At 44.4% G+C, this 144,179-nt stretch overlaps 4 protein-coding genes across 4 annotated transcripts in view; 3 read left to right on the top strand and 1 right to left on the bottom strand.

The window, feature by feature from the left end:
- LOC142214649 (low affinity immunoglobulin gamma Fc region receptor III-B-like) overlaps positions 1–16,408 on the top strand; it is a 27,706-nt gene extending 11,298 nt beyond the window's left edge. The window contains exons 2-5 of the mRNA XM_075283588.1: positions 14,498–14,758; positions 14,843–15,133; positions 15,453–15,596; positions 16,332–16,408. Coding sequence (XP_075139689.1) covers positions 14,498–14,758; positions 14,843–15,133; positions 15,453–15,596; positions 16,332–16,408 — 773 coding nt within the window. The remainder of the gene's footprint in view (positions 1–14,497; positions 14,759–14,842; positions 15,134–15,452; positions 15,597–16,331) is intronic.
- Positions 16,409–26,648: 10,240 nt separating this feature from the next.
- On the bottom strand, positions 26,649–52,587 carry LOC142214648 (Fc receptor-like protein 5). Its single transcript, XM_075283587.1, has 19 exons — positions 52,500–52,587; positions 45,535–45,590; positions 44,886–44,919; positions 43,668–43,682; positions 43,292–43,549; positions 41,176–41,442; positions 40,768–41,049; positions 39,285–39,530; positions 38,117–38,377; positions 37,565–37,846; positions 35,584–35,835; positions 34,931–35,194; positions 32,679–32,972; positions 32,117–32,389; positions 30,613–30,900; positions 30,172–30,474; positions 29,950–30,090; positions 29,209–29,269; positions 26,649–26,709 (listed from the first exon to the last, which is right to left on the bottom strand). Exons 1-19 carry the CDS (start codon positions 52,585–52,587, stop codon positions 26,688–26,690), a joined length of 3,687 nt encoding a protein of 1,228 aa, XP_075139688.1. The 3' UTR covers positions 26,649–26,687.
- Positions 52,588–68,901: 16,314 nt separating this feature from the next.
- LOC142214647 (Fc receptor-like protein 3) lies at positions 68,902–79,113 on the top strand. Its single transcript, XM_075283586.1, has 12 exons — positions 68,902–69,166; positions 72,254–72,484; positions 72,579–72,857; positions 73,022–73,294; positions 75,537–75,818; positions 76,347–76,664; positions 76,986–77,114; positions 77,232–77,253; positions 77,366–77,436; positions 78,146–78,217; positions 78,654–78,751; positions 78,967–79,113. Exons 1-12 carry the CDS (start codon positions 68,902–68,904, stop codon positions 79,111–79,113), a joined length of 2,187 nt encoding a protein of 728 aa, XP_075139687.1.
- Positions 79,114–91,028: 11,915 nt separating this feature from the next.
- LOC142214646 (Fc receptor-like protein 5) lies at positions 91,029–143,556 on the top strand. Its single transcript, XM_075283585.1, has 17 exons — positions 91,029–91,059; positions 91,738–91,785; positions 112,202–112,471; positions 117,548–117,805; positions 122,829–123,116; positions 127,700–127,981; positions 128,636–128,953; positions 129,549–129,674; positions 130,688–130,759; positions 132,268–132,336; positions 133,277–133,314; positions 133,474–133,531; positions 139,684–139,821; positions 139,944–139,964; positions 140,543–140,812; positions 142,831–143,079; positions 143,165–143,556. Exons 1-17 carry the CDS (start codon positions 91,029–91,031, stop codon positions 143,554–143,556), a joined length of 2,928 nt encoding a protein of 975 aa, XP_075139686.1.
- The last annotated feature ends 623 nt before the right edge of the window (positions 143,557–144,179 follow it).

Raw genomic sequence — 144,179 nt, 5'->3', positions numbered from 1 at the left:
TCTTAGAGCAGGCGGATCATCGACACCAACAACATGCTCATTAAATGGTGTCTCTGTGAGCTGCTGAGATGCCGGAACAATCACAGGCACGGCATGGGGAACAAGTTCAGCGGCAGGCCAGCTTGAGAGCTGCCGAAACACCATTGATGCCAACAACACGTAGACAAAGTTGTGGGCAGAAGCTTATATATATATATATATATATATATATATATATATATATATATATATATATATATATATATACCCCTAAGGACTGAACCAAGAGCAACAACAAAAGCAAGATACAGACATCATAGCACAGGGTGGACCTGATGGACTTGTGTCTTCATCCAACCTTATGTACTATGTTACTATGATTGGGTAAAAAAAACCCAACAAAGACAGATAAAACTCATTTAGTTACTGCAGTGCCCCCAATAATATTAATAATTGGACCCCCAGACTCCCAATAACCCATTTTGAGTGGATGCCATTACTTCCCCACTAGTCACATCACAGTCTTCTCCCTACTTCCCAGTAGTCAGAGCAGAATACTGACCATCCAACTAAGGGTCCAGCGCAGGATTGGCACCAGAATCCGCGCTGTAAAAAAGCCTCCCCATAGAACTCCTGAAAAAGAGGCAAAAATCATTTGAAAAACCTTCTACACCAAGAAACGTGAACATTAGAGATGAGCGAACAGTGTTCTATCGAACACATGTTCGATCGGATATCAGGGTGTTCGCCATGTTCGAATCGAATCGAACACCACGTGGTAAAGTGCGCCAAAATTCGATTCCCCTCCCACCTTCCCTGGCGCCTTTTTTGCACCAATAACAGCGCAGGGGAGGTGGGACAGGAACTACGACACTGGGGGCATTGAAAAAAATTGGAAAAAGTCATTGGCTGCCGAAATCAGGTGACCTCCATTTTAGACGAATAGTGGATTTCAAATCCGGGTCATATGAGAATGTGAACTTTGTGACTATGAGACAGGGATAGCTGTACAGGCAGGGATAGCTAGGGATAACCTTTATTTAGGGGGGAATGTTATTAAAAATAACTTTTTGGGGCTCTATCGGGTGTGTAATTGTGATTTTTGTGAGATAAACTTTTTCCCATAGGGATGCATTGGCCAGCGCTGATTGGCCGAATTCCGTACTCTGGCCAATCAGTGCTGGCCAATGCATTCTATTAGCTTGATGAAGCAGAGTGTGCACAAGGGTTCAAGCGCACCCTCGGCTCTGATGTAGCAGAGCCGAGGCTGCACAAGGGTTCAAGCGCACCCTCGGCTCTGATGTAGGAGAGCCGAGGGTGCACTTGAACCCTTGTGCACCCTCAGCTCTGCTACATCAGAGCCGAGGGTGCGCTTGAACCCTTGTGCACACTCTGCTTCATCAAGCTAATAGAATGCATTGGCCAGCGCTGATTGGCCAATGTATTCTATTAGCCTGATGAAGTAGAGCTGAATGTGTGTGCTAAGCACACACATTCAGCTCTACTTCATCGGGCTAATAGAATGCATTGGCCAGCGCTGATTGGCCAGAGTACGGAACTCGACCAATCAGCGCTGGCTCTGCTGGAGGAGGCGGAGTCTAAGATCGCTCCACACCAGTCTCCATTCAGGTCCGACCTTAGACTCCGCCTCCTCCGGCAGAGCCAGCGCTGATTGGCCGAAGGCTGGCCAATGCATTCCTATGCGAATGCAGAGACTTAGCAGTGCTGAGTCAGTTTTGCTCAACTACACATCTGATGCACACTCGGCACTGCTACATCAGATGTAGCAATCTGATGTAGCAGAGCCGAGGGTGCACTAGAACCCCTGTGCAAACTCAGTTCACGCTAATAGAATGCATTGGCCAGCGCTGATTGGCCAATGCATTCTATTAGCCCGATGAAGTAGAGCTGAATGTGTGTGCTAAGCACACACATTCAGCACTGCTTCATCACGCCAATACAATGCATTAGCCAGTGCTGATTGGCCAGAGTACGGAATTCGGCCAATCAGCGCTGGCTCTGCTGGAGGAGGCGGAGTCTAAGGTCGGACCTGAATGGAGACTGGTGTGGAGCGATCTTAGACTCCGCCTCCTCCAGCAGAGCCAGCGCTGATTGGTCGAGTTCCGTACTCTGGCCAATCAGCGCTGGCCAATGCATTCTATTAGCCCGATGAAGTAGAGCTGAATGTGTGTGCTTAGCACACACATTCAGCTCTACTTCATCAGGCTAATAGAATACATTGGCCAATCAGCGCTGGCCAATGCATTCTATTAGCTTGATGAAGCAGAGTGTGCACAAGGGTTCAAGCGCACCCTCGGCTCTGATGTAGCAGAGCTGAGGGTGCACAAGGGTTCAAGTGCACCCTCGGCTCTCCTACATCAGAGCCGAGGGTGCGCTTGAACCCTTGTGCAGCCTCGGCTCTGCTACATCAGAGCCGAGGGTGCGCTTGAACCCTTGTGCACACTCTGCTTCATCAAGCTAATAGAATGCATTGGCCAGCACTGATTGGCCAGAGTACGGAATTCGGCCAATCAGCGCTGGCCAATGCATTCTATTAGCCCGATGAAGTAGAGCTGAATGTGTGTGCTAAGCACACACATTCAGCACTGCTTCATCACGCCAATACAATGCATTAGCCAGTGCTGATTGGCCAGAGTACGGAATTCGGCCAATCAGCGCTGGCTCTGCTGGAGGAGGCGGAGTCTAAGATCGCTCCACACCAGTCTCCATTCAGGTCCGACCTTAGACTCCGCCTCCTCCAGCAGAGCCAGCGCTGATTGGCCGAATTCCGTACTCTGGCCAATCAGCACTGGCTAATGCATTGTATTGGCTTGATGAAGCAGTGCTGAATGTGTGTGCTTAGCACACACATTCAGCTCTACTTCATCGGGCTAATAGAATGCATTGGCCAATCAGCGCTGGCCAATGCATTCTATTAGCGTGAACTGAGTTTGCACAGGGGTTCTAGTGCACCCTCGGCTCTGCTACATCAGATTGCTACATCTGATGTAGCAGTGCCGAGTGTGCATCAGATGTGTAGTTGAGCAAAACTGACTCAGCACTGCTAAGTCTGCATTCGCATAGGAATGCATTGGCCAGCCTTCGGCCAATCAGCGCTGGCTCTGCCGGAGGAGGCGGAGTCTAAGGTCGGACCTGAATGGAGACTGGTGTGGAGCGACCTTAGACTCCGCCTCCTCCAGCAGAGCCAGCGCTGATTGGCCGAATTCCGTACTCTGGCCAATCAGCACTGGCTAATGCATTGTATTGGCGTGATGAAGCAGTGCTGAATGTGTGTGCTTAGCACACACATTCAGCTCTACTTCATCGGGCTAATAGAATGCATTGGCCAATCAGCGCTGGCCAATGCATTCTATTAGCGTGAACTGAGTTTGCACAGGGGTTCTAGTGCACCCTCGGCTCTGCTACATCAGATTGCTACATCTGATGTAGCAGTGCCGAGTGTGCATCAGATGTGTAGTTGAGCAAAACTGACTCAGCACTGCTAAGTCTGCATTCGCATAGGAATGCATTGGCCAGCCTTCGGCCAATCAGCGCTGGCTCTGCCGGAGGAGGCGGAGTCTAAGGTCGGACCTGAATGGAGACTGGTGTGGAGCTATCTTAGACTCCGCCTCCTCCAGCAGAGCCAGCGCTGATTGGTCGAGTTCCGTACTCTGGCCAATCAGCACTGGCCAATGCATTTCTATGGGGAAAAGTTAGCTTGCGAAAATCGCAAACTGACAGGGATTTCCATGAAATAAAGTGACTTTTATGCCCCCAGACATGCTTCCCCTGCTGTCCCAGTGTCATTCCAGGGTGTTGGTATCATTTCCTGGGGTGTCATAGTGGACTTGGTGACCCTCCAGACACGAATTTGGGTTTCCCCCTTAACGAGTTTATGTTCCCCATAGACTATAATGGGGTTCGAAACCCATTCGAACACTCGAACAGTGAGCGGCTGTTCGAATCGAATTTCGAACCTCGAACATTTTAGTGTTCGCTCATCTCTAGTGAACATGTGCCCAATTGAGAAACGGAAAAGATGGCCCCATCATGAAGGGGTTAACTTACCTACTAAGACGAGGAGCGCTCGGAGGGCCATAGTGCGGACGCTTATACTTTCTAATACTTCCCTATAGCTCATACAGGAGAAGTTGGAGCTGATTCCACTTCCTTTTTTGCGCTAAGTGGATGATAGTTGTGGTTTCTATGTAACAACACAATCTACCATTTCCAAGTATAACAGAAATGAAGAGCCCTGACGTATCACCGCCAACAGTACGGTAAAAAGTTACAGCCATCAGGATACGGCGACCCCAGGAAAATCCTCCATTTTGCAGCAATAAGCGATGGGGTGGTGTATAACTGCCATATGGGTAGGGAAGCTATACACCACCTCCACGCCCAGTGAGTGGCAGTCACCACCAATTCCCCAGGGATGATATATAGAAGTGTTAATAAACATTCATTAGGGTTTCTATACAGTAACAGCCCTAACATTGGCTGCCCATTAGGGACTCAGGGAGGTGTATGGGGACTCCAGGAGCTCCAGCACCATGTAGAGGCATTATACCCAAAACCAATCCCAAAAAGTGAGGTCGTATTTGGTTTGTTACAGGCCAATGTGCCCATCTCTAGTTAGGCTGAACGGGGGGATCCACCAGCCTTACTAATATAAGCCCCCCTTATTAATAATAGTTCCTTTAGTTGCTTTTTACTGCCCTAGACCACCAATGTTGTCACCATTGAGCTCTTCACCACCCTACACCACCAAGGATGCCACCATTAAATGCTTTACTGCTCTAGACCACCAATCAAGTCAGCATTAAGCTCTTCACCACCCTAGACCACGACTGATGTCACCATTAAATGCTTTACTGCTCTAGACCACCAATCAAGTCAGCATTAAGCTCTTCACCACCCTAGACCACGACTGATGTCACCATTAAATGCTTTACTGCTCTAGACCACCAATCAAGTCAGCATTAAGCTCTTCACCACCCTAGACCACGACTGATGCCACCATTAAATGCTTTACTGCTCTAGACCACCAATCAAGTCAGCATTAAGCTCTTCACCACCCTAGACCACCAATGATATCACCATTTAACTCTTCCCCATCCTAGACCACCAAGGATGTCACCCTTAAGCTCTTTCCCCCCCTAGACCACCAATGGTGTGAGCATTAGGCTCCTCATTGTTCTAGATTGACGTTAACCCTTTTGTACCAGTATTTTACAGTGGCCAAGAGCTGTATGGTGAAGACATTACAGTGTTTGCATAATGTGGCCAGTATATTGTACTATGATGTGGGCACTATATGGTAGCATCACTTGGGTACCGTACAGAAGTATATTGTGGGTATGGTGTGGCAGTATTATTTGGACACTCTATAGAAACATTAATTTGGGATTTAGCATGCTGATATTAATATTTGGGACAAATAACATGGAAGATACAAGCAAATAGTCTCTAACACAGGGATTGTCCATAGTAATAGATGAGACCAGTTGAAGTAACGCGGCCAAAGCCTGCCACCGATTCCGATTCTGAGGACATCACCTCCCATCTTATTTCTGTTGCAGTATCATCACAAGGGAAACATCTTTACTTACGGTTTTCATATACTCCCTCTTATAGCATGTCTAATTTAAGACACATAGTTAGGGAAGGAAGCGTACGTCTACAAGTTCTGGTTTATGACACTGCAGATAAGACAACCACATTTCAATGTGACGGCACCATGTTCGTTTCGGCTCTGGTCATATTACTAGGTAGGTACAGTATAAGGTAGAGGTTCGGACAATGGGGCATGTGAAGGGGTGGTGAACATGCCAGGCAAGTGTAGGGGTGCTGACTGAGTATCTGGGAGAACAAAAATATAACAGTGCCATATCTGGGATACAATGGACAAAGATGTCTCCAACGTTTGTACTAAGCAGCCAATTGACTCCTCTTGTTAGCCATACTGTAAGGGAGCTTGGCCAATGCCAGAGCCGCCATTGGCATTGGCTATGTGGTGCCTGGAGGTAAGCTATTGGCCTACGTGTCTGTATGTAAATATATAGTATTTGTATATGTATACAGTGTGACTCCTAAAGAGATCCAGAGTAAGAGCTCAGAAAGAACCGGCAAATTCATGGAAACCAATGTCTCAAACCCCAAAACCTAACACGTCAACCTTAACCACGTCACTACTGGGTATATTCTCTGGTTCAGGACCGGACACATGTTCTGTTCTTTTCATACATGCGGTTTTGAGTGGGGGAGTTTTCGTTACATTTATACCTATGGGGAAATCGCCAGTGTTTTCCGTAGGTATAATGGACATGTGGCGATTTCCATTGTATATGCGGTGGGATATGTCACCCATAATGTCCAATTGTAAAAAGTGTAGTGTAGACAACTGTATCTTCCATGTTATACACATGTTCCTATGGATATGCTCAGCTTGTATATCAGGAGGTTTTCCTGGTCTACACTAGGCATATACCTCCATGTAACATGAGCGGAGCCTTAGACTGTTTTGATATTGTGTGTAGAATATTTGCTAAAAGTTTTTTATTTTGGTTGACTCACAGACGAAATTTATAGAGAGGTGAAATGTCAAATGTCATGTAGAATCACCTTTACAATTATGTGATATTAATATTGTTTTATTAATACATGGTGGTATTATTTGGGTATGATGTTATTTGAGCAATGCAGGGTGATTATGTTTGGGGGTATTAATATATTATTATTTGAGCAGTGTATGTTGTATTATTACAATACAGTATATTAGTATTATTTATCAGTGTGAGAGATAGCAGGATTAATGCCCGCATTCTCCACCGGTAATGGAATTTATCAAAACTATCACTCTAAGGCCCTGTTCACATCTGCATTCAGGGATTTCTGTTCAGGGTGCCTCCAAGCGGACCCCCAAGTGTTAACCTATGCGCAGATGTGAAATGGGACTAAGAAGTGGCTAAAAACAGATGAACGTTTATTTAGAAATGAGGATACAGCATGAGTCAGAACAGCAAGGTTTGCAGAAAGAGGTAGAGAAACCTGGCTCCTATCCGCAAAACAGGGGCTCTTAGCCAAATTTCTGGCAACCAGTCATCAGAACTTCCCCTTACTATCAATGTCACTTAATATCAGGAGAATTAACCTGTTTATATTCCCTTCAAGGAAGGGCTTATCTAATAATTTTGGATAATATTTCCCAAACTAGTCTTCCCATAAGGTTTCTGGACTTAGTAGGTTAGAAGTAATTTGATTGTAGGTGAACGTTCTTGAAAGGAACATAGGAAAAAGACCATATGTGACGATATTAGAGATGAGCGAACGGTAAAATGTTCGAGGTTTGATATTCGTTTCGAGTAGCCCCTCAATATTCAACTACTCGAGTCGAATATCGAACCCCATTATAGTCTATGGGGGGAAAATGCTCGTTTCAGGGGTAGGCAACGTTCGATCAAATTATACTTACCAAGTCCACGAGTGAGGGTCGGGCTGGATCCTCCGAGAAGTCTTCTCCGTGCAGCGTCCCCGCGGCATCTTCTGGCTCTTCATTCACTCTGCCAGGCATCGGGCCTGGGACGAGCCGACTGCGCATGTCCGCACTACAAACAGACATGCGCAGTCAGCTCTGCCCAGGCCCGATGCCTGGCAGAGTGAATGAAGGGCCAGAAGATGCCGCGGGAAGCTGCACGGAGAAGACTTCTAAAGGTAGGAGAAGAACCAGCGTTGATTGGCCGACTGTATAGCATTCAGCCAATCAATGCTGGTTCTGCATTGAACTTTTACATTTGAATAGCGAGTGGTACTCGATCGAGTACGAGTATTTCGAATACCGTAGTATTCGATCGAATACCTACTCAATTGAATACTACTCGCTCATCTCTAGACAATATCAGTAATCTAGGAATTAGAAGATAGCATAGAATATAATATTAGTAAAGATTATAAAATGATAATATTTAGGCAATACACTGTGTAGCGGTTTTATTAGTGCAGTATATGGTGCAGTAATGGTGTGTATATATGTGTATGTGTGTATATGGGAGAGGAGCGGTACAAAGACCATCAGCTTATGGCTTAGAACTATATACCAAATACTTAGATGAATCCAATTGTAATCCCAGTAATACTAATAGTACTAAAGCACTAAGATCTCTCGGTGTCCAGAGGAATCTGGGAGGACGTTTAACACTGAACTAAAAATTCAAAAAATCTGAAAAAAAAAGCCAGAAAATACAAATATGTAATGTGAGTGTATAGGATAATAAGATCTTCTTGTTTTGTCTTCTTATTTCAGCAATAAATCTCAGAAGACTGGGTGAGTAACACTGGAGCAGATTTACCAAGAATATCCTCAACTTCAACAATTTCTTGTTACATTTTTTCTTCCTCATTTACTGCTATGGCTTATTCTTAAAACTTTGCACCAAAAATGGCTCCAATACCAAATTGTACATCTGCATTTTACCAAATCTCTCTTGCTGTAAATTTTTAAGAATTGTCAGTGAGGCATAGAAGGGGCGCAAGCGAATATTAGATTTCATGAATGGCATGGACGCAAGTTATTCTGGAAAGAAAGAAAGAGAGACAGGGAACGAAAGAGAATGGGGGAGAAAGAGGATAGAAGGAAGGATAGAGATGGGGAAAGAAGGGTGAAGTGGGAAGTAGTGGGAGAAATAGACAATAGGAGAGGGAAGGGAGAGAAGAATGGAAAGGAGGAACAAGGAAAGAGGTAGAGACAGAGAAAGAGAAAACGAGTGATTATGAAGATAATCTTGTTTCCCTTAGTCCTAACAGCGGCACAATGTGGGGTATTTCTGCCCCTGTGTGCTGGTAGGACAGGCGGATATTTAATTAGCCAATAAGATGCGTGGCAGGCCCTATAAGAGGGCACAAGAACCTCCCCTCTGCGTGTAAATACAAAAGTACCTCCATAATATTTATATACAGCTTTTAGACATAAGATATGATTCCCAGGGTGGGAAATCTTGTGCCGCTGTTAGGACTTAGGGAAACAAGATTATCTTCATAATCACTCGTTCCCTGTCGTCCTCAACAGCGGCACAATGTGGGGATATAGCAAGCAGGTCCCCAGGATGGGTGGGATTAACTCATAACCGAACTTAAAACGGTATGGGCAAAAGCAGTGGAACCTGCCACTTGGTCCTTCAGGCGATAATGCCGGATGAAGGTAGATTCCGACGCCCAGGAGGCCGCTGCACAGATTTGATCCACCGGCAAGGCACTCTTCTCTGCCTGAGAGGTAGACACTGCCCTGGTTGAGTGGGCATGAAGAAATGCTAGAGCCGACAAACCTTGGGTGGTATAGGCGATTTTAATAGTCTCGGTCACCCACCGGGATATTGTGGCTTTAGCGGCTTTGGCGCCCTTGTTTCTCCCCGTGTAGCTGACCAACAAGTTTTCAGTTCGCCTAAAAGGGCGAGTGCGCTGTAAGTAAATCTGTAGGCATCTGACCACGTCCAGTTTATGCCATCTCTCTTCTTCAGCAGAAGAAGGGAAAGGAAAAAATACCGGAAGGGAGATTATCTGGTTTCTGTTTACAGCGGATGGAACCTTGGGACGAAAACCCGGGAGGAACCTAAGCTGCACATGGTCAGAGAAAAAGGTGGTATATGGCTCCTCAGCGGACAAGGCTTGTAGTTCACTAACGCGTTTGGCAGTTGTTACTGCCAATAGTAGCGCCATCTTGCCGGTTAATGACTTGAGGGAGCTTTCCTCCAAAGGTTCAAATGGATGAACACATAAAGCGTTTAGGACCGGAATAAGGTCCCATTGGTGGACAGGGGTGTTTACCACCGGTCTCAGCCTAGTTGCCCCTTTAATAAAGGTGCTCACTAAGGAATCTTGAGACAAACGCCTCCCCAGATAGGCGGACAGGGCCGCAACGTGTACTTTGAGTGTGGCCACAGCGAGACCTCTGTCTAGTCTGTCTTGAAGGAAGTCCAGGATCGCCTCCGTAGGGGGATCGGTGGAGTCCACTTGATGCTGTAGACACCAGGCATTAAAGATGTTACTTATTCGACGGTAGTTCTTGTTAGTCGAATCTGCTCTGGCGCTGGATAGGGTCTTCAAGACGGCTTGTGACAGTCCTCTATTCCTCAATAGGGACTGGTCAACCTCCAGGCTGTCAGGTTGAGTCTCCTCAGATCCTGGCATCTCAGCTCTCCTTCGGTTACCAGGTCTGGGAGTGGGGGAAGCCTCCAATATATGCCCTGACTCATTTGTATGAGCTGAGCAAACCAAGCCCTTTTTGGCCAGAACGGGATTATGGCTATTCCCGAGGCTTGGTCCTGTCTTATTTTTATCAATACCTTCGGTATGATTGGAATTGGAGGGAAAATGTAAAACAGCCTGAACCTCCATGGGATGGACAGGGCATCCACTGCCAAAGGATTGTCCTCCTGGTACAGGGAGCAGAAGGTCCCTACCTTGGCGTTGAGTCGGGTAGCCATAAGATCGACCTCCGGGAGACCCCATCTCTGGACGATCTGTTGAAATACGTCTGGATTGAGAGACCATTCTCCTGATACGGTAATACCCCGACTCAGCTGATCCGCTACTATGTTCAGGGAGCCCTTTATGTGAACAGCGGACAACTGGACCAAATTCTTCTCTGCCCAGGTGAATATGAGATTCGTCTCTCTCAGCAAGGTTGGTGACCTGGTGCCCCCTTGTTTGTTTATATAAACAACCACCGTCGTATTGTCTGACCGGATCTTGACTGACTTGCCTTTCAATTCCGGGGCAAAGTGTACTAGGGCCAGGTACACTGCTCTGAGTTCCTTGAGATTGGATGACCCCAGCTCCGGACATCTCCATCGTCCTTGTACAGTTTTGTCTTGACAATGGGCTCCCCATCCCCACTGGGATGCATCTGTTGTCAACAGGGTCCACACTGTCGGGACCGTGGACCTTCCGTCTTTCAGGTGTATCCACCATCTGAGGGAAAGACGGGTAGCGGGAGAAAGGCAGATCTTCTTGTGCAGTCCCCGTGGAGACCTGTTCCAGGTTCTCAACACTTCCATCTGTAGGGGACGCAAATGCCATAAAGCCCAAGGGACCGCCCTGGCCGAGGATGACATTAGGCCCAGGACTCTCATGGCGGTCCGGATGGTTACCTGCCGAGTGCGCAATAGGAATCGTGCACTGGCTTGGATCCTTTCCTTTCTTGGACGGGAGAGGAAGATCTGCATCGCTTCTGAATCCACTATAAATCCGAGGAATTTTCTTCGGGTGGATGGAACGACTTCGGACTTCTCCCAATTGATAATCCATCCTAATTCTTGTAGGAAGTTGATGGCAAGATTGAGCTGCTGGAGGAGGGCAGCAGGAGACTGAGCTTTCAATAGCCAGTTGTCTAGATAAGGGACGATGAAAAGACCCTGAAGTCTGAGGGCTGCGGCGACCGGAGCGATCACCTTGGTGAATACCAGTGGGGCGGATGTGATGCCGAAAGGCAGAGCTGTGAACTGATAGTGCTCCCTGTGGCCTGCCATAGAAACGGTAATCCTGAGGAACTTCCTGTGGGAAGGAGCAATAGGGACATGTAGATAAGCGTCCTTCAAGTCGAGGGTAACCATCACCTCTCCTGGTTGAAGAAAAACAGCTACGGAATCCACGGTCTCCATACGAAATGACCTCTTCCTGATAAACTGGTTGAGGTACCTCAGGTCTATTATCATTCTCCAGCCCCCGGTGGCTTTGGGGACCAGAAAGACGGGGGAGTAAACTCCCAGACCGTGATCTGAGGTTGGTACCTTCTCCAGGGTGCCCTTGGTAACATAATCGGCGACCGAGGCTTCCAGACTGGACTGCTGAGAAGGTGGAAGGATTCGGGTGATGACGAACCGATCTGGAGGAGGAAGGTGAAAATCGATGTGATACCCGTGCTGTATAATCTTCAACACCCAAGGGTCTTGAATGTGGGTGGACCATGCTTTGAAAAAGGAGGCGAGACGTCCTCCCACAGGAAGAGGGGCCACAGGGAGCTGCCCCACGTCAAAACTCAGGCTTCCTCTTGGCATCCTCCTTGGGAGCGCCACGTCCGGCACCCCTAGGGCGGTATCTAGAACGCCGCTGCTGAGCCGGGCGTCTATAATTAGAGGAAGAACCTCTGCCTCTAGAGGGAGCACGTCTACCCCTGGATGCTTGAGGTAGGGACCTTCCCCTACCTTCAGCTAAACCCTCCATAATAGCATCCAAACTTTGGCCAAACACTCTTCCCGGTTCAAAGGGGAGAGCGCAGAGAGCTGCCTTAGATGCAAAATCTGCACGCCAAGGCTTTAGCCACAGGGGTCTACGGGCAGCGGTGGATAATGCCATAGATTTGGCGGAGATCTTCAATTGATGGCGGGAAGCTTCCGCCAGATAATCTGCGGCCCTATGAACTCTCTTCATAGAGGACAGAATTTCGTCTCTATCCACGCCCGCATCTATATCCCGCTCCAAGGCGGCTAAACGGTTGCGCAGAAAGTCGCCAACCGTGGAGGAGGCTATGGCCACAGAGGCTTGTGCAGAGGAAGCGGAGTAGATCTTCTTTAGAGCAGAGTCCGCCCTGCGATCCAGAGGGTCTTGAAGATTGGAACCATCTTCTAGGGGCACCAGGGTTCTGCGGGACAGCTTGGCAACTGCCAAATCCACCTTCGGGGGAGGCCCCCAGGAATCCCACTGGGCAGTGTCAACAGGAAACAAGGTCTTGAAAATCCTGGAGAGAGTGTGTCCCTTCTCTGGCTGTTTCCACTGCTGTGCCATAAGGTCGGACAGCGTGGCGTCCGCATGGAAGGCAATATGTCCCCCAGAGGCAGACGTGGAGGCTTCCCCGTCAACATCTCGGCCCACTGTAGACCGGATGGACTTCAGCAGCCTGCCTGTTTGTTCATAGTGGAACACAGGTCTGCCGGAAATTACTGAGTCGTCCTCAGAAGAATCATCCTCTGCCATCCGCAACAGTTCCAAAGGTGGCAGGGAGGAGGAACGGTGCTCAGGGCATGGTCTTTTGGTAAGCTGAGACAAGGTGGCATGAATTCCTTTGAGGGAATCGTCCTGCAAAACAAAAGGAGAAAACAAGCAAGGGAAAACCTATTTACCCAAGCGATGCCCAAACTCACCATCTCCTTGACCCAGGCCATCATATCTCTGGGAGAGGGCTCCTCAGGTGGAGGACCTCTACACCCGCGACAACGGGCCCATTCATAGCCTAAAAATAATAGGCAAGTTATAGGACCACAATACATCAAAGGGACCAACCCCTTAAGCCGCTACCTACCATCAGGGAGCGGTGTGTCACAATTAAAACAGGAAAGGTGTTTCCTCTTGGCAGAGGATTTCCTCCTACCATCCCCAGGAGGGGTAGTAGAGGATGACATATCCTGCAATAAAGAGATAATAGACCATGCAAACTGTCACCATGCATCATACATTGCACCTTTTTTTTTTTTTTAAAAAAAAGGGGTAGATCTTACCAGGTTCAGAAGACCGGATGAGTAAAGGTGACAGACAATAACCAGACTCGGGTTAACAACGCAAAACGCAATGCCAGTGAGACCAATAAGCAGACTCACAATAGCACAGCCTTCCAGATGCAGCAGGAAGGTACAAGTGACACGGCCGGCCTGACCTTTAACCTGGCCGGCCGGAAATGGGAGGAGCTAAACGCTCCCATCCACTACCCCAAACAGGGGTTAATAAGGCTACTGTCTCCCCTCCCCAGCAATCCCCAAGCCAGGGGAACACTCACCCTCTCCTCCGCTGGGGCTCCGAACACTGGAGTGGAGCCTGAAGTGTAGTGAACGATAGTTCAGCTGGCCCGCCGGCCGGCCTGCTAACCCGCGCCGCGAACTTCCGGTCAAAACCGGAAGTGCGTGCAAGCAAAGTGCGGCCGCCGCGAATGCAGCCATACAGAGCGAGTTCCAGCTGCCGCACGGACCCGCCGTAACCACGCAGTGGCGTGGTGCGGCTCTGAGGATCAGCGCTCAACAGAGCTGAAAGGGTAGGGAGGAGAGGGGGGGGAGCGGGGGAGGAGAAGGAGGATTCAGGGGAAAAAGCCAACGCAGGCTAACCAGCACCCTCTCCATAGGAAAGAGGGTGCTTGACAAAAACATCAAGCTCAACAGCTGAGCCCTGTAAGAGGACACAAGTCCTCACACCTGTCCTCTGTCCACACAGGACAGAAAAAAACACGCAGAGGGGAGGTTCTTGTGCCCTCTTATAGGGCCTGCCACGCATCTTATTGGCTAATTAAATATCCGCCTGTCCTACCAGCACACAGGGGCAGAAATACCTCACATTGTGCCGCTGTTGAGGACGACAGGGAAACCAAATGAAATGGAGAATGGTAACACCTCATTGTCCCCCGGAGGTAAACCATGAAAATGACTGCAAGAAGAAATTGTGAATACATAGAGACATGGATGGCTGTAGTAAATAAGAACGTTGTAGTATTAGTAAAATTCTGGAACGGAATACCCCTTTAATTACTCCTAATGTTTTGTAGGAGCCGCAGTCAGACCTGTGGTGACCTTCACACCCAACTGGAATGAACTAATATACCAAGATCCAGTGACTATAACATGTGATGTGGGATCTGCTGTACCGGAGAACCAGAGATATTACTGGTATAAAGATGGGGAGATAATAGACACAGATGAGAAGAGCTTCAAGATTGACTATGTTAGAGAAGAAGATGTCGGTGACTACCAGTGTGGGACCAACACTAGCCACCTCAGTCCTCCTGTCACACTGAGAGCAAGACAAGGTCATTATCAGCCTCCTCCTAGTAATCTCCTAACATTGTATTTAGAGGTGATTCATTGTCATGTATTCCCTGTTATTATTGCAGAGTATCTCATCCTGCAGAGACCCCCAGTTATCTATGTAGGAGACCCCCTGACTCTCAGATGTCACAGCCCAAGCAGATATAATTCAACAAACACAACATTTTACAAGGATGATAAAGAGATAAGGTTCTCAGTCAATGACTCGGAGTTACATATAGATACAGTAGATGGGGGCTCGTCCGGGACGTACAGATGTACTAAACTGATTATACACGAAAGTGATAATAAATATCATTGTTACTCTGCAGAAACCTACATCTCAGTGTCAGGTAAGTCAATAGTTAAGAATCTCAATAAGTGACTGTTCTTGTAACTTTGCTGAATTGATTTTTTTCCCCTGCTTTGTTAAAGGGGTTAACCTCTTGTTAAAAGGGTTGACCAGACTTTTTTTCATAAACAGTACCAAGTCTATACAAGTTGCGTGGGGTGTTGCAGCTGCCTTTATCTCTACTGTTGGGTGAAGCTTTAGAGTAGTGTAACATAGATAACTGAATTAAAACTCTTTTACTTCTTAAAGCTGACATATAACAGCACACCGTGTGGTCAGGAGTGGTATTACAAGTCGAAATAGTCATTGGTTTTAATGAGGAACATTATTATTATTTGAAGATTTCCATAACATTATCATTATTGGAGACACGATTGGGACTGCAGTCATCGTCATCATCATCATCATCTTCATCATTTTCTGGAGGCGAAGAAATAAAATTTCATCGTCCACATATGAAGAGCAGGCAGAGAGCACATCAATGGCAGGTAACTATACTGAGGCATAACTAGGGGGAAAAAGTTTTTGGAAAAATGGGCTTATGTCCCAAAAAGAATTTATCAAACCAGGGACAGGTCAGCCAACACACAGTGGACATTGCTCCAAAGCCCTCATAGACCTTCATGGGGGACTAGAGACTGACTGTGGTGACATCATTAGAAAGTACCTAGGATGGAACATGTTTAAGAGAGTTAAAGTGGCCAAACACTCGCTTCCCAATTTTAGCGTGACCAGCTGTCTATCTTATGTGTATGGGGGTGTGCCACCTCTCCCCCTGACAGATGATGTGGGGAGAAACAATACTGGCCTTGCTGAATTTCAGCGCCTGATCCTTTTGCCCTCAAGGGAGACATCTGCAGCTGGTTGTCCATGTAACATAAGTCCTTCAGGAGAGCTCATTTACTGGACCTGCTTGTCCTACAGAAAAGAGGAACGGATAAGATCAAGAGGAAAAGAGGAAAGGATCATGCAGGGCATTTGGATGGTTGCACTGGGAGAGCTCCTGAAGCTTGGGTGGCTGGGAACCATGATGAGACAGGATTTTGATGGAGAAGTCTGAAATGTACTGTAGACATTTCCTCATTTCTATCGATGTTCCAGTATTTAGAAGATTTGTCTCTCGAGCGTGTAACTCCTTTAGCCATTATGATAGTTTTTTTGTATTGGCCGATGTCTTTCTTTTTGCCCGGACATCTGTGTATAACGCTCTTTGGTTCTTGTAGCTGATACACACCCTGCGTATCCCGAGGAGGACATCTGCTATACCTATCTCAGTTTGGATCGCTTGCGGTCAGGTTAGTATTTGGTTAGTATTTGGTGACATTACTAATGGGGGGACACTACATAACTATTACTGGGCACTATGGTGACATTACTAATGGGGGGACACTACATAACTATTACTGGGCACTATGGTGACATTACTAATGGGGGGACACTACATAACTATTACTGGGCACTATGGTGACATTACTAATGGGGGGACACTACATAACTATTACTGGGCACTATGGTGACATTACTAATGGGGGGACACTACATAACTATTACTGGGCACTATGGTGACATTACTAATGGGGGGACACTACATAACTATTACTGGGCACTATGGTGACATTGCTAATGGGGGACACTACATAAATATTACTGGGCACTATGGTGACATTACTAATGGGGGACACTACATAACTATTACTGGGCACTATGGTGACATTACTAATGGGGGACACTACATAACTATTACTGGGCACTATGGTGACATTACTAATGGGGGGACACTACATAACTATTACTGGGCACTATGGTGACATTACTAATGGGGGACACTACATAACTATTACTGGGCACTATGGTGACATTACTAATGGGGGACACTACATAACTATTACTGGGCACTATGGTGACATTACTAATGGGGGACACTACATAACTATTACTGGGCACTATGGTGACATTACTAATGGGGGGACACTACATAACTATTACTGGGCACTATGGTGACATTACTAATGGGGGGACACTACATAACTATTACTGGGCACTATGGTGACATTACTAATGGGGGGACACTACATAACTATTACTGGGCACTATGGTGACATTACTAATGGGGGGACACTACATAACTATTACTGGACACTATGGTGACATTACTAATGGGGGGACACTACATAACTATTACTGGGCACTATGGTGACATTACTAATGGGGGGACACTACATAACTATTACTGGGCACTATGGTGACATTACTAATGGGGGGACACTACATAACTATTACTGGGCACTATGGTGACATTACTAATGGGGGGACACTACATAACTATTACTGGGCACTATGGTGACATTACTAATGGGGGGACACTACATAACTATTACTGGGCACTATGGTGACATTACTAATGGGGGGACACTACATAACTATTACTGGGCACTATGGTGACATTACTAATGGGGGGACACTACATAACTATTACTGGGCACTATGGTGACATTACTAATGGGGGGACACTACATAACTATTACTGGGCACTATGGTGACATTACTAATGGGGGGACACTACATAACTATTACTGGGCACTATGGTGACATTACTAATGGGGGGACACTACATAACTATTACTGGGCACTATGGTGACATTACTAATGGGGGACACTACATAACTATTACTGGGCACTATGCTGACATTACTAATGGGGGGACACTACATAACTATTACTGGGCACTATGGTGACATTACTAATGGGGGGACACTACATAACTATTACTGGGCACTATGGTGACATTACTAATGGGGGGACACTACATAACTATTACTGGGCACTATGGTGACATTACTAATGGGGGGACACTACATAACTATTACTGGGCACTATGGTGACATTACTAATGGGGGGACACTACATAACTATTACTGGGCACTATGGTGACATTGCTAATGGGGGACACTACATAAATATTACTGGGCACTATGGTGACATTACTAATGGGGGACACTACATAAATATTACTGGGCACTATGGTGACATTACTAATGGGGGGACACTACATAACTATTACTGGGCACTATGGTGACATTACTAATGGGGGACACTACATAACTATTACTGGGCACTATGGTGACATTACTAATGGGGGGACACTACATAACTATTACTGGGCACTATGGTGACATTACTAATGGGGGACACTACATAACTATTACTGGGCACTATGGTGACATTACTAATGGGGGACACTACATAACTATTACTGGGCACTATGGTGACATTACTAATGGGGGGACACTACATAACTATTACTGGGCACTATGGTGACATTACTAATGGGGGACACTACATAACTATTACTGGGCACTATGGTGACATTACTAATGGGGGACACTACATAACTATTACTGGGCACTATGGTGACATTACTAATGGGGGGACACTACATAACTATTACTGGGCACTATGGTGACATTACTAATGGGGGGACACTACATAACTATTACTGGGCACTATGGTGACATTACTAATGGGGGGACACTACATAACTATTACTGGGCACTATGGTGACATTACTAATGGGGGGACACTACATAACTATTACTGGACACTATGGTGACATTACTAATGGGGGGACACTACATAACTATTACTGGGCACTATGGTGACATTACTAATGGGGGGACACTACATAACTATTACTGGGCACTATGGTGACATTACTAATGGGGGGACACTACATAACTATTACTGGGCACTATGGTGACATTACTAATGGGGGGACACTACATAACTATTACTGGGCACTATGGTGACATTACTAATGGGGGGACACTACATAACTATTACTGGGCACTATGGTGACATTACTAATGGGGGACACTACATAACTATTACTGGGCACTATGCTGACATTACTAATGGGGGGACACTACATAACTATTACTGGGCACTATGGTGACATTACTAATGGGGGGACACTACATAACTATTACTGGGCACTATGGTGACATTACTAATGGGGGGACACTACATAACTATTACTGGGCACTATGGTGACATTACTAATGGGGGACACTACATAACTATTACTGGGCACTATGGTGACATTACTAATGGGGGGACACTACATAACTATTACTGGGCACTATGGTGACATTACTAATGGGGGGACACTACATAACTATTACTGGGCACTATGGTGACATTACTAATGGGGGACACTACATAACTATTACTGGGCACTATGGTGACATTACTAATGGGGGACACTACATAACTATTACTGGGCACTATGGTGACATTGCTAATGGGGGGACACTACATAACTATTACTGGGCACTATGGTGACATTGCTAATGGGGGACACTACATAAATATTACTGGGCACTATGGTGACATTACTAATGGGGGACACTACATAAATATTACTGGGCACTATGGTGACATTACTAATGGGGGACACTACATAACTATTACTGGGCACTATGGTGACATTACTAATGGGGGACACTACATAACTATTACTGGGCACTATGGTGACATTACTAATGGGGGGACACTACATAACTATTACCGGGCACTATGGTGACATTACTAATGGGGGACACTACATAACTATTACTGGGCACTATGGTGACATTACTAATGGGGGACACTACATAACTATTACTGGGCACTATGGTGACATTACTAATGGGGGGACACTACATAACTATTACTGGGCACTATGGTGACATTACTAATGGGGGGACACTACATAACTATTACTGGGCACTATGGTGACATTACTAATGGGGGGACACTACATAACTATTACTGGGCACTATGGTGACATTACTAATGGGGGGACACTACATAACTATTACTGGGCACTATGGTGACATTACTAATGGGGGGACACTACATAACTATTACTGGGCACTATGGTGACATTACTAATGGGGGGACACTACATAACTATTACTGGGCACTATGGTGACATTACTAATGGGGGGACACTACATAACTATTACTGGGCACTATGGTGACATTACTAATGGGGGGACACTACATAACTATTACTGGGCACTATGGTGACATTACTAATGGGGGGACACTACATAACTATTACTGGGCACTATGGTGACATTACTAATGGGGGGACACTACATAACTATTACTGGGCACTATGGTGACATTACTAATGGGGGGACACTACATAACTATTACTGGGCACTATGGTGACATTACTAATGGGGGGACACTACATAACTATTACTGGGCACTATGGTGACATTACTAATGGGGGGACACTACATAACTATTACTGGGCACTATGGTGACATTACTAATGGGGGGACACTACATAACTATTACTGGGCACTATGGTGACATTGCTAATGGGGGACACTACATAAATATTACTGGGCACTATGGTGACATTACTAATGGGGGACACTACATAAATATTACTGGGCACTATGGTGACATTACTAATGGGGGACACTACATAACTATTACTGGGCACTATGGTGACATTACTAATGGGGGACACTACATAACTATTACTGGGCACTATGGTGACATTACTAATGGGGGGACACTACATAACTATTACTGGGCACTATGGTGACATTGCTAATGGGGGACACTACATAACTATTACTGGGCACTATGGTGACATTACTAATGGGGGACACTACATAACTATTACTGGGCACTATGGTGACATTACTAATGGGGGGACACTACATAACTATTACTGGACACTATGGTGACATTACTAATGGGGGGACACTACATAACTATTACTGGGCACTATGGTGACATTACTAATGGGGGGACACTACATAACTATTACTGGGCACTATGGTGACATTACTAATGGGGGGACACTACATAACTATTACTGGGCACTATGGTGACATTACTAATGGGGGGACACTACATAACTATTACTGGGCACTATGGTGACATTACTAATGGGGGGACACTACATAACTATTACTGGGCACTATGGTGACATTACTAATGGGGGACACTACATAACTATTACTGGGCACTATGCTGACATTACTAATGGGGGGACACTACATAACTATTACTGGGCACTATGGTGACATTACTAATGGGGGGACACTACATAACTATTACTGGGCACTATGGTGACATTACTAATGGGGGGACACTACATAACTATTACTGGGCACTATGGTGACATTACTAATGGGGGGACACTACATAACTATTACTGGGCACTATGGTGACATTACTAATGGGGGGACACTACATAACTATTACTGGGCACTATGGTGACATTGCTAATGGGGGACACTACATAAATATTACTGGGCACTATGGTGACATTACTAATGGGGGACACTACATAAATATTACTGGGCACTATGGTGACATTACTAATGGGGGGACACTACATAACTATTACTGGGCACTATGGTGACATTACTAATGGGGGACACTACATAACTATTACTGGGCACTATGGTGACATTACTAATGGGGGACACTACATAACTATTACTGGGCACTATGGTGACATTACTAATGGGGGGACACTACATAACTATTACTGGGCACTATGGTGACATTACTAATGGGGGGACACTACATAACTATTACTGGACACTATGGTGACATTACTAATGGGGGGACACTACATAACTATTACTGGGCACTATGGTGACATTACTAATGGGGGGACACTACATAACTATTACTGGGCACTATGGTGACATTACTAATGGGGGGACACTACATAACTATTACTGGGCACTATGGTGACATTACTAATGGGGGGACACTACATAAATATTACTGGGCACTATGGTGACATTACTAATGGGGGGACACTACATAACTATTACTGGGCACTATGGTGACATTACTAATGGGGGACACTACATAACTATTACTGGGCACTATGGTGACATTACTAATGGGGGGACACTACATAACTATTACTGGGCACTATGGTGACATTACTAATGGGGGACACTACATAACTATTACTGGGCACTATGGTGACATTACTAATGGGGGACACTACATAACTATTACTGGGCACTATGGTGACATTACTAATGGGGGGACACTACATAACTATTACTGGGCACTATGGTGACATTACTAATGGGGGGACACTACATAACTATTACTGGGCACTATGGTGACATTACTAATGGGGGGACACTACATAACTATTACTGGGCACTATGGTGACATTACTAATGGGGGGACACTACATAACTATTACTGGGCACTATGGTGACATTACTAATGGGGGGACACTACATAACTATTACTGGGCACTATGGTGACATTACTAATGGGGGGACACTACATAACTATTACTGGGCACTATGGTGACATTACTAATGGGGGGACACTACATAACTATTACTGGGCACTATGGTGACATTACTAATGGGGGGACACTACATAACTATTACTGGGCACTATGGTGACATTACTAATGGGGGGACACTACATAACTATTACTGGGCACTATGGTGACATTACTAATGGGGGGACACTACATAACTATTACTGGGCACTATGGTGACATTACTAATGGGATGACACTACATAACTATTACTGTGGCTACTACCAGGGTACTACAATAATGTTATTAATGGGGGCCATTTGGGTAAAACAAGTAAATAACAACCAATTTCTTAATAGCTTTATTACACTGAATCTTGAGACTCTCGGGTATTATTCTAGTAGGTCTCTCCCTCTCCAGTCTTGTGTTCTCCGGCCCCCGGTACGGCCAACAATAGTTGAAGGGGAATTCACACAGTTTTGTATTATATCATTAATGGGCCATTTTCTTTACTTTTTTTTTTTAGCCCCATCTAAACCTGCCAGTAGTAATGTGAGTATCATTTCCCCAAGTGGGACTATTAAAGGTTTATCTTATCTTATCTTATCTTATACAATATGAGACATTTACAGATAATGGGCGGATTTGATGTTTTTTATGCCACATTTATGTTGTAAAAAAAGTCATAAAATCTAGGTTTTTGACTTTTTAAATGCTGGTTATGGCATACAGTCTTATGAAAAAGTTTGTGCCCCCCTATTAATCTTAATCATTTTTAGTTCTAAATATTTTGGTGTTTGCAACAGCCATTTCAGTTTGATATATCTAATAACTGATGGACACAGTAATATTTCAGGATTGAAATGAGGTTTATTGTACTAACAGAAAATGTGCAATATGCATTAAACCAAAATTTGACCGGTGCAAAAGTATGGGCACCTCAACAGAAAAGTGACATTAATATTTAGTAGATCCTCCTTTTGCAAAGATAACAGCCTCTAGTCGCTTCCTGTAGCTTTTAATCAGTTCCTGGATCCTGGATGAAGGTATTTTGGACAAACAATTCAAGTTCAGTTAAGTTAGATGGTCGCCGAGCATGGACAGCCCGCTTCAAATCATCCCACAGATGTTCAATGATATTCAGGTCTGGGGACTGGGATGGCCATTCCAGAACATTGTAATTGTTCCTCTGCATGAATGCCTGAGGATTTGGAGCGGTGTTTTGGATCATTGTCTTGCTGAAATATCCATCCCCGGCGTAACTTCAACTTCGTCACTGATTCTTGAACATTATTCTCAAGAATCTGCTGATACTGAGTGGAATCCATGCGACTCTCAACTTTAACAAGATTCCCGATGCCGGCATTGGCCACACAGTCCCAAAGCATGATGGAACCTCCACCAAATTTTACAGTGGGTAGCATGTGTTTTTCTTGGAATGCTGTTTCTTTTTGGACGCCATGCATAACGCCTTTTTTTTACAACCAAACAACTCAATTTTTGTTTCCAAAATGAAGCTGCCTTGTCCAAATGTGCTTTTTCATACCTCAGGCAACTCTATTTGTGGCGTACGTGCAGAAACGGCTTCTTTCTCATCACTCTCCCATACAGCTTCTATTTGTGCAAAGTGCACTGTATAGTTGACCGATGCACAGTGACACCATCTGCAGCAAGATGATGCTGCAGCTCTTTGGAGGTGGTCTGTGGATTGTCCTTGACTGTTCTCACCATTCTTCTTCTCTGCCTTTCTGATATTTTTCTTGGCCTGCCACTTCTGGGCTTAACAAGAACTGTCCCTGTGGTCTACCATTTCCTTACTATGTTCCTCACAGTGGAAACTGACAGGTTAAATCTCTGAGACAACTTTTTGTATCCTTCCCCTGAACAACTATGTTGAACAATCTTTGTTTTCAGATCATTTGAGAGTGGGCTGTCCATGTTCGGAGACCATCAAACTTACCTGAACTTGAATTGTTTTGTAGAAAGAAATGGTCCAAAATCCCTTTATCCAGGATCCAGGAACTGATTAAAAGCTACAGGAAGCGACTAGAGGCTGTTATCTTTGCAAAAGGAGGATGTACTAAATATTAATGTCACTTTTCTGTTGAGGTGCCCATATTTTTGCACCGGTCAAATTTTGGTTTAATGCATATTGCACATTTTCTGTTAGTACAATAAACCTCATTTCAATCCTGAAATATTACTGTGTCCATCAGTTATTAGATATATCAAACTGAAATGGCTGTTGCAAATACCAAAATATTTAGAACTAAAAATGATTAAGATTAATAGGGGTGCCCAAACTTTTTCATAGGACTGTAGATGTAGTGTCAGGCAAAATCTCACAAGGTTTGCCCACCTCTATTTGTAGATGTTATAGAGATAAGGAAGAACCTTGATGTATCACAGTAGACCTGATGAAGGTGGAGTAAGGGTTGTCCCATCACAATCTATGGGCCCTTGGGTGTAAGGGTGACCCCACGTGGCTTAACAAGCGTTGTGATATTACTATGGTCCCCTCAGATCCAGCAGGCCCTTGCAAGTTTCTCTATTTGGAGGACCTGACACATTTACGTCAGTCGTTGCGGTGCTCTGTGTCTTATAAAGGAGAAACGTGTAGGACGTTTCGATGGCCTGTTCACCACCACAGAGCCTTATGGATTAGTGTTTAGAATGCTTTATATATGATCTTATACTGTAGAGAAATATATATAAACAAGTAATAAAAAACAAGTTAGCTAAATTTTTTAATTTTTTTTCTTTATGTAAATCTGACAGGTTGATCAGTCCATCATATACGCTGTGGTGAAGAAGAGATAGCACTGAATGTAATATACCAATCACACTGGATCTGGAAAAGATGAATGTCATTGTAACCATTGCCTTTGCTTTAAAATAATAAAATATTTCCATAGCCCCGCCCCCGAGGATCTGGTATTAAACATAAATTTGTAATGTTATCCTTCTAGGCATTTTTAAAGAACCACTGAACCTCTAAACTCAACTGGACCATAGAGAAGCCTTTTAGATGCCTACAGCCCCAGAAAGGCATTGTGTGTAGGGTAGGACCTACGGAGGTCCATTGTGTGTAACCACGTGGGGGATAAATGTGGCTGGACACAAGTCAATGTCCAGGCATTACTTCCATAGTTTCTTGCTGAAATTGGAAATTCTGAAAATTAGAACCAAAAAATGTGAATGAGAAATGGGACACATACCCATTGTATTCATTGACTGGCGTACATCTGTTTTGCTTGAAAAGTCCCCCAACAATAAGCTAATTCCCCAACGTCCTGCTGCTCTGATCCGAAGTGATCGGTTTTGAGGAGAGCCTAAAAACAAGTGTCAAAGTATGCTGCAGCACCCCTACAGGAGAAATGAAGCATTACACAGTTCACATTGAACTCAATGGGCTGTCTATGTAATGCAATGTGTTCAGTCCTCCTTGCAGCCTAGCATCATCACTGGTCTGTGAGGAACGCCCCTCTGACAGTACAAGGCTATGGAATGAGTGATGACACTAGGCTGTAAGGCCTACCTTTATGACCAGTGAGATACTGTATCATAGGTTCTCTGGTTTGGTCCTTAGTCTATTTTCCGGGACCTTGTTCTGGGGTTGCTACCTGGGTTCCGAGCAGTGAAGTTCATCCAACCTTGTAGCCGCTGCAGTCAATCACTGGCCACACTAGTAACCTCATGTATGTTATCAGATCACTACTGTGGTCAGAGATGTCCTTGCCATCAACAGAGACCCAGATACAGAGAGTGGGAAATCCTATTTTTATTTCACATTTTTAGAATCCTTACAAAAAACTTCAGGTCCAGACAATAGAGAACACATAAGATCCACAGCAAATTTTTGTAGTGACACATTTAGAACATGACCAACACAAGAAGGTCCATGTATAGTCCACAGAAGAGGCATCAAGGCCCCATTTGGGCCATAATAAAGACCTTATCATAATCAGGGATACAGTAACAGCATGAAGGCCACGAGGCCCACAAGGCAGATATAGCAAGAACCTGTAAGTGATAGTAAAGATGTAGAGGGAAGACTCAGGAATACAGGGAACGTATATGGTGACAGTGAAGACCACAAGGACCCTATGCAGACATAGACTTATTGTCTAGGACAGTAGTTACACAGAGGGACACAATAAAATGACTGAGAACCGTATTGTGTCCATAGTATAGACCCCGAGGACACTTGGCTGTAACCAGGTCTGTATCCAGGCTTTGCCTTCATAGTTTCTGGCTTTTTTTTTAGTGGCAGGAATTGGAAATCCTAAAAACAAGAACCAAAAATTAGGAACGAGAGATGTGAAACTTACCCTGACAATAAGCTTTACTCTAGACACCATGCTGCTCTGAACCCCAGGGATCGGCTCCATAATGTTCATTTACTCTACAGCACTACTACAGGAGAAAGGAGGAATTACACAATTCACACTGAAATCGCTACATTGTCCTTGTGTAAGATACCAAATCAATTCTCTCTAGGCTGCGCTGATGAAGTCCAACCAGACAGAAACGGTGCCGTCCGTAGCTGAGAAATTGATTTGGTTATAACCTCGCATCATGCAGTAAAGGCTTCTGGGAAGTCGGGCATATTGTTCAGGGTGCTTCCCATAGAGGGCAGCATAACTTACTTTTGGTAGAGTTGGAAGGGACCCAGGGGTGAGCCTGCTCCTTTCTCCGCCCGAAGCTAACTGCAGAAAGCCGCCCCCCCCCCCCTGCTGGGAGGAGGGGGCGGATCGGGGGCATGGCCGGTAGGATTGGGGCATGGCCGGACGGATCGAGGGCGTGGCCGAGTGAAGGGGGCGGGACTTATCCCCGTTCCCCGGCAGAGAGTAGGCCCGGAGACTGCCTGCTCTCTGCCTGAGCGTGAGGGGAGGCTGCTGGAGCAGCGCTGCTCCAGTGGCCTCCCCAAACCACCGCTCGGTGATAAGCCAGTCCAGGACAGCTTGTCCTGGACTGGCTTAGGTTAGCAAAAAATGCCGCCCTCCCTGAGGCCCTGGCATAGTGCCGCCTGAAGCGCTCGCTTCAGGTCGCCTCATGGGAGGTGCGGCACTGAAGGGACCTCATAACAGAGGCACTGTCTCCCTGTTTACATCTTGGGAGACAGATTTGCATATTCTTCCCTTGTGTAAGATAGTGAAACAGCCCTTGTGTGGTGAATGTGCCTGTTTCTGTAAATAAGTTAGTTTTTTTCATAATCTGACATTTTGTTGTTTGACCACAAGAGGTCACTGTTTCAAGATCACAAGACAAAGGGAAAAGGCTGTATGCCCCTGCAGTACTGATGTGGAGACCCTGTTCGGGAGAGGTGGGATCAGGAGCAAGAGGGTGTGTGTGCGCAGCAGCCATTTTGGGACAGTGTGTGCTTTGATCTGAAGCAGAGGGAAGGGCTGCTATACTACTATGGATATAAGGTATATAAGGCCTTATTCACACAAAAGGGAAAATGGATGCTAAAATGGGGCAATATATACATTTTTCACTTTTTGTATGACATTTGTATTGTGAAAAATGAAACAGTATTGTGAATAAGTGTTAGGATGGGTCGGGCCTCCGCTGCGCTGCACGGAGGCCCCCAACCTGATCCCTGTCCAGCGCCGGAGTCACTGCTGGTTCCGGTGCTGGGGTAGGTCGGAGGCCTCCGCTTGAGTGTGCGGAGGGTCTGGTTTCTCCCTAGAGCCGGGATCAGCACTTCTGGGGTCAGCGGCGGGCCTGAGGCTATTTAGGCCTCATTCTGGTCGCGGCCCACCGCTGATTATTTGTTTTTCATTCGGTATCAGCTCTCTGCCTCTCCTGCTTCCTTCCTACCTCCTGGCCCTGTATTTAGATTCCCTGGATTGTTGACCCATCATGCTTTACAGACCTCCTCTCCGTGATCTCGATTTGGCTCCTTCCTGACCTCCTGTGTATGACCTTTTGGCTTTGCCCTGACCTTTTGGATTCTGATTTGGCTATCCCACTGCTCTCCTGACTTTGCTGCTGCCCCTTCCTTCTGCTACCTTGTAACGCAGGGGTGAACCTACCCCTTTTGCCACCCGAGGCGAACTTCAGAAAGCCGCTCCCCCCCCCTGGGAGGAGGGGGCGGAGCGAAGGGGCGTGGTCGAGTGAAGGGGACGTGGTGGAGTGAAGGGTGCGGGACTTAGTGCCGTTCGCAGGCAGAGAGCAGGCACGGAGATGACCTGCTCTCTGCCTGAGCGTGAGGGGAGGCTGCTGGAGCAGTGCTGCTCCAGTGGCCTCCCCAAACCACCGCTTGGTGCTAAGCCAGTCCAGGACAGCTTGTCCTGGACTGGCTTAGGTAATCAAAAATGCCGCCCTCCCTGGGGTCCTGACTCGGCTTGCCTGACTATGACTTTGCTTCCTTGGCTTCTGCGTGTCTTCCCTGGATTACCTTCCTACACTCCTGCCATCCTGAACCTTCCTGCTCTTTACTCCAAGGTTAGTGTCTGGGCACTTCTGGGTCCTCTTCCTTGGGGTTCGCTGGGTGTGTGTCGCTCCCTGGGCGGTTGCGGATTTGGGTCCCAGACTTTTACCAAGTCCAACTCCACCATCAGGAGCTCTGGTGAAGAACTCCAGGGCCTGGTTAGGGAAGCGTAGCACATGCAAGACCGTTTTTGCCTCAGCGCTTGGGGATTCTAGTTGCCCTAGACCTTACAGAGTCGTTTGTTGCATCAGATTTCTAACAATAAGGCTGCAGACAAACAACCCCCATATCTGGACTAAAGTTACCCTTTAAGTAGCAAAGAGTCATCCCACTATAAGGACTGACCTCTCATTAGTCTCCATATTGTCCATTAGCAGATCCTTATCATCGATGGATTTCGCAGACACTGGAGATAAATCATAAGATATCAGAGTAGTAGGAGTATATTATATACAGATATACCAAGAAATAAGCTGTTTACACAGGAGCCTGGGGTTGGTTCTGTTACCATTTATAACCCATGTGCTGTATGCTACGGTAAAGCCACTGGACATGTGTATGGGGTCAACAGTAGGGATGGGAGAACCTCACAAATATTCATCTGTCCTTCAGTTGAACTCAGAGTATAATAAGTGGAGGACCATGGAAGGTGCGGAAACATAACAGACACTGATTCTTGCCTTCTCTTACCACTCCTGGGCACCCTGGTAGCATCCAGTGCTCCGTCAGAGTGGGACATGCTGACATCACGGTGCTTTAACATGGCCCACCCAGGAGGTCAGAAGAAGCTAGAAGAGGACTGTAAAGGAGCTTAGAAGAGGTTATGAAACCTAAGTATCAGTGTTTATTTTGTTTCCTCCTCGGCCTCCACTAACCATGTAGTATAATGGTGGTTTTTGTGTGGTGGACCCGAAAATTTTACACCTACGGGGGCAGTTATTTTAGCATGTCATGTAGTATGACCCAGCACTGGGACGTTCATGTTATAACGGGGTGAGGGATTTTTGTATAAGAAAGAATATTTCTTATAAGTAGATGGCGGGTGGTCTTCTGGAGAGACTTGTCTTGGTACTTTTTCCTACTTACCTCTGAATGTTTGTGGCTTTCCTTGAAGAAACTGAGGCTTATATAATTTGTCCTGATACTTGTACACGATAATACCGATGAGGAGGATAGACGCCACCACCATGACAATGATCAATGTCTTCAGGCACGAGTCACCTTTACCTATGAAATAAATCAGGATTAAGAGCGTTGAGATCTCCTGTGTCGTCTACTCTGTCTTATGAACAGCTAAGGGAGACTTACTCGAGACTTTTAAGGTCAGAGTGCCACTTTTGGAAACCAATGTTCTTCCCGAGGAGATGTCCTTTTCAACCCTACATTGGTACGATCCTTCATGTTGTGGTTGTGCGGACTTTATATGGAGCACCTTTCCTCCTTCCCTGAACTCGTATGTAGATGTGCCTGGTTTTAGTGGATTCTCGTTGTGTAGCCAAAGGAAATTGGAACCATTACCTTGGGTCAAAGAGCAAGTGAACGTAAAACTGTCTTCAGGCAACAGGTCAATGATTTTCTTGTCGGTGCTGAGGAAGGCGCCACCTATTGGTTCTGTAGGAGAAAAAAAGTTTAGGGAAAGTTATAAAAGTGAGATTTCTTCATTGAGGATCTGACGTAAGCTAAACTTGTTGCAACGATATACGAGACGTCTGAGCAATGTCTTAGATTGTCGGCCTTCACGACTCTTACCTATGACAGTGACCTTCACCTCATTGCTCTCGCTAGATGAAAAGTGGTTGTTGGCTTTGCACTGATAGACTCCGGAGTGAAACTTCTGGAGAGATTCTATGAAGAGCACTCTACCATCTTGTCGGACTTGATATATTGACGACGTCTGGTCTATGACCTTCAGGTTGTGCATCCATGTGAATACAAGAGAGGTTCCCTCTTTCACGGAGCATGTGAACGTTATGTTGCCTCCAGCCAAGATCTTGGTGTCCTGTTGGTCAGCACTGATTTTTGCACCAAACACTTGTTCTGTAAGAAAACATATTTTACCCACTTATTATCTTCTGTTCTGTCTGATATTGCATAAAGACCATGAAAAATACTATATATATATATATATATATATATATATATATATATATATAAGAGAGAGAGAGAGGTCTATATATATATATATATATATATATATAGAAACCTGTCTCTCGTAGACACCTTTTTTATGGTCTATGGTTTGGAGACATCGAAATACACAATTCCCAATTTCTTGTTCTTTCAATGTGTACAGAGAGGTGACGGTTACATCTCCCTGATGGAGACTTCCATGGCCTGAATGATTCCATCAGGACATGAGTCGGTCCCTGTATAGTGTGGTAGGATGTGAGAAGATGCAGCTGATATGAAAGCACTTTTTGCACCGGAGAAAAGCCCGGGCCTGGCCTCCGTATTGCGGTAGAAGATAGTGACAGTGTTGCAGCCTAATCCTTGACTGGCCATTGCAAGAGTCAGCAAAAAGACTGGGGACTGCAAAAGAAGGGGAAGGTGGCCGGTTTGGAAACAATGGGCTACTAAGTGGGATATGGGATGTGAAGGACCTGTGTGAGTCATACCAGGATGGCCGGGGAAGCCAAGGATGGAGTTATCCTGGGGTGCAAGCACTGTTTGTCATAAGGCAGTCAATTGGAGCACGAGGCAACCAAAGTAGTGACCACGTCTCGGGTTGTTGGCAAGCATCATATAAACAAGCCGAATCTAAGGCCTAAGCCTAATGTAATGTAAGCCTAAGCATGGATTAGAATGGTCTGTCAGGGGTACAGACTTATCCCGGAGTAGCCATTAGTATCTATTAGTAAAGGGCGCCTCTCTGGCTGTTGCTGTCTTGTAATTGGTATGCATGCATTAACCATTGTACGAAGGAGCAATAAGACTCGCGTTTACTGGCCCCGACACCATAGACTGTTGATACATTAAGTAAGTACCTTTGGTATTAGCTGTTATAGTCATCCTATACATTGGCTGCTTCCGGTTCTGTTTCCTGTGGAACATTATAAGGTTAACCCTGAAAGTATACCTGATGGAGGAGAAGGAGTCTCCCTCCCTGCAGGCACGTCGCCGAACAAGGAGATTCTTTCAGAGTTATCTACTGAACTAAGTATCAATCCTCACAACTATGCAGCCTAATAGTAATTGAGGACATTGATGTGGATGGAGCAGGAGCGACACATACAGATGAGGCTTTACAAAGTACCTTCAACCAGAACGTTAGCGGCTTTACTGTATTTGATGACGTTTCTTGTGGAATCGGCCGCCTCACACATATATTCTCCAGAATTCTGCTCCTTCGCTGAAAAAATTCTGAAGACTTTGCGTTTCTCAAACACCTTGCCATTCTTGTAGATAGTAGACTTCACAGCCGTCTCCTCTCGGTCTGGATGAACGGTGAAGTCACAGGTAAGAACCACCGAGTTCCCAAAGTAAACATTTGCGGGGGACACCGAGAAAACCGGAGTAGAAAATAGCTCTGGAAGAATACAAGAATGTATAGATTTATATGTTCCACTAAATCCTGAGGACAAAGAACTTTTTTGTAATACAGAACTTTAGATCTAATGCAAGTGAATGGATCTGATCTACATGGTGTATGGAGCCTCCCACCCCGCAGCTGGCTGCAGCAGAGAACAGCAGCTATTCTCTATTAGCTGGGCTGGCCATCAGGGCGTTTACAGATGAATAGTGAAATACAGTGAAGACCTCCTGACATCTACAAGGACATGAATCCCACCAAACTGGCCAAGTCCATTTCTTATTACCTTCCACTTTGATTTCCAGCTCCTGGCTGTTCCTCACCACATCTCGAGCCGCGTATTTAACGTTACACGTGTAATTCCCAGAATCCTTCACCATGGCTATAGTCTTCTGATATGTATTAAGTTCCCCGTAATCTTGGATTTTCTGTCCATCCTTGTAGAATGCAAATTCCAGCTTTGTGTTGCCGCGGAAAGGGTTTAAGGCCGAGTTTAGAGCGACATCACACGACAGGGTGATGGGATTGCCTTCGATTACTGGAGTCGATTTGAGTTTTAGTACCAGGTATGTAAAGATTTCTAGGACAAAATATATAATAATAATATAATAATAATAATAAATTACAATTTGTACAATTTGTAGGGTTCAAATACAGACAGAAAGATACATTACAAAGAAAGTCATTTCACACAATGGGACTGAGGGCCCTGCTCGCAAGAGCTTACAATCTATGAGGTAGAGGGGGTGACACAAGAGGTAGCAGGGGCGGCATTGCTTATACAGGGGTCAGACACTTCTGTAATAGAGGTGACTGTCATTACACAAACATAAGACTTTATGAGCCGTCAACAGTCGTGTCCTGTAACATGTGGATGGAACTTGGACAAATAAAGTTAGCCTGAGATGGCCTCATATCATGTGGGGTAATGTGAGAGCGGGGACAGAGGAGGGTTAAATTTTGGGGATTCTAATTATAGTACGGAAGGGTTTACGTTAGACATTGTGATCGGCCTGTCTGAAAAGATGTGTCTTTAGTTTGCGTTTGAAACTGTAGAAATTGGGAGTTAATCTTATTGTCCGGGGTAGAGCATTCCAGAGAAGTGGTGCAGCTCGGGAGAAGTCTTGTATACGAGCGTGGGAGGTTCTGATAATAGAGGATGCAAGTGTTAGGTCATTGAGTGAGCGGAGAACACGGGTTGGGCGGTAGACAGAGATGAGGGAGGAAATGTATGGAGGTGCGGCATTATGGAGAGCCTTGTGGATGAGTGTGATAACTTTATATTTTATTCTATAATGAATAGGCAGCCAATGTAGCGACTGGCACAGACCAGAGGCATCGCTGCAGCGTCTAGCCTGATAGATGAGCCTGGCCGCTACATTCAGAATAGATTGTAGAGGGGAGAGTTTAGTGAGGGAAAGACCGATTAGTAAGGAGTTACAGTAGTCAAGGCGAGAATGAATCAGAGAGACAGTAAGTGTCTTTAGTGTATCTCTGGTAAGGAAAGGACGTATTCTGGAGATGTTTTTGAGGTGGAGGTGACATGAACGTGCGAGTGATTCAATATGAGGGGGTGAAGGAAAGGTCTGCATCAAACATGACCCCGAGGCAGCGGGCCTGCTGCCTAGGAGTTATAGTAAGGCCTGAGACTGCAATGGATATATCAGGGACAGATGTATTAGATGGTGGAAACAGTAGTAGTTCAGTCTTAGAGATTTAGTTTCAGATAGAGCGAGGACATGATATTAGAGACAGCAGAGAGACAGTCACTGGTGTTCTGTATGAGTGCAGGGGTGATGTCACGGGAAGATGTGTATAATTGGGTGTCATCAGCATAGAGATGGTACCTGAAGCCAAATCTGGCTATGGTTTGTAGAATGGGTTCTGTGTAGAGAGAAAAGAGCAGGGGGCCTAGGACCGAGCCCTGAGGAACCCCAACAGCAAGGGAAAGAGGGGAAGAAACAGAGCCCGCAAATGGTACACTGAAAGTGCGGTCTGAGAGATAAGAGGAGAACCAGGAGAGCGCAATGTCATTGAGGCCGACTGAGCGGAGCATAGTGAGGAGGAGATGATGGTCAACAGTGTCAAAAGCTGCAGAGAGGTCCAGAAGAATAAGAAGAGAGAAGTCACCATTGGATTTAGCCGTCAGGAGATCACTTCCGGGCACACAAAGAACTTTGTCATAATCTTAGCAAGACTAATCATCACCTAAGGCAAAAGTACAACCTGATGCCCCAAATCTGTATGTAAATACCCTGGTTGGAACCCCATCTCGTACCCACTGCCCGAGGCAATGCCCTTCATACCACTGTAAATCCCCAAAAGACATTTCCAAGCAAGGATTAATTTAAAGGAGTTTTCTTAGCCTTAGATAGTCACAACCTACTTGAAGGATACTCTAAGGATAGATTATAAATATCAGATTGGTAGTGTCCGACTCGCGGCACCCCCACTGATCAGATCATAGGTCATCAATATCAAAAGCGCAGAGAACCCCTTTAAAAGACATTGCTACCGGCCAAAAACACAAGCTCTTACCTGTGACCGGGACAAATATGGCCGTGGAATAATAACTATAGATGGAAGAAGACGGGGTGAATTTTTTTGTGCATTTATATCGCCCAGATGTATTAAAGTAGGCTTTTCCCAGAGGCAGCACAGAGTCACGATCCAGACGTTTGAGGAGATCGCCATCCTTATAGAATTCAGTGCGCTCTACATTTACGCCCTGACGACTGCGGCAGGTGAGGGTCAGGTCGTCACCTTCTAATATAAATGGAGGAACCTGCACAACGATATTACCTAAAGACAAAAGACATATAGAGCTTAGAGGGTCCGTCCATCTTTCTGCACCATTTTACAGTTTTTTCCAGTTGTTGTTGGACTGGTATCTTAGTAGGACTTCTTTAATGCAGAGGGGCAGCCTGCTCATCCAAGTCTCTTCAAGGAGCTGATCGGCTGCAATGTTGGTTGTTGGTTGTCCTCACCACCATGACTTTTCCTAAAGATGGGCTATCAATATCCTAGAGCTGCAAATTCCCTTGAGTATCTAAGTTGCAATACCAGGCACAGCCCTTGGTGTACAGTGGCGCTATTTCTAATACAAATATACCTTTTGTTTTCTAACCCTTTACAATACTGTTATGATGTAGGTGACCCTAACAATCTTGCACATGTTGATGACGACTTACTGTTAGAGACATCCAACCTGAGGGGTTCACTCATATGAGTATTAGTGGAGCCGCACTGGTAATAGCCGCTGTCACCGACAAGCGCCTCCCGGATGGTGAAGCTCTGTTGAGTAATCTTCATTTTTGTACCGTCCTTGTACCAGGAATACTCCTGTTTTTCTTTGATCTTAGGATCCACGTTACATGTCAGAGTCATTGTGTCCTTTGTCAATATCTTTCCAAAATTGGGTGTGAAAGACACCACCGCCATACCTAAAGGAAAAGAACATGTCTGGGTGAAGGAACTCTTCTGAATGAGAAACTGGGAGGGTTCAATTTAGTCTGACATCTTGGGTCATGTGAATAGAATTTTGCTAGTACCTTGGTTGACAGTAGAGATAATGGGTGGTCAAACAATCCTACATTTGATGCCACCATCATCATTGAGGTAGGTCATTTTCTTTCTGTGGTGGGTTAACGGCTGGGCCACGTGAATAAAATCTGGCAAGTACCTTGGTTGACTGTAGAGGTATTTGGCGGCCAAAAAATCCTACATCTGATGCCACCATAATCATTAAGGTAGGACCTAATAGTCATGTCCATTCTGTGGGGGGTTATTCGTAATGTTGTGGCTTTTATCTCATACACTACCACACCGTATACTCTGAAGCTCACATAGAGATGAGTTTTCTGAACCCTCTAGCCAAAACTTTATTTCTATGGACAACCTAACAGGTGGAACACTCTGAAACATTTATCACATATATCTCTTATGTTCTTTATGGGCGACCAAATGACTGTACCGATCCTCACCAAATTTGGCACACAGGTACTTCAGATGTCCAGGAAGGTTTTAGACCAGGTCTTAGCTCTGTAGGACATATCATTCCTGAGATACAGTATTCCCAAAACAGTAACCTGCATTAGCCAATATAAACCTGCAAGTCTTTCACTCAAATTTCAACTGCCATACACACAGTCACGATTGTCTCTTATTAGCCGATAGAAGCTCACAGGCACTTAGTCTCCACATGCAGACAGCCAGCCAGACAGACAGCTTTACTCCAGGTTTTCATATCAAACTAACCACATTGCTTCACTGCTGTAGGTCAGCTTTAAAGGGGCAGGGCGCTGTGGATGACACTGTTACATAAGGTCACATACACACAGCTTTACTCAGATTTCCATAACAACTGATTAAAGGTTTTTGACTGATATCACATGATACATGATTTTTGAGGTACACATGATCACATGACGCTTATGGACACACTCACAAATGACATACAAAATACACCAGTGCAAAAATGGGCAATTCTCATGGGGCCACTACACACATAAAAAATAACATATATCCGTGCGAAGCCAGGTCCTTCTGCTAGTCCTTGATAAATGCAAGACTGGGGATGTGTGATATGACCTCTACTGATGGACATATTCAGAGACTCTAGACCTCCATTTGGTAAGCCACAAGACTATGGCTTTGAGTATTTTCTTTGAGCCAGCACCCTGTATCTAAAGCACTGATGGTAATGGGAGGCAGCCATCCTTAGTTTGACCCACATAGTCTGAAGGTATGACCTTATATGAAGGGTTTTGTCAAATATTCTTCTATTACAATTGATTTTTCAGGTTGGAATTTCACCTGTAGAAGACTCAACTCTTGGAACAGAACATTAAATTATGAGTTGAATTTTCTATCTCAATGCCATAGGGGCAATTTCCCGCCAGTCTCCAAGTGCAATGTAGCATGGACAAGGTAGGACTAGCCCATTTACCCAATGGTCCATTTGAAGACACTCAAATTTGGAGGGTACTATGGTCTATTTCCTAGGGATTGATGGAGAGTGGGATCCAGAATCATTTCATCTGGTGGGCCCAAGGAAGCTCAGTCTGACAATGAGCATGGATAAGCCAACAGCTAAAGTTAAATCATGTAACTTTATAAGACAAAGCAAAACCCTTGAAGAATACATTTCTTCTCCAGACATGGGTAACTCACCTTGAACATTAATAGATATAGCCTTGCTTACTTTCTTCACAGTATTGGAAGAAGATTTCACCTCACACGTATAACTCCCAGAATCCTCCAGCTGGGCTGATTGCCGCTTATATTTATTGGATTTACTGAAATTTTGCACAATTTTTCCATTTTTATAAAAGGCAAATGCCAAGATCATCGACTGTCTGAGTGCACTGATGGTAGTGTGACAGGTTAAGGTCATGTCAGCTCCTTCCACCACTGGGTGTAGATTGACTCTGATTTCTGGATCGGTAAAAAGCTCTAAAACCAAATAATACAAAGTATAAAATGAGCAAGGTAAATCAGTAAATGGGGAAAAGTACTGAAATTTTAGAACAGAGAGCCTGAAACTACTGTAATCACAGGCAACTACTCAGTGTCAGAGTCAGGTTACATACCCTGCCACAGCCCAGGATTGGACGGTGTAGCAACTCTCGGATTGGCTCTGACAAAGTTCAATCCTCTCACAAAGTTCTGACTTCTTGATTCTAAACATAACTGACTCTTCGAATATAAATCTCATACATTTACCTATTACTGATATGTATTCCTCGGCAGTATAGATTTTAGAGACCGATCCCGTGTTTATAAATCTTGTACATTTGTATTTTCCTGTAGCGTTTTTGTTAACAATTCCAAGTGATAAATCAGTTTCAGAACCCAAAAACTGGATCATTTTCTCGTCTTTGTAAAATGTTGTATTGACTGCTGATCCGGAGTTCCACTTTCTACATTTCAGTGTCACGCTGTCCCCTTCGTGGATGGACACAGGTGCTTGCAGGATAAGCCAGACTGGAATAAATAAGTAGAGCGGGAGATAATAATTTATTAATGGGACATGAAATCTATTCATAGATTTAATACAGAAAACTTTATTACTATAGGAGAGCAAAATGAAATGACTTAACACAATACAAGGACAATGCAACCTCATGAAGTCTATATAGTTGAATTCTGGGGCACCATCTTCGTAAGCAAGACGTGTAGGATTTGGAAAAAGTTTTATTGTACATTGTTGTCAGCTAAAATTTTGGCTGCAGATGGAGTTTGTTCAGCTGACCGATGGCAAAACTTATTCTGCCAAAAGCAGATCAGCCATGATGGATATTTTTGGTTGACTGTAAACTAAACAAGAGAACACCGAGCCGATCATCTTGTACTAACTGGGTGGTATGGCGGGCTAAGGTAAAGCAAAGTGGCTGCTCACCTTAGTGGGTTGTGGGCAGGGTTGAGCAATCAGGATCGGAAAAGATTGGATTCCGACCGGTGATCGAGTAAATTTCACGTTTGGAATTCCGATCCCGATCTTTTCCAGCAGGATCGAGGTCGGAGGTTATCTCACGATCGTCTCAGCCCTGAAAGCATAGAAAAGCATTGACTAGGGTTGAGCGATCGGGATCAGAAAAGATCGGATTCCGATTGGTGATCAAGCAAATTTCGCGATCGGGATCAGCTGGAAAATGATCGGAAATTGGATGTCAGAATAGATCCTGAAATCTCAAGATTGGCTCAACCCTAATTGTGGGTTTTGACTGGCTGGATTGAAATGAAATCTTTATTCAACCATATTAACTATTCAAGTATATCTCTATGCCAATGGCCTCCAACTTGTGGTTCTCCAACAATTGGAGGACTGCAGCTCTCTACGTGACCTGACAGCAACAGGCTGGAATTTTTGGATCTGAACAGCAAAACTTACCAAAAAACACATCCAGATGAATAGGGATGCTCTTTTCCCCAGATTCGCCCTGGCACTGGTAACGCCCAATATCTTTATCACCACTGGCATAAACCATTAATGTTTTTCTAGATGAAGACATCTGTACATTGTCTTTATACCAGGAAAATCTCTTGCTCTTCTGGTCATTGCATGTCATGGTTACTTGGTCGTGTCTCAATACTTTGTCCCAGTTTGGATAAATTATTAGTCCTGGTTTAACAGATTCTATGACATAGAGAGAAAAATCGGTTCAAAATTATAATTCCTTAAAATATTCATATTAATTCATGCAGACCACTCCTGAGAGCCAGATGAGTACTTATACCCTCAGAAAATGATGGGAGTAGAGAGAGAGAAGAGTAGAGAAGGAGGAGAGAAGAGCACTACATGTAACATTGTGTAACCTTGTTGGTGCTTTGGTGTCCTAAGAACCAAATCATTACAAAAATTAAATGATTGCTAATTTTACCCTCAGTCTTTATGATTCATGACCTACTCTTGGTCTTATTTATGGTCTACTCATGGTCTTGTTCATGGTTTAAGGCCTACTATTGGTTTTGTCTGTGGTTCATGATCATGGTTTTGTTCCTGGTTCATAGTTTACTCTTGGTTTTCTTCTTGGTTCATTTATGATTTTTGGACTTGTTCATAATTCAAAGTCTACTCTTGGTCTTGTTCATGTTTCATAGTCTACTCTTGGTCTTGCTCATGACTCGTGGTCTACTATTGATCTTGCTCATGGTTTACTATTGGTCTTGTCATTGTCTACAATTGGTCTTGTTCATGGTTTACTATTGGTCTTGTTCATGTTTCATGGTCTACTCTTGGTATTGGATCATGTATTGTTCACTTACCTTGTATAAGGACCAGTAGCTGTTCTACTATTGGTCTTATTCATGGTCTACTTTTGGTCTTGTTTGTGACTCATGGTCTACTATTGGTCTGGTACATGTTCTACTATTGGTCTTATTCATGGTCTACTCTTGGTCTTGTTCATGTTTCATGGTCTACTCTTGGTCTTGTTCGTGATTCATTGTCTACTATTGGTCTTGTTCATGGTCTACTATTGGTCTTGTTCATGTTCTTCTATTGGTCTTATTCATGGTCTACTCTTGGTCTTGTTTGTGACTCATGGTCTACTATTGGTCTTGTTCATGGTCTACTACTGGTCTTGTTCATGCTGTACTACTGGTCTTATTCATGGTCTACTGTTGGTCTTGTTCATGTTATACTATTGGTCTTATTCATGGTCTACTCTTGGACTTGTTCGTGACTCATGGTCTACTATTGGTCTTGTTCATGGTCTACTATTGGTCTTATTCATGTTCTACTACTGGTCTTATTCATGGTCTACTGTTGGTCTTGTTCATGTTCTACTATTGGTCTTATTCATGGTCTACCCTTTGTCTTGTTCATGTTTCATGGTCTACTTTTGGTATTGGATCATGTATTGCTCACTTACCTTGTATAAGGACCAGTAGCTGTTGACTCATCTTCCTCACACCATTCATTATTGTTCTTACTTCACAAGAGTAATCCCCAGAATCTCCAACTTGAACAGACTGAACTATGTATTGTTTAGAAGAACTGAATTCTTGGACATGCCAGCCATTTCTGTAGAAGGCAAATTGCAATTGTGTGTCTGCCCTTAAAGGATGAAGAGTTGTCACACAAGTCAGAGTCATGTCCTGCCCCACTAATATTGGATCTGAATTTATTTTTATTTCTGGTGGTGAAAAGAGCTCTGGAAGAGATAGTGAATGACAAAATATATCAGTATGCTACAATCCGAGCAGAAAGCAATACATTGGGGGTTCAATTTTAATGGTATGTTCTTTGGTAGATGGCACCAGAGGTAAAAGGCCATTACCTGTAACTTCAATTGTCTCCTCATGATCGGTCTCCTTTGCTTCATTCTTTAAGATGGCTTTCTTTGTACACTTATATTTTCCATCCAAACTTTTGTCCACCTTCCCGACAAATAAATACGGTTCCTCGTTCATAGGTTTTAGAAGTTGATAGTTTTTGGAAAATAATGCTTGAGCATTGGTTATATTCATATCAAGTCGGCTGTCACATGTCAGGTTCAGGATATCGCCCTCAAAGACGTAGCGTGAGACCCTTAATATGGTAAGATCTGGTGGAGATGGAATAAAATTAGACCCATGTTGAATGTGAGGCAATGATACAATATCTTCTACCCCGATCTTCCTTTATCACCTTATACTCCCTCAAGGAGTTGGCCTGAATTGTGCTGGAATTCTGGCAGGTAACAAATTGTATAATGGAAGTGAAATAAAGCAGAAAGAGAAGAGTCCATGGTTCAGTAGGTGCGTATAATATGGCACTGTTAAGGCGCACCTTCAATTATTAAATGACTTTTCAGAAATGAATAGTACAAGTGAATATAAGAAACTTTGTAATGTATCTTATTGATTAATAATGCTTATTTCTCCATTTATCAGGCTGCTTTACATCTTTTAGAGTTTCCTCTATCATGAAAGTCTATGGAGAGGGGAAGGGGAGGAGGAGGTACTTCTGCTAAGCTCTGCTATGCTTTGTCAGTAAGATAGATCCGTGTATAGAATCAGGCAATAAATCCCTTACTAGCTGAGAGCAGTCGCCTCCCCCCCCCCTCCTATCTCCTTTGTACGAGGTAACAGGGAAGAAGGCATTAACCTCTTCAGTAATGAAAGAAGAGCTTATTGGCACCATCCCTTTGGCTCTCTTGGACCACCAGGTAAGCTGGCACCATCCCTTTGGCTCTCCTAGGCCACCAGGTAAGGTGGCACCATCCTTTGGCTTTCCTAGATCACCAGGTAAGCTGTCACCATCCTTTTGGCTCTCTTAGACCATCAGGTAAGCTGGCACCATCCCTTTGGCTCTCCTAGACCATCAGGTAAGCTGACACCAACCCTTTGGCTCTCCTAGACCATCAGGTAAGCTGACACCAACCCTTTGGCTCTCCAGGCCTCCAAGTAAGCTGGCACCAACCCTTTGGCTCTCCTAGACCCCCGGGTAAGCTAGAACCATCCCTTTTGCTCTCCTACACCACCAGGTAAGCTAGAACCATCCCTTTGGCTCTTTTAGACCACCAGGTAAGCTGGCACTATCCCTTTGACTCTCCTAGACCACCAGGTAAGCTGGCACCATCCCTTTGACTATCCTAGACCACCAGGTAAGCTGGCACCATCCCTTTGACTCTCCTAGACCACCAGGTAAGCTGGCACTATCCCTTTGACTCTCCTAGACCACCAGGTAAGCTGGCACCATCCTTTTGGCTCTTTTAGACCACCCGGTAAGCTGACACCATCCCTTTGACTATCCTAGACCACCAGGTGAGCTGGCACCATCCCTTTGACTATCCTAGACCACCAGGTAAGCTGGCACCATCCCTTTGACTCTCCTAGACCACCAGGTAAGCTGGCACTATCCCTTTGACTCTCCTAGACCACCAGTTAAGCTGGCACCATCCTTTTGGCTCTTTTAGACCACCAGGTAAGCTGGAACCATCCCTTTGACTCTCCTAGACCACTAGGTAAACTGACACCATCCCTTTGACTATCCTAGACCACCAGGTAAGCTGGCACCATCCCTTTGACTATCCTAGACCACCAGGTAAGCTGGCACCATCCCTTTGACTCTCCTAGACCACCAGGTAAGCTGACACCATCCCTTTGACTCTCCTAGACCACCAGGTAAGCTGGCACCATCCCTTTGACTCTCCTAGGCCACTAGGTAAGCTGACACCATCCCTTTGACTATCCTAGACCACCAGGTAAGCTGACACTATCCCTTTGACTCTCCTAGACCACCAGGTAAGCTGGCACCATCCCTTTGACTATCCTAGATCACCAGGTAAGCTGACATTAATCCCTCTGCTGCTGCAGACTGGCATTACTCATATTTTCTATTGTCTTTGTCTTATGGTGCATTAAATGTCACAGACCAAATAGAAAAGTTATTTAAGTAGGCGATTGACTTACCTGTTATGACGTGTGGTCGGACAGGTTCACTTTCCACACTGTTGCGGGTCTTGCACTTGTAGTTCGCTCTATCATACAACTGAATGGAGGAGATAGTAAAGTTCTGCTGATTTATATCCATCTGAATGTCATTCCTGTACCAGGTGTATGTCTCATTCTCCTGCCCAGTGGATGGATGGAGACATGATATGGTGAGCGTCTCGTTGTAGAACATGGTTCTCCAGTCAGGCGTGAAGGACACCACTGGCCTGTCTACATCTATGATAGAGAACAAGACACCATCATCAGGGTATTCACATGCCCATATCTCATATTTCTCTATCTAGTCATTGATTCCAGACACATCCTACATAACATCTTGTATTTTTCGGCTCACCTGGGTTTTCAGTGTCTTCAGCTGTAAAATGACAAAATGAAGATAAAAATTGTCAAAAATAATCCAGAGACAAAAAAATTATTGGGTTCTTTAGGCAATTTACTCATTTATGTCCTGATTTCGGCCACCCTTGTACCCCCAACAGCACCCCTTATTAACTCTCTTTCTCCCCTCTTTCTGATGGTGGGGCCTTTGATTGTTGGGGGGGTTGAACGGCATTCTACATAAACTACAGCCAAACATGGCAACCAGTAATGGTCCACAAAGCCAATAAGCCACTTCTGGGGTTACCTTAACCCACTCCCTGGTGCCCTCGCAATTTTCTATATGAAAATGGATTTGGGCCCTTCTATCCCCCCCCACCAGGTAAGCTGACACCATCCCTTTGGCTCTCCTAGACCATCAGGTAAGCTGACACCAATCTTTTGGCTCTCCAGACCCTCAGGTAAGCTGGCACCATCCCTTTGGCTCTCCTAGACCATCAGGCAAGCTGACACCAATTTTTTGGCTCTCCAGACCTCCAAGTAAGCTGGTACCTCCCCTTTGGCTCTCCTAGACCCCCAGGTAAGCTAGCACCATCCCTTTTGCTCTCCTAGACCCCCAGGTAAGCTAGCACCATCCCTTTTGCTCTCCTAGACCACCAGGTAAGCTGTCACCATTGCTATATAACATCTATGCCATAACAAATACATGAACCTCCCTCCACCACTCCCCACATCACCCACAATACTCACCGAAACTAGGGAGAAAAGCCGCTGTGAAAAAAGTAGAGAAAGTTTCAATGAATGAATCCACTACAAAAAGATCAGGGGTCCTATGCAGACCGTTCCTATGAATAGTATCCATCCATTGGAGAGACGATAAAGAACATCTGGAAAAACGTTGGCACTTTTCTCTATCGTCAAGACTGTGGCTGGTAGGAGATGTTGGTCTGGGCCCATCTAGTTCTAGTATTTTGGGAATTGTGTCCCCAAGCTCTTCTGACAAGACTCTTATATGTCTCTACTGGTTCACTAGATCACCAATGAAGTATTCAAGAGGAAGTGGACACCCCACCACTCAATGGTGATCACCAATAATACTACCCAAGACAGAAATTTAAGTATGTTGGCTGACTCCTTGGTCTCCATGTAGAGGTCTCTTCAGAGAATGGTCAACTCACGAGTCACAGCGGCTATAAGTCAGAGGTGAGGGACCGCCCTCTAGGTCCTCCAGAACCTACATCCATTAATGGGAGAACCTCATGAGATTTCTTTCAACTACCAATATTGTTTTTGGTCAAACTTGTTAAAGTGTCAAGAAGGTTGGCATGTCTCAAATAACCCTTGAGGCCCAATCCTAGGCCTCAGCAGTCCCTTGGGGCCTGTGACATCACCCAGGAGCCCAGAAGAAGCTAGAAGACAACCGGAAATGGCCACGATACTGCTATGAAGCCCAGAATAGGTGAGTATCAGTCATTATTACTTTTCTGTACCTCCAATGGGGTCTGAAGTTATTTGTTAGTGGTGATCCCCAAAAATCTTGGGCTCAGCTGAACCCCAAGATTTTTGGAAAATTTGTATCAACAAGGCTGAATCCAAAAAGGATCAGTGATCTCCACCCTCATCTTTCTATGCCATCGGGAGATGGTGGATTTAGACAATGTGTCCAGCTATTTTATGGTTGCACCTTCAAGTTCCAAATACATATATATAGTGTTTATGTCACAAAAATTCTGGATAAGTTTTTCCCATAAGCCATTGCCTATGTTGTACTACGACAAAGCCTGATAGACAGCAGTATATACATAGGTGTGATATGATATAATATAATGGCAGTATATAAGAGCATACAGAGGGCAGGCTCATACTCACAGAGCAGCAGATACAGGACGACGGACGACATGGTGCTTGGGCTTATCTTTGGCAGAATGGATGTTTTTTTCTGCTTGGGACAAAAGTAAATGATAAAACGAAATTTTCATTTCCTGGGGGTGGAGGGAGGGGATCCGGCACTTCTGGACACAACGCTGCTTCAGCTTCTTTTCACCGGCCCTCATGTGATTCCTGGGAATAATACCTAGTATATTGCACAATAGGCTTACTACAGCCTGGACAGTACACAAGGTGTGACCATGGGTATATAGAGGCAGTGTGATGTATACAGTGCTCTGTGCTCTGGTCATAGGGATATACAATACTCTGCAGTATATAGAATGGGGTCAGTGATATACAGTGCACAGCAGTATATACAGTGGTGGCAGGAGAGTAACAAATAACTATATGGCCGCAGTGATGCATACCTCCCAACTTTTAAAGAACTGAAAGAGGGACAAAATGTGCGGCGCACGTAGCGCGCCGCAGCAAATTTAGCCCCTCCCACTTTTGTGTTGAGTCTGCCCATTCTCATTAATTTTTCATGTTGCCCGCACACAGTATAATCCTCCTACAGTCACCCGTAAATTATATGTCCCCCTCTATCTCTCCCCCAGCTTCATATACACCCTTCATCTGTCCCGAGTTTCATGTCCCCCCTCCATCTCTGCCCCCAGATTCACGTCCCCTCCATCTCTGCCCCCAGATTCATGTCCCTCCATCTCTGCCCCCAGATTCATGTCCCCTCCATCTCTGCCCCCAGATTCATGCCCCCCCATCTCTGCCCCCAGATTCATGTCCCCTATCTCTGCCCCCAGTTTCATGTCCCCTCCATCTCTGCCCCCAGATTCATGCCCCCCGATTCATGTCCCCCATCTCTGCCTCCAGTTTCATGTCCCCTCCATCTCTGCCCCAGATTCATGTCCCCTCCATCTCTGCCCCCAGATTCATGTCCCCTCCATCTCTGCCCCCAGATTCATGTCCCCTCCATCTCTGCCCCCAGATTCATGCCCCCCCATCTCTGCCCCCAGATTCATGCCCCCCAATTCATGTCCCCCATCTCTGCCCCCAGTTTCATGTCCCCTCCATCTCTGCCCCAGATTCATGTCCCTCCATCTCTGCCCCCAGATTCATGTCCCTCCATCTCTGTCCCCAGATTCATGTCCCCCCATCTCTGTCCCCAGATTCATGTCCCCTACATCTCTGCCCCCAGATTCATGTCCCCACATCTCTCCCCCCAGATTCATGTCCCTCCATCTCTGCCCCCAGATTCATGTCCCTCCATCTCTGCCCCCAGATTCATGTCCTCTCCATCTCTGCCGCCAGATTCATGTCCCCTCCATCTCTGCCCCCAGATTCATGTCCTCTCCGTCTCTGTCCCCAGATTCATGTCTCCACATCTCTGTCCCCAGATTCACGTCCTCTCCATCTCTGCCGCCAGATTCATGTCCCCTCCATCTCTGCCCCCAGATTCATGTCCTCTCCGTCTCTGTCCCCAGATTCATGTCCCCACATCTCTGCCCCCCGATTCATGTCCCTCCATCTCTGCCCCCAGATTCATGTCTCCACATCTCTGCCCCCAGATTCATGTCTCCACATCTCTGTCCCCAGATTCATGTCCTCTCCATCTCTGCCCCCAGATTCATGTCTCCACATCTCTGCCCCCAGATTCATGTCCCTCTTTCTACTCAACTCAAAAGTTGGGAGGTATGCACACAGTAATGTCACAGTACAGAGATAATACACACAGTGATGTCACAGTACAGGGATAATACACACAGTGATGTCACAGTACAGGGATAATACACACAGTGATGTCACAGTACAGGGATAATACACACAGTAATGTCACAGTACAGAGATAATACACACAGTGATGTCACAGTACAGAGATAATACACACAGTGATGTCACAGTACAAGGATAATACACACAGTGATGTCACAGTACAGAGATAATACACACAGTGATGTCACAGTACAAGGATAATACACACAGTGATGTCACAGTACAGAGATAATACACACAGTGATGTCACAGTACAGGGATAATACACACAGTGATGTCACAGTACAGGATAATACACACAGTGATGTCACAGTACAGAGATAATACACACAGTGATGTCACAGTACAGGATAATACACACAGTGATGTCACAGTACAGGATAATACACACAGTGATGTCACAGTACAGGGATAATACACACAGTGATGTCACTGTACAGGGATAATACACACAGTGATGTCACAGTACAGGGATAATACACACAGTGATGTCACAGTACAGGATAATACACACAGTGATGTCACAGTACAGGGATAATACACACAGTGATGTCACAGTACAGAGATAATACACACAGTGATGTCACAGTACAGGATAATACACACAGTGATGTCACAGTACAGAGATAATACACACAGTGATGTCACAGTACAGGGATAATACACACAGTGATGTCACAGTACAGAGATAATACACACAGTGATGTCACAGTACAGAGATAATACACACAGTGATGTCACAGTACAGAGATAATACACACAGTGATGTCACAGTACAGGGATAATACACACAGTGATGTCACAGTACAGGATAATATACACAGTGATGTCACAGTACAGGATAATACACACAGTGATGTCACAGTACAGGATAATACACACAGTGATGTCACAGTACAGGATAATACACACAGTGATGTCACAGTACAGAGATAATACACACAGTGATGTCACAGTACAGGGATAATACACACAGTGATGTCACAGTACAGGGATAATACACACAGTGATGTCACAGTACAGGGATAATACACACAGTGATGTCACAGTACAGTATAATACACACAGTGATGTCACAGTACAGGGATAATACACACAGTGATGTCACTGTACAGGGATAATACACACAGTGATGTCACAGTACAGTATAATACACACAGTGATGTCACAGTACAGGGATAATACACACAGTGATGTCACAGTACAGTATAATACACACAGTGATGTCACAGTACAGGGATAATACACACAGTGATGTCACAGTACAGGATAATACACACAGTGATGTCACAGTACAGGGATAATACACACAGTGATGTCACAGTACAGAGATAATACACACAGTGATGTCACAGTACAGGGATAATACACACAGTGATGTCACAGTACAGAGATAATACACACAGTGATGTCACAGTACAGGATAATACACACAGTGATGTCACAGTACAGGATAATACACACAGTGATGTCACAGTACAGGGATAATACACACAGTGATGTCACAGTACAGTATAATACACACAGTGATGTCACAGTACAGGGATAATACACACAGTGATGTCACAGTACAGGATAATACACACAGTGATGTCACAGTACAGGGATAATACACACAGTGATGTCACAGTACAGAGATAATACACACAGTGATGTCACAGTACAGGGATAATACACACAGTGATGTCACAGTACAGGGATAATACACACAGTGATGTCACTGTACAGGGATAATACACACAGTGATGTCACTGTACAGGGATAATACACACAGTGATGTCACAGTACAGAGATAATACACACAGTGATGTCACAGTACAGAGATAATACACACAGTGATGTCACAGTACAGGGATAATACACACAGTGATGTCACAGTACAGGGATAATACACACAGTGATGTCACTGTACAGGGATAATACACACAGTGATGTCACTGTACAGGGATAATACACACAGTGATGTCACAGTACAGAGATAATACACACAGTGATGTCACAGTACAGGATAATACACACAGTGATGTCACAGTACAGAGATAATACACACAGTGATGTCACAGTACAGGGATAATACACACAGTGATGTCACAGTACAGGGATAATACACACAGTGATGTCACAGTACAGGATAATACACACAGTGATGTCACAGTACAAGGATAATACACACAGTGATGTCACAGTACAGGATAATCCACACAGTGATGTCACAGTACAGGATAATACACACAGTGATGTCACAGTACAGGGATAATACACACAGTGATGTCACAGTACAGGGATAATACACACAGTGATGTCACAGTACAGGGATAATACACACAGTGATGTCACTGTACAGGGATAATACACACAGTGATGTCACAGTACAGGGATAATCCACACAGTGATGTCACAGTACAGGATAATACACACAGTGATGTCACAGTACAGGATAATACACACAGTGATGTCACAGTACAGGATAATACACACAGTGATGTCACAGTACAGGATAATACACACAGTGATGTCACAGTACAGGGATAATACACACAGTGATGTCACAGTACAGGGATAATACACACAGTGATGTCACAGTACAGGGATAATACACACAGTGATGTCACTGTACAGGGATAATACACACAGTGATGTCACAGTACAGGGATAATCCACACAGTGATGTCACAGTACAGGATAATACACACAGTGATGTCACAGTACAGGATAATACACACAGTGATGTCACAGTACAGGATAATACACACAGTGATGTCACAGTACAGGGATAATACACACAGTGATGTCACAGTACAGGGATAATACACACAGTGATGTCACAGTACAGAGATAATACACACAGTGATGTCACAGTACAGGATAATACACACAGTGATGTCACAGTACAGAGATAATACACACAGTGATGTCACAGTACAGAGATAATACACACAGTGATGTCACAGTACAGGATAATACACACAGTGATGTCACAGTACAGGGATAATACACACAGTGATGTCACAGTACAGGGATAATACACACAGTGATGTCACTGTACAGGGATAATACACACAGTGATGTCACAGTACAGGGATAATCCACACAGTGATGTCACAGTACAGGATAATACACACAGTGATGTCACAGTACAGGATAATACACACAGTGATGTCACAGTACAGGATAATACACACAGTGATGTCACAGTACAGGATAATACACACAGTGATGTCACAGTACAGGGATAATACACACAGTGATGTCACAGTACAGGGATAATACACACAGTGATGTCACAGTACAGGGATAATACACACAGTGATGTCACTGTACAGGGATAATACACACAGTGATGTCACAGTACAGGGATAATACATACAGTGATGTCACAGTACAGGATAATACACACAGTGATGTCACAGTACAGGGATAATACACACAGTGATGTCACAGTACAGATAATACACACAGTGATGTCACAGTACAGGATAATACACACAGTGATGTCACAGTACAGGGATAATACACACAGTGATGTCACAGTACAGGGATAATACACACAGTGATGTCACAGTACAGTATAATACACACAGTGATGTCACAGTACAGTATAATACACACAGTGATGTCACAGTACAGGGATAATACACACAGTGATGTCACAGTACAGAGATAATACACACAGTGATGTCACAGTACAGAGATAATACACACAGTGATGTCACAGTACAGAGATAATACACACAGTGATGTCACAGTACAGGATAATACACACAGTGATGTCACAGTACAGGATAATACACACAGTGATGTCACAGTACAGGATAATACACACAGTGATGTCACATACATAGATTGTATATACTTTGACATTACGGCATATCAATATAGTAATTATTATGATGTCACCTGTAGGTTATATGATGTCTTACTATAGGAGGAGCATTCAGGTTTCCCCTCCCCCTTGGCCCCTTAGTTGTTGGGCCCCAGTGACGCCCCTATGTCTGATCTGCTGGTAGTTACTCCTCTGCTATACACAATGCTCAGCAGTACATACAGTGCTGGTCTGTTACATACATGGCTGTATATATATATATCCTATCCCACACGGCCTCTCTTTGGTGATTTTGCAAATATGAGGTAAGAAAACTGCAGACTGACAACATTGTGTCCTGAGCAGTGATTTCCTCTTTCCTGTTTGTCTGATCTGCGCTCAATTCTCTGTCTTAGAAGTCATTGACTGTGGGGTGAAGAGTTTGTAGGAGAGGGAGACAACCAGATCTGCCAATCATCCTATGTTATCTGCTGGCTAGTCAGTGGCCTGATCTAATGTAATCATATATGTATAATGTATGAGGAGTCTGATCCAATAACAGGGGGCGGGGCTGTGACAACCTCTCAGACATGGTATATACAGGTGGTTGTCAGTAGTAATAGATGTATAGCTGTACTATTCATTATATGAGAGGTTTGGCTATGGTATACAGCTGTATATGTGCATGGCTTTAGAGGGCTCATTTTCGGGGGGGGGGGGGGGGGTGTTGATATATCTTCATGTCTTCTTAGTTTTCATTCTTCTTGAATTCCCCTTCCATTCCTATTACTGGTCTGTATTTCCAACCTCAGGAGACCAGTCAGTCCCTATACTGTGAATCCGAGCCGCGGTTCTTGGTATTTTACGCCCCGTGATGGGGGCTGCGGGTATTTTTGCACATTCACTGCTTCCTTTTTATGTTTCTCTTGTGTAACCCTTTCATCCTGTTATGTGGAGAAATTTCCTGTGTCTTGCCATGTCTTTTACATTGCCCACCTCCCCCCATGACACATCGCTGCTGTTCCTGCTATTATAATACATTGAGATCAAGAATTTACGTGGACATGTGACCCTGAGAAGATGGAAGCCCCTCCATGTAAATAGACCCCAGAGCAGCAATGTCCATCAAGGGGTGTCTTGGAAACCCACCAATGGACTACGAAACTATGGTTGGAAAGATCTCACAGAACTTTATCTGCATCCTTATGATGTTTTTGGTTCAGGTCCTGCAAGGAGTGCCTCAATGGGTTCCCTGAATTCTTGAGGGTAGAAGGTTCCCTGAGGGTAATGGTGGCCCAAGGGGTTCTCTGAGTCTGAGGAGGTTGCCCTAGAGTTTACTAAGTGGAGGTCCAGGAGAAGTGTAGAACAATAATGAACTCTGATACTCACCTTCCCTCACATCTCCTGGGCTCCCTTTCTGAATTCGATTCTCCTTCACGGACATCTGTGGTCCTCTCCTGGCCTCTTCCAGCCTCATGGGTGATGTTATCATCATCCTGACATTAGCGTGCCCCACGCAACCACATAGGTCCAGTCATGGGCATTAGTGATCCCCTATGGTCACTGATGTCACCCAAGAGGCCAGAAGAGGAAAAAGAGGACCATAGATGGTCCACAATGGAGCCCAGAAGAAGTAAGTAGTAAGTATCGATGCTTACTTTTTCCGCATCTCCACCGAACCTCCACTTATAGTACTCTGGTGTCTATAGAGACCCCAAAGTATAATATTGATCCATGAGAGATGAAACCCAAAAATTTCAGGGAAAATTTTTAGCCAAATTCATCGTGAACCTGCTTTGTTATGGACCAGTTTGCTCATCTCTAGATACGATTAGGGTCATGGCCTCGAGAGGTGACAATCTAGTAGAGAGTGTCCATTATCCTATTCATAAGACAGGAGACTCATTTATATTTACTGATTTTTGGGAATTACATCGCCTGGGAAAGATCTTTCCAACTCATGGTCAGTGATGACTCTTTTGTCAGGTGGTCACATCTTTCGTGTCTTCATGGAACAATTCATCATCCAGTAGTGATGACTTCTTCAGGTAGATGGTGCCAAGGAGTGGCCAATAAACGGGAAGCGACATCCCTAGGTATGATCATCAACCTGCCCATTGGTCCAGTAAATGGGTCCAGAAGCTTCTAAACCTCCCCCCTATATGACACATATTCAGAAGAAACCTTTGGCATTAGAAATGACCTGAACTCTCCTCCATCTCTGCAAGAGGATGTGAAATATATGAAGATAAAAAGTCAACTCAGGAAATATCTGTGGAAACATGAACTTTATTAGGAAACGTATGGATATTTATACTAGTCACTGGCCACAGTCCAGTTATATGGGGCGTGGTATACAGAGGTGATGTCTAATAATAAATTCAGATATGGAAGACCTCCGCCAACGTGCAGCTTTAGTGGAGAACCAAACTCTGGAGGATTCATTACCACCATTTTTAGATGATTGTTCCTTGGCTTAATCTGGTCTTGTGTGATGTCCCATCTAGAGGCATTATAGAGGTGCAGGAGTGGTGATCGTGAACCAGCTAGCCCTGATACCTTGACAAGGACATGTTACATCTAAAAATACGCACCAGGATGCCACAGAACCTTCTATCCATTAATGGTTGACAAGCTTGGTCTTTGGTTGACTTGACACTGAACTGATGTCCAAGTCAACCAACTCACGAAAAATGTGAGTTATAGAAACTTACGAGAGGTTTCTAGCTCTTGTAGACCTAACCTTTTCATTGAAGGTTGGAACTGGCTCAAACTAGGTGTTGGGTTTACTTTGGAGCCTCCATAATATAATGTATAAAAACTGTGGCTGATTATGTACGGATGTGGGGGTGGATTCTGGATATATAGAAGAAGCAGGATGTGTCTGAGGTTTGAGCTGGTGGAGTTGAGTTGCGTGATACATATTCGAGAGGGAAGTACATTTTGATAACTGCTCCTAGAAGTCCAAGATGCCACTTCAGAGTATCAAAGTAATCTCCTCGCTCTTCTGCTGGATCCTTCTTGTTTGTCCACTAAAAAGTGAGTTTTTCATTGTTTTGTATCTGATTTCGATTATTGGTGTTTGGTGTTGTAGCCTCTACTTTGGGAACCTTCCACCCGCCATCCAAGAATTTGTCATTTTGGACACATATACTCATTCTTGGAAATTTTAGCTTTTCCATATTGTTTTAGAGAGAAGTTTAGTTGATGGTCACCGTACCACATGTCGGGGTGGGGGTGGGGGGTGTAATATTAGGAAACTACTGTCTGATAAAACAATTAGGGATAGGGATCCCTAATTTAAGACCATCATCTATTATCCAGAGCAAAGCACCTCTTGTTACTGAAGAACAGTCAAATCCACATTCCATTGAGTTCAATGTTAGCTGGTGTAATACTTCAGTTTTCCTGTGGAGGCAGTGCAGGGAAATTAAATCCTTGCCCAGTTTCCAGTTTCTGTTTAGGGGTCTCAGAAGCAGGATATCCTGGGATAAGTTTGTTGCTAACAAAATTGTCAAAAATGGACATAATTTTGTGCTAAATTGTATATTTACTCTATTTTGGGGTGCATGGTGGTGATTTGGTGCTATGTTGCCTAATTTAACCCCTTCCTCTCCCCTTTGTTTTTTCCCTCCCCACTTTCCAAAAGCCACAATTTTACTATTTTTGCATGTGAAGGATTATTTTTTTGTGGGACAAATTGCATTTTTTAATGGCACCATTTTATATTCTACACGATGTAGTGGGAAGCTGGAAAAATTCTGAATGGGATGGAAATGGAAAAAACGAACAAGTTCTGGGATTTGTTTTTACGGTGTTCACGTTTCGTAATAATGACGGGTTCCTTATATATACTTTCTCGATCAGATTTTGTTATGTTTTACTTCCATTACAAAAATCTAAAACTTGCAAAGTACTGTTTACATCACTGCATTCTGACACCCATGGATTTTTATGTTTCCATACAGAGTGTGTAAGGTTTCTTTTTTTTTTGTGGGACAAGATGTAGTTTTTTTTTTATGTCATTTTGTGGAATGTCTGACTGCATTATCAGTTTTTGTTGATTTTTTGGGGGAGGACAAAGCATAAAAACAGAATAATTGTATTTGGATTTTTTTTCCCACTGCTAAAGTCTTTACCACATGGGATAAATATTTTTTTAGTTGTGGTGTTTTTGGACTCAGGGAAGCCCAATGTGTTTCTGATTATTTTCACCTGCCTGCTAGGGAATGGGAGGTGACTTACTTTATTATACTTTTATATTTTGGTATATTTTTTCAACATTTTTGGAATATGTTTAACTTTTTTTACTTTTAGACTCCCCTAGGATCTCAACCAGTAGATCACTTGTACTATAGACTGTTGTAACAGTATTGTGGCTATGGCAAGCCTGACACTTCTCTGAACATGAGCCATAATGGAAGCTGAGAGTAGGGGGCATTCACACTACCCTTGTTAATGTCCGTTGCTGTCTTCTGTCATAGGATGACAGCAATGGACATTAATCTGTTGCAGAGAACGGTCACAGACTGATTTTATGTCCATTCCCATTGACACTAATGGAAACAACATGATGGATGCTACTGTATCTTCATGATGGATGCTATTCTCTGTGACAGTTTAATGTCCGTTGCTGTCATCCTATGATGGAAGACAGCAACGGACATTAACAAGAGTAGTGTGAGAGGGATAGGGGAAAGGTAGCCATATAAAGAGTTAATTCCTGGGATCAGAGCGGGTTCTGATTGTGCGTGTAAGATGGGAGACCCCTTAGTTATGGTGCTAGCTTAGCTACACCCAACATTCACTGTACTATTATGGCAGATGCCAGAAAGGGGTTAAAGCGCTCAGCACATAAATCTCAGTTTTTCCTAAATACTTCTTCTATCTTAGATGTTTCCTGTTGTGGATCTATGAGGAATCTTACAGTTGATGAAGGAAAAGACGCCATACTACAAGTTAATCAGACTCTGCCTCAGTTGTCTTTCATTACTTGGAACTTCGTAATTCACATTATTGCAGTTACAGGACCGGGCCAACCATTACATCTGGGCGAGTATAGCTACAGATACCTCGGGAGACTCTTCAGCTTCAGTGATGGCTCTTTAGTAATTACAGGGTTAACGGCCGATGATGAAAAAATCTACAGAGTGGAGCTATTTGATGAGAAAGGGCTCTATCAGTGCGTACAGCTCTACGATGTCAGACTCGATGGTGAGTTGTAAAGATACAAAGGATACAAAGGTAGATCATTTGTAGAGATGGGAGAACCTTGTGAATATTTGTGACATTTGCCCAAAAGGTTCATTTCAGACCCCAGAGCATAATTATCGGAAACCTAGGGGAGGTGTCGATATTACACACTCACTTTCCCTCACCTCTCCTGGGCTCCCTCACGGTGTCAACTCAACTTTCCTGGCCTCTACTGACCTCTTCTGGCTTTCTGAGCGACATTGTTGGCCCACTGATGTCTGTCGTTGGGTCTCAGCGATCATGTAGGCCATGTGGATGTCATGAGGCTTGTGTCAAAGCCTCATGGCATTGAGGCACCCCATGTGACCACTGAGGCCTATTCACAGGCTACAGTGGTGACCCAGGGCCACTGATGTCACCCAGGAAGCCAGAAGAGGCCAGACGACGCCTGGGAAAGAACATTGGATGTCACAAGGGAATCTAGGAGACCTGAAGGAATGTCAGTGTGAGTGTCTAATAATTTTTCAGCACCTCCCTTGGCCAACACTGGAGTCTTAAGAGACTCCAAAATCTAGTGATGATCAATGGGTGGCCAACCCTAAAGATATACAGTGCAGCCTCACCTAAGAGTTATGGAAAATCCAAAATGAATACGACTTGGTATGAAGAAGGTCATCCATCATTCATAGAACAAGAAAATGTTCTCCTAACACATTGGGTGAGATGATGTGTCTCTTGACCTGATCCCATTGACCAGTTTGGGGGGGTGGGGGGTGATTTTGACTTATTCTAATGGGACAACTTCAAGTAAAAGAAAAAAGTTAACATATCGGGAAAACCTGCATCACTAACATTGTGATAGTCATATAATAAACCTTGTGGTATGATATGATGTGTATGATATTTTTTGGTTTCAGTTCACATACAGTTGTAAAAACATTTTTTCTTCTACTTTTAGAGAATACTGGAATTTCTCCAAATGTTGGTAAGTCGTTGACTTGAATGATTTCCGGTTGCTTTTATAGGGCCAGCAGTGTTATACAGAGATAACACTCACTGTAGAGAAAGAAGCAATAAAGCATGGCAGCCGTCTCCTCCTCCCCCTTCCCCTCTCCATCGACATGAACTGGTGGGACACACCCTTTCCATAAATCTCTCATTACCTCTGCCATTTGGGCCCTTTATTAAGATTGCCATATGGCACGACAGTCTTAATATATCTGCGCCATTGTGCATGTATACAGTTGTCGAGAAGGCAGAGACCTTATAAACCATCCCTGCCTACTCTCTAGGCTTTCTCTGGTTTTCTCCTCCCTGTTTCCATACTTTAGCTCCTCCATATCAGATCTAGATCAATTACAGATCTCCTAAGTCTCCACCACCCAAAGTAGAATAAAAGTGGAGACCATGGCCCTTATATTTCCACCCCATGACCATAGCACTAATACTAAGTCTAGCTTTAGGTCCAGGGTCTAAAAGCCCAACTCAGTTTATGACCCTAATTCTAAACCCAACATCATCCGAATCGCCTGCAGAACGTTCCACTCATTGTAGACAAAGACTTCTGTCCATAGAGCGACACCACGTCACAGTCCTGGATATTATCAGGACATATCTACATATTCCAGTCCAATCTTGTGTCGGCTGCTGTCCTACTGGGCGAAACTCCTTCGGATCTTCATGAAAGAGATAAGGACAGACTTTAGCCAAATATTCTACAAGAATCTTAGCCAACAACGTATGGCCTGACTAGAGAAAGGGGATTGGGTGATAAGAGCCCTTATGGTAGAACCTTATTCAACTATCAAAGCTTCTAAAGGCAAAGTTGTTATTTTAAGGTGTCCCATAATATTCATATGATCCCCGAATGTCCATCTCCATCTTCATTGCAGAAGAATCAGCTTTGTTACAAACTGCCAGATCAATTCTAGATATCTTATCCCTAACTAGACTTTCATACAACACAGCCTGCGTAATCTGCTCTGCCTGAAGACTTGGATGTCCTCCTTCTCCACACTCTGATATGATGTGTAAAACTTCTTCCATCTCTATTGATATCGCTAACATTGTCAAAAGATAGGAGGAGAAGAGAGAGCAGACACAGTAGGATCAGTATCTGGTGCGATTTATGGCAGAAGCAGCAGGACAACCAGTGATGTGAAGTAGTTACACTGAATCTACAGCGGAAAAATGGCACAACAAATTTTTAATAAAGATTACTTACAAAATGTAAGTAGGGTTGAGCGATCTTGTTTGGAAAAGATCGGATTCCGATCAGCGATCATGAAAATTTCACGATCGCGATCGGAATTAAAAACACGATCTTTTTAGGTGGGATCCAGATCGGTGATTATTTCCCACAAGGCTTTGCTACTGGTCAAGCGTTGTGGGAAAGCTATCAATGTTAGCCTTCACACTGAGTATATGCTCCACTCATTCTGAGCAGAGTGTATACTCAGTGTGAAGGCTCCGCTGCGGTTCCATAGGAATGAATGTAAGCAGCTGACACACAGCCTTAGCCCCCTGCGTGCTGGCTGCATCCATTCATTCTAATGGGAGACTAGCTAACATCTCTAGTAGCTACTTACCTGCAGAGATGGCTGGTTCAGTGCCCAGTGTTCTCTTTCTTCTTCGCCTCGCTGCCCCCGCCTCCCAGGTTAGTGTTAAAGAGCTAGGAAGAAGGTGGGGCTTGTGGCTTAGGAGAATGTGGGCGGGTACAGGGTGGGGAGACATGACGTATCCCCTCCCAGTACCCGCCCACACTCTCCGAACCTGCCCACACTCTCCTAACCTTGGAATCGGGGGCAGCGACACGAAGAACAACGATAACACCGGGACCGGACCAGCCATCTCTGCAGGTAAGTGGACACCCGGGGGGACTAAGTAGCCAGAGGATTTTAAAAAAAATCCTCTGGCTACTTAGTGATTAAAAAAAATCACTACACAGCGTGGATTATAACAATTAAAGCATTCAATTGTTAGATTCCATGCTGTATAGTGAATAGGATTGTTTTTAAAATCCGAGTTCCGATTAGTAAAAAAAATCCCATTGACTTGCATTGGGATCGGAATTGGGATCGAGATCGGGTTTGAATGAAAAATGATCGGAAATCGGATTTCAAAATCGATCCTGAAAAGTCAAGATCGGCTCAACTCTACTAATGAACAATACACCACCAGGGTCTTGAAATGGTACCCATAGACACTACTCTATCCAATGGACAGACCCATAGACTTTGGGAACTGCTTCCACTGTACCGTACAGTAAGTCCATATGTGAATCGTCCAGAATACATGAAATGACCCCCCTAATCTCTATGTTTCCTAGATCCCTTAGAAGCCTGCACTCCCACTCAACAATTATTTAGTCGTCTTGGAGAAAGTGTTATGCTGAAACTTCCAAATCGTCCAAACGTGACAAGAGCCTACTGGGACATTAATAACATTGATCATATAGCGATTACACGGCCAGGCGGTATTATGTATCGCCATAATTCCAGCTACCATGGTAAAGCGTCTGTCTTGGAGGATGGATCACTGAGATTATCTAATCTGACCAGCGAAGATCAGAATATCTACAGGGCGGAGCTTTTCACCAGCCAATGGGATCACCTGTGTACCCAACACTACGACGTCAGACTTAAAAGTAAGGAGTAATCCATTGTAATGACCAGAGGTGTCCGGGCACCCAATGGCAAAATCATGGTTTGCTTCATTACACATATGTATCAACATTGCTACGCTCAAGAATAGGATGTATCATGAACACAACTCATTGGCACATGGGTGTTATGGGCGATTTCTTGGCTTTTTATGTCATAGTGGTATTATTACAGCGTGTTATGTACATATCATGCTTGCTTTCCAGTTGTATGAAGGGCATCATGGTGGATTCACAAATTTAAGTGCGTTTCTTCCGACTATGGGAAAGATGGTGGTTTCCCAATGGCAAAGGGCATAATAAGATGACTATACCATGGCATGTGGGTGCTATAAACGCTTTTAAAGACATGTAAATATTGCCTTATCTTGACAACATGGTCGCTTGCCAATATCATGTACATACAATGGTTTGCCAGTCAGTAGAATGGTTGCCATCATGATTGGTTCCCAATTGTATATAGACACTAGCTATAACCCGCAACTTCGACCGCTATCCCCTCACCCTTGCGCGAACCACCTGCAGCGCCACCCGTGGCCCGCCACGGCCCTTTCCTTGCGGCCGGCGCGGGCCCCTCCCACAGCATCGTGGGCCAGGACCCCACGGCCCCGCTGCTGCACCTCCGGCCCTCCCTTTTCCCCCCACCCTCGCCCCCGGCTCTCCCCTTACCTTCCACCCGCGTCCCCGGCACCCTCGCCCCCTTTTAGAGATTACAGTCACCTCCTACATGTACCCCTCCCCTCTTTCCACATGTGCACTCTGGCTCCTCTCCCCACTACTTACCTTCTGCCCTTTGTTGCCAAACCCGCACCCCCGGCCGCCTCCGTAACCCTTAGCACTAGCACCCCCTCTCCCCTCCCCTCCCTTAAGCATCCCGCTGATCCCTGTTCCTGCAGTACTCACCATTTACATGCTGGGGAGGTGTGTGTCTTGTGGCCGCAGCTTCAGTGAGCCTGTGCGGTCCTTCCCGTGGCGTGTGTGTTCCCGACCGCACAGTTTGCGGGTACGTGCGGCTGGGCTTGTTCGGACTGGATGCGCTGCTGAGGCAATGTGTGGCCGCCCGGCATGTCAGCGGCGTTCGGAGCGATGCGGGCAGCCGCCATGTTCAGCGTCGGGTTTGCACGCGCTGGCCACGCCCACAATTCAGCGGCAATCTATGGGCCGCTGTGCTGGCTCCCTATCCCGCCCACACACCAGCATGCACCAATAGCAGCTGTGTGTAAGTCTCTGCGGTGACGTCATGCCCGGGCCGACAGCGGAGCAGGAGACAACTTTGGAGGGTCGCGGCGGCGTTTTGGGGTGAGTGAGACACTTTTAAAGTAGCCTATTACCCTTTCTTGGCCAATATGTAGGTGTGTGCAAAATTTCGAGGAAATCCATTCAGCCGTTCGGGTGTGATTGAGGAACAAACATCCAAACCCACAAACCCACAAAGTGATTGAGGAACAAACATCCAAACACACAAACCCACAAACATCCAAACACACAAACTTTCACATTTATAATATAAATAGGATTGTGTTCACTTTCCAGTGTTCTGTACATATCATATTTACATCTCCAAGTTATATATGGTGGTTGGATATAGATTTAATCTTGCTTCCCATCAAGGTGACATCACTGGTTCTTCCCAATGTACATTTTGGGGTTAGCCCACTTTGATAGGTAATCATGGTTGTGGTGATCAAGAGACATGGGTAGATTTCCATAGGAAAGTTCATCAATATCAGATTACTGGAGGTCTGACAACCGGCACCACCACTGATCAGCTATCCAAAGTGGCTTCACAGACCAGTGACAGCTTCTTTATTGGTCACATGGTACCAGGGAAGCAAATGGAGCTGTATTGTAATACCAAGCACAGCCACTATGTATGAGAACATACATGGCAAGCTTGTCCAAACAGGTCAGACCTCATTGATCTAAAATTGATGACCCATTTTTTAAAATAATTTTTAGAATTGTTTTTTCTTCTAGAACTATCTGGAGAACCATTGGGTCATTATGGACTTGAGAACCTCATCCGCCTGGGCCTCTCTGCCGCCATACTTCTTGCCATTCTCACTATACTGATTTATCATTTCAAGACAGAAAATTCCTAGACCGGCCAAAGATTTCAGACTGGACCCGAAGAGTCGCCTAAAGCCCCGATAATAGACAATGGACCGATGTCCAAGATCACGAAACACACAGGACTGACAAATAATTCTATAGATGTCACCGACCAACCCAAGATTGTGGGAAAATTGGGATTATCCATCCATTATTATCCATTATTATCCATTATTTGTTCTTCAAATTATGAAACAATTTATTAAAATTGTCAAAAATTGTTGGTAACAAAGTGCATATAAACAAGGATTTTGTGCTGCCCGGGGATGACTGGGATCAAAACCAAGTTTATATGATAAATATATTAATAAAGATTTTTTGATGATTTTAATTTGATAGATTTTTTTAAGTACTACAATTTTTCTCTAACCACTAAGCCTAATAATAGCCTAGCAATTGCCAATTCTACATGGGCTATCTTTACTGCAGTCACTTTATTTATAGCACAGTCAGGGTTACAATAGAAGGTAACACCTCTATAGAAAACCTCACGGAGACATTATTACATTCAGTCCTTACAATAGATGATGTCACAGCTTATCCCCCCCCCCACTACCTGCCCATATCATGTCTAAATGGGTTGTCTCCAGACTATTACTGACGACGGCCATGACTGTGATGTAAAACAGGTCACTAAATGCTGTCGACAGAGCAGCGGAGAAGCTCAGACAAGATGGCCGCCCCCAGAATAATAGATACTACCAGGCCCTAGTCCCATTGGTGGTCTCAGAGCCATCTGTCACATAAAATACACCACTATTGTAAGTGTCACAAGGTATATAGATTTTACAGTGAGTGTGTTGTGTGGGAGTAGACTGGAGAACGTGTAGACACAACACATATGCCTTGGTGGTCGCCTCCTCGTGTTCTGCTCCGGTTGTTCTAGGTCATGTGTGTGAGTTAGTTTCATGTATTCGGGGCAGCACCCATCACATGCTCTTTCACTTCCCCCAGCAGTGATTCCTCATATCTGCTCTGGTCTCACGCTCTTAGTCATATATTTGGGTTTTTTAATTCAAGAATTTTAAACTAAATAGTCATAGAAAGTAAAAGTAAGAAAAATCCCTAAATGTGTCCTAAGGTAACACTACATACTCGGAATCACTGGAATCTGCTGTTACATTCAGTCCCTTTGCTTCAGTGTATAAAATCAAGAACATAGTTCTGCAAACATTTGCCAATGTATAAGGGTGTATAGGGGTGTATAAGGGTGTATAGGGGTGCATAAGGGTGTATAGGGGTGTATAGGGGTGCATAAGGGTGTATAGGGGTGTATAGGGGTGCATAAGGGTGTATAGGGGTGTATAGGGGTGCATAAGGGTGTATAGGGGTGTATAAGGGTGTATAGGGGGTATAAGGGTGTATAGGGGTGTATAGGGGTGTATAAGGGTGTATAGGGGGTATAAGGGTGTATAGGGGTGTATAGGGGTGCATAAGGGTGTATAGGGGTGTATAGGGGTGCATAAGGGTGTATAGGGGTGTATAAGGGTGTATAGAGGGTATAAGGGTGTATAGGGGTGTATAGGGGTGCATAAGGGTGTATAGGGGTGCATAAGGTTGTATAGGGGTGTATAGGGGTGCATAAGGGTGTATAGGGGTGTATAAGGGTGTATAGGGGGTATAAGGGTGTATAGGGGTGTATAGGGGTGCATAAGGTTGTATAGGGGTGTATAGGGGTGCATAAGGTTGTATAGGGGTGTATAGGGGTGCATAAGGGTGTATAGGGGTGTATAAGGGTGTATAGGGGGTATAAGGGTGTATAGGGGTGTATAGGGGTGCATAAGGTTGTATTGGGGTGTATAGGGGTGCATAAGGTTGTATAGGGGTGTATAGGGGTGCATAAGGGTGTATAGGGGTGTATAAGGGTGTATAGGGGGTATAAGGGTGTATAGGGGTGCATAAGGGTGTATAGGGGTGTATAGGGGTGCATAAGGTTGTATAGGGGTGTATAGGGGTGCATAAGGGTGTATAAGGGTGTATAGGGGGTATAGGGGTGTATAGGGGTGCATAAGGTTGTATAGGGGTGCATAAGGTTGTATAGGGGTGTATAGGGGTGCATAAGGGTGTATAGGGGTGTATAAGGGTGTATAGGGGGTATAAGGGTGTATAGGGGTGTATAGGGGTGCATAAGGTTGTATAGGGGTGTATAGGGGTGCATAAGGGTGTATAGGGGTGTATAAGGGTGTATAGGGGGTATAAGGGTGGTAAAAGACTGCGATCACAACCAGATGCTCTTTGTGACGCTTTACTTGAATATCTTAAGTAACATACAGGAAATAGTTAGTCACTAGGGTTGAGCGATCGTGTTCGAGAAAATTTCACGATCGCGATCGTTTAGGTGGGATAGAGATTGGTGATTATTTCCCACAATGCTTTGTTACTGGCCAAGCACCTAAACGATCGCGATCGTGAAATTTTCTCGAACACGATCGCTCAACCCTAGTGACTAACTATTTCCTGTATGTTACTTAAGATATTCAAGTAAAGCGTCACAAAGAGCATCTGGTTGTGATCGCATGCTTTGCTACTGGCCAAGCATTGTGGGAAAAGCTAACAATGTTAGCCTTTATATACTCAGTGTGAAGGCTCCGCTGCGGTTCCATAGGAATGAATGGAAGCAGCCGGCACACAGCCTTAACCCCCTGTACGCTGGCTGTGTCCATTCATTCTAATGGGAGACTAGCTAACATCTCTAGTAGCTACTTACCTGCAGAGATGGCTGGTCCGCGGCCCGGTGTTCTCGTTTTTCTTCGCCTCGCTGCCCCCGCCTACCGAGTTAGTTTTAAAGAGCTAGGAAGAAGGCAGGGCTTGTGACTTAGGAGAGTGTGGGCGGGTACAGGGCGGGGAGACGTGACGTCTCCCCTCCCAGTACCCGCCCACACTCTTCTGACCTGGGAGGCAGGGGGCAGCGAGGCGAAGAAGAACGAGAACACCGGGCACCGGACCAGCCATCTCTGCAAGTAAGTAGCTACTAGAGATGTTAGCTAGTCTCCCATTAGAAGGAATGGACACAGCCGGCGCACAGGGGGTTAACCCTAGTGACTATTTCCTGTATGTTACTTAAGATATTCAAGTAAAACGTCACAAAGAGCATCTGGTTGTGATCGCAGTCTTTTACCACCCTTATACCCCCTATACACCCTTATACACCCCTATACACCTCTATACACCCTTATACCCCCTATACACCCTTATACCCCCTATACACCCTTATACACCCCTATACACCCTTATACACCTCTATACACCCTTATACACCCCTATACACCTCTATACACCCTTATACCCCCTATACACCCTTATACACCCCTATACACCCTTATACACCCTTATACACCCCTATACACCCTTATACCCCCTATACACCCTTATACACTCCTATACACCCTTATACACCCCTATACACCCCTATACACCCTTATACACTCCTATACACCCTTATACACCCCTATACACCCTTATGCACCACTATACACCCTTATACACCCCTATACACCCTTATACACCCCTATACACCCTTATACACTCCTATATACCCTTATACACCCCTATACACCCTTATACACTCCTATACACCCTTATACACCCCTATACACCCTTATGCACCACTATACACCCTTATATACCCTTATGCACCCCTATACACCCTTATACACCCCCATACACCCTTATACACCCTTAGTGATTAAAAAAAAATCACTACACAGCGTGGATTCTAGTAATTAAAGCGTTCAATTGTTAGATTCCATGCTGTATAGTGAATAGGATTGTTTTTAAAATCCAATCTCCGATTAGTAAAATAATCCCATTGACTTGCATTGGGATCGGAATTGGGATGGAGATCGGGTTCGAATGAAAAATGATCAGAAATCAGATTTCAAAATCGATCCTGAAAAGTCAAGATCAGCTCAACCCTATTAGTCACATGTAGTCACTTGTAATCTGTAACTTCCCTGTCTTTGGCGTCACACCTATGGGCATGGAGTCTCCATCTCCTCCCACATACATGACACATGACAGCTGTGGCTGGACATGGAGCTAAAGTTAAATACAGTATCTGATGAATAACTCTCTCAGCCATGGTAACAAGAAAAGTCTCTGTCTTAACAGAACAACATGTGTAACTCTCGTATGCACCGGAAACAGCCCGAAGTTGCTCTCCCCCACCAATCGGGTTCTACAGTAGAACATCAATCACGTGTGTGTGAATCACTGTCCTATGGAGGTATGAAGTCCTTCACCAGTGACTGACAACTCAGTAGCCTCGGTGGCAGACAAGCCACTCACCGTGCTGAAGAAAGATGGCGCCTTCCACCCGGGCTTCTAACATTCCAGTGAAGAGAAATCTGATTGGTTCTCTTAGCACATTAATAGAAGCTTGGAAAACGAGTCCTTCTTAAAGGCAATGCCTCATGGTTATAATGGATAGGCCATCGTGTGACCATCTCTAACCGATTCAGGCATTATCTGATGGCTCTCTCTGGAGTTTAGAATGTTTCACCTGTCCTTATGGTGAACCCAAGCTATCAGCGAGATGGCGTCATCTAGTAAGAGGTGCAGTGGGGTCCTTTGCCCTGCATAGGCCTACATTATTCTCTATCGCCACCCAGTGTGAAAATATCACGATGATTAATTATAACACCCGACACTCATTTCCAGACTGTGCACCCTTATATGACATTACTGCTATGGCGGGGTCTCCGGGGTGGTCTCTTCTTCCTGTTTGCTGCGATTCTGTCTTCTGACTCTTCATTTACATTCCTTATTACTGGAAAGGGGAAGTGAGATTTTTTACTCTACACCTGACTACATATCAGCGTCACGCTTACCCCATATGGCGGAGTCATGTCAGCCCTGCCGTGGATCTTCTCAGTCTGTAAGTACCGACAATATGTATTGTTCACTTATATGTCCCTTATATGAATCTATAGAACTTGTGTAAAGGTCGGCCATGTTGGCGTGAGAATTTTAATATCAGATTCTAAAACTTTTTTCTATTTTGTAAATTCTTGAGGTCGGGCAGTATTATAGTGAAATATAACCGCATGGGACTCATAGTCTCACTAGTAGGGGGTTCCTTTACTGAATTTTTAGAAGACTAAAATGATATTTATGCCGACCCCTGATATAGAAAACGGTTATATGGATGTTTTTTAACCTAAATACATTAAGAATTATTTCGAAAATTCTATAAAAAGGAAATATTTAGAATTTCTTTTCACATTCTAGACAGTTGCCTTCATACAATATGTAGATTTTTAATGAATTTTTGCAATGTCTTATATGTTTTGCTAAGCAAGAAAATCATAATGTATACGAAGATTCCTAAAAATATAATAATTGAATAAAAACTAATTTCTATAATTTACTAATTCTAAATTCTTACTTTCATGAAATCCAGCAGTGTATCCTTTATTTGTTTAATTATAATATGGATTAAAAATTTGAAATTGGTTTAGAATTTTTTCTGAATTTCCTCCAGATAAACTTAGATGATTACTTCTATATAAAATACGTGTTTTTAGTTATTTTTGAGCATCCTGTAGTCCTTGTAAAGGTCATCTGAGGTCCTAATGGCTTTCTGTCCACGTTCTTCCTGTTCCTCGGCAGTTACTTTTTGCCCGTCTGATATCTTTTCTCTTTGTTTCAGCTTTCCTCGTGGTCTCCTGCCGTAAGTCATTTTTTTTCTAAAAATATACTTTCAAAAAATTCTGAGTAGGAATAAGAAAAAACTGCACTTGAGGCATTTTTTTTACAGCCCCCACCTAATGTTTACAGTCCAGAACGAATGATTCGGCGCCTATATTCTGCAGATCGGTACAATCACAACGAGACCAATTTTTTAATAATTTTATATAATGTTTGCAAAGATCCAAAACTTTAAAAAATTTAAAAAATATTTTTTCATCGCCATAATTCAATGTATAGATCTGTGAGTCTTTTAGGAAACGAGTTGTCGTTTTTACCACCATCGTTATTTTTACCGTTTTCACCTCTTTTTATAAAAAAAAATTTTGAGAGACGATAAAATGGAGGTTCGGCAGTTCTGATTTTCACAATCTGGGACAGATATTTTTTATATGTTTACGGTTCAGACATTTTTGGAATACATTTTTTTTTTTGTTTATTTTTATAGGTGATTTAAGGAATGAGAAAGATTTCAAATTTTATATTTTTTAAAAGATTTTTTTAAACTTTTTTCAAATTTTTCTAATTTCTTTTTTTTTTTTTTAATTTTTTGCACACCTTATTAATTTTTTTGCAACCTTATTTTTCAAGACCCATACCCGTATTGTATAATATTGTATTGTATAATAGTCATATATTATTATAGCATATTATTTTTCTACAAAATTGCCTGGGTGTTTTTTTATTTGATGCCACTTTGCTGAATATAATATTTTTTGATAGCTCTTTCGAAAAAATGGCAATTTTGGAAAAAAAATTTTTAGATTATGTTGCTGTTAACCATGTTCAGGTCGTTACACTTGTGGTAATACTCAATATGTGAATTTTTATTTTATTGACTTACTTTTTATATTTATATTTTTGGCATGTGGTATTGACCTGTTATATTTTCGGCATGTGGGAGTGTACCCAGAGCAAACCCCCGCCAACATGAGGAGAATATACAAACTCCATGCAGATACAGGCCAAAAAAATCAAACTGCCTCCAGATATAGTGTCGCACACGTGTAGATAAATAGTATCACACAGATCCTTGCGGTATAATTGTCGTTTCACTTGTTTTTGTGCTATTGTGTAGTGAGGAGGTCACTGAAGTTCTCCCCATTCTGGGTAGTCATTGTTGGCCTATGGTCTCCGATGTCCGAGGCCGCACCGCTAACCTACTTGGAACTGGATCCGGACTGGAGGACCATATTCGAAGGAGATAAGATCACTATGACCTGTAAGGTCCTGCATTCTACTAAACTGGAAGACTTTTACTGGTACAAAGATGGTCGGCCATTAGATGCTCATCAGAAGACATTTACTATTCCAAGTGCCAAAAAGGAACATGACGGAGAATACCGGTGTAGAACAAGCTCCAGTAGCAGAAGTGATGGCGTCCAGGTGACAGTGAGCAACGGTGAGATAAGAGAGTCACAAGTTACACATATACCATTGGTCTTCCAATCACCGTCAATCTATAGATGGGAAGGCCATCCACCGAGTCCAGATAAATGGTGGCACACAGAGGCCAGATACAGTTATGGCCATAACTTTTGGCACCCTTGAAATTTTTCCAGAAAATTAAGTATTTCTCCCACATGTTTTGTTATACACAGGGTTATTTCCTTTGTCTGTATTGTAATAAAATAAAAGAGAAGAAAAAGCCAAAAATAATATACAGTTAGGTCTATATATATTTAGACACTGATTTGGGGTTGTGTTTTTTTTTACCTGTTTTCTGAAACATATTCAAGTTCTAGTTATATAATGGACATGGACATAAAGTCCAGACTCTCAGATTTCATTTCAGGGTATCCACATTAAAATTAGAAGAAGGGTATGTCATCGTACTATTGCTCCATCTCCCCAGGTAGCCCTCCTTTCGGTCCTTCCCGGTAAGATTTCTGAGATTAAGAAGGACCTCTTGCGGCACTTTCTTACGGCTGTCATCCCTAGGCATTGGCGCAGTACTACTCTGCCCTCAATGCTGGAATTTCTGTAGGAGCTTCTCCTTATTAGGAGGATCGAGTCTTTGGTTGCGGAGGACTCTCCGGACCCGTCCAGGCTTGACAGGACCTGGCAGCCCTGGGTCATGTTTCAAGATTCTTCCGAGTTCTCCTCCTCTTTCTCGTGATTCCCTCTGCATTGGTCATCTTTTCCCCCTCCTTTGTCTTTCCCCTCTGTGTTCCTTGTCTCTGTCCCTGTCTGTGTTGTCCCGATCCCCCTATTGCCCGCCTTTTTTTTTTCTATGCCTCCTTTTGTCTTGTCGTGTCTTACATAGTGTTGAGCGATCGTGTTTGGAAAAGATCGGATTCCGATCGGCGATTGAGAAATTCCGAACACGATCTTTTTAGGTGGGATTGAGATCGGTGATTATTTCCCACAAGGCTTTGCTACTGGCCAAGCAATGTTAGCCTTCACACGAAGTATACGCTCCTTAACCCCCTGCATGCCGGCTGCATCCATTCATTCTAATGGGAGACTAGCTAACATCTCTAGTAGCTACTTACCTGCAGAGATGGCTGGTCCAGTGCCCGGTGTTCTCGTTCTTCTTCTGAACCCGCCGCCCAGGTTAGTGTTTAAAGAGCTAGGAAGAAGGTGGGGCTTGTGGCTTAGGAGAGTGTGGGCGGGTACAGGGCGGGGAGACATGACGTGCCGCATGGACAAAGGAACACCAAGATCTCTGGAGATGGACTGTAACCTTGAGATTGCTGATATTTTCCCACAATTTTGGTTGTCAAACCTTCAGAAAGTTCTCTTCTCTTCTTTCTGTTCTCCATGCTTAGTGTGGCACACAGAGACACACAATGCAAAGATTGAGTCAACTTCTCTCCTTATCTTGTTTCAGGTGTGATTTCTATATTGCTCACACCTGTTACTTGCCACAGGTGAGTTTGAACATCACATCACGAGTTATTTACCCACACTTTTAAAAATGGGCCAACTATTTTTTCAGGTCCATTTTTGGAGTTTTGTGTGAAATTTTATCCAATTTGTTATTTTTTCTCAGTTTTCTGATCTCGTTCCACTACACACAAAGGAAATAAACATGTTTGTAACAAAATATGTGTAATTGCAATAACTTTCTGGGAGACATATTTGGGGTATGGGTGCCAACACTTATGGCCAAGACTGTAAATAGTGTCATACAGAGTCCAGGTAAATCGTGTCACAGAGAGTCCAGACATTGTAAAGAGGGTCAGAGAGAGTCCAAACACAGTAAATAGGGTCAAAGCGAATCCAGACACTGCAAATAGGGTCAAAACAAGTCCAGACACTGTAAATAGGGTCAGAGAGAGTCCAGACACAGTAAATAGGGTTACAGAGAGTCCAGACACTGTAAATAGGGTCACAGAGAGTCAAGACACTGCAATTAGGGTCACAGAGAGTCCAGACACTGCAAATAGGGTCAGAGAGAGTCCAGACACTGTAAATAGGGTCACAGAGAGCCCAGACACAGTAAATAGGGTCAGAGAGCCCAGACACAGTAAATAGGGTCACAGAGAGCCCAGACACAGTAAATAGGGTTACAGAGAGTCCAGACACTGTAAATAGGGTCACAGAGAGTCCAGACACTGTAAATAGGGTCACAGAGAGTCCAGACACAGTAAATAGGGTTACAGAGAGCCCAGACACAGTAAATAGGGTTACAGAGAGTCCAGACACTGTAAATAGGGTTACAGAGAGTCCAGACACTGTAAATAGGGTCACAGAGAGTCAAGACACTGCAATTAGGGTCACAGAGAGTCCAGACACTGCAAATAGGGTCAGAGAGAGTCCAGACACTGTAAATAGGGTCACAGAGAGCCCAGACACAGTAAATAGGGTCAGAGAACCCAGACACAGTAAATAGGGTCACAGAGAGCCCAGACACAGTAAATAGGGTTACAGAGAGTCCAGACACTGTAAATAGGGTTACAGAGAGTCCAGACACTGTAAATAGGGTCACAGAGAGTCCAGACACAGTAAATAGGGTTACAGAGAGTCCAGACACTGTAAATAGGGTTACAGAGAGTGCACACACTGTAAATAAGGTCAGAGAGAGTCCAGACATTGTAAATAGGGTCACAGAGAGTCCAGACACTGTAAATAGGGTCACGGAGAGTCCAGACACTGTAAATAGGGTCACAGAGAGTCCATACACTGTAAATAAGGTCAGAGAGAGTCCAGACACTGTAAATAGGGTCACAGAGAGTCCAGACACTGTAAATAGGGTCACAGAGAGTGCAGACACTGTAAATAGGGTCAGAGAGAGTCCAGACACTGTAAATGGGGTCACAGAGAGTGCAGACACTGTAAATGGGGTCACAGAGAGTCCAGACACTGTAAATAGGGTCAGTGAGAGTCCAGACACTGTAAATAGGGTCAGAGAGAGTCCATACACTGTAAATAGGGTCAAAGTGAGTGCACACACTGTAAATAGGGTCACAGAGAGTCCAGACACTGTAAATAGGGTCACACAGCATTCAGTACTTGATCTTAACTATCAATTCTTGTCTTTCAGACTGGGTAATTCTCCAAGTGCCCTCGTACATCTTAGAAGGAGATAAATTGACCTTAAAATGTCGTGGTTGGGACATTTTTTTTTCTAGCAAAGAAGTGATATACAAGGGCGACCATGTGATAAGAAATATTGGCTATCCTGTGGATAACACGAGAACTGGAATGTATAAATGTTCGAAGACACGATTGCTTACTGATCATACATCGATGGAAATTTACGTTCCTGTCCATGGTAAAGAATGCTGATGACATGTAAGTCTAACTCATTCTGAGGTTACACGAGACGCTCTATCATCTGTCCGTCTTTCTATCTGTCTCTATTCTAGAGCTGTTCTCGGTCCCAGCTTTAAAACAGGCCTCGCCATTACTATCAGAAGGGGATGAGCTGACTCTGACATGTGACACGACTCTTACTCCTAGAAGAAGGCCCACAGTATTACAGTTTGCATTTTATAGGAATGGACAAACAGTCCAGGAATTCAGTACAAATAATAGATACAGAGTCCAGTCCACACTGGGAGATTCGGGGAGATATACCTGTACGGTCAGAACATTACTTGGCACCGTAAGGAAGACCAGTAACGCTGTAGTCATCCAAATACAAGGTAAGTCTTATAATATACCAGTGAGCGATGTGTATTGGAAAAACGTTGTATAAGTATCATCGAGTCGCCCTCTAGTGTCTATTGCGAACCGTTAATTGCGATATTACATATTTCATTAAATATTGAATAAGTTTATACTTTTTCTCAATATTAAAATGACCTAGAGGTATTGAAGACCCCGGTGATGAACATTTTCCCGTCGTCTCCTATACGTAAAGGAGTGCCGATGGTACTGCAATGCGAGACCACTTCTAAGACTGGAGGTCTTCTTTACAGCTTCTTGAAAGACCAAAAGACTATCATTGATTATACCAAGGAAAATAATTATCTCATTCCGAAAGCTGGAGAAGACCACAGCGGAAATTATCAATGTTCTGCTAAAACCGAGAATAATAAAGTCGTGAAATACAGCGAAGTCCTCAACGTGGTAGTAAAAAGTGAGTACTACCGTAAAAAATAAGCCCCAAAAAGTAGGAAAACTCATAATAGAACATCTTGTATATATGTACATTGTGACATGGTATCTTCCAATGTCCTATACTTTAGGATCTTCTGACAATGGGGCCAACGAGAACGAGGACTCTGAGACAAGCGGTGAGTAAGAATGTTCCCCCTATAACCTGTAAATGGAGAACCCGAAAAGGGACTTCCAAAATCAAAAAACATGGATGATTTCTTACAAAAACAGCACCACCCCTGTATCTCTACAAGAGTATGGCTGGCAAACCAAGTCTACCTCTTCTATCCCATCCTAGTGCCTGACCGGTACGGCCAAATTTAAAGGCACAGTATTAAACACCCCCATTAAATGTAAGAATAGGGCGTACGCTCATATAACCCCTTACACATTCATTCCATATAACCGCCCGTTCTGAGCACCTGAGTAGCCGACCAACAAATAATGACCTAACCTTTTATGTAGTATTACCATATTTGTCAACTTTCCCGGGACCTCCAAGAAGCTCCTGAAAAGAGGGGTGACCTTCCGAAGTGGGCAGATCTCTTGGACATTGCTCCCTGTCTTTTTACCTGTAACATGGGCACTAGATGTTGGTAAACCACTTGGGATTTGATCACAGCCAATTAACTTCTTAGATGCCACATTCAATAATGATGGCGGCATCTAAGGGGTCTCTTTGTGTTTGTTTCCCCCATCAGCACCTCCACGATCAACGACACATTACCACACTGACGGGGGTCTACTGAAGGCCCCTGCGTCATCCTTTCAAGTCTCAGTATAAAACATTGCTGACGCTAATGTTTTATATGAGACACTTTCACAGAACCATTGCCGTGAATTTCAATGGCAATCCCGCCACCTAGTGTTCAAATTCCAGTAATTGTTAAAAAGGGGGAAAAAAAGTGAAATAACAGATAACATAATAAATAAATGATTGCCCATTTTCCCAAAAAAATTTTTAAAAAATATAGCCATATGTGATATTGATGTGCCCGTAACATCCCACAGAATAAAAATAGATTTTTAGATATTATGTACGGTGAACAATTCATAAAACAACAACAAAATTGCTGTTTTTTGGGTCAAATTGCCTTCAAAAAGAATTTCTAAAAATTGATCAAGAAGTTACATATAACCCAAAATGGTAGCAATAAAAAAGACAGATATTCCCACAAAAAACAAGCCCTCACATGGCACCAATGCTTAAAAAAAAGTTTTGGCTCATAATATGGAGCCCCTAAAACATTATTTGTGGCCAAAAAAGTAATTTTATTGCACAAAAGTTTTACAACATCAAACCCCAAACATAAACTTGGCATCACCATAGTCATACGGATCGGCGGAATATAGGTAACATGTCAGTGATGATGTCCAGGGCCCCACACAGAATCTAGAATAGAAAAAAATGGTAAAACTCACTTTTTTTTTGCCAATGCCATTAACAAACAGTTAATTAAATTTTATCAATAAGGTAAATATTCCCTAAATGGTGTAATAGAAAACTACAACTCATAGTGCAAAAAGCAAGCACTTATATGGCTATGTCAACATGAAAAAGTAGAATATGGCAGTGGAAAAAACAAAAAGAGACAGATACCAAAGTAACACACTAGGCCGTGGGTTATGGGTTAAGGATCAGTTAGGTTTTTTTGATTTCTCATGTCCGCTTTTCAAAAATATAACTTAAAAAAAAAAAAAAATTACGTTTTCCACTGACATAACCATATGAGAGTTTACTTTTTGCGTGATGAGTTGTATTTTTAGAGGGCACCACTTTGGGGTATATAAAATGTGATCTAGAGAGACTGAATGAAAAAAAAGTCCTTGTTTTTGGAGTTTTGTTTCAACAAAGTTCATTCCGACCCCTTATTATTCAGCGACAACATATTTTTGTAGATTTTATAATTTTTATTAAATAGAATTTAATTTTGTGAGAAAAATCGGCTTGTTGTCTTCACATGCTGATGCCCATATATTTTTTTTTGTTACTTTTTTGGGATCTTGTTCTTTAATATTTTTTTTTAATGCTATTTCTGATTCATAAGACTATTTGGTCAGTTTTTATTCCTTTTTTTGTGGAGGTGAGGTGGCCAAAAACCAACAAAAAATTGTGTGTGGGGAGAGCACATGGATTAGTTTTTCCAGCTTTAGAATATTTTTAAGACATTGAATTCCATGCCACTCTACATTATTGATCACGACTTATCTCCTCCCGATAGTCGGAGCCGGCCAGCTTCGGTTGACACTGTTACCAGATAAGGTGGTGGTTGGCGATGAGATGACCCTTCGTTGCGAGTCCTCCGAGGGCTTCTTTCCTACACAGTTCAGATTCTATCACAATGGGACGTTATTAAGAAATGTTAACAATTACCAAAAAAGATCAGTGGAAATAAGACATATCATTAAGTCGGTGACCATGACCGGACCCTACTATTGTGACTGTCCAAATTCTGTTTCATCAAAGGCCTGGAAAAGTGAGGAAGTTAGCTTGTTTATTATGGGTGAGTATGCGCTTTATTTTATGTGATTGTTGTATATGATATACATATAGTGTAAGTTATTGATAAATTAAAACACTCAATAAAAATCTAATAAAAAATTTTGACAAATGTCATGAATGTTGTACAGACAGTTTTGGCCTTATGACTGTTTTTCCCTATTTTTTCCGTAAGAGAATTAAAAAAGCCGTAACTTGTGTTTTGCAGGATTTGTCGTTTTTCAATATCATTGACATTACAAATTTCACGTTGTTCACCATAAAACATAAGTAACATTTTATTTCACTCTATGGATCAGTATGGCTACGATAATTTACTCATAGAATACTGTTCTTAAATAAAATGATTTGCTTTGTGTCGCCATGTTCTGAGAGCTGTTTTGGGCCTTGTTTTTTGTAAGATGGGCAGCATTTTTTTAATGATATCATTCTGGCATTTATATAACTTTGTATCGCTTTTTACTCTATTTCTTTGTCTTTGTTGTTTTGGCTTTATTTTTTACTTAATTTTTTGTATTTTTGGTTTAAACAGACCCGGTGGCCAACGTGTCAATTACAATGGATAAAGACGATGAGGATTTTGTATTTGGCGAGCCTTTAACTTTGACCTGCTCCCTTCAGCATGGCACCTCTCCGTCTTTTCTTTGGTTGCACGATGAGGAAGTAGTGGAACAAGACTCAACGTTCTACCAGCTAACAGACAATCAGAAACGTCTACATATAGATTCTCTTCAGATACACCACATAGGAGCTTACCGATGTAAGGCCAGCAATACACTACCACCCAACCGAGTGTTCTCCATAGTGAGTGCCCCCAAGGACATCAATGTTGTGGAGCCAATTACAGCTGGTGAGGACACTTATGTGATACACAACGGTGCTCTAAATGCAACACATTACATAAGGCCAACTGGGAAGATGTGATTGACTTTGTGCTGCGATTTATTGCTGGGAGAGGGGCAGAGAGAGCTGCCTCAGTTACTTGAATCTCATGAAGGTCTGAACAAAATTGATACAATTATCAGCAAGCTAGCAAGGCAATAGAATTTTTTATTAGGCTATTAAATTAATTTTTGACTATCCCAATTCATGGACTAGATAGATGTGATCCCAATTTTACAATAAACTCTCTAATCCGTGAATACTATTCTACATATTCTTCTTCTAGCAGAAGGAAACAACCTGTTTATTGCACTCGGGGTTGTGCTGTTGACTATTCTCATCGCTGTCCTGAGTTATATGTATAGAGACAAAATGGCTCCACTGTTCAGACTCTGTGCCTTACTACAACCCAAAACAGGTAATTCTTTTTTTAAATTTTTTTTTTTTAAATTTAGATTTTACATTTATTGTTTTTTTTAATACATTTAAATTTTTTTCATTGTGATTCCATATCGATTATTTTTGTTGATTTTAGACAGAGCTAAAGGCCAGGCCAGGTAAGTGTGTATTGTGCGCCATATACCTATACTGTACGGGATTACATAGGAGATTATTGGATGGAATCCGTCACCTGACTATATTATAACCTTCTTATTGCTGTGTATTAAGGATTACACAGACCCCAACAAGTAACACCAGAGGAAGCTTATCAGACATTGTCCAAGAAGACTACAGTAACAGTAAGTGATCTGGATATCTACTCTCCTTTAAAGGGATCCTGTCATGTTGATTTGGACACTAACCCACCCACAGGTCCTTAAGGCGTTGTGTCCCATACAGCGCTGTTGACCACAGTCCACACCTGCATTAAAGTAAAGCAAACCTTCAAATATATAAAGCAAACCCGATGAGTCTCTTGGGGTTCATCTTTAGATCTCTGGGCACCTACACAGCTCAGTGTAGCTGAGGACATATATAATGGCGTCACTGCGCATGCACCCGAGGTCCAGCGCAGACGCACTGAAGCTGAAGATTACTCTTCTTGCTTCACTGAAGAAGGACACCAGTGCCCGGGAGTACAGAAGCCAGGAAGGATAATGGGTGTATATTTTATACCCAGTAATAAGTGGTTGGTTTGGTGTCCCAAATTGTCCTGACAGGTTACCTTTAAACAAGAACATGGAGTCTAAGCAGTGGCGTAACTAGGAATGGTGGGGCCCCGTGGTGAACTTTTAACACGCACCCCCCCCCCCCCCCCGACCGGCGCCTGCTGAAGCCCCCAAGTGACCCCCTCCCCCGTATTCCTGTACTGTGGCCCCTGTACTGTGTTTTACCGATCCCTGTCCCCTGTACGGCCTCCACCTGACTCTGAGATGACGCTACTTTAGTCCTTTCATGTATATCTTACGGAATACGCACGTTATGTAAACTTATTTTATCTTCTTTTAGTTCCTTCCAGGGGCCTTGCTGTATGTGAGGACGTATGTTATGCCTATATTGATACCAATCGGACCCAAGAAGGTAAGTCACATGTTCAGCATCTACTGTATATGGTCTAATGTTCAGCTCCTCTCACCACTCCCAACTCCAACTCTTTGGATTCTCTAATAGTCTCCACCTACTCTGGCGATCTACCGAGTAAAGGGTACGGAGCATGACATGGGGGTTGTCTGTTACCCAGTCATGTACTTATTTACTGAATTTGGCCCATAAATCTTCACCACTGTGTTAGTTTTCCATTCGATGAATTGACGAGAATCCTCCTTGAATCTTCTACTTATGGGGACCATAGGACAATCTTATTCTGTACCACCCTGATACATTGTGAAGGTTTATACTGTACATGTTGGGAATTTTTGGTGTTTGCCAGGACTGGCCATTGTCCATGTCATAGTCTAACTGTAAAGAATCCTTCCACTGTAAGACTTCTTATACTCATATCTATCTTTTTTTCCAGCTTCTGCTCACCCAAGCAAAGCCAATGTGAGTATTTACAAGACCGATGATGTCCAGAGAATTTTAGACCCCGAAATAGAATCTCTTGAGGAAGAGGAAGTGTCCTCTCCTCTCAACAATTTTACATGATAAGTCTTTATTCTCAGTTCCTTATACTTTCTTACACACTATGGCCCTGTATCTGCTGTGGGTTGGGTTGTTGACCCCACTATGGGACCTCTCGTAGAACCCACAATAATAAGCTCTCCATGTAGAATAATCACAGCCATGGAGAACAGAAGGAATAATTCAGAATTCTGCTCTTAATTCCTCAGGAAGAATTGTCTGTTATATATTCTGCCGTAAAACTTTCACCGACATCAAATCCACGAACAACCCGAGAGACACCCAACGGTACCAACCTCTACCAGAACTTCGAGGCCAAGAGACCCAAAAAAGCGTGTGCTAGAAATGTGCCCTAATGTTTGGTGGGGCCAGTGACGTGCGCCATTTAGGATTTTGTATTGTGACATGTATAACAGATTCAGGAGAGGAGTCTGACCAATCTCCATCACATTTGCCCCAAATTTAGCACAATTTTTGGAAACTACATGCATCTGTAAGTAGATAGAAGGTCGAGATGGCACCAAGTTTTCCATAAATTTGGTTTTATCCTATCTATCTTTCTATAGCCTTGATTTTTCCATGATATTGATATGTTTGTATACATTTCACGTATATTCAGAATTTTTGTAAATATATCTCATGGAGCTGATATGACGTTAACAAATGTGTACATATAACACTGAAACATTGTGGCAACTTTTGTATAGAACACGTGAATATCATTCTTTTGTGTATTGACCAAATATATATACTTATACACAAACGCATTAATTCTAATGCCGTTATAGTCCGGCAGATTTCAGGAAAGTAAGTTCACTTCACATTTTAGTATTAATGGGGGAGTATCTAGACTAAAAACCAATGGGAGTATTTACAAGACCAGAAAAAAATTAGACCCCAAGATAGAAAATTCTGAGAAAGAAGAAGTTTCCTCTCCTCTTCTCCCACCGATTTTCCTTAAGTCATCATTCTCAATTCCTCACATTTTCTTACACACTATAGCCCAGTATCTGCTGTGGGATGGATTGTTGACCCCACTATGGGACCTCTCAATAATAAAATCACAGCCATGGAAAATGCATGGAATAAACTACAATTCTGCTCTTAATTCATGAAGAAGAATTTTCGCGGTAAAACTTTCTCCGTCTTCAAAAAAATCTATGAACAACCGAGAGAGACACCCAATGGTACCGAGCTCTACCAGAACTTCAAGGCTTAGAGACTGCCATCCTGATGTCCCAAAATACCTTTTACTAGTGACGTTGTTACGATACTGGTGATACAGCTGGAATCCGATAGCCAGGAAGGACGGCAGTTGCCGCGGAGTAGGAGAATTGGTTGGTGGATAGCCAGGGGTCGGTACACAAGCGGGTAGTCAGATGGAGCCAAGTTCGGTACACGAGCGGGTAAGCAGATGGAGCCAAAGTCAGTACACGAGCGGGTAGTCAGACAGAGCCAAGTTCAGTACATGAGCAGGTAGTCAGATGGAGCTAAGGTTGGTACACAAGCGGGTAGTCAGACGGAGCCAAATTCAGTACACAAGTGGGTAGTCAGATGGAGCCAAGTTTGGTACACGAGCGGGTAGTCAGACAGAACCAAGTTCAGTACACAAGCGGGTAGTAAGACAGAGCCAAGTTTGGTACACAAGCGAGTAGTCAGACAGAACCAAGTTCAGTACACAAGCGGGTAGTCAGACAGAGCCAAGTTTGGTACCCAAGCGGGTAGTCAGAAGGAGCCAAGTTCGGTACACAAGTGGGTAGTCAGACAGAGCCAAGTTCGGTACCCAAGCGGGTAGTCAGAAGGAGCCAAGTTCGGTACACAAGTGGGTAGTCAGACAGAGCCAAGTTCGGTACCCAAGTGGGTAGTAAGACAGAGCCAAGTTTGGTACACAAGCGGGTAGTCAGACTGTCAGGATACGGAGTCGCCGCGGTCTCCTTGCTGCGCGGCGTCTCCCTGGGAGACGTGCTAGGAGTTCTATTGGGTGTGCTTAGGTCATTAAGGGTTAATCTTTTCCTTGCCTTCAGTCTCCATGCCGTTAGCCATCAGGTGTGTTTCTCTGCTGCTATTTAATCCCCACCCAGGCATGGATCCTTGCCAGCCATTCACTTTGTGTTTCCTGGTCCCCCTGCTCAGTCTGATTCCCTGTCTGTTTGTTTTCCATATGTTTCTTGGTTTTTAGACCCGGCTTGTATTTTTGACTATCCCTTGTCTTTTGATTTGGTACCTTTTATTATATCTCCTGGCTTGACCTCTTGCTCGTCTGACCTCGCCTTCTCTTCTGTGTCTTGCTGGGACTTGTGGTCCTCCCTGGTTCCATGCTGTTTAGTCTTTTGTTTTGCATTGCATTTACACTGTGCTTTCTGTTTAGGTGTGACCCCGTGACTCCAGTCCCTAGGACTTTCAGGGCCTCCTCTTCCCTTATCCTAGCCGCCGGATAGAAGGTTAGGAGCCGTGGTAGGCGCACTTCAATTTGGAAGTGCATTGGTCTGCCTCATCTCAGATATTACAGCATAGTTATAGCTGCAGGGCCTGCGACCCCTTTTGTCCTCAGTTGCACAGTGTTGCTTTCCCAGCTGTGTCACTTTGCACTGCCTGACCCTGACTCCAATCCTTACACAGACAGAGCCAAGTTCGGTACACAAGTGGGTAGTCAAACGGATCCAAGGTAATCTGAGCAAGATACACCTCAGAGCTAGAGGACTGGGAATAAACACAGCTTTACATACACAGCTTCTGACAGACGTCCACCATTTGTGATATTGGGTAATATATTTAGAAAGGTATCATGGGGTCGGACTAATCAACTTCTAAAAATTGTCCCAAATTTACTGAATGAAGTCTATAAGTGGCGCCAAATGACTTACACGGGCTTAGGTCTTGTCCTACCCATCTCTGTGAAGTGTTCACGTTTCCATAGTATTGTACATTGGCTTCATGAGGGTTTTTGGGGGGTTATATGTAAATTTTATGTAAATTTAGAATATTTGTAAATGCTCTGTAAGGTATTGATGTAATGTTACCTAATAAATGTTGTTTTATAGATATTATTATATCAGTGATATATTATTGTCTCTCTACGTATGTGCATTGTATACATTTCTGTTATCGATATAGTCTGCAAGGATGAAGCCTGACGTCTATAGGGCGGTGAGGGGAACGTCTATAGATGGAAAGTGACCTGAATGTCTATGAATGATGAGTATAGCCTCATAGCATGGCTTCATGAAGTGGACGGGGGTGGTTGTGCCTTTTAGCCCCGTTCATAGAGGTCGAATGTAACCAAAAACTCTGCAGTGATGTATATAATAATATGGGGAGGTAAGTAAGTGATACAGCGGTAATACAGACACCAGCAGCAATAGCGGGCACGATCAGGAAGCCACACACACCGAGATCTATCACCCACACAATTCACAGATAAAAAGAAAGGTGAAGAGGAATAAGAAGGCGCGGTATATCATCTTATCACACAGAGCCGTAATCAGGAACCGAAAGATGTGCAAAATAACAAAAAGTGGCCAACACAATATCTCTGTAATGTGCTGTCTAAATATACTGAGGGAAATCCTCTTAGTCTGGCTAAGCTGTGAACTGCTATACAACCACAGATTACATCACCAGAACAACGACTAATGGGGTCAGATGTCTTAGTAATAGATCACCCCCAGTCAATTAGTCTGGTGACACTAACCTATCCAGGGTCGGACTGGGGTGCCTAGGGCCCACCAGTGGGATTATTTCCAGGGGCCCACCCTACTGCCATATGTAATATCGCCCCTCCAGTTTTTGCCATTATACACGTTTAAAGTGCATTTTCACGCACAATACAGTGTGCAAAACAGCTATGGCTACACTACTACTTCCTTCATGCAACCAAAGATCGCAGTGTCCCTTTGGGACTCTTTCACATTAGTGAATGGAGTCGCATTGGGTCCCTCAGGTTGCAATGTGACTCCATTCACTAACATGAGTGAAAGAATCACAGGGCGACACATCTTTGGTTGCATGACGGAAGTTATAGTGTAGAGATAGCCTTATGTTAGGTTCACAACAGCGGCAAGCTCTCCGTCATACAGGTCCACAATGGGACCAGAATGACAGAGAGGTGGACTATCAAAATGGCGGTTACACCCAGACAGTGGCAGACCTCATTAACATAATGAAGTCCGCCAGGTGTCAGCCATTGTCAGGCAGATAAGTGTATGTTCACACATCAGTATGCCATCCATCCGTTTGAATTCAGTTTGACACTTCAAAACGGACTGAGGCACATACTGATTGTATACTGACACCGGACTGAGGCACATACTGATTGTATACTGACACCTTTTTATGCTGATAGCAAACGCTCTCCGTCCCCTAGAGGACAGATAAGGGGATTAAAAGTAGCAATTGGAAACAGAGTAGAGATCAGTATGTGCCTCAGTCCGTTTTGAAGTGTCAAACTGAATTCAAACGGACGGATGGCATACTGATGTGTGAACATACCCTAAGTCCTCAGCGTTTCTGAAACTTGGATATTGTTATGCTGGAGCTCTAGAAAAGGGCACCAGCATAACAATAGAGTGGGACATCATCTATGGGGTGGGTGGACTACAACTCTCAACAGTTCCAGGGCATCTGGAGCTGCTGGGAGTTGTAGTAATTGAAAGATTTGGGGGCATCTCTCGATTGTCCACCTCAGACAGCGGGGGGATTGGGGGTGCTAGCAGTACCATTACAATAAATCACAACATTACAATAAATACAATGCAGTAATATTTTGTGCAGTAATACTCACGGAGACGTCTTCCCACATTTCCCGTCTCTTCCCTTTGGACCGCCATGACCACTTCTTCCAGCTGTGACTTGACTCTGTAAAGTTTGAAACACAGACATCTTTGACTCCTCACTTCTCCACACATCCAACCCATATATATATATATATATATATATATATATATATATATATATATATACAGTCCTATGAAAAAGTTTGGGCACCCCTATTAATCTTAATCATTTTTAGTTCTAAATATTTTGGTATTTGCAACAGCCATTTCAGTTTGATATATCTAATAACTGATGGACACAGTAATATTTCAGGATTGAAATGAGGTTTATTGTACTAACAGAAAATGTGCAATATGCATTAAACCAAAATTTGACCGGTGCAAAAGTATGGGCACCTCAACAGAAAAGTGACATTAATATTTAGTAGATCCTCCTTTTGCAAAGATAACAGCCTCTAGTCGCTTCCTGTAGCTTGTAATCAGTTCCTGGATCCTGGATGAAGGGATTTTGGACAAACAATTCGCGTTCAGTTAAGTTAGATGGTCGCCGAGCATGGACAGCCCGCTTCAAATCATCCCACAGATGTTCAATGATATTCAGGTCTGGGGACTGGGATGGCCATTCCAGAACATTGTAATTGTTCCTCTGCATGAATGCCTGAGGATTTGGAGCGGTGTTTTGGATCATTGTCTTGCTGAAATATCCATCCCCGGCGTAACTTCAACTTCGTCACTGATTCTTGAACATTATTCTCAAGAATCTGCTGATACTGAGTGGAATCCATGCGACTCTCAACTTTAACAAGATTCCCAGTGCCGGCATTGGCCACACAGCCCCAAAGCATGATGGAACCTCCACCAAATTTTACAGTGGGTAGCAAGTGTTTTTCTTGGAATGCTGTTTCTTTTTGGACGCCATGCATAACGCCTTTTTGTATGACCAAACAACTCAATCTTTGTTTCCAAAATGAAGTTGGCTTCTCCAAATGTGCTTTTGCATACCTCAGGCAACTCTATTTGTGGCGTACGTGCAGAAACGGCTTCTTTCTCATCACTCTCCCATACAGCTTCTCCTTGTGCAAAGTGCGCTGTATTGCTGACTGATACACAGTGACACCATCTGCAGCAAGATGATGCTGCAGCTCTTTGGAGGTGGTCTGTGGATTGTCCTTGACTGTTCTCACCATTCTTCTTCTCTGCCTTTCTGATATTTTTCTTGGCCTGCCACTTCTGGGCTTAACAAGAACTGTCCCTGTGGTCTTCCATTTCCTTACTATGTTCCTCACAGTGGAAACTGACAGGTTAAATCTCTGAGACGTTTTGTATCCTTCCCCTGAACAACTATGTTGAACAATCTTTGTTTTCAGATCATTTGAGAGCGGGCTGTCCATGTTCGGCGACCATCAAACTTAACTGAACTTGAATTGTTTTGTAGAAAGAAATGGTCCAAAATACCTTCATCCAGGATCCAGGAACTGATTACAAGCTACAGGAAGCGACTAGAGGCTGTTATCTTTGCAAAAGGAGGATCTACTAAATATTAATGTCACTTTTCTGTTGAGGTGCCCATATTTTTGCACCGGTCAAATTTTGGTTTAATGCATATTGCGCATTTTCTGTTAGTACAATAAACCTCATTTCAATCCTGAAATATTACTGTGTCCATCAGTTATTAGATATATCAAACTGAAATGGCTGTTGCAAACACCAATATATTTAGAACTAAAAATGATTAAGATTAATAGAGGTGCCCAAACTTTTTCATAGGACTATATATATATATATATATATATATATATATATATATATATATATATATTTTATATCACAGCAGCCCCTGCAGCCTATATTATGCCCCATAGTGGCACAATAGACTGTGGGGCATAATAGAGGTTGCAGGGGGGCCAATGTAGGGCATAATAGAGGTTACAGGGGCCACAGTGGACCTTTCAAGCTCTATTATGCCCCACAGTTGCACACCCCTGAACTATTATTATACTCGGGGGTCTTTTCAGACCCTGAGTATAATAATCGGAGCCCCAGGGGAGGTGAGAGAACATAATAAACACTGTTACTCACCTCGCCGGGATCCGATTTTACTCGTAGCAGGCTTTGGGCCTATATGGTAATGTGTCAGACGTCACGTGGTCTGGGATATTGCCATATAGGCCCAAAGCCTGTACTAGCTGTGATGTTGCTATAAGTATATTCTATATGTTCTGTTCTGCTTACTTATTCTGCTTTGTCTGCCTAGCAACAGTGAGGTAGTAATGGAAGAGGAGCGGAGCTTAGGGGGAGGAGTTGTTAGACAGGGAGCCATGATGGAGCATGGAATAAAGTGTTCTGATCTACAAGAGTAACCATCTCATAGTGGACTTATTCCAGAAGACCTGCATCCTCACTACAACACTACACTAGCAGTAACATATAGGCCCAAAGCCTGTGCTCGCAGTAACAGGTTATTACTACTACCACAGGCTTCGGGCCTATATGTTACTGCTAGAACAGGCTTCGGGCCTATATGGTAATATTCCAGACCACGTGACGTCTGGGCATTACCATATAGCCCCGATGCCAGCTAGGAGTAACACCGGATCCCGGAGAGGTGAGTAACACTGTTTATTATGTTCCCTCACCTCCCCTGGGGCCCTGATTGTTATACTCGGGGGTCTGAAAGGACCCCTGAGTATAATAATAGCGGCAGTGGGATCGCGGCCTGGCCCGGGCCTATTCACTACCGCCCGCCGCGGCCTAAAGTACAAGGGGAAGCGGGGGCGGCAGTGAGCAGGTCCGGGTTGGTAAATAGGCCACTGCCTGCTGGTAGATACTCCAGCAGGCAGCGGCCTATTATAAAACAAAAAAAAAAGTTATTATACTTACCGTCCGACCGCGCGCTGCTGCTCCCGCTGCTGCCGCATCCTCTTCTCTCAGACGTCTGTGTATCAGCGTAGGCGGCGTGATGACGCCGCCTACGCTGATACGTAGATGGCTGAACAAGCGCAAGGAGATCGGTAGCTCTCCTTGCGCTGGTTCTTAGGATTAGGGGAGGCGCCCAAAGCGCCTCCCCTAATCCTCCTCTGACATGGGCAGGGGCCCAATTGAAATCATTTTAGCATAGGCAGGGGCCCGATCATCAATGGGGTGGTTAGGGGCCCGATCGGGCCCCTGCCTATGCTAAAATGATTAGTAGTATAGTCGGGGCCCGGGGGCCCACCGGGGGATCCCCCGGTGCTCCGGCGGGCCAGTCCGACCCTGAACCTATCTATCTGCAGGGCTGAGGTGATATGCTGGTTCTGGTGACACTAACCTATCTATCTGCAGGGCTGGGGTGATATGCTGGTTCTGGTGACACTAACCTATCTATCTGTAGGACTGGGGTGATATGCTGGTTCTGGTGACACTAACCTATCTATCTGCAGGGCTGGGGTGATATAAGATAAGATAAGATAATCCTTTAATAGTCCCACAGTGGGGAAATTTCAGTATGTTTCCACTGCATAGTAATACAGATACAGGATAATACACAGTAAATATTAAGTAGTAGACACACATATGCTGAGAAAGATATACTAGGAGTCCATAGCAGCTTGGGAACAGAGAAGAAAGAAGGAGGACATTCATAATCATTAGTTCTCTGTGCGGAGTGATCTTCGCTTGGTCTGATGTAGATTATACAGCCTGGTCGCGGTTGGAAGGAAGGACTTGCGATAGCGCTCCTTCTCACACTTGGGGTGAAGCAGACGGTCACTTACAGTGCTGCCAAGTCCCATCAGGGTCCCATACATGGGGTGGGATTTGTTCCCCCGCATGGAGGTCACCACAGACAGTGTCCTTCTGTCACCCACCACCTGTACTGGGTCCAAAGGGCTCCCCAGGACAGAGCTGGCCCTCCTGATCAGCCTGTCAAGTCTATTTCTGTCCCTGGTTGATATACTGCTCCCCCAGCAGGCTACACCGAAAAAGATGTCTGAGGCAACCACAGAGTTGAAGAAGGCCCTAAGAAGTGTCCCCTGGACTCCGAAGGCCCTCAGCCTCCTGAGCAGGTAGAGTCTGCTGTGGCCCTTTCTGTGCAGCGCCTCCAGGTGATCAGCCCAGTCTAGTTTATTATTGAGGAGCACACCCAGATACTTATAGGTCCTGACTATCTCAATGCATGTCCCCTGGATCTCCACTGGGGTCGGAGCACCTCTCCGTTTACTAAAGTCCACCACCATCTCCTTGGTCTTCCCAGCATTAATCCTGAGCTGGTTCTGCTGGCACCATTCAACAAAATCCCGGTTTAAGTCTCTGTATTCCCTATCGTCGCCATCAGTGATAAGGCCGACTATAGCAGAGTCATCGGAGTACTTCTGTAAGTAACAGCTGGAGGAGTTGTGCCTAAAGTCAGCAGTGTACAGTGTGAAGAGAAATGGGGCAAGAACTGTACCTTGTGGTGCCCCCGTACTACAGATCACAGTGTCAGACACACAGTCCTGGGCTCTCACCTACTGAGGGCGGTTTGTCAGGTAGTCTAGGATCCAGTTGGACAGGTGGTGACCACTCCACCAAGGTTCAGCTTCTCCCTCAGTAGCCCTGGCTGAATGGTGTTGAATGCACTGGAGAAATCAAAGAACATTATTCTCACAGTGTTCCCGGGTTTCTCCAGGTGAGAGAGAGCTCTATGAAGAAGGTGGATGATGGCGTCATCTACCCCAATGCCCGGCCGGTAGGCAAACTGGAGGGGGTCCAGAGCGGAGCTCACTAGGGGGTGTAGGTGTGTCAGGACCAGTCTCTCTAGGACCTTCATCAAGTGGGATGTCAGTGCTACAGGTCTGTAGTCATTGTAGTCCATCGGGTTGGGTTTCTTTGGGACTGGTACCACACAAGATGTTTTCCACAGTTGAGGTACCACTCCCAGCTTTAGACTCATATTGTACATGTGCGTAATAATACCACACAGCTGGTCACTGCACATTTTAAGAACTCTTGCGCTTATCCCATCGGGTCCGCCGGCCTTGTCTGCCTTAATTCTCTTAATTTCCCGACATACCAGAGACTCCTTGAGGATCAGACATTCGGATTGCGATTTACTGCCAGTCGGTGGGGGTTGGGTCTTGGTGTGTGGGGGGAGGGGGGTTGCTTGTGAGGGGGGAGTTGGTTTGGAGTCGAATCTATTGAAGAATAGATTAAGCTCATTAAGCCACTTCCTGTCTCCTTCAATCTGATGAGCTGCCATTTGTTGTTGTTTATGTCCGGATATCACCTTCAGGCTGTCCCAGACCTTTGAGATTCTACCCTCCCGCATCTGTAGTTCCATCTTCCGCCTGTAGTTGGCTTTCCCTTCTCTGATCAGTTGTCTTAGTTGTTTCTGCACCGCCCCCAGGCCATTTTTGTCCCCAGACCTAAAAATTTGCTTTTTCTCCTTAAGAAGAGTTTTAATCTCAGAGTTGATCCATGGTTTGTTATTGGAGAAACACCTCACCTTCCTAGTTGGTACCGTGCTGTCCACACAGAAATTAATGTAGTCCGTTATGCAGTGTGTGAGTCCCTCAATGTCCTCTGGAAATGAGTCTTGAAATACTTCCCATAGAGTTATATTAAAACAGTCCTGCTGTTTTATGCTGGTTGTGGTGACAGTAACCTATCTGCAGGGCTGGGGTGATATGCTGGTTCTGGTGACAGTAACCTATCTATCTGCAGAGCCGGGGTGATATACTGGGGTCTGGTGACACTAACCTATCTATCTGCAGGGCTGGGGTGATATGCTGGGGTCTGGTGACACTAACCTATCTGTCTGCAAGGCTGGGGTGATATACTGGGTCTGGTGACACTAACCTATCTATCTGCAGGGCTGGGGTGATATGCTGGTTCTGGTGACAGTAACCTATCTATCTGTAGGGCTGGGGTGATATGCTGGTTCTGGTGACAGTAACCTATCTATCTGCAGAGCCGGGGTGATATACTGGGGTCTGGTGACACTAACCTATCTATCTGCAGGGCTGGGGTGATATGCTGGCTCTGGTGACACTAACCTATCTATCTGCAGGACTGGGGTGATATGCTGGGTCTGGTGACACTAACCTATCTATCTGCAGGGCTGGGGTGATATGCTGGTACTGGTGACAGTAACCTATCTATCTGCAGGTCTGGGGTGATATGCTGGGTCTGGTGACAGTAACCTATCTATCTGCAGGTCTGGGGTGATATGCTGGGTCTGGTGACAGTAACCTATCTATCTGCAGGACTGGGGTGATATGCTGGGGTCTGGTGACACTAACCTATCTGTCTGCAAGGCTGGGGTGATATACTGGGTCTGGTGACACTAACCTATCTATCTGCGGGGCTGGGGTGATATGCTGGGTCTGGTGACAGTAACCTATCTATCTGCAGGAATGGGGTGATATGCTGGGGTCTGGTGACACTAACCTATCTGTCTGCAAGGCTGGGGTGATATACTGGGTCTGGTGACACTAACCTATCTATCTGCAGGGCTGGGGTGATATGCTGGGTCTGGTGACAGTAACCTATCTATCTGCAGGGCTGGGGTGATATACTGGGTCTGGTGAAGCTAACCTATCTATCTGCAAAACGTAGACAATATGATGGATTCTGGTGACATTCTCTTCAACTAGTCATTAGAATTGAACCCTATAAAATGCCATCTATGGGACAGTACTGAGCCCTTCACCTGAAAATCATTTTCTAAACATTCAGGGCTGTGGGAAGTGTTGCAGGTAAGTTTCCTCGGTGCTTTGTTGTAGAAGACATAAGACGAGAGAAGACGAGAGAAGACGAGAGAAGACGGCTATAGGACTTGATGTATTTCCTGATATGGATCACTTTTGAGTTCTGTAGATCTGAAAAATAACGAAACATCTTACAATTTTCTTAAAGCACGAGAGGGTGAGGGACACACAGCAGTACTTGTCCAGCTTCACACGTGTTGTGTACTTCTCTCCTTCTTCTAGATAGATGCTGATACCAGGTAAGATGGTGGTTGGTGATGAGATGACCTCCATTGTGAGTCCTCCGAGGGCTTCTTTTCTGCAAACTAAGGGTTAGAAGTTGTAATAAACTCTGATATTTACAGTCCTGCTTCTTCTCACTTCTCAAGGGCTTTAAGAAGACCTCTTGTCACCTCCACCAACTCCAACTCTTCTCATCCTCCTATAGATGCTGCTCTACCGATTCTGGTGCAGTTGGGATTTTTTCCTCTAGCCCCCACCATTCCTGAGCAATCCTTTACATTATATTCATCACAACTACATTCTCTTCTGCTTGTCTATTACAGCCAAAGACTGGGGGGGAGGGGTAATTTTTGTATTTTTCCTATGGTGCTCTGTGAAATACTGAAGTGTGCTGACACCAAGCTAGAGTTTTATCTATTTTGGGGAAGTAATATTGAGAGCCAAAATTTTTTCCCCACCTTCAAATAAATGATATAACAATTAGAGGAAGTGAGAAGTGAAACCCAGAGAGAAGATCTACATAGAGAGCTGCAGGGCACAGAGCAGAGCACCATGGCCGTCCTGACCCTCCTCACCCTCATCTGTAAGTAAATCCTCCACTCCCTATCATAGGTTGTCAGTGACCCTATAGTGGCGCCTGGCCAGGAGGGATTGTGGGTAACTGCTGTTTTCTGGGTCACTGGGGACTGTTTAGTAGTCCTGACTCCCATAAGGACCTCTTTTCAGGAAATGTTGCAGGTTGTGGGTTGTCTGTAATATGTTACATTAGTCCCTAAGTGTGTGGAGTCCTTATACTATAAATGGTTGTCCTATATAAGCCGCCATCTCCATAGGGTATTACAGGACTCCCCTCAATGACCTAAAGAGGAAACCGGAAAATATGGGGTCACTGTGTATTATATGGAGGGGCCGTCATCTGCCAACATATCCCATATAGTGGCCACAGGACAACAGATGACCCACCATGACCTGCTGACCCCCGACCCTATAGTAGTCACACGTAGATCTTATACTGAGGAGATATCTGACTATTCCCACAGAGATCAAGGAATTTCAATTATCCTGAAAATATCTGTTATATTATAGAATTATTACTCTGTTATATATTTCTACCATAGACTTATTATTTTAATATTTCTCACTTTTTAAATTTTCTTTATATTAGATTATCTACAAATTTAGTTCTTGTTAGTTCAGATTTTTCTTTTTCCATTTTCTACTTTCCATCAGTGTTTTCTATTATTATCTTCTCACTTTTCAGCCTCACCGCCCCTTGTTATATTCACTGCAAGTAATAGTAAGAACGAAAGTCAGGAAAGAGAAGTCAAAATTATACCCAATATCACAAAATAGTCATGGAGACAATACCCCTATTTATCAGTAATGTCTAATCCTACCACATATCTATCAGTGATGTCTGATCCTACCACATATCTATCAGTAATGTCTGATCCTACCACATATCTATCAGTAATGTCTCATCCTACCACATATCTATCAGTAATGTCTGATCCTACCACATATCTATCAGTAATGTCTAATCCTATCACATATCTATCAGTAATGTCTGATCCTACCACATATCTATCAGTAATGTCTCATCCTACCACATATCTATCAGTGATGTCTGATCCTACCACATATCTATCAGTAATGTCTGATCCTACCACATATCTATCAGTAATGTCTCATCCTACCACATATCTATCAGTAATGTCTGATCCTACCACATATCTATCAGTAATGTCTAATCCTATCACATATCTATCAGTAATGTCTGATCCTACCACATATCTATCAGTAATGTCTGATCCTACCACATATCAGTGATGTCTAATCCTACCACATATCTATCAGTAATGTCTAATCCTACCACATATCAGTGATGTCTAATCCTACCACATATCTATCAGTAATGTCTAATCCTACCACATATCTATCAGTAATGTCTGATCCTATCACATATCTATCAGTAATATCTGATCCTATCACATATCTATCAGTAATGTCTGATCCTACCACATATCTATCAGTAATGTCTCATCCTACCACGTATCTATCAGTAATGTCTTTTCATACCACATATCTATCAGTAATGTCTGATCCTACCACATATCTATCAGTAATGTCTGATCCTACCACATATCTATCAGTAATGTCTGATCCTACCACATATCTATCAGTAATGTCTGATCCTACCACATATCTATCAGTAATGTCTGATCATACCACATATCTATCAGTAATGTCTGATCCTACCACATATCTATCAGTAATGTCTGATCCTACCACATATCTATCAGTAATGTCTGATCCTACCACATATCTATCAGTAATGTCTGATCCTACCACATAGCTATCAGTAATGTCTGATCCTACCACATATCTATCAGTAATGTCTGATCCTACCACATATCTATCAGTAATGTCTGAACCTACCACATATCTATCAGTGATGTCTGATCCTACCACATATCTATCAGTGATGTCTGATCCTACCACATATCTATCAGTGATGTCTGATCCTACCACATATCTATCAGTGATGTCTGATCCTACCACATATCTATCAGTGATGTCTGATCCTACCACATATCTATCAGTGATGTCTGATCCTACCACATATCTATCAGTAATGTCTCATCCTACCACATATCTATCAGTAATGTCTTTTCATACCACATATCTATCAGTAATGTCTGATCCTACCACATATCTATCAGTAATGTCTGATCCTACCACATATCTATCAGTAATGTCTGATCCTACCACATATCTATCAGTAATGTCTGATCCTACCACATATCTATCAGTAATGTCTGATCCTACCACATATCTATCAGTAATGTCTGATCCTACCACATATCTATCAGTAATGTCTGATCCTACCACATATCTATCAGTGATGTCTGAACCTACCACATATCTATCAGTGATGTCTGATCCTACCACATATCTATCAGTGATGTCTGATCCTACCACATATCTATCAGTGATGTCTGATCCTACCACATATCTATCAGTGATGTCTGATCCTACCACATATCTATCAGTAATGTCTCATCCTACCACATATCTATCAGTAATGTCTTTTCATACCACATATCTATCAGTAATGTCTGATCCTACCACATATCTATCAGTAATGTCTGATCCTACCACATATCTATCAGTAATGTCTGATCCTACCACATATCTATCAGTAATGTCTGATCCTACCACATATCTATCAGTAATGTCTGATCCTACCACATATCTATCAGTAATGTCTGATCCTACCACATATCTATCAGTAATGTCTGATCCTACCACATATCTATCAGTGATGTCTGAACCTACCACATATCTATCAGTGATGTCTGATCCTACCACATATCTATCAGTGATGTCTGATCCTACCACATATCTATCAGTGATGTCTGATCCTACCACATATCTATCAGTGATGTCTGATCCTACCACATATCTATCAGTGATGTCTGATCCTACCACATATCTATCAGTGATGTCTGATCCTACCACATATCTATCAGTAATGTCTCATCCTACCACATATCTATCAGTAATGTCTCATCCTACCACATATCTATCAGTAATGTCTTTTCATACCACATATCTATCAGTAATGTCTGATCCTACCACATATCTATCAGTGATGTCTGATCCTACCACATATCTATCAGTGATGTCTGATCCTACCACATATCTATCAGTGATGTCTGATCCTACCACATATCTATCAGTAATGTCTGATCCTACCACATATCTATCAGTAATGTCTTTTCATACCACATATCTATCAGTAATGTCTGATCCTACCACATATCTATCAGTAATGTCTGATCCTACCACATATCTATCAGTAATGTCTGATCCTACCACATATCTATCAGTAATGTCTGATCCTACCACATATCTATCAGTAATGTCTGATCCTACCACATATCTATCAGTAATGTCTGATCCTACCGCATATCTATCAGTAATGTCTGATCCTACCACATATCTATCAGTAATGTCTGATCCTACCACATAGCTATCAGTAATGTCTGATCCTACCACATAGCTATCAGTAATGTCTGATCCTACCACATAGCTATCAGTAATGTCTGATCCTACCACATATCTATCAGTGATGTCTGATCCTACCACATATCTATCAGTGATGTCTGATCCTACCACATATCTATCAGTAATGTCTAATCCTATCACATATCTATCAGTAATGTCTGATCCTACCACATATCCATCAGTAATGTCTGATCCTATCACATATCCATCAGTAATGTCTCATCCTACCACATATCTATCAGTAATGTCTCATCCTACCACATATCTATCAGTAATGTCTCATCCTACCACGTATCTATCAGTAATGTCTCATCCTACCACGTATCTATCAGTAATGTCTCATCCTACCACGTATCTATCAGTAATGTCTCATCCTACCACGTATCTATCAGTAATGTCTCATCCTACCACATATCTATCAGTAATGTCTCATCCTACCACATATCTATCAGTAATGTCTCATCCTACCACATATCTATCAGTAATGTCTCATCCTACCACATATCTATCTGTTGATATTGTGTAAAGAATCTTTTTTTTCTGGCTCATTTCTTTTATAAATATGTTGAAAATAATGTTCACCATTGTATTAGTGCGGAGATATATATATAAGAGTGTTATTAAAGTTTTCATGATTTTTCTGTATACTTAGTTGGATTTCTTAGTTTATTAAACTATATATGAACCTTCTCAGATTTTTTCAATATTACATTTAAAACTAAGGAACCTATAAAAAATCCTATAAAGCAATCTATGTATTTGGGGAGGACATCAGTTGATTATAGAAGACCTCTCACCACATCTATCAGTACAAGTTTTTAGCATCTGTTAATAGTCGCTGCCTCTCTGACTCCAGCACAGTTGGAATTCTCTCTCTAGCCCCCACCGTTTCCTAGCAAGCGCAAGTAGTTTTGGTGTCTGACGGACTATTTAAGTTCTTTAATGTCAAGTGGGCGGGGTCAGGCATGAAGCGTGACTCAGAGATCCAATCAGAGGTAGCCAGTCTCAGACCACAGAATTGTAGAATGGTGGGAGTAGAGAAAATATACAACTGTGTCAGAATCAGTGGAGAAGCAGCGATTGATATGTAACGAATGGAACTTATTAAAGGTGGTGAAAGGTTTAACCCTTTTGTTTTCTGCTGTCTCCATTACTGTTGTGTCAGGGTCATACTAATACAGCACAGAGGGTGGTCACCTTCAGTTCTGGGTTACTATTAGTTTTAGTTTAGTTCTCCTTTAAGGCCATACATAAGATCTCATATAGGATCAGACCTGTCATTTCAGCAACTGCAGTATGAGATCACTGGCACCGCCCATGAGGATCACTTTGTTCATGTTCAGTGCTGCATACTAAAAGTTACCCTGACTATCCGCTGTACAGTAGACGAGTACCTTGTCCATTGTAGATGTGACTGTGATGTCATTTCCTTCTTTACTAATCATTTCTATTTCTGGTTTTATTTCAGCTCTGATAACGGGAAATACAGGTAAATAATTCACCAATATGTATTCAGATGAAGAAAATATACTTAATAGAATAAAAACAGTATGTATACAGGAAGCTTCTCGGCTCCCTCTAGTGGCAGCTGCAGGTCTCCATCATTATGTCCTATAATTCTATGTCTATACATAGCTCAATGAGAGAAAACACACAACAGCACCGAACTGTACATAGTGAAGTACCGTCAGCTAGTAGTATATATGTATATATGTATATGTCAGGTACCACTCTCACCTTAGCTAGTTGTGGCAAATTCACTTACATATGAAACGTACTGGAAAGCTGAAAAAAATTCATAATGGGGTGGAATTAGAGAAAAACTGCATTTGTGCGACTTTCTTACTGGCCTCATTTTTACGCCGTTCGCCGTGCAGCCAAAATGACATGTCCCCTGTATTCTATGCTAAGGTATGATTCCGGGGATACCAAACTTATATGGTTTTATTTACATTTTAACCCCTTAACAAAAATGTAAATCTTTGCAAAAAATGTTTTTTTTAAAAGTCGCCATATTCTGACACCCATAACTTTTTTATACGTAAGTGTACGGGGATGTATAGGGCGTCTTTTTTTGCAGGGCTGGGTGTACTTTTTAGTTCTACCAATTTGGGGAATTGCTATTGCTTTGATCACTTTTTATTCAAGTTTTTATCAAAGGCAAAACAGTGAAAAAACTGAGATTCAGTCCTTTTGATTTATTTTTCCTGCTACAGCGTTTACCGTATAACAGAAATATTTTTATAGATTTGTATAGCGAGCGTTTTCGGGCACAGGGATACGTAATGTGTATGTGTTTCACTGTAACTTTTATATGTATCGTAGGTAAAGTGTGTTGGGGGGGGGATTTAAAATTTTAGTTCTTTTGTTTGTTTTTTTTAAATGTATTATTTTCCTTATTATCACTAATGCAATGCATTGCACAATACCTGCATATGTATGACAGGCTACATAAAGCAGCCTGCAATAGAAGGTAATGCCAGACAAGGCCAATAGGCTCTCGGTGTTACGGTTGGCAGGATACTTTAAGAAAACAGACTTGAGCATGGGGCTTTAGTGTGCCAAGCAGTCCACCCCCCGATGGACACTTGACTAGCCCTTTTTCCCGGTTAACTCGAACATTGAGGAGCAATATGCCCTGACCTGTTGCAACAGTAACAGATCGCCCCCCTAATCTTCCTACTCCTGCTGCCACCGGAAGAGGAAGCATTGGAAGTGTCCATAGGTTCCGTGGACTCCTCAACAGGTGTGGCAGTGGACTTAAAGACTCCCCTATGTGACATAAGCGTATGCTCGAGCTCTCTCTCCACTCTCCTATCAGACAACTGTGTATCAACACGAGTCGCTGAATTAATAAGGGCAGAGAGTGAAGTAGAAGGTTCCCAGCCTGCTAGTTCATCCTTTGTATGTGAGGACAAACTCTCCCAAAAAATTGACACCAGTACCCTGTCTGGCTAATCCAACTCGGATGCTACGTTCCGAAACTCAATAGCAAAGTCCACTACCAAGCTCTGGCCTTGCCATAAGCATAAGAGCTGAGAGGCGTAGATGGACTGGGGCACTGGGCCATGAAACCCAAGGTGTAGTGCTTCAAACAGTGAAGCTAGTGTAGCCAACTCCGCCGCGCCCTGTTCTTTTAACGGAGTGACCCAGGCCAAGGCTCTCCCAGTGAGCAAGGAAACCACAAAGGCCACTTTAGCCTTCTCATCTGGGAAGAGACTGGGACAGGCCTCAATGTATGTTTTTTTTCACTGGTGTATGAATCCCCTACATCCCTGCGGCTCACCCGCATACCGCTCTGGAGGCAGGAGAGGACACGGTGACGCTGCAGGGGTCGGCAGACTACCAACCAACTGAGCCATAGCCTGAACTAAGCCATAGGACAGGACAGAAATGTCAGCTGAGGCAGCTGGTGGAGATTGCTGCAAGTGTTGTTCCAGGCTGTTCATGTTAGGAGTATTTAGGTTCATTGCTTTCTATTTTTCTTACCTGGGGAGTTTTTGGCTGCGCGGTGTCTGGGGTGGCATCCTGGCGCTGCGGGGTTGTCCTGTCGTGAGTATTGGTGCACACCTTCTGACTTGCACGCGCGCACTGTTGGTAGGCAGCTTTATCTCCTAGTTGATTAGTCTGTCCTCCCATTTGCACCTGGGAGGAGTGGTCTCTACTCTGTATTTAAACCCATGCCTCCCATGGTTCTGTGCTGAGTGTCGCTTTTACAGAGCTAGGCCTTAGCAGGAGGAGTAGGTGGTGATCTGGGATAGAGGAAGTTCCGTGGTTGGTTTTTGGGAGGTTTGGGTGAACTAGTTGGTTTGTGTGTTTTCCCTTCTGTGTTCACCAATCCTCCCTCTGTGTATAATTGACTGTGTGAGTGAATTGCCTTATCCTTTGATTTCTACTCAGCTTCCCTGTGTTTGTTTCCTAGTGTAAGGTACCTTCCCATATTGGTTTGGGGGAATCCTTTCCCACATTTTTCCTGTGTGCTGCTTGTGTTGTTAGTCAGCGCACACCCTTGTCAGTCCCTGTCAGTAGCAGCTTCACTTGTTCGTTAGGGGTGACCCCCTTTAGTCTCCAGTCCCTAGAGATCTTATAGGGCACTCCTTCTCCCACTTCCCTCTAGGCCTACGGAATCAGTGAGAGAGGAGCTGTCGGGGTCAGGCTTAGCCTGAGTACAGCCGACCCACACCCGTGAGGCAGGGACCGGGATAGCTAGTGGGAGTAGTGCAGCGCGAGATTTCCTACTGCTATTCCTTAGCCCCGTTGCAGCTACCTGGACTGACATAACAGTACACTCAGCCGTAAAAAAAAAAAAAAAAAAGGTTCGTTTGCATTATGACGAACCTGAAACAGTTGTACCAGGCGGTGCAGCAGATCTCCACTGAGATGGAGGGGATCAAGCTACGAATGGATGCCATCCAAGCTTCTGGCGTATCTCAGTTACAGCAGTTGGCTCAACACACAGCCTCTCATACAGAGCATACAGAGGCAGGTAAGTGGCGCCCCTGTGGGTCGGCCTCTGGAGCCAAAAGTCAGCTTACCTGAACCCTTCCGAGGTAAGAGGTCAGATTTTTTCCGATTTCAAAAGGACTGTCTTTTGTATTTCCGGCTACAGCCGTTTTCCTCCGGTTCTGAGGTACAGAGAGTTGGGATTATTATTACTTTATTGAGAGATGATCCCCTCATCTGGGCACATTCGTTACCAGCCGACTCAGCTTGCTTACTAACTGTAGAGGCGTTTTTCTCCACAATGGGGTTACTGTATGACGACCCAGACAGGGTACGCACGGCTGAGTATAACCTACGACGTGTGGTGCAAGGGGATCACGCTATAGAGAAATATTGCACAGAGTTTCGTAGGTGGGCAGCAGAAGTACACTGGAATGACCCCGCTCTACTTAGTCAGTTTGAGACAGGACTCTCAAACCAGGTTAAAGACCATCTAGTTTCTCACCCTGTTCCGGGAGATCTAGATGAGGCCATGCAGCTGGCAATTAGAGTTGGACGGCGCCTCCGGGAGCGTGGAGACAAGAGTCCTAGGGGGGTTAGCCCTCCTCAATTCTCTGTTTTTGGAGAGGACCCGGGGGACCAACCCATGCAGATTGGGGCCACTGTGTGAAGTGCTAGACCCAAGAGTGAAGGGTCCCGCACAGTACGCTGTTTTGTGTGTGGAGGGATGGGACATGTAGCAAGGGTATGCCCCTCCAGAGAATGGTTCGCCAAGGAGAGTAATAACCCCAGGTCTTTTGAGGGTAAAGGGAGATAACCTACTAAGGAGGGAGGTGTGCATATTTCCTGTACTCAGACTGCCGGGTTGACCCTTGAAGGATGGGTAAATGGGCAGAAGTGCCGGATTTTGGTTGATTGTGGTTCGGCAGTCAACCTTATTGACTCAGAGTTTTGCGAGCAATTAAGGGTGAGTCCTTTGGTCTTGGAGTCTCAGATACCAGTGTGGGCTATTGATAAGACCCCTCTACAGCAAGCTGTCATCTCCAGACAGGTGGAGGGTTTGGAGTTTATTGTGGGTGGCCACAGGGAAGAGATTGACTTGTTCTTGTTGTCTAAGTTACCAGCACAAGTAGTTTTAGGGTGGCCCTGGCTGAAGCAGCATAACCCTATTATCAACTGGGAGACCGAGTCAGTAGTTTCTTGGGGGCAGGGGTGTAATGGTCGATGTCTGCCCATATCCGTTATGTCTTTGTCTATAGACAATTTGCCTCAAGAAATATGTGAGTTCAGGGAGGTCTTTGAGGAAAGGGCAGCCAAGACATTACCACCACATCGCACCTATGATTGCTCGATTAAATTTATACCTAATGCAGTGTTACCCAAGACAAGGTTATACAATCTCACTATTCCGGAGAGGGAGGCGCTCAAAGAGTATATTGAGGGGAGTCTAGAGGTGGGGCATATTCGCCCATCTAAGTCCCCAGTAGCAGTGGGGTTTTTCTTTGTAAAGAAGAAAGATGGAGGGTTGCGCCCTTGTTTGGATTTTAGGGAGATTAACAAGATCACGGTGCGGAATCCCTATCCCATCCCGTTGATCTCGGATCTATTCAGCCAGGTTACGGGAGCCCGCTGGTTTAGTAAAATAGATTTACGTGGGGCGTATAACTTGCTGAGAATCAAGAAGGAGGATGAGTGGAAAACAGCGTTTAACACACCCCTAGGACACTTTGAGAGTCTGGTGATGCCTTTTGGTCTAACCAATGCACCCGCGTTTTTTCAGAATTTTATTAATGATGTACTAAGTGCCGTCATAGGGAGGGGGGTTGTGGTCTATCTGGACGATATACTCATTTACACCCCGGATTTGGAGACTCATTGGGAGAGAGTGAGAGAGGTTTTAGATCTCCTGAGGGTTAACCAATTAAGTGCTAAGCTGGAGAAATGTGTGTTCGCGGTCAATAAATTATGTTTCCTTGGCTATATCCTATCGGAAAAGGGATTCGAGATGGACCCTGAGAAGGTCAGGGCAGTCTTGGAGTGGCCGTGACCCGAGAACCTAAAGGCGGTCCAACGGTTCTTGGGATTCTCCAACTATTATCGCCAGTTTATTAAGGGATTTTCTGAGGTTGTGAAACCTATCTCGGACTTGACTAAGAAGGGGGCTGACTGTGCTAAGTGGTCGCCAGAGGCGCTAGCCGCGTTTGAAGAATTGAAGAAGCGATTCTCGTCCGCTCCCATTTTGAGACAGCCGGATGAGAAGTTGGCCTTCCGAGTGGAGGTGGATGCCTCCTCGGTGGGGGTGGGAGCAGTACTTTCTCAGGAGTTCGAGGAGGGTATGCATCCCTGTGCCTTCTTTTCTAAGAAATTCTCTGCCTCTGAACAGAATTATGACATCGGAGATAGGAAACTACTAGCAATAAAACTAGCGTTCGAACATTGGCGTCATTTCCTGGAGGGGGCCAGAAGGCCAGTCCAGGTATTTACTGATCACAAGAATTTGGTTTATCTTGGATCGGCGAAGAGATTAAATGCACGGCAGGCCAGATGGTCTCTATTTTTTGCGCGGTTCCACTTTACCGTGACTTATGTGCCGGGTTCGAAGAATGTTAAGGCTGATGCTTTATCCCGGTATATGTCGACCGAGGAGGAACGAGAGGCGCCTGCCACTATTCTTGGGGAAGGAGTGGTGGTAGCAGTATTGGGCGCGAAATTGGAGAAGGCCTTGATCGAAGCGCAACCATGATTCCAACGCCACAGGTACCACACCTTTTTTTTGCTCCAGTGGTAGACATCCTGTTTTCGGAGTATTTTCTTCCATTTCTTCCCCAGTTCCGGAGGAGGAGCTATTTTCTAAAAAGCTGCAAGGGGTATGGTCCCGTATCCAAGAGAATCTGGTGTGGGCGTCGCACCAGGCTAAGGTCCAGGCGGATAGGAAGAGAGGAGAGTTGCAGTTCTTCCCTGGTGAGATGGTTTGGTTGTCCACCAAGAATATCAGGTTGAAGGTTTCTAGCAAGAAGCTGGATCCCAGGTTTGTGGGTCCTTTTAAGATCATCAAGATGGTAAATGAAGTGGCGGCGCAGCTGCAACTACCTAAAAGGTGGACGATAAACCGGGTGTTCCATGTCTCCTTGTTAAAGAAGGCCAAGAAGGGAACGCCTCCAGTTAAGGTTCCACCAGTTTCTGAGTTCGGGGAGTATGAGATATCCCGAGTTCTGGATAGCAAATATGTTCGGGGGAAGCTACGGTATCTGGTGGCATGGAAGGGATACGGTCCTGAGGATAATTCTTGGGTCCTGGAGTCGGATATGTCAGCCCCCAGACTCGTGGAGAAATTCCACAAGGAGTTCCCGAAGAAGGATGCTCCTAGAGAATCCGAAGTCTTCTCCTTGAGGGGAGGATCCTGTTAGGAGTATTTAGGTTCATTGCTTTCTATTTTTCTTACCTGGGGAGTTTTTGGCTGCGCAGTGTCTGGGGTGGCATCCTGGCGCTGCGGGGTTGTCCTGTCGTGAGTATTGGTGCACACCTTCTGACTTGCACGTGCGCACTGTTGGTAGGCAGCTTTATCTCCTGGTTGATTAGTCTGTCCTCCCATTTGCACCTGGGAGGAGTGGTCTCTACTCTGTATTTAAACCCATGCCTCCCATGGTTCTGTGCTGAGTGTCTCTTTTTACAGAGCTAGGCCTTAGCAGGAGGAGTAGGTGGTGATCTGGGATAGAGGAAGTTCCGTGGTTGGTTTTTGGGAGGTTTGGGTGAACGAGTTGGTTTGTGTGTTTTCCCTTCTGTGTTCACCAATCCTCCCTCTGTGTATAATTGACTGTGTGAGTGAATTGCCTTATCCTTTGATTTCTACTCAGTTTCCCTGTGTTTGTTTCCTAGTGTAAGGTTCCTTCCCATATTGGTTTGGTGGAATCCTTTCCCACATTTTTCCTGTGTGCTGCTTGTGTTGTTAGTCAGCGCACACCCTTGTCAGTCCCTGTCAGTAGCAGCTTCACTTGTTCGTTAGGGGTGACCCCCTTTAGTCTCCAGTCCCTAGAAATCTTATAGGGCATTCCTTCTCCCACTTCCATCTAGGCCTACGGTTTCAGTGAGAGAGGAGCTGTCGGGGTCAGGCTTAGCCTGAGAACAGCCGACCCACACCCGTGAGGCAGGGACCGGGATAGCTAGTGGGAGTAGTGCAGGGCGAGATTCCCTACTGCTATTCCTTAGCCCCGTTGCAGCTACCTGGACTGACATAACAGTTCACAAGACTCGTCAATTGCGAAGACGATTCCATTTTGCGGCAGGGCTCTGGCTCAGGCCTACTGTTACAATTGGCAGGATACTTTAAAAAAAAGCTAAATATCCTGCGGAGACCAGCTGGGCGCTGAACCGCAGGGCACAAGGTGTGAACAAGGACCGACAGTTAATGTCACTGCCGGGCTACCACACCATCTGGGTACAAACTGAAACTAAATAGATAAGATCTCTGCAGGACAGGGCAGCCACAAATGAATTATAAAGTCTTGCAGTTACTCCACTGCAAGACCAAACACAAACTAATAATGACCGTGTGCTCCCCGTAGCTTACTGCACCGCACCTACTTTGGAGCACCACAGGTAGCAGCAGGGCCGGCTCCAGGTTTTTATGGGCCCTTGGGCGACAGAGCCTCAGTGGGCCCCCTTGTAAAGGAGGCGGGGGAGTCGAGACACTGTGCATCGCAGATGAAGTGAGTGACGTCATGCAGGAGTGTGGCGTCACCAACGCCATACCTCCCAATTTTTAAAGAGAAGAAAGAGGAGAAAAATGTGCGGCGCGCTCTGCGCGCCGTGGCAAATTTGGCTCCAACCCTTTTGTTGATTCCACCCATTCTCATTCATTTATCATGTGCTCCCACACAGTACAATCCTCCTACAGTCACCCGTAAATTATATGTCCCCCCTCCATCTCTCCCCCAGTTTCATATACACCCTTCCTTTGCCCCCAGTTTCATGTCCCCCCCTCCATCTCTGTCCCCAGTTTCATCACGTTCTCCCCCTTCATCTGCCCACAGTTTCATGTCCCCCGTCTCTGCCCCAGTGTCATGCTTTTCTCCTCCCCTTCATCTGCCCCAGTGTCATGCCGTTCCCCCCTCCCCTTCATTTGCCCCCCAGTTTCATTGGGCCCCCTCCATCTTTGTCCCCAGTTTCATGCCGTTCTCTCCCCACAACCTTCATGTTCTCCAGTGTCATGCCGTTCCCCCCTCCCCTTCATTTGCCCCCCAGTTTCATGGACCCCCTTCATTATGTTCCACCTTTACATTTAATACAAAACAAACACACTCACCTTCTATCACTCACCTTCCATCGATCCCCCGACGCTCCTCTCTCCAGTCACATACGCGATTAAAGCAGGAGCTGTGAGTTCAGCTCCTGCTTAGCTGCGGCCCGGCTTGCGTGTGTAGGCGTGATGACGTCATCGCGCCTACACACGCAAGCCGAGTATAAACAAATGCTGCTGCATGCCGTAAATAGGTGAAAGGGTGGAACAGAATTTTATTCTTGGTACATTAATTTTTGGTACATAAACGCCATGGATTGATTTGACAAGCATAAAGAAAGTACTAGATCAATAAATGAACATAACGTTTCGGTCATTATGGACCTTCATCAGATCGGATCACAGGCAGAGCCAGGCTAATCACCACACGGACGTCTCCTCTCCCCTCAAGGTTTCCCGCCCGCGGTGACGTCACCGGGCTCAGCTGTCTCACACAGGATCAGCACGGTGTGAGACAGCTGAGCCCGGTGACGTCACCGCGGGCGGGAAACCTTGAGGGGAGAGGAGACGTCCGTGTGGTGATTAGCCTGGCTCTGCCTGTGATCCGATCTGATGAAGGTCCATAATGACCGAAACGTTATGTTCATTTATTGATCTAGTACTTTCTTTATGCTTGTCAAATCAATCCATGGCGTTTATGTACCAAAAATTAATGTACCAAGAATAAAATTCTGTTCCACCCTTTCACCTATTTACGGCGTGCAGCAGCATTTGTTTATACTGTGCATGAGTCGCAGGACTCTTTGACTGCTAGCACCCATATCCTTCAAGTCATTAGTGTGCGGTTCCACTGTCATCTATATACACACGCAAGCCGGGCCGGAGCTAAGCAGGAGCTGTGAGTTCAGCTCCTGCTTAGCTGCGGCCTGGCTTGCGTGTGTAGGCGTGATGACGTCATCGCGCCTACACACGCAAGCCGGGCCGGAGCTTTAAAGTAGGAGCTGAACTCACAGCTCCTGCTTTAATCGCGTATGTATTCCAGCTCATCGGCGGACGGACGCCGATGAGCTGAAATCATGACAGGCAAGTGCCGGGGGGCCCCCAGAGGCTCTGTGGGCCCCGGCACTTGCCCGACTATGCCGTGCGCTGACGCAAGCCCTGGGTAGCAGCCTGCCTAAGGTAAGAGATTTCCCCAATACTGACTAAGGGAAGTAATTCCCACAAGTTTAAGTAAAGGGTGGAGATTCTCCCTACCTGCCTAACTAAGGCAGCTCACTGCCAAACTACTGACATGCACAAAATGCAATTGAGGCTAGAGCACCGGGCTGCCCCAACCTGCCTCCTTAAATGGAGGGAAGGCGGGCCTGAACAGCCAGCCCAGGTGCCCAAGCCTGGTGTCCATAGGCTGACACCACTGTCAGTCAGCAGACCGACCACACCCATCAGCTGGACGGGAATTAACCCCAATCATGCTGGACTGAGCAGAAACAGCAGAACAGGCTGTGACCCTGATCCCTTGGCCGCACATGCCGCAGAGTCCTAACACTCTGTTATCATAACAACAGGACGCCAACCCCAGACCTTGGGGGGGAAGCAATTCCTGGCAAAATTATGTCTTGGTCAGCTTTGTTTGAGGTGCCAGGGGCCTTAGTGCATAGATCGGTGCCATATTTAAATACCCGACATCCACTGTGGTATTACAGCAGATGCTGGGATGGAAAAGGTAGGGAGTAGAGATGAGCGAACACTGTTCGGATCAGCCGTTCCGAACAGCACGCTCCCATAGAAATGAATGGAAGCACCTGGCGTGTACACTTTTGCTGGCGGCTGCTCGCCATGCCAGGTGCTTCCATTCATTTCTATGGGAGCGTGCTGTTCGGAACGGCTGATCCGAACAGTGTTCGCTCATCTCTAGTAGGGAGACTTATTCATAAGGGGTTTTACTTATAAGGAGGAACTATTACTGAAAAGAGGAACTGTTATTTACATATTATTACACGCTATTTACACTCTGGCTTGGTTTTAATCTCAGACCATGATGGTTGTCAGTAGTAATAGATGTATAGCTGTACTGTAGTATAAGGGGGCGGAGCTCATGTCTGATCACATGTCACTATATCGGTGATGTCAGTAACAGGGGGCGGGGCTGTGACAACCTCTCACACATGTCATTATTAGAGATGAGCGAACGCTAAAATGTTCAAGGTTCGAAATTCGATTCGAACAGCCGCTCACTGTTCGTGTGTTCGAACGGGTTTCGAACCCCATTATAGTCTATGGGGAACATATACTCGTTAAGGGGGAAACCCAAATCCGTGTCTGGAGGGTCACCAAGTCCACTATGACACCCCAGGAAATGATGCCAACACCTCTGGAATGACACTGGGACAGCAGGGGAAGCATGTCTGGGGGCATCTAACACACCAAAGACCCTCTATTACCCCAACATCACAGCCTAACAACTACACACTTTACACACTCAATACCACATCTCTGACAGTAGGAAAACACCTTGAAACATGTGTATTTGGCACTTGCAGTGAGGAGAGCTTGTCACCAGCAGTGAATTTGGCCCTTGTAGTAAGTTGAGGTTGGCACCAACATTTGTTTTGAAAATCAGGGTGGATTGAGCCTCTAACCAGCAGAGTTTGGGCAAATTCATGGTGGAGGGAGCCTCTAAAAACCCCAGTTTGGACCAATTCATGGTGGAGGGAGCCTCTAAAAACCCCAGTTTGGACCAATTCATGGTGGAGGGAGCCTCTAAAAACTCCAGTTTGGACCAATTCATGGTGGAGGGAGCCTCTAACCAGCCCAGTTTGGGCCAATTCATGGTGGAGGGAGCCTCTAAAAACCCCAGTTTGGACCAATTCATGGTGGAGGGAGCCTCTAAAAACCCCAGTTTGGACCAATTCATGGTGGAGGGAGCCTCTAAAAACCCCAGTTTGGACCAATTCATGGTGGAGGGAGCCTCTAACCAGCCCAGTTTGGGCCAATTCATGGTGGAGGGAGCCTCTAAAAACCCCAGTTTGGACCAATTCATGGTGGAGGGAGCCTCTAAAAACCCCAGTTTGGACCAATTCATGGTGGAGGGAGCCTCTAAAAACCCCAGTTTGGACCAATTCATGGTGGAGGGAGCCTCTAAAAACCCCAGTTTGGACCAATTCATGGTGGAGGGAGCCTCTAACCAGCAGAGTTGGGGGAAATCAGGGTGGAGGGAGCCTCTAACCAGCAGAGTTGGGGGAAATCAGGGTGGAGGGAGCCTCTAACCAGCAGAGTTGGGGGAAATCAGGGTGGAGGGAGCCTCTAACCAGCAGAGTTGTGGGAAAGCAGGGTGGAGGGAGCCTCTAACCAGCAGAGTTGGGGGAAATCAGGGTGGAGGGAGCCTCTAACCAGCAGAGTTGGGGGAAATCAGGGTGGAGGGAGCCTCTAACCAGCAGAGTTGTGGGAAAGCAGGGTGGAGGGAGCCTCTAACCAGCAGAGTTGGGGGAAATCAGGGTGGAGGGAACCTCTAACCAGCAGAGTTGGTGGAAATCATGGTGGAGGGAGCCTAGTATTAGCAGAATTGTGCAACGCTTATGGTGGATGAGTATGAGGATGCGGAGGAATTTGAGAGGTTGAGCACAGACATGGAGTTTCATGTTGGGGTGCTTTACACAGGTGGGCACAAAAATGAAGGCTCTATCCAGTGGTGGTTCATTTTTATCAAAGTGAGCCGGTCGGCACTCTCAGCTGACAGACGGGTGCGCTTGTCAGTGATGATGCCACCGGCTGCACTGAACACCCTCTCAGATAGGACGCTGGCGGCAGGACAGGACAGCACCTCCAAGGCATATAGGGCAAGTTCAAGCCACAGGTCCACACCCAATACGTGTAGGGCGCAGAGGGGTCGGAGAGGACAGGGCTGTGGTCGGAAAGGTATTCCCGCAACATGCGCCTATACTTCTCACGCCTGGTGACACTAGGACCCTCCGTGGCGGCACTTTGGCGAGGGGGTGCCATCAAGGTGTCCCAGACCTTAGACAGTGTGCCCCTCGTTTGTGTGGACCGGTGAGAACTTGGTCGCCTACTGGAGGAACTGCCCTCCCTGCCGCCAACGTCACATGCTGGAAACATCTCCATCATATTCTGCACCAATTGCTTGTGGCAAGCATTGATGCGATTGGCCCTCCCCTCTACCGGAATAAAAGACGAGATGTTGTTTTTATACCGGGGGTCAAGGATAGCAAAGATCCAGTACTGGTTGTCCTCCATGATTTTGACAATACGCTTGTCGGTTGTAAAGCACCCCAACATGAACTCAGCCATGTCTGCCACAGTGTTAGTTGGCATGACTCCTCTGGCCCCACCGGAAAGTTCAATCTCCATTTCCTCCTCATCGTCCATGTCTACCCATCCGCGCTGCAACAATGGGACGATTCGAAGTTGCCCGGAAGCCTCCTGTATCACTATCACATCATCGGACAACTCTTCTTCCTCCTCCTCCTCCTCCATTAAACGCAGTGAAGCGGACAGATGTGTGGACCTACTCTCCAGCTGTGACGGATCGGATGCTATCCCTAACTCCTCTGTGTGATCTGAGTTATCCCTGATGTCAATCAGGGATTCTCTCAGAACACACAAGAGCGGGATTGTAAGGCTCACCATCGCATCCTCAGAGCTCACCCTCTTTGTGGACTCCTCAAAGACCCGTAGGATGTCACAAAGGTCTCTCATCCATGGCCACTCATGGATGAGAAACTGAGGCAGCTGACTTTGTGGCACCCTAGGGTTTTGTAGCTGGTATTCCATCAAAGGTCTCTGCTGCTCAACCACTCTATTCAACATCTGAAACGTTGAGTTCTAGCGTGTGGGGACGTCGCACAAAAGCTGGTGTTGTGGCACATGCAGGCGTTGCTGGAGAGATTTTAAGCTAGCAGCGGCTACTGTCGACTTGCGAAAGTGGGCGCACATGCGCCGCACTTTCACCAGTAGCTCTGGAACATTGGGGTAGCTCTTTAGGAAACGTTGCACCACTAGGTTGAAGACGTGGACCAGGCATGGAACATGTTGGAGTCCGGCAAGCTCCAGAGCTGCTAGAAGGTTCCGGCCGTTATCACAAACGACCATGCCTGGGCCCAGGTGCAGCGGCTCAAACCATATTGCTGTCTCATCGAGGAGGGCATCCCTCACCTCGGAGGCAGTGTGCTGTCTGTCCCCCAAGCTGATCAGCTTCAGCACGGCCTGCTGACGTCTACCAACGCCAGTACTGCAATGTTTCCAACTCGTAGCTGGGGTCAATCTAACAGCGGAGGAGGAGGCGGTGGCGGAGGAGGAGGCGGTGGCGGAGGAGGAGGCGGTGGAGGAGGAGGGGGGTGTTCTTCTTGTGTCCCTGCCAGGAATGTTAGGCGGGGAGATGAGGTACACCGGGCCAGTTTGGGAAGCAGTCCCAGTCTCAACTACATTCACCCAGTGTGCCGTCAGTGAAATGTAGCGTCCCTGTCCGCATGCACTTGTCCACGCGTCGGTGGTCAAGTAGACCTTTGTGCAAAGCGCGGAACTAAGGGCCCGCCTGATGTTGAGTGACACGTGCTGGTGCAAGGCGGGGACGGCACACCGGGAGAAGTAGTGACGGCTAGGGACGGCATAGCGAGGTGCCGCAGTTGCCATCAGGTCCAGGAAGGCGGGAGTTTCAACAAGCCGGAATGCCAACATCTCCTGGGCCAGCAGTTTAGCGATGTTGGCGTTCAAGGCTTGCGCGTGTGGGTGGTTAGCAGTGTATTTCTGCCGCCGCTCCAATGTCTGAGAGATGGTGGGTTGTTGTAAAGAAGCGCCTGATGGTGCCCTTGATGGTGCAGGAGAAGGAGATAAGACAGAAACAGGGGAGGATGAGGGAGAAGTCAACAAAGTGGCGGAGGCAGATGAAGTGGTGTCCTGGCTCGTCCTCTGGAGTGCATCGCCAGCACAGTCAGCAGTGGCAGTGGCAGAGGCAGAGGCAGTGGCAGTGGCGTGAACGGCAGGCGGCCTTTGTCCTGCCGTTACTGCCTGCCACTGATTCCAGTGCTTGGATTCCAAATGACGGCGCATTGAAGTGGTGGACAGGTTGCTCTTCTCAGAGCCCCTAATCAATTTCGAGAGGCAAATTGTGCAGACAACACTATATCTGTCCTCGGCGCATTCCTTGAAAAAACTCCACACCTTCGAGAAACGTGCCCTCGAGGTGGGAGTTTTTCGGGGCTGGGTACGAACTGGAACATCTTGGGAGATTCCGGGTGTGGTCTGGCTTCGCCTAAGCTGCTGACCTCTGCCTCTGCCTCTAGCTACCCTTTTTGGTGCTGCACCTGCCTCAACATCCACACTACTTTCCCCACTTGACATCCCCCCTGTCCAGGTCGGGTCAGTGTCCTCATCATCCACCACTTCCTCTTCCAACTTCTGTCTCATCTCCTCCTCCCGCACAATGCGCAGGTCAACTGGATGCCCTGACGGCAACTGCGTCACATCATCGTCAATGAGGGTGGGTTGCTGGTCATCCACCACCAAATCGAACGGAGATGGAGGAGACTCTAGTGTTTGAGCATCTGGACACAGATGCTCCTCTGTTAGGTTCGTGGAATCGCGACGTGGAGGGGCAGGTTGAGGGACAATGAAAGGAGCGGAGAACAGCTCTGGGGAGCAGGGACAGTTGGGGTTATTGTTATTACTGTGAAGCTTGGGAATTTTGGGAGGAAGGAGGACAAGACTGTTGGGTAATAGGAGGAGAGGAGGCAGAGTCTGACTGGCTGCTGGACAATGTGCTGTAAGCGTTATCCGACAGCCATTGCAAGACCTGTTCCTGGTTCTCGGGCCTACTAAGGTTTGTACCCTGCAGTTTAGTTAATGTGGCAAGCAACCCTGGCACTGTGGAGTGGCGCAATGCTTGCTGCCCCACAGGAGTAGTCACGGGACGCCCTGTGGCTTCACTGCTACCTTGCTCCCCAGAACCATTCCCCCGACCTCGCCCACGGCCTCGTCCACGTCCCTTTCCGGAAGCCTTGCGCATTTTGAATTCCCAGTCAGAAACTGGCACTATATAGCAGTAGCAAGAAATGAGGGTATTTGTAACCCCAATATATTCTTTGAATTCCCAGTCAGACAATGGCACTATATGGCAGTAGCAAAAATAGTGGGTGTATATAGCCCCAATTCTATTGCTAGGGGACTTGCAGGGTATTTCTGGGGTGAAGGTGGGGGGGCACACCGTTGGAATGGGGATCGGGGGTGTATATATAGGGTATACGGGAATACACTGTCAGTGTATTCCATTCAGGATCCTGGGAAAGCTGGGTTGCAGCGATTGAGCCCGTCAGTGCCACGTTACACTGACAAGCTTCTCCCTGGAATTTAGCTCTTACAAGAGCTGTTGGTTGTCTTCTCCTTCCTATCCTAGCCTGTCCCTGCCTACCCAGAATCTAAGCCCTAGCTAGCTGGACGGAAACCTCCGTCCCCGGTGAATTGCAAGCTCAGAATGACGCGAACCTGGGCGGCGCTGTTCTTTTAAATTAGAGGTCACATGTTTTCGGCAGCCAATGGGTTTTGCCTACTTTTTTCAACGTCACCGGTGTCGTAGTTCCTGTCCCACCTACCCTGCGCTGTTATTGGAGCAAAAAAGGCGCCAGGGAAGGTGGGAGGGGAATCGAGTAATGGCGCACTTTACCACGCGGTGTTCGATTCGATTCGAACATGCCGAACAGCCTAATATCCGATCGAACATGAGTTCGATAGAACACTGTTCGCTCATCTCTAGTCATTATACCAGTGATGTCAGTAACAGGGGGCGGAGCTGTGACAACCTCTCACACATGATATATACAGGCTGGTTGTCAGTAACAGGGGGCGGAGCTCATGTCTGATCACATGTCATTATATCAGTGATGTCAGTAACAGGGGGCGGGGCTGTGACAACCTCTCAGACATGTGATATTACAGTTACATCCTCCACTTCCCTCCTCTCTTGCAGGAGATATTCTTCGCCCCACCGTCTCCTGCTCTCCCTGGAATCACATATACAGCGGTGACTCGGTGACTTTACAATGTGACATTGGGCAGAATAAGAACATTGACGGCTACTATTTCTATTGGTATAAAGACAATAAAGAGCTAAGGCAACATCAACGCAAACATAAATTTACAATCCAGAAGGCAAATTCCTATGACACAGGGGTGTATGAATGCTGGAGCGGATCTGGAGAGCGCAGTCACCCGCTCAGCTTATATGTTATATACAGAGGTAAGTGATCTGGCTTCTTGGAGAACCAACTATAGATCTTCTGTGAATGTAGGCTTGCTCCAATCCTTCTGTCTCTTCATGTCATCCCAGACAGACTGAATGATGTTGAGGTCACGGCTCTGTGGGGATTAATGAAGGTCAAATCTATTTGTATCAAGGGTTTCATCCATAAATACAAATGTCAATTCACCTTGGACAAACAAATATGGCCACCACCAGGAAATACTGAGCAGATAATGTCATGGATGCAGTGACTCACACATCACATGATAGCAATATCTGACAGCTCTCAACCAATAGACAGTGGTAGATGGACCTTACAGTCAGTGGCATAACTAGGAATGGTGGGGCCCCGTGGCGAACTTTTGACATGGCCCCTCTCCTCCAACTGACGCCGAAAACCTCGACCAACTGCCCACCCCATTCCTGTACACAGTATTATCCTCATAGTGGCCCCTGCACACAGTATTATCCTCATAGTGGCCCCTGCACACAGTATTATCCTCATAGTGGCCCCTGCACACAGTATTATCCTCATAGTGGCCCCTGCACACAGTATTATCCTCATAGTGGCCCCTGCACACAGTATTATCCTCATAGTGGCCCCTGCACACAGTATTATCCTCATAGTGGCCCCTGCACACAGTATTATCCCCATAGTGGCCCCTGCACACAGTATTATCCCCATAGTGGCCCCTGCACACAGTATTATGTCCCATAGTGGCCCCTGCACACAGTATTATCCTCATAGTGGCCCCTGCACACAGTATTATCCCCCATAGTGACCCCTGCACACAGTATTATGTCCCCATAGTGGCCCCTACACACAGTATTATGTCCCATAGTGGCCCCTGCACACAGTATTATCCTCATAGTGGCCCCTGCACACAGTATTATACCCCATAGTGGCCCCTGTACACAGTATTATCCTCATAGTGGCCCCTGCACACAGTATTATCCCCATAGTGGCCCCTGCACACAGTATTATGTCCCATAGTGGCCCCTGCACACAGTATTATCCCCATAGTGGCCCCTGCACACAGTATTATGTCCCATAGTGGCCCCTGCACACAGTATTATCCCCCATAGTGACCCCTGCACACAGTATTATGTCCCATAGTGGCCCCTGCACACAGTATTATCCCCATAGTGGCCCCTGCACACAGTATTATGTCCCATAGTGGCCCCTGCACACAGTATTATCCCCCATAGTGACCCCTGCACACAGTATTATGTCCCATAGTGGCCCCTGCACACAGTATTATCCTCATAGTGGCCCCTGCACACAGTATTATCCCCCATAGTGACCCCTGCACACAGTATTATCCCCCATAGTAGCCCCTGCACACAGTATTATACCCCATAGTGGCTCCTGTACACAGTATTATCCCCCATAGTGGCCTCTGCACACAGTACTATGCCCCATAGAGGCCCCTGCACACAGTATTATCCCCCATAGTGGCCCCTGCACACAGTATTATGCCCCATAGTGGCCCCTGCACACAGTATTATGCCCCATAGTGGCCCCTGCACAAATTATTATCCCCTATAATGGCTCCTGCACACAGTATTATGTCCCATAGTGGCCCCTGCACACAGTATTATGCCCCATAGTGGCCCCTGCACACAGTATTATGCCCCATAGTGGCCCCTGCACAAATTATTATCCCCTATAATGGCTCCTGCACACAGTATTATGCCCCATAGTGGCCCCTGCACACAGTATTATGCCCCATAGTGGCCCCTGCACAAATTATTATCCCCTATAATGGCTCCTGCACACAGTATTATGTCCCATAGTGGCCCCTGCACACAGTATTATGCCCCATAGTGGCCCCTGCACACAGTATTATCCTCATAGTGGCCCCTGCACACAGTATTATACCCCACAGTGGCCCCTGCACACAGTATTATACTCCATAGTGGCCCCTGCACACAGTATTATCCCCATAGTGGCCCCTGCACACAGTATTATCCCCCATAGTGGCCCCTGCACACAGTATTATGTCCCATAGTGGCCCCTGCACACAGTATTATGCCCCATAGTGGCCCTTGCACACAGTATTATCCCCATAGTGGCCCCTAAACACAGTATTATCCCCCATAGTGGCCCCTGCACACAGTATTATGTCCCATAGTGGCCCCTACACACAGTATTATCCCCCATAGTGGCCCCTGCACACAGTATTATCCCCATAGTGGCCCCTGCACACAGTATTATCCCCCATAGTGGCCCCTGCACACAGTATTATGCCCCATAGTGGCCCCTGCACACAGTATTATGTCCCATAGTGGCCCCTGCACACAGTATTATCCCCCATAGTGGCCCCTGCACACAGTATTATCCCCCATAGTGACCCCTGCACACAGTATTATGCCCATAGTGGCCCCTGCACACAGTATTATCCCCCTTAGTGGCCCCTGCACACAGTATTATGACCCATAGTGGCCCCTGCACACAGTATTATGTCCCATAGTGGCCCCTGCACACAGTATTATCCCCCATAATGACCCCTGCACACAGTATTATACCCATAGTGGCCCCTGCACACAGTATTATCCCCCATAGTGGCCCCTGCACACAGTATTATGACCCATAGTGGCCCCTGCACATAGTATTATACCCCATAGTGGCCCCTGCACACAGTATTATGTTCCATAGTGGCTCCTGCACACAGTATTATACCCCATAGTGGCCCGTGCACACAGTATTATGCCCCATAGTGTCCCCTGCACACAGTATTATGTCCCATAGTGGCCCCTGCACACATTATTATCCCCCATAGTGGCTCCTGCACACAGTATTATCCCCAATAGTGGCCCCTGCACACAGTATTATGTCCCATAGTGGCCCCTTCACACAGTATTATCCCCCATAGTGGCCCCTGCACACAGTATTATCCCCCATAGTGGCCCCTGCACACAGTATTATGTCCCATAGTGTCCCCTGCACACAGTATTATCCCCCATAGTGGCCCCTGCACACAGTATTATGTCCCTTAGTGGCCCCTGCACACAGTATTATGTCCCATAAGGCCCTGCACACAGTATTATGCCCCATAGTGGCTCCTGCACACAGTATTATCCCCCATAGTGGCGCCTACACACAGTGTTATACTCCATAGTGGCCCCTGCACACAGTGTTATACTCCATAGTTGCCCCTGCACACAGTATTATGTCCCATAGTGGCCCCTGCACACAGTATTATCCCCCATAGTGGCCCCTGCACACAGTATTATACCCCATAGTGGCCCCTGCACACAGTATTATGTCCCATAGTGGCCCCTGCACACAGTATTATGCACCATAGTGGCCCCAGTACACAGTATTATCCCCCATAGTGGCCCCAGTACACAGTATTATCCCCCATAGTGGCCCCTGCACACAGTATTATGTCCCATAGTGGCCTCTGCACACAGTATTATCCCCCATAGTGGCCCCTGCACACAGTATTATGCCCCATAGTGGCCCCAGTACACAGTATTATCCCCCATAGTGGCCCCAGTACACAGTATTATCCCCCATAGTGGCTCCTACACACAGTATTATGTCCCATAGTGGCCTCTGCACACAGTATTATCCCCCATAGTGGCCCCTGCACACAGTGTTATACTCCATAGTGGCGCCTGCACACAGTGTTATACTCCATAGTGGCCCCTGCACACAGTATTATGTCCCATAGTGGCCCCTGCACACAGTATTATGTCCCATAGTGGCCCCTGCACACAGTATTATGTCCCATAGTGGCCCCTGCACACAGTATTATGTCCCATAGTGGCCCCTGCACACAGTATTATCCCCCATAGTGGCCCCTGCACACAGTATTATACCCCATAGTGGCTCCTGTACACAGTATTATCCCCCATAGTGGCCTCTGCACACAGTATTATCCCCCATAGTGGCCCTTGCACACAGTATTATACCCCATAGTGGCTCCTGTACACAGTATTATCCCCCATAGTGGCTCCTGCACACAGTATTATGCCCCATAGTGGCCCCTGCACACAGTATTATCCCCCATAGTGCCCCTGTACACAGTATTATGCCCCATAGTGGCCCCTGCACACAGTATTATGCCCCATAGTGGCCCCTGCACAAATTATTATCCCCTATAATGGCTCCTGCACACAGTGTTATGTCCCATAGTGGCCCCTGCACACAGTATTATCCCCCATAGTGGCCCCTGCACACAGTATTATGCCCCATAGTGGCTCCTGCACACAGTATTATCCCCCATAGTGGCCCCTGCACACAGTATTATCCTCCATAGTGGCCCTTGCACACAGTATTATGTCCCTCAGTGGCCCCTGCACACAGTATTATGTCCCATAGTGGCCCCTACACACAGTATTATCCCCATAGTGGCCCCTGCACACAGTATTATCCCCTATAGTGGCCCCTGCACACAGTATTATGCCCCATAGTGGCCCCTACACACAATATTATGTCCCATAGTGGCCCCTGCACACAGTATTATGTCCCATAGTGGCCCCTGCATACAGTATTATGTCCCATAGTGACCCCTGCACACAGTATTATCCCCTATAGTGTCCCCTGCACACAGTATTATACCCCATAGTGGCCCCTGCACACAGTATTATACCCCATAGTGGCCCCTGCACACAGTATTATGTCCCACTTGTACATGACAAGTGGGTTTGTGTAGGATGACAAATAGATGAGCGGCCACAACCGATCCACACCCAGTGTTTTGTTCATATGTTTTCATTCTTTTGTCTTTAAGGTAATGACAGACCCTCCGTGACCTTCAGTCCTAACTACAGAAATATATTTGTCGGGGAGACGATGGAAATGTCTTGTGAGTCAGGATCTTCTACAACACGATACCAGTGGTACAAGGACAATTATAATCTGAATGGTCAAAAATCCATCATCATTGAGAGGGCAAAGATTGAAAACAAGGGGAATTATAGATGTGTAACAAGGCATGTAAGCAGTTTCCCCGTCAGACTTGAGGTCTTCTCAGGATGTGAGTATCTGATGGATGAGCAGATCTGATCTACTAGTCGTCATTCTGTATGTTCTGGAAGTATCTCCTATGTCTTCATTTTCAGACCAGCATAAAGTCATCCTGCAAACTCCCCCGGATATTGTGGAGGGCGACTCCCTGGACATGAGATGTCACAGCTCTCCGGGCCGTAATCAGGAAGAAGACACAACATTTTATAAGGACGGCGCCATTATCCAGTCATCAGGACACATCTTACATCTGCCAAATGTGAAGAAGTCCATGAGTGGGATTTACCGATGTCAGAAAACATTTCCAAATGAAGGTTTATTGAAAACAGAAGAAACATTTGTATTTGTCCAAGGTAACATAGAAATATTCTCCTTACAGGGTCCTCACACCACCAGCTCTTCAGAGGACCCTGGTAGAAGGATACAAGATTTTGTGAAGGGGGAATCTTTGAGGAGGATATTGGAGGGTACCAAGTCCAAAGTATAGTCCACGAGGTGCAGACATTGGGTCCAGATTATTAGACAGCTATGAGGCCCCTGGAGAACAGAGCTCAATGCCATGATGGTCTTGTCGCCAATGAGTGGTGAGAACCTGCACCCTATAGGAACCCATATATAACGCTCCAGTTATGGACATCTCTGTATAAATGGATAATGCCGGTGAATATAAGAAACTTTGTAATATATCTTATTAGGCTGGGGTCACACTCCTAGTATTTAATGCCCATTGCTCTTATCCACCACAAGATGAAAACAAATGACATTGGGGGTCCGTCAACATTCACCTCCATGTAAATAAATGGCCAAAGCTTTCTTCTATCATGTTTTTTACTTTCCTTTCATTACAAAAGTAAAGATACATGAGAGAAGTCATGTGTTTTACATTATAGTCAATGGGATCAGATGCAGAAGGAGGGGCCTCCATCTATGTCCATAACTCTATTAGCGTTAATGTCTGCTGCTGTCACACTATGAAGGTAGTTTCTATACACCAGCACCATCTAGAAGTCAGAGAGGTGGTGACATTAGCCAGTGACCTCCTGCCTCTAATGCTTTTTTTACCTCACCTTAGGTTTAGTAGCATTATTTTTGTTGTTAGAATAGTTTGTGTACACCAGGGGTGCTCACACTTTTTCAGCATGTGAGCTACTTTAGAAACTGACCAATGCAAAAGATCTACTACCCATTTCTTGTGGGCGGGGCCGGGACGGGCATGTGGGTGGGACAGGGCGTGTCTGTGGGTGGGGCATGTCTGTGGGCAGGGCGGGCATGTGGGCAGTGTCGCCACGGAGCGTGAGAGCAGGAGACAGCGGCGTTCCGTGGCCGCCCAGGGATCCCCAGTGTCTGCTTGTTCACAGCGCAGGCTGAGAGTTATCTCTGGACACTGGCAGGCTGGGGCAGCGGCAGCCCCGCCTGCCAGTGTCCGGAGATGACTCTCAGCCTGCGCTGTGAACAAGCAGCACCCCGGCTCCCTTCATCCCTAAGAGCGGCCTGCAAGTGTCCGGAGATGACTCTCAGCCTGCGCTGTGAACAAGCAGCACCCCGGCTCCCTCCATCCCTGAGAGTGGGGAGCGCGTCATCCCCCGGAGCTGCTGCTGCCCGGCCTGCAAGTGTCCAGAGTGCTTGTTCACAGCGCAGGCTGAGAGTTGACTCTCAGCCTGCACTGTGAACAAGCAGACACTGGGGATCCCTGGCTGCATCCCACGATTGACCCACACGTCCTTTGTGATCAATCGGTAGATCGCGATCGACGTATTGGGCACCCTTGGTGTATAGCCTTAAAAAATATTCCTTTTTCTCCATTTATAAGGGCAAGTTTCCATATGATGAGGAAAGAGGAAGGAATGGACTGCTAGAAAAGACACCCAAACAATTGCTGCTGTTATACTCTGTTACTCTGAGCTCAGCTAGGTTGTAGATAAGAAGCTGCCAGTGCACAGAATAAGGCAATAAAACAATTCACATCCTCCATTTCCTCTCCATATGCTTCTGAGTGTGGGGAGAATAGTCCTTAATCTCTATGTAAACAAACAGTCTGAGTGAAGATAAGAAGATAAGGGGGAGGAGAGCAGCCCGATAAGTGGAGAAGGAAACAGATTTGATAAATCTATATATATATATATATATATATATATATATAAAGCTCACATTCTGCTCTATACAAATCCACAGTTCTTGCCCAATTTGGCTCAAATTTGGCACACCCCCTCTCCACCCACAGGAGCAGAATATTGCGCATGTTACATCTCGCTAGCGTCCACCCGTCATGAGATTGGGGCTCCTAAATTTAGGCCCTATACATATAATGGGGAAATGTGAAAGTGCTGAGGGGAAAACAACAGTTGTGACTGACAGCGACGGATTATAGCAACAACGCCAAAGAGTCACTGCTAAAGGGGCCGCAACACCACACACAGCACACAAACATTTCACAAACACCATATAAACATCACACAGACAGCACACATACACCAACCCGCAAGCACAACACCTCACAAATGCCATGCACAGAGCACATGCGAACAGAGCACACGGACGAACAGAGCACATGCAAACTCACACACAACCATAGCACACATGGACACTTTCACTGTGCACGCAGAAACACATGGATCACATGCACGCATACATATACACAGACCGCACACATGCATACATACACATGGATCACATGTGTTCACACACACAAATACACGCACACACACGCATACATATACATGAGCTACACACATGCAAGCACACACATACACACGCACACACATATACACAGACCACACACACATGCATGCACACACGCATACATACACATGGATCACACGCGTGCACACACACACAAGTGTGCACACAGACATATATACATGGACCACACACACGTGCATGCACACTTGCATACATAGACATGGATCACGCGCACACACACTCATACACGCATACATATACACGGACCATACATATGTGCATGTACACACGCATACATACACATGGATCACACACATGTACACGTATGCATGCACTGACAAAACATGTCTGGTATCCTTAGTGGCTGTTTGCACACTGCAGTATTTTTCACAGGCCTCCAGGCCATGGATTTGGTGGTTCCATAGACTTCTTTGTGCACAAAGCTGTGAATTTTGTAGGCTCCATAGAAGTCTATGGAGATAGAGAATCCACGGCCCGGAGACTGTAATGTTACTGTAGTGTGCAAGCAGACTTACTGAGCAGAAATATTGGTCAGGGGAAAAGTGCCTGATAGTAAGATTGTCAGTATTGCTGACTGTACAGGAGCCGAATCACTGAGCCCTACAATAGATAGTTGTGTAACTGGAAACCAATTTTACTGTTTTGTCCGTGAACTACTTATAGATTACACTGGAGGGAGGGGGGAGGGCTGCACTATGTTGTCAATTGGGTGTAAATCAGTGGCATAACTAGGAATGGTGGGGCCCCGTGGCGAACTTTTGACGTGGCCCCCCCCCCCCCCCGACGCTGAAGACCCGACCGACCCGCCCCACCACATTCCTGCGCGCACTATTATACCTTATAGTGGGCCCCTGCACACAGTATTATACACCATAGGGGCCATACCGCTACCCCAGTAGTTACACCCCTGGTGTAAATGTTATATGTTTGTGTAAGGGGCATACATTTTAATTTTTGATAAAAAAAAATAGTTCAAAAAATAGCTGTAATAGTTTATACTAAATAATATGTATTGAATATGTAAAATCCATAAAAATGTTGAAATGAAAAAAAGTTGTTCACATCTCTCTTACAACAAATTAGTAAAATGCCAAAATAATAAAATTTTAAAGTATAAATTTTTTTTACTATAGCACTGAAAATGTAAATTTCAGTGTGACACTAAAAATTTTACTTTAGCATAACCAACAATTTAACATATTTTCCACGAGCGAAGCCGCCGGGTATTCTACTAGTAAGATACATTACAAAGTTTCTTATATTCACATGTACAAAGACACTTTTTCTCCAATTCTTCCGCATTCTGATTTTTTTTTCCTGCTTCCCAGTAAATTGTACAGAATAATAAATGGTACCATAATGAAGAACAATTTGCCCCGCAAACATTAAGCCCTCATATGGCTGTGTAAACTGAAAAACAAGAAAGTTATGAGGTTTGGAAGGAGAGGAGCTCTTCTCCTCCTAATCATCAGTCTGACTCCTCGTTTACATTATATTCATCTCTGTATTCAGACTCAGCCATAGGTCTCTATAGGGTGGGGGGTGGGGAATAGGAGGCTTCTGCCGCTAGTTAATTGATATATTGCCTCATTCTTATATTATCAGCCTCTTCTCTGCAACCTAGCAGTGTTAAAAGTGTCCGGAGTAATAGAGAATAAGAGAAGCAATTATTTGAGTGTCTTTTCTATCCCTCTCCCCTCTTGATAGACAACGAAAATGACTGCCGGAAAAGTGGAGAAGGAAATATATTAGTTTTTCTTATTTCCACCTGTACTATTGTGAAGGTAGACCATGTCTATTCTTATTTTTATACATTCTTTATACTGTTTAAGAAATTATATTTTTCTTTGTGCAACGTTTATACATTAAGATGGCGCCTGTATCCGGTACCGCACCCAGAGGCTGACGCACACGATCGTCATGTGGTTTACAAGAAAGACAGTATCATTTCTTTGGAAATCGAAATCTAAGAGATGTTGAAACTTAAGAGCCAATGACTGATCGCCAGTGTATTCAGATACAAGACGTATATGCTTACAGCCTGCCGTTATCTTATCTTTATTGCATTCCTGTATAAAAACTGTAACTTCCTCAATAAACCTCAGTACTGTGTGAGCAGGCATCACGCCCTATGCATGGACTGGGATTAACACTGACTTATGTGTCAGGATTCATTCTAGCCAGCGCGCACATGCATGATTGATTTGGAGCAGGTGACTGACCACTGGAAGTGACCCATTCCCTCAACACTATTCCTTTATGACAAGTTGTTTTATGACTGGAGATACATTTTACGGAGAGGGATCCTGCCCTGGCACTATATAGTAGTCATAAGTTGTATTCCTGCATGTAGCTGCTACTGTGCCACTGTATGTAGGTATGTAGTATTATCATGCGGTGTTACCTGAGTACTGTGTAGTATGTTACTTTTGCAGTGAGTTGGGGTGGCAGCACTGTCTAGTCTGGCTATTTAGGCATCCTAGGCTTTATTATGATAGTTTTAGTATTTGCTCTCCTTACTACACGGCACTAGTATTTAGCCACTGTATGATATGGGTATATATACACTGGATGACAGTGCACCATATAAGGGGAATGGGGACCATTCAAAATAAGGTCAGCCCCGAGAGTAAGTTCTGGGTCCACATTATTAAAATTATTTTTGTAATGTTGCAGATTTATTTACAAGTCCAAAAATAAAAGCACCCTCCAAAATAATAGAAGGCGACGCCATGACGGTGACGTGTGACACGAGACGTAACCCCCTGAGAGAGGACACAGAGCTGCAGTTTATCTTCTATAGAAATGGGCAGATAGTGCAGAATATCTCATCATCTACATCATCTTCTACATACCGCGTCCGACCCGCTCAGCTGGAGGATTCTGGGAATTATACCTGCGAGGTGCGGACTCCATCAGACACTGTGATGAAGATGAGCGACACATCATATATCAGTATAACAGGTTGGTATGTGTGTATATATATATATATATGATGCTACCTTTGGAAACTGTGGCAAATCCAAGGCTCCAACTTCACACGTGCACTTATGTTGGGGCGCTGTGACTTCTATGTCCACCTCTGCCCTCATGCGGGGGCCTTGTGATTTCTATGTCCATTCCTGCCCTCATGTCGGGGCCCTGTGACTTCTATGTCCACCTCCGCCCTCATGTAGGGGCCCTGTGACTTCTATGTCCACCTCTGCCCTCATGTAGGGGCCCTATGACTTCTATGTCCACCTCCGCCCTCATGTAGGGGCCCTGTGACTTCTATGTCCACCTCCGCCCTCATGTAGGGGCCCTGTGACTTCTATGTCCACCTCCGCCCTCATGTAGGGGCCCTGTGACTTCTATGTCCACCTCTGCCCTCATGTAGGGGCCCTGTGACTTCTATGTCCACCTCTGCCCTCATGTAGGGGCCCTATGACTTCTATGTCCACCTCCGCCCTCATGTAGGGGCCCTGTGACTTCTATGTCCACCTCCGCCCTCATGTAGGGGCCCTGTGACTTCTATGTCCACCTCCGCCCTCATGTAGGGGCCCTGTGACGTCTATGTCCACCTCCGCCTTCATGTAGGGGCCCTGTGACTTCTATGTCCACCTCTGCCCTCATGTAGGGGCCCTGTGACTTCTATGTCCACCTCTGCCCTCATGTAGGGGCCCTGTAACTTGTATGTCCAACCCTGCCCTCATGTAGGGGCCCTGTGACTTCTATGTCCACCCCTGCCCTCATTCCTGAATGGACAGGCCACCCTTGCCTTTGCTCCCATTTTTGCTAATTCTTGGTATTTGCAGATTTTTGCTAGATATTACAATTTTTCATTTTGTTAAAATATTTTCTAGAGTTGTTCAAGAGGCCAGAACTACAAATCCAACCAGAAATGGTTCAAGAAGGAGACAAAGTAACAATGAAGTGTGAACATTCCCTAAGATCTACAAATATAAAAATATACTCAGTTACATTCTACAAAGACTCACAATCTGTACAATCTATGAGCTACATTGATGAGTATGTGATCTATGCTGCCTCAGAGGAACATACAGGAAACTACAAATGTTCAATATTATATGGAGGTATCCGTAAGAACTGCAGCGAGATAAAGGTCCTGGTACATGGTGAGTATCAGTCTCTGTACAAGAAGCATGAAATAGTCACAGTCAGTAGTAATACATCTGGTCAGAACCTATCTATAAAACATAGTGTAGAATACTGTCAGGGCTCCTAGAATCATATCTATAAAACATAGTGTAGAATACTCTTAGGGCTCCTGGGAACCTATCTATAATACATAGTGTAGAATACTCTTAGGGCTCCTAGGAACCTATCTATAAAACATAGTGTAGAATACTCTTAGGGCTCCTAGGAACCTATCTATAAAACATAGTGTATAACACTCTTAGGACTCCTAGGAACCTATCTATAAAACATAGTGTAGAATACTCTTAGACCTCCTAGGAATCTATCTATAAAACATAGTGTATAATACTCTTAGGGCTCCAGGAACCTATCTATAAAACATAGTGTAGAATACTCTTAGGGCTCTTAGGAACCTATCTATAATACATAGTGTAGAACACTCTTAGGGCTCCTAGGAACCTATCTATAAAACATAGTGTATAATACTCTTAGGACTCCTAGGAACCTATCTATAAAACATAGTGTAGAACACTCTTAGGGCTCCTAGGAACCTATCTATAAAACATAGTGTAGAATACTCTCAGGACTCCTAGGAACCTATCTATAAAATATAGTGTAGAACACTCTTAGGGCTTCTAGGAACCTATCTATAAAACATAGTGTAGAATACTCTCAGGACTCCTAGGAACCTATCTATAAAACATAGTGTAGAATACTCTCAGGACTCCTAGGAACCTATCTATAAAACATAGTGTAGAACACTCTTAGTGCTCCTAGGAACCTATCTATAACATAGTGTAGAATACTCTTAGGGCTCCTAGGAACCTATCTATAAAACATAGTGTAGAACACTGTCAGGGCTCCTAGGAACCTATATATAATACATAGTGTAGAATACTCTTAGGGCTCCTAGGAACCTATCTATAAAACATAGTGTAGAATACTCTTAGGGCTCCTAGGAACCTATCTATAAAACATAGTGTAGAATACTCTTAGGACTCCTAGGAAATTATCTATAAAACATAGTGTAGAATACTCTTAGGACTCCTAGGAAATTATCTATAAAACATATTCTAAAAAACTTAGAATGCTTATGACCATAGTATCAATGAACCACAAAACAAGAATGGTAAGCATGGGGGTAGCAGGGTAGATGCCACTTCTTTCTAAAAATAAACTCGTGGATCATCTAAATTTTTTTAAGTACCATACTACCTAGAACCTATCTATAAAACATAGTGTAGAACACTCTTAGGCTCCATTCACACGGAGTAACGCCAGGCGTTTTTTGTGCTTATTTTGTGCTTATTTTTACAGCCGTAAAAAGACGTTTCCATTGAGTTCTATAGTAAAATGCGTCCGTAAAAAAAGGACGCAAAAAAACGGACGCAAAAAACGGACACAAAAAACGGACGTAAAAAAACGGACATATTTTTCTATAGAACTCAATGGAAACGTCTTTTTACAGCCGTTAAAATAAGCATAAAAAACGCCTGGCGTTACGCTGTGTGAATGGAGCCTTAGGGCTCCTTGGAACCTATCTATAAAACATAGTGTAGAATACTCTTAGGACTCCTAGGAACCTATCTATAAAACATAGTGTATAATACTCTTAGGACTCCTAGGAAATTATCTATAAAACATAGTGTATAATACTCTTAGACCTCCTAGGTACCTATCTATAAAACATAGTGTAGAATACTCTTAGGGCTCCTAGGAACCTATCTATAAAACATAGTGTAGAACACTCTTAGGACTCCTAGGAACTTATCTATAAAACATAGTGTAGAACACTCTTAGGGCTCCTAGGAACCTATCTATAAAACATAGTGTAGAATACTCTTAGGGCTCCTAGGAACCTATCTATAATACATAGTGTAGAATACTCTTAGGGCTCCTAGGAACCTATCTATAAAACATAGTGTAGAATACTCTTAGGGCTCCTAGGAACCTATCTATAAAACATAGTGTAGAACACTCTTAGGCTCCATTCACACGGAGTAACGCCAGGCGTTTTTTGTGCTTATTTTGTGCTTATTTTTACGGCCGTAAAAAGATGTTTCCATTGAGTTCTATAGTAAAATACGTCCGTAAAAAAACGGACCAAAAAAATGGACGCAAAAAACGGACACAAAAAACGGACGTAAAAAAAACGGACATATTTTTCTATAGAACTCAATGGAAACGTCTTTTTACAGGAGTTAAAATAAGCACAAAATAAGCATAAAAAATGCCTGGCATTACTCTGTGTGAATGGAGCCTTAGGGCTCCTTGGAACCTATCTATAAAACACAGTGTAGAATACTCTTAGGACTCCTAGGAACCTATCTATAAAACATAGTGTAGAATACTGTCAGGGCTCCTAGGAACCTATCTATAAAACATAGTGTAGGATACTGTCAGGGCTCCTAGGAACCTATCTATAAAACATAGTGTAGAATACTCTTAGCGCTCCTAGGAACCTATCTATAAAACATAGTGTAGAATACTCTTAGGGCTCCTAGGAACCTATCTATAAAACATAGTGTAGAATACTCTTAGGACTCCTAGGAACCTATCTATAAAACATAGTGTAGAATACTCTTAGCGCTCCTAGGAACCTATCTATAAAACATAGTGTAGAATACTCTTAAGACTTCTAGGAACATATCTATAAAACATGGTGTAGAATACTCTTAGGACTCCTAGTAAATTATCTATAAAACATAGTGTAGAATACTCTTAGGGCTCCTAGGAACCTATCTATAAAACATAGTGTATAATACTCTTAGGACTCCTAGGAAATTATCTATAAAACATAGTCTAAAAAACTTAGAATGCTTATGACCATAGTATCAATGAACCACAAAACAAGAATGGTAAGCATGGGGGTAGCAGGGTAGATGCCACTTCTTTCTAAAAATAATATCGTGGATCATCTAAAAAATTTTAAGTACCATACTACCTAGATGACCTAGGAAGTTATCTGGAGAAGGAGATGGACAGTTTTTTTTTTTGTTTTACATGTTATATTTGGAGGAAATATTCCGCCATAAGACCCTCATCCATGGGTTTGGGCTAGTCCTCTTTGGTCAAAGTTCAACTTTTTGAAAAAAATATTGGATATTTCAAGATGTCTGTGAGCTAAAGCTGTTAAGAAGGGAAATGACCAAAAATATATCAGCCCTAAACTGACAAATGAATCTACTAAAGGTCTAAACTGCTCAAAATATCCAAACTGCAAGCAAGATCTGGATTATATATACTCAATAGTTTACAGATATTTTTACATTTAGGCAAATTTAAATATAAATGGAAATTCAAGCCTTACTGTGGTTGTCAAAAGAAATGTTTTAATGTATTATATAAGACTATAAGGGAACATTTTATATATAAAGTTATTAGTGAAGATATATATTTCTTATCCACAGCTGCTGTAAATAATCCTCACCTGATGCCCTCACCAAACATGGCGGCCGTGGGAGATGACATTGTTCTCCGATGTGAGTCCAGTAAAGGCTCCCTTCCTATATACTACCAGTTCTATCACAGTCACACATTGTTAGGTAATATTACCGTTCACCAAAAGGAGGCAGCAGAGCTACGAGTAACCATTACATCACTGACCATGGGTGGTTCCTACTACTGTGCTTCATACAATGATCTCCAAACCCAACAACAACATAGTGATGTAGCCAGTGTGCTGGTGATGGGTAAGTAGTCACGACATGTCTATGTATAAGTGTGAGTAAAGTTTGTAGAATTTATCTTTAATATGTTATCTAGGAACATTCCAAAAACTTCAAAACAGTGATATTTTTCCTCTCCTGGGCATCCTTGAAGCCCTCTTCTGGAGTCCTGGGTAATGTCATGGGCCCCAGAGGTCTACAGAGGCCTGGTATTAGTGATACCCCCCATGTGATCACTGAGACCCAATTACAGACATCACCGCTATCCCAAGGTCTGTGACATTACCCAGATGGTTAGAAGAGGCCAAAGGATGTTTCAAGGGAGCTGACGAGCTGATGAGTAGACGTGTTTATTATGTTATTATGCACGCCCCTCCTGGCGGTCCATTTATTATACTCTAACATCTGAAGAGACCTCAGAGAAAAATAATAGCACAGAAAAGAGCTTTGGTGAACCAGCTTGTTATTTGTCCCATAAAAAGACTTAGAAGGGTTTGCCATGGAGAAAAGTCAGGACTGAGACCATGAGTGATCACCAGTCCATGGAAATCAATGGACACCTTCTGATGTTGATAAGTACTTGCGGCATGCACAGGTACCAGCTGAAGATCCCGAGACTATCTAATCCTACCTGTATATTATTAGTGATTGTCCGGTATCACATTCCCCTTCCCACAGAGCCGGTAGCCAACATTACCATTACCACAGATAAAGAAGGTGAAAATTTTGAGCTTGGAGAATCCTTGACATTTAACTGCTCCGTCCAGCGAGGAACTTCCATCTCTTTCTTCTGGCTGCACAATGAGACTATGGTGGAGCAAAGATCTGAGATCTATCATCTGCAAGATGATGGGAAAGTCTTGTACATACCTTCCCTACAATACCACCATGAAGGAACATACCAGTGTCATGCCAACAATGAACTATCGGCCAACAGGACTTTCTCTGTGCAAAGTGAGATCCGAAAGGTCCACATCTTGGAGTTGAGCTCTATTGGTAAGGCCGGTTATAGGTCAATACATGTTGTAAGAGTCTGCCTTCTTCTTGTACTTCAACTTTGCCATTTACTGCTGTATCCATTTTTTCATTTTTGTCTTCTCCTTCTCCTACTCTTCTCGCTGTTCACCACTACAACTCTTCACCTACTGTGGTCCATGTGTCCCCGAGCTGACAGATATCACTCACTCCTCTCTACCCTCTTAAAGAGTTGTGCACCTGATTCTTTATTACATTTAAGTGGTAAAGGCCTGGTCTTTACTGGTTAAATGGACTCACTCTTCCCTCCCCACTTGAGCAGCCAAATCCTTGTTTCAGATCTTCCAGAAGACCAACACTTGGGAAACAGTCCTGGTCACTGCAAATGGAAGAGCCTCACACTTTCTCCTCTGTCCAGTAACGCCCAAGATATAACATTACATAGTAGATGAGGTTGGATAAAGACATTAGTCCATCAAGTCCGGCCTAACTACACTTTTTGTCTACCATTTTGGATTGTCAGCTGTTGCTTTTGACTTTTTCCTAAAATTTCTCTTACAATTATTATCACTGCTGACTCTATTCTTCTCACCTTGTGACTTCTTTGGTTCCCCAGGCCGTAGTATTCAGTGGGTAATGCTCGGGATTCTGCTGCTTCTCATCATCCTTGCTGTCGGCCTGATCTTCACCTACTGGGACAAAATTGTGTCTGCCGGACGTTGTAAGAAGCCTCCACCTACAGGTACCACAAACCATGCAAACACGTCACCACGTACTGTGTATTCATCTATCTTCTCCACAAGACATAGCACCTAACTCTTCGTGCATAACCAATTTTTCAGCCTCCTTTCACTCACTGTAGAGTTGATTTGGGTCCTCTAGCCCCAGAAATTAAAGTAGTTTACAGTCCTTGGCCGATCACATGCCCTTGGAGCCAGAAGTGGAGTCACATCATGGTGTTCCCATAACTGTGTACACAATGATCGGGAAGACAGGAACCGTAATAAACCATCCTTATCTACCCTATGGGAGGTCTGGCTATTGTAACAGTCGCTCCCCACCTCTACAGGTGCACAATTTCATGCAGTTACTTAATCCCACAAGCATGTTTACCGAAAGTGGTTAACGGGGTTGTCCGGTGAGACACAGACTTCACTAGGATTTAGGTGGCTCATCCCCCCAGTCTGTCAGCAGATGTGGCACCCATAAATGGCTTTATCTAATGTAATTTCACGGGAACATCAATTAAGAATGAGGCATATGATTTGGTAGGGACTAGCACAAAAACTTACAGCCTCATGCACCTGGCCAAGGATGCATCCAGGGGTTATTTCAGGGGGTTTCGATACTAAGTTCAGTTCTGCCATTTATAGAGCTGCTCCGATCCTGTCCCATGAAAATGGATTGGAATGGAACTCCCCATTGGAATCAACCCATGATATCCAAATGCATTCCATTAAAAAAATCAGACCCCTTCCCCCTTTGGCCTGCAGACTCTGTCGTGAACACAAGGCCTCAGGATACTTTAGAGGTAGAAGAATGTTGAGTGGACACTCAATGAGTCATTAGCAGATGGCGGGTGAATGGATTAAAGATCATTTTCTCCAGTTTTCTTGATCTTTATAAACATTTATTATTACAGTCGCCTATTCAGTGGTGTAAACAGGTTATTGGGGTGAATTCTGCTGACAGACTATGATAATTGGAGTCTGAACTATCTCCTAGAACTGGATGACAAAATTATTTCATCTACAGATACACAGCAGAATAATGAAGATGTAGACAAACCGAATACTACACCCGAGACTGAGGTCGTGTACGAAAATTGTAAGAAAAATAATCAAATCATCCTCTTTTTTCTATTCCATCCCTTTTACTTTCTCTTTCAAGCTTTCACTTTTTCTTTAATTCATTACATTTTCTCTTCCATTATTTTCACTATCCCTTCAATTTGTTCTGCTTGATCTTCCATTCTCTTTCTTCTTCATTATTCACATTCTCTTCCATTTCTTACTCTTTTCATCAATTTATTTCACTTCTTTTCTTTTCTCCATTCTCTTCCCTTTCACATGTCTCACTTTTCACTTTTTGTTTTTCTTTCATTCCTTTGCTTTTCTCTTCCATCCCTTTCACTTTTTCTTCCATTCATTTCACCTTCTCCTCCATTTCTTTCACTTTCTCTTGTATTCCTTTCACATTCTCCTCCATTTCTTTCATTTTCTCTTTCATTCCTTTTTCTTTCTCTTCCATTCCTTTCATTTTCTCTTCCATTCATGTCCCTTTCTCTTTCATTCCTTTCACTTTGTCTTCCATTCCTGTCCCTTTCTTCTCCATTCCTTTGATGTTCTCTACCATTCCTTTCACTTTCTCCTCCATTCCTTTCCCTTTCTCCTCCATTCCTTTCCCTTTCTGCTCCATTCCTTTCACTTTCTCTTCCATTCCTTTCACTTTCTCCTCCATTCCTTTCACTTTCTCTCCCATTCCCTTCACTTTCTCTTCCATTCCTTTCACTTTCTCTTCCATTCCTTTCCCTTTCTGCTCCATTCCTTTCACTTTCTCTTCCATTCCTTTCACTTTCTCTCCCATTCCTTTCACTTTCTCTCCCATTCCTTTCACTTTCTCTTCCATTCCTTTCCCTTTCTCCTCCATTCCTTTCCCTCTCTCCTCCTTTACTTTCCCTTTCTTCTCCTCCATTCCTTTCCCTTTCTCCTCCATTCCTTTCACTTTCTCTCCCATTCCTTTCACTTTCTCTTCCATTCCTTTCACTTTCTCCTCCATTCCTTTCACTTTCTCCTCCATTCCTTTCACTTTCTCCTCCATTCCTTTCACTTTCTCTCCCATTCCCTTCACTTTCTCCTCCATTCCTTTCACTTTCTCCTCCATTTCTTTCCCTCTCTCCTCCTTTACTTTCCCTTTCTCGTCCATTCCTTTCACTTTCTCTTCCATTCCTTTCCCTTTCTCCTTCATTCCTTTCACTTTCTCTTCCATTCCTTTCACTTTCTCTCCCAGTCCTTTCACTTTCTCTCCCATTCCTTTCCCTTTCTCCTCCATTCCTTTCCCTTTCTCTCCCATTCCTTTCCCTTTCTCTCCCATTCCTTCCTTTCTCTTCCATCCACATAATCCTTTTTCTCTCCCTTTTTTATATTCTATTACCTTTCCCCTTTGCACTCTTTACTATCTTTAATCTACTTTTGTTTTGTTCTGATTTCTTTGTCATTGATCAATTGTTTTTATCAGTTTGATGCAGCTAAGAGTGACCCTATAGATTACATACTGGCATGGTAATTTATTCATGTATAGAAATAAAGGGTTAACTAAATCACTGTTATTGACAGTCCGACAACAGGAGAATATATATGAGGAAGACGAGGGTTACACCTACATCACTGTCAGAGCTGTACAAGGTCAGTGTTATGGGGCGCTCTTTGTATTACACTGGTGAAGAGATTTTGGTATCAGTAGTGTGATGGTGTGAGTGTGTACAGGGGGTTACTTAAAGGGAAAACTTCCCAAAAAAATAGCAATAAAAACGGGTAACAAAAAAAAGTGCATCTTGCCCCGCAAATAAAGAGCCCTGACATATCTCTGACAACATTACAGTAAAAAGTTATACATGTCAGAGTACGGGGACCCCAGGGAAATCCTTAATTTTCAATAAGTGTCAATATCTGCTTTTTTTTTTTTTTTTTAAATGTGATTGCTGTACCTGCAATATTCACTCTATTTGCTAAGCCTAATAATAGACAGACACTTGCAAATTCTATAGGGATTTTCTTTGCAGCTGTGACCTTATTTACATCACAGACAGGATTACAATATAAGGTAACACCTCTATAGATAACATCCATAGTAACACATCATTACACCCACTACTAACAATAGATGATGGAACTTCTCAGCTCCTTCTCCTGTCTGCACAGAGCATGTCTAGAAAACTCTCCCATAGACCTCAATGAGTCTGCTCCAGACTATTACTGCCTATGGCTATGATACTGCTGTAAAGCGTATTACTAAATGCTGTTAAGAAAGCAGAGGAGACGCTCATACAAGATGGCCGCCCCATAATCAAATACAGAAAATGGAATTATAAAAATGATTTAAAAAATGGCAACACTTTCCTTTTAAGTAAATTTTCTGTGAATTTGTTTCTTTTCGTCGTGTCTATACATTTGTGTTTATAGCTATGTAAGGAATCTTGTGACTACTAGATGGGATACGGCTCGGAGTGTCAGGGGTCTAAACCCATGGATCCCACCAATGTAAATCCAACCCTGAACACAATATGAGAAAGCCTTGGACAATCTGACAACCATTGATATTTCTCTTATTTGTGTCTCTTTTTAGCTCCTCCCTCTTGTCCAGCCGCTGCCACAAGAGAGAATGTGAGTATACAGGGAGCTAATACGGCCACCACTTGTCTATACCGTACAACCTTGACTGGTTTTTATGCCACTAGTAGATCTCCATCTACACTTTAGCCTTGTATCATTGTACGTGCTCTACAGATTTGTGTTGAGAGTTTTTGTGTTTTTTCTCTCCAGGTTACGGTTTTGTACTCCACGGTTAGAAGTTCTGGAGAAACTATACAGATCGATCCGGGTGAAGAGACTCCGGAGACGTCAGGCTCTACTTGTATCTACCACACCGTCACAGCTGAGAATATCACAGATCCTCACTAACATCTGACTAATGATAATATAATAGTGTGTAATACTGTACACATATGTACCGCCATTACCTAGATCACTGCGTGTGTCTGTATAGATGTAGCAGAGGTGACTGTGCCATTGACCTGTTTCTCATTGAGATGAACACTAGGTAGTTACTAGAGATGGGCTCATCCTGAATATTCCAAATGGTTACAAATTTTTAACAAAACCGAACAAATAGCGATTCACTACGGATGAACAATAATGGCCGCCGTCTGAGAAAATAGCCGATACCACGTGTTTGACTGGGAAGTTCAAATCAGATAATGTCATGTTTGCAAAAACTCTAGAGATGAGCGAGTAGTACTTGATCAAGTAGGTATTCAATCGAGTACTATGGTATTCAAAATACTTGTACTCGATCGAGTATGACTTGCTATTCAAATGTAAAAGTTCGATGCAGAACCAGCATTGATTGGCTGAATGCTATACAGTCGGCCAATAAACGCTGGTTCTTCTCCTACCTTTAGAAGTCTTCTCCATGCAGCTTCCCCGCGGCGTCTTCCAGTTCTTCATTCACTCTGCCAGGCATCGGGCTTGTAGTGCGGGCATGTGCAGTCGGCTCCGCTCAGGCCCGATGCCTGGCAGAGTGAATTCAGAGCCGGAAGACGCCGCGGGGACGCTGCAAGGAGAAAACTTCTCGGAGGATCCAGCCCGACCCTCACTCGTGGACTTGGTAAGTATAATTTGATCGAATGTTGCCTACCCCTGAAACGAGCATTTTCCCCCCATAGACTATAATAGGGTTCGATATTCAATATGAGTAGTCGAATATTGAGGGGCTACTCAAAATGAATATCGAACCTCGAACATTTGACTGTTCACTCATCTCTAAAAAACTCACATATCATGTGATAGCAACATCTAAGAGTCTCGGGCAGTGATAGATGGACCTTACACTGCTGATGACATATGGTGTATAAAGGTGGACACTACAGATCAGCTCGAGTTGGTACAATGGCGGACATGCAGACAGATCTGTGATTTCTCTCAGTGTCTGACTCATGCACAGTATGAAGGAGCATTGTTATTAATTTCAACAAGATATCCTAAGTATTTCTCTGTGTGCACTTCTGTGAATATATAATTCTAGATATACAAAACACACAGTACAATAGTAGCGGTACTAGTAATGCATCTTTCACTATTATAAAAAAAAGAATCTTACTTTTTTTTGGTGTGTTCACTCAATATACAGTCTATCCTGTGCTAATCTGAAAAAAAGCACCTGCTGTATTCTGAACAAGGAAAAAAAATGGGAAAACAGGGTTTGTTCTGGGGAAAAACAGGATAAGGGACAGGAAAAAAGAGGGGGAGGAGAAAACTCTTGTTCAAGTAGTACTGGCAATAAGAATGTGGAAGGCAACAGCAACACTACTTCTGATCTTGATGGCCCTATCAGTAGCCACAGTGTTATACTTCCTGAGAATAGAGGACTTTTGTAAAAGCAGAGAACCACAAATATGGAATTAGGGTTTTGTGAGTAAGTGGTGAGTTTGATATGTATATATGTACACTGCTCAAAAAAAATAAAGGGAACACTCAAATAACACCTCCTGGATCTGAATGAATGACATATTCTCATTGAATACTTTGTTCTGTACAAACTTGAATGTGATGACAACAAAATCACACAAATCATCATTGGATATAAAATGTATTAACCAATGGAGTCCTGGATTTGGAGCCCCCCCCGCACACACACACACACACACACACACACACACACACACACACACACACACACACACAGAAATCAAAGTGGAAAAATACACTACAGGCTGATCCAACTTTGATGTGATGTCCATAAAACATGTCAGAATGAGGCTGACTAGTGTGTGTGACCTCCACGTGCCTGTATGACCTCCCTACAATGCCTGGGCATGCTCCTGATGAGGTTGCGGATGGTCTCCAGAGGGATCTCCTCCCAGACCTGGACTAAAGCATTTGCCAACTCCTGGATTCCTAGCATGTAAATTTGGGATTCTTATCACCTATCAAATCCAGCTCTGCTACATCAGCTTCATATTGTGCATCTTCAAGTGATACTGTGCTAATTTATTTACAACCATCCCTCATTACTGACTGCAAACATGTACGGCTATGAAGAGAGATAGCAGAGCTGGCTTTGTTTGGGAGACAGCAAGTGAAACCCCACCCACCAATTCACAGAGAAAACCAGGAAGTGAACAGAGCATACAGCCTGCAAGGTGGTGAACAGGCGAGATGGAAATACCCCTTTAAAGAAGGCATTGGTATGAAGTCACAGACTCCCAGTAATTCTTTTACGCCACTTCATGGAACAGCAGCAGCTCATTGGGGGGGAAGGGGGCTTTTTCATACTTTGCCTAAATAGTGTTAGGAATCCTATAGAATGCCTGCATTACATACATTGCCTGTAACATATACATCAGGTGCTGATAATATTCTGAATCTGGCAATGAGAGAAATAACATAAAATAGATAAAACTCTCAGAGCTCATTCCTTATAAATGTATTATTGTTATCGGGGGGGGGGGGGGGGTGTATTCATCTGTATGCAGGGAGCGCCTCCTAGTGGTTGCTGCAGGTAGGGCTTCTGGATCCCCATATAGAAAAGAAAAAGTGTAACCTTGTTATATTATAGGACACCTCCACTTGTTCATAGAGGACAGTCATACAATGTCATTATGGTAAGTCCCTACACACAGACATACACCCCTATATCTCATAGTCAGAGTCAGCCAGCCTCAGTTGAAGCTGATACCAGATAAGATGGCGGTTGGCGATGAGATGAACTAGTGCGCACAGATCCTCCAATATAATATACGATAGATAAAACATAACTGAAACTGAACAGAACTGAGATAAATCCAGACATGAGCCATGGTCAGGACCAGATATACCACCAGACTGGTGACAGATGCCAAGCAATGGGGACACTAGATAGAAGAAAGCAGGGAAGAACATCTGTAAGTGATGCCAATGTCTTATATGGCCCCATATGGTCTTCAGTGACTTGAAAAAGTCTTCACACCCCTTGAACATTTTCACATTTTGTCACCACAACCACACACTTAATTGTATTTTACTGAGATTATTTCATTGAGATTTTCAGTGACAACCAACACAAAGTATCAGATAATTGTGAAGTGGAAGGAAAATGATACAAGGCTTTCAAAATTTTAATCAAACAAAAATCTGAAGAGTGTGACGTGCAAAAGTCTTCAGCCCCCTGAACTCTGATACCTCTAAATAAAATCCAGTGCGCACAATTTCCTTCAGAAGTCACTCAATGAGTTAATACACTGTCTACTGTGGTAAAGTGTATGGTAAGGTGGTGGATGGAGTGTATATCTCTCCTGGTTTCCTCAGCCAGGCGAGATAAAGGAAAGCCAGGGTAATCATGTTCTAGCAGAGCATAGTCTGCTGGAGCTCTTGTTCCATAGTATGGGCTGGCTGTTCTGGATCGGAGGGCAGGGTGGTAGTGGGAGCCTTCCAGTCCACACCCTTACGCCACCACGGGTTTTGCCCTGAGTCGGGGCATTCACAGGTGAAGCTTCCTTAGGGCTATTTACTGGGGAAGGAAGCTCAGTTAGGAGCCTGATACACACAAGGAGTGTGTGAGGAAAACAGGTACCTTGTGGACTTGGACCTGCTAATATGGTGACTCAACCTGCTGTAGGTCAGAGAGGTAACCTACTGTATAGCTAGAGCCGGACAAGGCTTAGGTTTTGTTTGTTGTTTTGTTTCTTTGCTGGCACCGTGTTTTATGCCGAATGCCCAAATAAAACACTGGACTTGTTTATTCTACTACCTGTCTGCATGGTGTCATTGCCGTTCCCAACTGTGTGACCTGAACCCCTTACACTACCAATAAGTATTTGGACCCCTGTGGTCCGAGCGGCACCAGTGGCAATTACAGCCTCCACCCTCCGGGGCTTTCCACAAGTCCTTGTATGACGGCTAGTGGTATTTTATTCAATTCGGCTTGGAGAAGACAGGTAAGTTCTTTCACTGATTTTGGTCGGCTGTTGCACCCCTTAGTTCGGCGATCCAACTCGTCCCAGAGGTGCTCGATAGGGTTCAAGTCTGGGCTTTGGGCAGCCCAGTCCAGTCGGATAACCAGATTGTCACTGTACCAAGCCATGGTAGACCTCGCTACATGACAGCTGGCCTTGTCATCCTGGAAGTAACATTGGTCCGACCCATAGAACCGCCATAATGTAGGAAGCACACTGTTATCTAAAATAGTCCAATAGGCACTGACGGTGAGTTTACCATGCACTGGGACCAAGAGTTTACCATACTGTTACGGTTCTGTGTGTATATATAAAAATAATGTTTTTTTGCAACTACAGAGCCGCCAGACTGCAGGGAGGTCCACAGGCCCCGATGGGCGGCCGTGTGCCAGTACTAGGCAACAGTATGTCTGAACAGGGAGTATACACATGCACCAATTACCTTCACTGGGTGAATGCGTTAGAGCAGCTACAATGTGAATGGTCTGCGACGAGGTTTGTACCAGTTGACTTCACTGGGACAATAGCTTTGTGCAGCTTCAGTGTGAATAGGCTGCAATAAAATTTTACACCAGTTGACTTCCCTGGGTAACTCTGTTTGTGCAGCTGCCGTGTGAACAGGCTGCAATGGAGATTTACTCCAGTTAACCTCACTGGGTAAAAGGTTTGTGCAGCTACCGTGTGAATAAACTGCAATGGAGATTTACACCAGTTGACCTAACTGGGTAAATGGGTTTGTGCAGCTACCGTGTGAATAGGCTGCAACAAAGGCTGTCAGGGGTTAAACATCACCCCTGTCAGCAAAACAAATGGCTCCGCACAGCTTGGAGCTACAACACAAGTAGACAGTGACAGATAGGCTAGCTAAGAGACCAAACCTGCTGGAAGCCCCACCGGCTGGTACAGAGTCCACTGCACCGAGCCGTAGTGTAGAGCTGCCAGTTCAGGACTTACAGGTCTATACTCACAGTGCCAGGAGAAGCTAAGGTAACCCCACACAGAGGCCTAGCCTAACAACCTGCCTAAGTACTGGAAGCACCCTGGAGCTACTGTCCTAACTTCCTGTCTCAAGTGTTTTTTGGTGAAAGTGCAAGCACCAGGCGGGCTTCGACTCACACCATATAAAGGGGGCGGTGGCCATGACCTCATTGGTCATGCTCAGTAGGGCCACAATGGGACTTACCCTCTGAGCGACTCTGAAATGTCTGAGCATGCTCAGTGGGAAAAAACCTGGACTTATACTCCAGTCGCCTCACTGTCCGACGTTGAGGGCGAGAGTTGGGTTGAATGAATGGACGCAGCCGGGCGTTAAGCCAGCCGCTTCCATTCATTCCTATGGAACTCGCTCATCTCTAGACAATACCCCTATCTATCAGTAATGTCTGATCCTACCACATATCTATCAGTAATGTCTGATCTTACCACATATCTATCAGTAATGTCTGATCCTACCACATATCTATCAGTAATGTCTGATCCTACCACATATCTATCAGTAATGTCTGATCCTACCACAAATCTATCAGTAATGTCTGATTCTACCACATATCTATCAGTAATGTCTCATCCTATCACATATCTATCAGTAATGTCTCATCCTATCACATATCTATCAGTAATGTCTGATCCTATCACATATCTATCAGTAATGTCTAATCCTACCACATATCTATCAGTAATGTCTGATCCTATCACATATCTATCAGTAATGTCTAATCCTACCATATATCTTTATTGTTAAAAGGCACAACATGTTTCCGGCCAAACACCCATTTTTCAAGTAAATAAATTAACTATACAAATAATGTAAAATCAATAAAAGTCTTATACAATATTTTCATAAAAATATACTTGAAATTAGAATTAAAATCAGATGTGTATGAAATAAAATAACATTACATACTCTCATTTATACATTATTCATGTAGACGAACATCTCTAGTGGGTCTATAGAGTATATAATACCTATGTATATTCATAAGAACCTATAGCCCCAGTATTGGTGCGATGTATGTCACCTACATCTTTATTGTACTTTTAGCATTTATTTCTCATGCCCGCATAAGATATTATTTAGGACCAGACCTGTCAGTTCAGCAGCTGCAGTATGACATCACTAGCTCCGCCCATGAGGATCTCTTCCAGTCTAAGAAGCTCCATATATATCCAGTCCTATGTAGTAAGACTAGGCCTGACTATCCCCTATACATGTAGCCCAGTATATTGGTATGTCACCTATAGATGTGACTGTGATGTCATTTCCCTCTTTACTAATAATTCCTATTTCTGGTTTTATTTCAGCTCTGATAATGGGAAATTCAGGTAAATAAATCACCTATAAGTATTCAGATGTAGTAATAGAACATGTACATGTGATATACTGGACTGAATGAGGAAATAGTAACTGCTATGAAGATATAATAAGAAATTCATCCACACTGAATATATAATGGAAGTTGCAGAGGTTGTAGAGTTACTGAGGCGGTGACTCTGACACATTACCTGCCTGCACCAGCAAGAAAATGTACAAGGATTCTTAGTGACAAAGGGGCGGTGACAACCTCTCAGACATGATATACAGTATATAGGCTTGTTGTCAGTAGTAATAGATGTATAGCTGTACTGTAGAACAAGGGGGCGGAGCTCATGTCTGATCACATGTCAGTATATCAGTGATGTCACTGAGGGGGCGGGGCTGTGACAACCTCTCAGACATGATATATACAGGCTGGTTGTCAGTAGTAATAGATGTATAGCTGTACTGTAGAACAAGGGGGCGGAGCTCATGTCTGATCACATGTCATTATATCAGTGATGTCAGTAACAGGGGGCGGGGCTGTGACAACCTCTCAGACATGTGATATTACAGTTACATCTTCCACTTCCCTCCTCTCTTGCAGGAGATATTCTTCGCCCCACCGTCTCCTGCTCTCCCTGGAATCACATATACAGCGGTGACTCGGTGACTTTACAATGTGACATTGGGCAGAATAAGAACATTGACGGCTACTATTTCTATTGGTATAAAGACAATAAAGAGCTAAGGCAACATCAACGCAAACATAAATTTACAATCCAGAAGGCAAATTCCTATGACACAGGGGTGTATGAATGCTGGAGCGGATCTGGAGAGCGCAGTCACCCGCTCAGCTTATATGTTATATACAGAGGTAAGTGATCTGACACTGGGATCAGAGCAGGTATATGTATTATACTGTGTGTAGGGGCCACTATAGAACACTATACTGTGTGTAGGGTCCACTATAGAACACTATACTATGTGTAGGACCACTATAGAACACTATACTATGTGTAGGACCACTATAGAACACTATACTGTGTGTAGGGGCCACTATAGAACACTATACTGTGTGTAGGGCCACTATAGAACACTATACTGTGTGTAGGGCCACTATAGAACACTATACTGTGTGTAGGGCCACTATAGAATACTATACTGTGTGTAGGGGCCACTATAGAACACTATACTGTGTGTAGGGGCCACTATAGAACACTATACTGTGTGTAGGGCCACTATAGAACACTATACTGTGTGTAGGGTCCACTATAGAACACTATACTATGTGTAGGACCACTATAGAACACTATACTGTGTGTAGGACCACTATACTATGTGTAGGACCACTATAGAACACTATACTATGTGTAGGACCACTATAGAACACTATACTGTGTGTAGGGGCCACTATAGAACACTATACTGTGTGTAGGGGCCACTATAGAACACTATACTGTGTGTAGGGGCCACTATAGAACACTATACTGTGTGTAGGGGCCACTATAGAACACTATACTGTGTGTAGGGCCACTATAGAACACTATACTATGTGTAGGACCACTATAGAACACTATACTGTGTGTAGGGGCCACTATAGAACACTATACTGTGTGTAGGGGCCACTATAGAACACTATACTGTGTGTAGGGGCCACTATAGAACACTATACTGTGTGTAGGGGCCACTATAGAACACTATACTGTGTGTAGGGCCACTATAGAACACTATACTGTGTGTAGGGGCCACTATAGAACACTATACTGTGTGTAGGGCCACTATAGAACACTATACTGTGTGTAGGGCCACTATAGAACACTATACTGTGTGTAGGGGCCACTATAGAACACTATACTGTGTGTAGGGCCACTATATAACACTATACTGTGTGTAGGGGCCACTATAGAACACTATACTATGTGTAGGACCACTATAGAACACTATACTGTGTGTAGGGCCACTATAGAATACTATACTGTGTGTAGGGCCACTATAGAACACTATACTATGTGTAGGGGCCACTATAGAACACTATACTGTGTGTAGGGGCCACTATAGAACACTATACTGTGTGTAGGGCCACTATAGAACACTATACTGTGTGTAGGGCCACTATAGAATACTATACTGTGTGTAGGGCCACTATAGAACACTATACTGTGGGTAGGGACTGCTATTGGACATTATACTGTCACAAGGATCTTTGGTATGATTGTGGGGTGCGTTCTGAGGTGCCTGAGTCCCATGGTTACCTTAATCTTCCCAGTGGTAAGTAATGAATAGCTTACTACTCACTTCATGTAGGGGACATTGTAGTAGTCATTATTTTACATGTGGAGGCCATTATATTACATGTAGGGGCCATTGTAGTAGTCATTATTTTACATGTGGAGGCCATTATATTACATGTAGGGGCCATTGTAGTAGTCATTATTTTACATGCGGGGGCCATTATATTACATGTAGGGGCCATTGTAGTAGTCATTTCTTTACATGTAGGGGCCATTGTAGTAGTCATTTCTTTACATGTAGGGGACATTGTAGTAGTCGTTTCTTTACATGTGGGGCCATTATATTACATGTAGGGGCCATTGTAGTAGTCATTTCTTTACATGTGGAGGCCATTATATTACATGTAGGGGACATTGTAGTAGTCATTATTTTACCTGTGGGGGGCACTGAGAAGGCCACTACATAATTGTTACTGGAGGCTACAAATGAATCCTTCGTTTATTAACATTTATCGGTGATCACTACTTCGGGGGACTCGGTTGTGACTTTTTCTCACTAGCTTGTACTTTTCTGGAAGGGGTTGACAAATGGATGAGCGGCCACAACCGAACAAGATACAGTGAGTTTTTCTTTTTATGTTTTCATTCTTTTGTCTTTAAGATAAGGACAGACCCTCCGTGACCTTCAGACCAAACTACAGAAGTATATTTGTCGGGGAGACAATGGAAATGTCTTGTGACCTACGATCTTCCACATCACCATTCCAGGACTATGTCTGGTACAAGGACATTGAGGAACTCATGATTGGTCAAAAATATATCATCCAGAGGGCGACTGTAAATGACACAGGGAATTATAGATATGAGAAAGGGCGCGGAGCCAATTACCCCGTCAGACTCGACGTCTATTGTGAGTATCTGATGGATGAGCCGGTCTGATCTATGAGTCGTCATTCTGTATGTTCTGGAAGTATCTCCTATGTCTTCATTTTCAGACCAGCATAAAGTCATCCTGCAAACTCCCCCGGATATTGTGGAGGGCGACTCCCTGGACATGAGATGTCACAGCTCTCCGGGCCGTAATGAGGAGAAGGACACAACATTTTATAAGGACGGCGCCATTATCCAGTTATCAGGACATATCTTACATCTGCCAAATGTGAAGAAGTCCATGAGTGGGATTTACCGATGTGAGAAAATAATTCCAAATGAAGGTTTATTGAAAACAGAAGAAACATTTGTATTTGTCCAAGGTAACAGAGAAATATTCTCCTTACAGGGTCCTCACACCACCAGCTCTTCAGAGGACCCTGGTAGAAGGATACAAAATTTTGTGATGGGGGAATCTTTGAGGAGGATATTGGAGGGTACCAAGTCCAAAGTATAGTCCACAAGGTGCAGACATTGGGTCCAGATTATTAGACAGCTATGAGGCCCCTGGAGAACAGAGCTCAATGCCATGATGGTCTTGTCGCCAATGAGTGGTGAGAACGTGCACCCTATAGGAACCCATATATAACGCTCCAGTTATGGACATCTCTGTATAAATGGATAATGCCGGTGAATATAAGAAACTTTGTAATATATCTTATTAGGCTGGGGTCACACTACTAGTATTTAATGCCCATTGCTCTTATCCAGCACAAGATGAAAACAAATGACATTGGGGGTCCGTCAACATTCACCTCCATGTAAATAAAAGACCGAAAATATCTATCATGTTCTTTTACTTTTCTTCTGTTACAACAGTAAAGAATATGTCCATTATGTTTTTTACATTATAATCAATGGAAATCGATGCAGAAGGAGGGGCCTCCATCTATGTTCATTACCCTACTAACGTTAATGTCCGCTGCTGTCACACTATGATGGTACTTTGTATATAGCCTTAAAGAAATATGTCTCCTTCCTCAATTACAAGGATGAGTTACTTTCTACATATTGGGACTGCTAGAAATGACACCAAAATAATTGCTGCTATTACACTCTGCTACTCTGAGCTAGGTTGTA

This window comes from Leptodactylus fuscus, chromosome 7 (assembly GCF_031893055.1).
Source record: "Leptodactylus fuscus isolate aLepFus1 chromosome 7, aLepFus1.hap2, whole genome shotgun sequence".
Lineage (NCBI taxonomy): Eukaryota > Metazoa > Chordata > Amphibia > Anura > Leptodactylidae > Leptodactylus > Leptodactylus fuscus.
The sequence above is the reverse complement of the archived record's forward strand: the minus strand, read 5'-3'. Positions and strand labels throughout refer to the sequence as shown.

Bases quoted from the DNA above. Each gene is read 5' to 3' on its own strand.
- LOC142214647 (XM_075283586.1), top strand. From the start codon at position 68,902: ATGTCCGAGGCCGCACCGCTAACCTACTTGGAACTGGATCCGGACTGG. The intron at 78,218-78,653 runs GTAAGTCACATG...CTTTTTTTCCAG, and splicing joins TACCAATCGGACCCAAGAAG to CTTCTGCTCACCCAAGCAAA. The intron at 78,752-78,966 runs GTGTCCTCTCCT...TTAATTCCTCAG, and splicing joins AATCTCTTGAGGAAGAGGAA to GAAGAATTGTCTGTTATATA.
- LOC142214648 (XM_075283587.1), bottom strand. From the start codon at position 52,587: ATGAGGCTGGAAGAGGCCAGGAGAGGACCACAGATGTCCGTGAAGGAG. The intron at 39,531-40,767 runs GTAAGTGAGCAA...TCTATGTCATAG, and splicing joins GCTACTGGTCCTTATACAAG to AATCTGTTAAACCAGGACTA. The intron at 26,710-29,208 runs GTCAGTCCTTAT...TCTTGTTTTTAG, and splicing joins AATATGGAGACTAATGAGAG to GATTTCCAATTCCTGCCACT.
- LOC142214646 (XM_075283585.1), top strand. From the start codon at position 91,029: ATGGCCGTCCTGACCCTCCTCACCCTCATCT. The intron at 123,117-127,699 runs GTTGGTATGTGT...TCTTATCCACAG, and splicing joins ATCATATATCAGTATAACAG to CTGCTGTAAATAATCCTCAC. The intron at 139,822-139,943 runs GTAAGACTAGGC...GTTTTATTTCAG, and splicing joins TATATATCCAGTCCTATGTA to CTCTGATAATGGGAAATTCA.